Source organism: Podarcis muralis, chromosome 12 (assembly GCF_964188315.1).
Source record: "Podarcis muralis chromosome 12, rPodMur119.hap1.1, whole genome shotgun sequence".
Classification (NCBI taxonomy): Eukaryota; Metazoa; Chordata; class Lepidosauria; order Squamata; family Lacertidae; genus Podarcis; species Podarcis muralis.
Window position 1 is genome coordinate 5,096,611 of NC_135666.1, and position 112,642 is coordinate 5,209,252.

The following is a 112,642-nucleotide window of genomic DNA, read 5'->3' on the forward strand; positions in this document are numbered from 1 at the left end:
AAGAGAGGAGCCTTTTTGCAAAGAAGCGAGCGCCGTTTCGCCTTTTCTCCGCTCGAGGATTTTACAAATCGCATTGTTATTCTTCTTCTTTTGCGCGCCTGGGACGCGGGGAGCAGTTTGCAGAGAGACCCATGGCCTGATCCTGCAGCCAGCGAGGATTTGCAAGCGCTTTTCTTGGAGGGGTTTCTCCTGTTTTGCTTTGGGGTGGGGGGCAAGGAGGCCAGGAAAGGGCAAAAAAGCCACAGCAGCAGCAGCAACAACACACCTTCCCGCCGCCGGAGAACTTAAATTTGGATATCTATCTTGGGTGCCCCGAAGAGGATGTGAGCCAGACCCACCGAGGAGCCAGACCCACCGATCGGCCTCCTTTTTTGGGGGGGGCAGGTCAGGAAGAGGCTTGGGGGGTTTCCTGCACGCCTGTTTGGGGGGGTTTGCAGCCTTGGGCGTTGGTGGCGGGGGTCGTGGTCGTTTCCCCCGCCGCCCAGCCCCATAGCAATCCCTTATGTGGGGCGGAGGCTGCGCCTGCCCTGATCCTCCACGCCGGGGCTGCTGCATCGGGTGAAGAAGAGGCCGAAGATGGGGGATTTCTACGACCCGGAACATCCCACCCTGGAGTAAGTACCACGCTGCCTGGCTCTCGGACACGGGTGCGGGCGCTCGTGTGAACGGGACCCCAACTCGGGTTGCCCCACTTCCAGGATCGCGCGGAGTTGGGGCAATTTCGGGGGGGGGATATCCTCCATTTAAACCTCCCTCCCCATCTTTATAGCCTTATGGAGAGACAATAAAGGGGGAATGGATATATCCCACCCCACCCAATAATAAACCTTGGCATTGCAAGGATTAGGCTCTACATTTCTAGGATTTTGTAATGTTAAGGGGATGTCCCACCCCATGGGAAAGAAAAGTTCAGCAAGGCCTTGGCCCCCAAATATGGGGTGCCCCATAAGACCCCCCCCCCAAACCTGGGGTGTAATGGGTGGTATTTATTTTCCCAGACATGGTGGACTCTCCTTCCCCTCCATACAAAGGGGTCTGTCAGGCGAAAGGGCGGCCAAAATGCCACCCCGTTGTGGGGAGGAAAGGGGCGAGTGGGTCCAAGTGACCCCTCTCTCCCCCCACAAAAAAATAATAGCCCCCTTCCTGCAAGATAACGGGGGGGGGGGGAGAGCAGCTTCTCGCCACGGGCCTAAACGGAGAGGCTTCAGGCGGGGCCAGGCCTCGCATCCCCGGCCTCTCGTGAGAGCCCTGGCCGGCCCGAGGGGAGCCCTCGGCGGCCAGCGGCGGAGGGAGGAGTGGGCGGGCTTGGGAGCTTGGAAGGCCGCTGCCTGAACCGGACGGTTCGACGGCACGCCGCCTCGTAAAATGGTGAGAGGGCGGCGGCCTTGAACCCTCACCTCACCTCGGAGGGGAAAAAGGAAGGCGCCTGTGAGGCGAATGCCCTCCTCGGCGAGGGTCATGGCGGGCCGCTGTTTGGCTGTCAGCCATTTGTCGCCACAGGGCACCTGAGAAGGGAGACTTTCCCCTTTCCTCAGAGCGGGGTTTTAATTTGGGGCGGGTGAAATAAAAAATAAAAAGGGCCAGCATTTTCGCTCTCTTAATCCCATGTGTGGAGGGGCTGGAAGAGGAAAATGGGGGTGAGGGAAGATGCTTGGTTCTTTTCTTTCAGGAGAAAAGTATTGAGGATGAATATTTTCAGGAATAGGGGGCCTTGCAAAAGTGCCATTTTCCGCCCCCTTCCTCGGGCACCTTGCCCGCCTTGAGAGGTTATGGGTGCCATGCCGATTATTTTGGGTGGGTGGGCTGCAACGGGGAGGAAAAACTGCCCTTGCAATGCAACACGTGGGGAATAATAATAATAATAAATAATAAATTTTATTTGCACCCCGCCCTCCCCAGCCAAAGCCGGGCTCAGGGCGGCTAAGAACAATCAAATAATACAACATTCTAAAATCATTTCATTGTAAAATTAATTCAGGGACATGCAAGACCCCTAACAACTGGTGTTTGCTTTTCTGCACCCAAAATGGGGCCACCGAGAAGCAGGCATTAAAAAAAAAAAGGTAAGCCCCGCCATAAAGGCAAACAGACGCCAATTGAGCAAATCATTCAGACTTAATTCAGCCTAAAACTTCCTCCTTTGCAGGAAATTCATTGCCTGGAAGGGACAAAGTTGCTCTGAAAATAGCCACTTTCCTTGTGGGGCTTTGGAGCGGCCATGTGGGTCCTCTTCAGGAATAATAATAATAATAATAATAATAATAATAATAATTTATACCCTGCCCATCTGGCTGCGTTTCCCCAGCCACTCTGGGCGGCTTCCAGCAAAATATTAAAATACAATAATTGTTAAGGGTGCACATGCCTTCTTGAAAGGTTCAGGGGCGGGGTAGGCCGCATTTTCCCCGTTTTAATTCATTTAATTTAATTTAACTGTTCCCTAATTCAAAGGGGCCGAGGCAGGTTCCCCTGTTTTAATTCTTCACTTTGCATTGTGTTGGGGGTACAGACAGATAAAACCCACGAGTTCAAATTGGCTGGTTGCCTGGGGCGAGTAAAAATCGCCTTTAGGCGACTGGGCTCAGGAGCCACCATTTGTGGCTTTCGTTATTATTAATTATTTCATAAAATGTATATGCCTCTTGATTGTTTCAAAGAGCCTCAAAGCAGCCTCAAAGAGGCATGTTTCTGAGACAGGATTGCCCCCCCAAAGTTTCTGAAATAATAATGTTTATGAGCAAGGCTGGGAGGACGGTTTCCTTGGCCGCTCTTTGGACTTCATTGTGGGACATCTGAAGATGAGAAGAAAAGGGCCATTAAATGTACTATAAAGGCTGAAACCCTAAACTTCCCAGGGTGTGAATCCCATTGAACACAAACGGGGGCTCTTTCTGAGCAAACAAACTTGGGGTGTGCGGTGATAACCGTTCTTTATTTTTGCACCTCTTATCCCAAAATGGGTCCAGACAAAAAATAAAAATAAAACTCCATATATAAGGAATAAACATTAGGTGACAAAATTGGACACCAGTCGTGTAAATGACCAAGTCTTAGTTTAACTTTAACCCTAAACGCCCCCTGAAATGAAGCTATTGGCCACCTAAACATTTAAAGCAGAAGAACAAGTCATGGTGCCACCACTAAGCAGGCCCTCCTGCCTGTAGCCAACACCCACACCTTTTTTTAAAGCAATGTGTACAACACTCTGCAAAATAGCAATGGAAAGAGATCTCCCTGTCTTGAGGATTGTAAAACTTAACACAGAGATGGCAGTAGCTGGTGGGGAAGGGCAAGTAGGGGAAGATTATGTGTTGAGTTCGATCAAACATTGAGCTTCTACCCCGTGACCCACTTTACTCATTAATGTGTACTGGAAACAGTGAGGAGGTGCGGGGAATCCAGTCATAACAGCTCTTTTAGCTATCCTTTTCGGAAATGCATCTTGAGTTCGCTAAGTGGCATTTCTTACAGCCTTAGACCTTTATGTGTTAAATAATGTTGCTACATGAGACATATGGGCATTTGTAGGGCAGGAGAGATTTTGTCCTGGAGTGACCCATGTCCATGCTTCATATATGGAAGGAAGATAACACGCACACAAATTTTTATTATAGTGGTGCCCCGCAAGACGAATGCCTCGCAAGACGAAAAACTCGCTAGACGAAAGGATTTTCCGTTTTTTGAGCCGTTCCGCAAGACGAATTTCCCTATGGGCTTGCTTCGCAAGACGAAACGTCTTGCGAGTTTGTTTCCTTTTTCTTAAAGCCGCTAAGCTGTTAATAAGCCGCTAATAGCCATGCTTCGGCAAGACGAAAAAACCGCAAGACGAAGAGACTCGCGGAACGGATTAATTTTGTCTTGCGAGGCACCACTGTATTAGTTTTCCAGTAGCCAAATTATGACAATAAAAATCCCCCAAATTATTCAGTTACCAAAATGTCAATCAACTTCTCATTAATAAACTTCCCTTTATTGACATTTGCTTTGTTTTTCTTTTTTTCTTTTGCCACTGAATTTCAGTAAATGCACATATGTAACCATTAGCAGGGTTGACCTGCTTTCTGTTCTTAATTTCTTTCGGAGAAGGTGGCGAAGTAGCTCAGACCCGCCTTGCTTCCCTTCTCTCGGATGTACCTCTAACCCACAACCGTTTGTCTTGAATACTATTTTATTTTTATAGCACAGCTTTCATGTCGAAGGATCCCAGTGGACACCATAAACCTAATACGTCCAGCATCCCTGAAATGCAGTCACCTCTGAGGTGGAAAGGGACAGACAACTGGTGTATCTTTCCACAGAATATGGATGGGTCTGAAGAGGTAGAAAGGTAAAATTTTGGACAAGGGCAATAGGGTAAACCTTTGTTTTTGCAAAACACTACTTACTGTATCACCATCTTTCGATACCCGTGCCAAAGTATGTTTTCTACAACTTCTGAAATTAGCGTCGCGTGAAACAAATTTGAATTCAGCTTCTATTTTACTAATTCAAATCGTAGTCATGTTATTTGTCAGGTGGTCTTTTTATGATGGGCCGTATATAAGTTTAATAAATAATAACATTATGCTTTTTTCCTACTCATACTTGTAAGAATGTCCTTAACAGGTAGCTACTTAACAATAGTAAATAGTGTTCCAAGTATTGGGTGGGAATTATTTTTCAGAATCTCACTGGTTTCACAAGCTCCCATTCTTGCAGACTGTTTTACATTACTGTTTTGTTTTTAAATCCAAGCTTCCTAACAGTTTAGCAGAACAAGTTGGCCTTTTATTTTGGGGATTCTGCAACGCAATAGCTTTCCACTCTTAGTGGCTCCTTTTGTCAGTACTGCATTGTTAGGTACGTCCAAAAATATGACATGTCTTCTAAAGATGTGTGGAGATGTAATCCAAAAGTTATTTCACAGTGTGGCTGGCCTCTTGTTTTGTTTCCTGTGTTTATATATTACGTAGCTATACAGGGCCCAACATTATGCGAGAGCAAATATTGGATCTCTCTTCTTTAGCAAAGGGCTTAAAGGTGCAAAAAGAATGTGCTTTATGAAGGCATTATTCGGTTGCGCTTGCATTTAAATAGCTCGTCTGAACTTGTATCTTCAACAATAGCCTCCTTTCTGCCCCTCAAAGTCCCACAAGATGTTTTAAATATGCTATGATGGTGGCATTCCTGGAACCAGCTGGGAAGGAGGGAGGGAGCATGGAGCAATTTGAAAACAAAACCATCATGGCTGCAGGATATTTTCTGCTTGCTGTAGAAGATGGCTTCCTCCAAATAGGGTATCTTAAATAGGGCAGACACTGACAGCTTATCCACAGTAAAGCTACAGACAGCTTTCTGGGCTTTTTTTTCTTCTTCTTGAAATGGGAGAGAGCACGTTAATTTCCCCCGTTTAATTAATGTGAGCAGGTAGCGTTCTAGGAGTGCAGCTGTTTGAAACTGTAGGCGTAAAGTAGTAATTTGGAAAATTAGAGAAATGGCTAGTTGGCTTTCTCTCTTAACTGGAAGCTGGCAATCCGTTGTCCTGTCTTGTGCAGTTTTTTCTTTCTTAATGTGATTACTGCAGAGAAGGGAGTTTGAAACTAGATGAATGAGGTGTAGGAGGTAACTGTTCCCTTATGTGATGATCTGCAGCTTTTTAGAAAGTGACAAGATCAGCTGTGTTGGCTCAACTCATTTGTATGTAGAGGCAGGAATAGGAGAAAAACACTTCCTTTTCTGTGCTGTAGCTTAACCTTGACCGGTTCCACAGTGAATCAAAATAAGTTTGTTCATTCAGTTTGGTTATGGAAAATAATCCGTTAGCTGAAGATGCAACAAACCTCAAGTATGTAAGCCAAATTAGGCAAGGACCTTTACTGCATTTGTTTTTATAAACTACTAGGCTATCTGTAAATGGAAAACATCACCAAAGAAACCTGTTCAACAAAGAGGTCTAGGAACCTGCAAAAGCTTCAAAATCACAGCTTATCTCTCCTGCCTCTTATACTCCAGGTTTATTAATCCACAGTAAGTTATTGTATTCTACTTGTAATTCTCAGAAGGAATTTGCATATCTGCTCCACACGGATGGCTTGAAACAGCGTGAGGGGAAATCTACCGTACTTTTAATTACCTTGGTAGAGGGTTCAAAACAGCAATTCTCTTTGTAAACTGCTTTGAAGTTGTTTTTACTAACAGGCGGTTTATAATTTTTTTATTAAATGAATGAAGGGGTACATTCACATTAACAGTGATGAATCTGGTCCATTAAAGAGTAATACATTTCTGGCTTGAGCCGTTCTAGTACTGTAGGTTTAGGTTTTCGCTGTAACGAGCTAAAAGAATTATTTCCCTTGAATACAAGCCCAGCCTTTCTCACCCCTGTGTCTCCAGATGTTGGACTACAACTCCCATCATCCCTAGCTAGCACAACCAGAGATCGGGGAAGATGGGAATAGTCCAGCAGCATCTGGACTACAGGTTGAGAATGGCCATTGGGCTGTTAATTATGTATGTAAAGGAAATAAATTAATACTCTTTATGATTAAGTGGTTTGGTATAAGAGTAATGAACACTTCATTGTGGGGCTAAAATCCAAAATGCAGTTGGGCCATATCTTAAGGCTTAAAAGTTAGGGGGCTTGGGAAGATCTGTTGAATTTGAAGTGGCCCAGTTCAGTATAGCTCCTTCACCATTCTTCCCTAAGAACTTATTCCTCCTCAATGTCATAAATCTGCCACACTTCATGTTTCCCATTGCAGTACCTGAAAAAACACGCTATTTAATAACCCGAAAGAAGTACACACAATAAGGGGATGAGTGCAATACGTTCGTTCATTCATTTCATTCACTCCTGTTGTGCTTAACTTTATTATTATTGAATTTTAGACAGTTAACTGAAGCAAATACTGAAGTCTGCCTTTGGTCATAATTTAGCTGCATCTTTTGTACAGAACCTACCACCACAGGCTGGCTTTGGACTACTATTCTGTTGTCGCTGGTTTACTGCTGGGGTGACCATCTGAAGGGCTTCTGTGTGGATAATTGGACGCTTAATCAGACTCGACTACTGTAGATCCAAGGGCGGTTTGAACATCCCAGAGTAAGATTAGTGTGGACAGTTCTGGGGTGCTTGGAAGGCTTATACGCTACCTTTTCTGCAAGCTAGCAGTCGAGGCAGCTTGGTAGTGAAAATACAAAGCAGCGTAAATACAAAATGATAAAATAGAAAGTAGCAGCCACTGTAGAAAAAAGAGCCGCTGTAATGTAGATAAAATATAACTCATTCCTCCCCCACCCCAGTAACATAGCACATATCAGTAAAACAATTCAGCCATCAGAAACTCCCAACACAGCCCAAAACAGTTTAGAACAGAATGTCCTTAAGTTTTAACATTTTTGCTTTGAAGGGCTGTAGCTCAGGCACGGCATTAATTTTTTTATTTTTTTTAAAATTACCTGCCATTCACTGCATGGTCTCAGGTTACTACTATTTAAAATACAGTGGTACCTCAGGTTAAGTACTTAATTTGTTCCAGAGGCCCGTTCTTAACCCGAAACTGTTCTTAACCTGAAGCACCACTTTAGCTAATAGGGCCTCCTGCTGCTGTCGTGCCACCATAGCACGATTTCTGTTCTCATCCTGAAGCACAGTTCTTAACCCGAAGTAATATTTCTGGGTTAGCGGAGTCTGTAACCTGAAGCGTATGTAACCCGAGGTACCACTGTACAAAGAAATCATTTTAAACAAATAATCAAGAGAATAAGGTGGCCCCAGAATATACCTCTCAGAATGTCAAAAGCCAGTGCAAAGAGGTGGGTCTTCAGCATATGACACAAGCTACATGTGGAGAGGAAATTCCACAACTTAGGGCCTGCCGTAGAGAATACTCTGGCTTGAAATATACTTTAGGGGGGACCAGTGTTAGAAACTGGGATAAAAAAGCTATTTACCACATGGCTCCTGGAACCTGGGCTGTGGGCACCAAAACAGAATGCCTAGTCACTTTTTTTTTTTTAAATTCAGCAACACTTTCATAAGCACGAACTAATACTGTTCTTTAACCAGGTAGAAGAGAGCTTGAATCACTTGGCTCATGTGCTTCTTTAGGTGCTCTGCTTTTACGCGAATCAGCTGGTTCATGGGGCAGCGCAGCACCGAAAGAGGCATGCCTTTTTGTGCCCTGCTGCCCCGCAGACCATTTGCAGCCACACCAGCCAGCCAGATGGAGATGTTCGGTGCCAAACCTGGTGCTCGGACACACCCACCTCCTCACGAAAGGCCGGTTCCCTGTGGCAAAATGTGCCTGGCCCCTGGCAGGCACAGTGGGAGGGCAGGGTGGAAAAAAATGGTGTGCCAGAATTCAGTGTGGAAAAGCTTCCTAGGACTAGGTTGCTGAATTCTGCTCGCTGGCTTTGCAGGAGGTTATGAGTTGGAATGATAATGAAGCTGATTATTGGAGCAAGAGAAACTTGTGCCCTAAGGTAGGGGTGTGAAATCTGAATCTCTGATGTTTTGGGACCCCTAACTGCCATCAGCCCAGCCAGCGTGGTCAGTCATCAGGGATGATGGAAGTTGTAGCACAACAACAGCTGGGGTGCTGCAGTTCCTCTGTCTGCTTAAGGGAAGGGACGCGGGTGGCGCTGTGGTCTAAACCACTGAGCCTCTTGAGCTTGCTGATCGGAAGGTCGGCGGTTCGAATCCCCGAGACGGGTGAGCTCCCGTTGCTTGGTCCTAGCTCCTGCCAACCCAGCAGTTTGAAAGCATGCCAGTGCAAGTAGATAAGTAGGTACTGCTCTGGCGGGAAGGTAAACAGCGTTTCCATGTGCTCTGGCACTCGTTACGGTCCTCCATGCTTCAGTAGCGGTTTAGGCCTGCTGGCCACATGACCCGGAAAGCTGTCTGTGGACAAACGCCGGCTCCCTCGGCCTGAAAGCGAGATGAGCGCCGCAACCCCATAGTCACCTTTGACTGGACTTAACCGTCCAGGGGTCCTTTACCTTTTACCTTTTTACCTGCTTTAGGACAAGCTGGTTTTCAAGCTCGTTGCTGCCTTTACAACTAAAAGATATATTTAGTGGCAGTAGTAAGCTAAGAGATGGTTAAAAAACCAGTGGCCCAGGCATCCGCAGGCACCACTATCCCATACTTTGGACTTGCGACAAAGGTTGGCTACTACCAGGCTAGGAGATGGAGAATGTGTAATTTGCATGCTCTTTACACACTGAGTTTACATTCTGTGTGGATTTGTGCCTCAAATGCAGAACGTAAGCTCAGCAGGGGGAATTTGGGTGGAGTACAGAAGGAAACGAGGTGGTTCAAGTGAAAAAGTCCTTTAAACCTTTTGGAAGAAATTAAGACTTCTCAAACGGAAGCTCCACAGCTGCCATGATTTTGAATCACTTTAGAAACTTATAGCTAGTGCAAGACTCTTGGACAATTTTGTGTTCCTTGCAGGTTTATTTTCCAAACCTCCTGTGGATATGTCTTTTCTTTTCTTCCCCACGGAGTGGATTATTGGCAACTTTAGCCCTCAGCAAAATGTTTTCCTCCTTGCAGAACACATTTACGTGGATAAAGACAAACAGAGCAAAGTTGCTTCCTCAATTATTTTATAATCGTAATGCATCAGGGAGACAGTAATGGCTCTGGAAAAGAAAGATTTGTTTTACACCTGCACCTCTTCACCACCACTTCCTTATTAAGGAAGATAATGATTGTCTCTGAGGGCATTAAAGCGAAGGGAGGAAGGCTTGGCTGCTGTGGCGTGTAATCTTTCTTTTAAAAAAAGAAGAAAAAAACTTGCTTGGTAACGCTGCCCTTCCCAACTGAGCTAAGATGTCACTTCAAAATGTACCTTACGTAAACTGGATGCATGGATAATGTTGGGTTCAGCTGATGTACCAAATTTGGGTGGATAGGTGGTGAATCTATTGGGGACAGGCCATCCTTTTGCATAATTTTTCCTTTTGCATAAAATGAATTTGGGCGTGTTTCTGCACGTGTGCATACTAACGTACACATACTTGGTTGGAAAGTGATTTCACCCTCCTTTTTGTGTCTTGTCACATACTTCATCCCCAAGATCTCCCGTTAGTTAGCCATCTGCATCTGTGCAAGGTATTGCAGCAAAAAACTTGGTCCTAAAGGTATTAGGCAATGAAAATGTAGCTGCTGAAATATAACTATGAAAACAGATAAGGCTAGAAGGAACTTTCATTTATCATAGGCGTAGGCAAACTCGGCCCTCCAGATGTTTTGGGACTACAACTCCCATCATCCCTAGCTAACGGGACCAGTGATCAGGGATGATGGGAATTGTAGTCTCAAAAATGTATGGAGGGCCAAGTTTGCCTATGCCTGATTCATCCTTTCCTGTTAAATGCTTGTCCTAACAGAGGCTTAGGAAGTAAATTCCGAATTGGGAAGCAGCCATCAAGAATTCAGCCTCTTCTGCCCTTGTTTAAGATTAGCATGTAAGTTGTACACTTGAAACATTCTCTCATACCATCCTCTTGTGGGACAGTGTTTAAGACCAGGTCCAAGCCGTGCTGTAGGTAAAAAGCAGTACAGTGGTACCTCGGGTTAAGTACTTACCGTATTTTTCCCTCTATAAGACGCACCAGATCACAAGACGCACCTAGTTTTTGGAGGAGGAAAACAAGAAAAAAAATATTCTGAATCTCAGAAGCCAGAACAGCAAGAGGGGTCTCTGCGCAGTGAAAGCAGCAATCCCTCTTCCTGTTCTGGCTTCTGGGATAGCTGCGCAGCCTGCATTCGCTCCATAAGGCGCACACACATTTCCCCTTACTTTTTAGGGGGGGGGGAGTGAGTCTTATAGAGCAAAAAATACGATAATTCATTCCGGAGGTCTGTTCTTAACCTGAAACTGTTCTTAACCTGAATCACCACTTTAGCTAATGGGGCCTCCTGCTGCTGCCGTGCCGTCGGAGCACGATTTCTATTCACATCCTGAAGCAAAATTCTTAACGAGGTACTATTTCTGGGTTAGCGGAGTCTGTAACCTGAAGCGTATGTAACCCAAGGTACCACTGTACTTCGAATTTTACCCTTGGTGATGGGAAGGTAGTGCAGATCCTGGACCACTGTTGCAGAATATTTACAGTGACTCACCTCCATTAGGTTCACTACATAGATTCCTCAAGAAGGCATAAACTGCATGATTTGACCCAAAGGCAAACCCGGCATCTAAACAAAGGGACTTTTCAGGTGGTGTGTAAATCAAGTGAAAAAGCAAGTGATGCTTTTTCAGCGCCCCTTTGCTCAGAATCCCTTATGCTTTTAAGGCAGCACAATGTAGTTCTGTGTCCCGCTTGCTTTCATTTATTTATTTTTTTGTAACAGTTCTTATTTGCATGCAAACAGCGCAGCCTCTTCTGTAGTTTTGCAAGGGTTTCTGCTTTCTTTTTTCCTCTGCTGCCATTTCATCGCCAGAGTATTTTGTTTGTTGTATCCACAGCAACCACCTCAGATGCAGAACAGTACTGTAAAAGTCAATAATCTTGCCTTTTATGCTTGCCTAGGGAGATGACTCCCTGACCTTTCTGTGCTCAGGAGGCCTTCCCTAAAAACTTGGCAACCTTCCTCAGCCCCAGAGAATTGTTTTAAGTATAAGAACGCCTGGTTTAACAACCTGTGCACACGTTCATGCGGCCAGTTTTAGCTTGCAGTGCTGTAGCTGGAACATTCTCACAATTCAAAGACTTGGCCTTTTGTAGTTTTCTGTCCACTTCTCTCTCCTCCAATCCCTTCTGTTTTCAGAATGCAAGTAGAAAGAGGTTGTATTGGAAGCAGCTGCCTTGCGATTCTGAGCATGGAAAGCTCAGAATAGATCTGTCTGGCCATATGTTTTTTACTAAGCAACTCTGTTCCTAATGCTGGTTGAAACATTTGAAAACCTCGCCCTACAAACGTCTTTCTGAAAACAAAAGGCTGCAACATGCATTAAGTTAAATTTCTGTGCTTTATATAGTCTTTTCTTCTTCCCTCATTTACCATTCATTAAGAATATTCCACTTTTGGGTTTCAGCAAAAGTTCACAGAGCAGTTAGCCAAGTGAAATGGAAACCCACCTTAAAAAAAATTAAACAAAAGCTAACATTAAGTAACGCAACAGTAGGTGAGTTCTTCTGGAGAAAGAGAGAAATTTTAAAAGCCTAGTGGCATAAATAAATATTTGCACCCGTTTCAGAACGGAGCCAAATAAAGTAGGGGAATTTCGTGTTCCATAATTCCAGGGCAACATCAGAAGCAGTTCTAGGATGCATCTAACATTAATTCTGCTTGGATTAATTCTAGTTGGATACAACCTTTAGTCTGGTAGATGACATGCTTGCCCCCAGTATGAGGAACAGTGTTAGAGATATAAAAGCTAGGAGCTAAATGGCACCTTAAACCTAGGTTATGGACGCAACAATGTCTAGGTACGCTTTTTTTAAAACAAGAATTTATAACAAGTTGAAAATAAATGAACTGCAGCTAAAATCTTATGTTCATTTTTCACATGGTCTCGTCCTTCCCCTGCCCACCCCCATAATATTCTTAAGATGGTCTCTTCTCCAGTCTTCAGAGAGTAGCTGGAAGTGGGGAGGCAGAAAAGGGTCCTCCTTTCCTTCCACTCCGCAGTTTTAATCTGAAATCTTAGGCGCAGCCCTGCGCCCAGAGCTCAGAAACTGCTTGTGCTAATGAAATTCCCTGTCGCAGAATGCCCCTAGAACAATGGGAGTTTCAAACACTGTTGTGGTATCCTGTAGGAGGGGATCATTGGCTGATCTTAAGGCTTTGAGAAAGATCAAAAAGGCCATGCACACACACCCAGTTATGTAGAAATGCAAATGACAGGTTCAGAAACACAGCATGCTTAGTGATCGGGTTTGTGCAAAATAAGCAAATATACGTTTACTCCACTGTTGAAACTTGGAATGTAAGCTAGCTGCATGGATCTGTCTTTCTGTTTGATTATGTTAATACAGAGGAACCCCCACTTGCTTGTAAATGGGGATTTACACGCAAATGGGGATTCCTCTGTTCCCCCCCCTTTCGGTGCTGAAAACTGCATGTGTCAGCAGGACACAGATGAGGGGGTGCCTTTATTGCAAAGTAGCATGTACACTGATGATGCGATATTGCATAGCTTACCTTTCGGGTGGTGCTTTTTGGGCCCTCTGTTGCTGTCTAGAAGGCATCATTGGAAAGCTTTGTTGACATCCACAGAAGCAAGTTGCAAGACAACCATTGATTTACCATTAGCTTAGAGCTGGTTGCGTTTATTGCAAGAATGTGAAAGAGAGGGAAACGGTGGGCTTTGAGGCTGGATGTGATGGAACTGGCAAGGATGACCCTGTGCCGAATTCTCCAAAAGACGTGAGGAGAATTGGAGGGTCCTGGGATGCCTAGCTGCTGTTGAGGTGTTTCACAAATGACAAGCATTGTTACATGGCTGGGATGCAGAGGGTGCATTTAGATGGTCCGTCTGATCGTATCATAGCAAGTCTCCTAAGGGGGAAAAAATGTGTTGTCGAGATTTGTCTAGCAGTGCCCACTGCTATGGCAACAGCATGGCATAGGATGACTTGCCACAGTAATTCAGATTTTCTCAGTTGTGAATCTGCCAGGAAAAGGGGGTGGCTGGATGCTGTTGCTGTTCTGCAAGCTTTGCCAAGAATGGTTGGGTGTAAAAGAGAAACTGCGGCCTGGAGCCTTGCGTTTGTTCTAAGCTGCCACTTGGACATCAGCGTTTACCTGCAGGACACAGGTTCAGGCTAGCCCTCCCTTGTGAGTTGTTGAATCAGGCCTTTTTGCCCTCTGTTATCAAGGTAAAGGACCAGGCGGAAGAGTGGGCTGCCTGCATTTAGTTCCAAGGCAGTTGTCGGGCCTCTCCTGAGCTACAGGCTGCTATTGGATTGGTCACCTGCCCTATTGCTCCTTTTGTTGCTGGCCGCCCTCCAATCTCTGTTTCTTGAGCCCTCCTGCTCCTGGTTTTCCCATAGGGCCTTGACGTAACCAGGCAGCCTCTACAAGTCTACTTGAATTTGCCTAGACCGTTCCACCTTCTCAGGTTGCTGTCATTGTCATCTTTCAGTGCCTCCCATCTCCCTATTGGTTAAGGGTGGCCTTTATTCTGGCCAGGAGCTGTGGGACAGTCTCATGGCTCATGAGACACAGAGTGCCTTACCTGGGAATGTCACACAATTGGACCCCTAAGACTGGCACAAAGCACTGCCACCCCAGGGTTTAGCTTGAGGTTGTAGTGTTGTACCTGAACAGTTCGCATCTAGTCTTTCACCATCTTCCAACTCTGCTGTCAATCTCCTCCTCCTCCCTCACAGTGTTCAAAATTCTCCAGGCGCATTTTGCACCTAGCTTTCGACCGCTTGCGATCAACTGAAGATGCCTGGGTGCCAGGATGACACCTGACATCTCCACTATCTGGAGATTGGATCTGGACCGTTTTCACACACTAATACACCATCCTGTAGAATTCTATCGCTTACATTTTATCTGCACAGTCGGAATGAATTTCTGGAACCAAATTGCTTTTTCTATGCAGCCTGGAGCAGGAGTAATTGCCATTAAGAAAAAGAGGTCAGAATAAGCCAATATATACCGATTTTTTTTGCTGTATAAGACTCACTTTTTCCCTCCTAAAAAGTAAGGGGAAATGTGTGCGCGTCTTATGGAGCGAATGCAGGCTGCGCAGCTATCCCAGAAGCCAGAAGAGCAAGAGGGATTGCTGCTTTCACTGCGCAGCGATCCCTCTTGCTGTTCTGGCTTCTGAGATTCAGAATATTTTTTTTCTTGTTTTCCTCCTTCAAAAACTAGGTGCGTCTTGTGGTCTGGTGCGTCTTATAGAGCGAAAAATACGGTATGTGGACTTCTGGGTCAAGTGACTTTTTTAACCTACCTCAAGGTTGTCATCTGAACTAGCCAGATGTTTAACTGAGAATCAATCGCAGCCCGTCCATCCTTTGAAAAATAAGACTTTAGAGCCATCTTGCCCTAAAATGGCAACTAAACATTTCATTTTGGCAGCTGTAACCTTGGTTTAAGGGGCCATTTGGCACCTAGCTTATATATATGAGTTTTGAACACCGCACAAAAAGAGTGTCCATACAGATGGGATTGTTGTTGTTGTTGTTTAGTCGTGTCCGACTCTTCGTGACCCCATGGACCAGAGCACGCAAGGCACTTCTGTCTTCCACTGCCTCCCGCAGTTTGGTCAAACTCATGCTGGTAGCTTCGAGAACACTGTCCAACCATCTCGTCCTCTGTCGTCCCCTTCTACTTGTGCCCTCCATCTTTCCCAGCATCAGGGTCTTTTCCAGGGAGTCTTCTCTTCTCATGAGGTGGCCAAAGTATTGGAGCCTCAGCTTCAGGATCTGTCCTTCCAGCGAGCACTCAGGGCTGATTTCCTTCAGAATGGAGAGGTTTGATCTTCTTGCAGTCCATGGGACTCTCAAGAGTCTCCTCCAGCACCAGAATTCAAAAGCATCCATTCTTCGGCGATCAGCCTTCTTTATGGTCCAACAGATGGGATACAGATCACTTTCCAGCTGCCACACCAGCGAACCTTTCCTTGTCCTTTTTTCTAAGGCTTGGGATACACAAACGTTTTTGATATCTAGGTGGAGTTGCCAAAGGAGGTGTCTCCTCATGAGGACTGTTTGGAGCCTGAGTTGATGCTTGCTGTCAGCCGAAATATTGTGCCAGCCGCTTGATATCCAGAGCTTACAAAGAACGGGAAAGCTAAATTACGCTTAACCTACAACGCTGTATAAACAAACCTTTTATTCGGTTAAAACCACAAGTGGTATCAAATGCTTGCTGGCTGCTGGGGTGGTTCTTTGTTTGGAATAATGTGTTGTACAGCCAAGAATATAATCCTAAGGGCAGCATAGAGCAGTACTATGCCTTTCCAAAGGTTGTGTTTATTCACAGGACGGTGATTGGTTCAACAAGGCTTGAGTCATCTCAGTGTAAAGCTTGTGTAAACGATTTTAGAATGGAGAAAGGAATACTCCAGGTTTCAACAGAGGCTTGCCATAGTTATACGTATATTACTTCTAGCTTTGGTTAAAGAGAAGGAAATGAGTTTATTGCATGGCTCTGTGATGGGGTGTCTCCCACACCCATGGAAACTTTTTAATGAAGTCTTTTCCCGGTTGTGGCCGTTGATTTGTACATCTTTTTACAGGCTACTCCCCAATTTTCTAATCGTAGGAGAGAGAGGCTTTATACACCTACATGCATACATTACGGGCCACACCTGTATATGCTAATTATTCATGTATCAGCCAATCTTGCTTTCTCTTTCACACACCATCACCACCAGACAAATTTTGTCTTCAAGGCTGGTCTTCCCTTACTCGTTTCCTGCTTCGTTTTTAACTGGCCCTCTGTAATGAAAAACAAAACAAAACATCTGGGGTCTATTATTCTGGTGAAGGCTGACTTAGGTTTACACATATGGTTATTTCATAGCAATTAGGTATGCCAGCAACTAGGGCTGGGCGATATCTGGTTTTCAAGATTGTGATATATCACCAGCTAAACATCACAATATGGGACGCAGGTGGCACTGTGGGTTAAACCACAGAGCCTAGGACTTGCCGATCAGAAGGTCGGCAGTTCGAATCTCCGCAACGGGGTGAGCTCCCATTGCTCGGTCCCTGCTCCTGCCAACCTAGCAGTTCAAAAGCATGCCTAAGTGCAAGTAGATAAATGGGTACCACTCCGGCGGGAAGGTAAACGGCGTTTCCGTGCGCTGCTCTGGTTCGCCAGAAGCGGCTTAGTCCTGCTGGCCACATGACCCAGAAGCTGTACGCCGGCTCCCTCGGCCAATAAAGCGAGATGAGCTTCGCAACCCCAGAGTCGGCCACGACTGGACCTAATGGTCAGGGGTCCCTTTACCTTTACCTAAACATCACAATATATTGCAATGTCTGAAGATAAAGATGTAACTGTGTAGAGTCGAACAACAACCTGTGTTAATATTGAGTTACATACTTTTAAAACAGTTACAGTTCTTAGCCTCCTTCCCTGGCAGTTCTGTTGGATCTTCCTGCTTTTCATGGGGTAAGAACAGAGAAGGTCTCCCCCCCCCCCCCGTAAAAAACAAAAAGAAGGGGATGCTTTGGGGACAGTGGTACAGTGTTACCAGCTGCATAATTGCTCGTAGTAAATTAATGTGCCATTTATTTCACTTAATCCTGGAAAATAGCAGTAATTTTATCTCTGGGCACATTAGCAAGTAATTATCCAAACATGATAAAACTTGAAAGTCATTTTGCCTTTTTTCAAAAACAAAACAAAACACCCCACTAGCAACTAATAGCTACATCTATCAGCTGCTGAGTGACAGCAATGATAATTTAACAGCTGAATTTAATTATGGTTGGGGTTTATTGCTTTTTTAGTAATCTCTCATTGATGATCCTGAACAGCTCTTGGGTTTCCTTAATACCATGGAAAGGGATATTGCCTGTCCTAGTAAGGAATCTGTAATTTTGTCTAATGTGGGCTGTCCACACCATTACTTTCCTATGAACCTTGGTGTTAAAGAGAACTTGGGTGGGTTAATGATTGGCAGGAAGACAGGGATCTTCTATCCCCCCTCCCACAAGTTTATGGCTATTTGGCACGACGTTTTCCTATATTTGTGAAATATTCTTCACTTGCCTTTGTTAAAATTCCGCAGAGGAATTTTAGTTTGGCAAGCCTTTCGGCAGTTAATTGTCTAATTGTTCTTGATTTGCCAGTATATTTGAAATACTATCTAAAAAAAATTAATCTTGTCGGGGCATGATACTAAAAGTCCATGGTACAGCAAACTTGATGAAGTGTGCATGCACACGAAAGCTCATACCAATAACTAACTTTGTCTCTAAGTTGCTACTGGAAGAATTTTTTTATTTTATTTTATTTATTTTGTTTTGTTTTGTTTCGACTATGGCAGACCAACACGTACACCTACCTGTAAATTGATGAAACTCAGCAAGTCTGGGTCTGGTCAGTCCTTTGGGTGAGGGAAACTGTCTGGGGCCCCTTTGCATGCCATCTTGAGTCCACTGTGGAGAAAAAAGTGGGATATAAATGCTATAAATCCACTGAGAAAACTGATTATTGTGTTAAAGTATCCTTTTGCAGGATTGTTTGTGTTGGTTTTCCTTTTATTTCAGACATAAAGCCTTCCTGGAAAACGCAAACATAAAATGATCACATTAAAAAAAATGCACATTCTGGGGTTTTGTTTTGTTTTGTTTTTTTGGTAACTTTTCCATATCATAGTTGATGTGTGTAGCGGTGCTTCAGTCTGATGGAGGTGGCCTGCCACAAGAGAGGTACAGAGCCCTTGTAGACGCCACAAACTGGAAAAGGTGGTGTATTCTTGCTACCCTGGATGCAGTTATTCTCAGTAGTAGAACATGTAATATTTTGCACAGCAAAAATAGCTTGTCTTTGAGGATTGCCTGTTGAAATTTTGCAGGTTCTGTGGAATGACAGTCTAGAATAGGGGTAGGCAACCTAAGGCCTGGGGGCCGGATGTGGCCCAATCGCCTTCTCAATCCGTCCTGCGGACAGTCCAGGAATCAGCGTGTTTTTACATGAGTAGAATGTGCCCTTTTATTTAAAACACATCTCTGGGTTATTTGTGGAGCCTTCCTGGTGTTTTTACATGAGTAGAATGTGTGCTTTTATGTCAAATGCTGGGTTATTTGTGGGGCATAGGAATTTGTTCTTTTTTTTCTTCTTCAAAATATAGTCTGGACCCCCGCATGGTCTGAGGGACAGTGGACCGGCCCACGGCTGAAAAAGGTTGCTGACCCCTGCTCTAGAAACACCTGCCTCCTGGTTCCACTACCTCTTTGGTCACCTACATGCTCCTTAATAATCCGGGTGAATGATCTATCTCCGACAAAAAACAATTCTGATGGGAGATATTTATGTGATGCCTTTTCATTTGTAAGCGGTCGATGAAACCTCTTCCAGAAAACATGGGTGTTGCTGGAATACAGCTATGCTAGTGCCATGAAGGGACGCGGGTGGCGCTAGGGACGCGGGTGGCGCTGTGGGTAAAACCTCAGTGCCTAGGACTTGCCGATCGTCAGGTCAGCGGTTCGAATCCCCGCGGCGGGGTGCGCTCCCGTTGCTTGGTCCCAGCGCCTGCCAACCTAGCAGTTCGAAAGCACCCCCGGGTGCAAGTAGATAAATAGGGACCGCTTACTAGCGGGAAGGTAAACGGCGTTTCCGTGTGCTGCGCTGGCTCGCCAGATGCGGCTTTGTCACGCTGGCCACGTGACCCGGAAGTGTCTGCGGACAACGCTGTTCCCCGGCCTCTTAAGTGAGATGGGCGCACAACCCTAGAGTCGGACACGACTGGCCCCTACGGGCAGGGGTACCTTTACCTTTAGTGCCATGAAAATAATCTTCATACGTCATTCCGCTTGAGTTGTGGGCAGTGTAGTTGCACCTTGTGACTTTCATAACATGTATAATGTCTCTGGGCATTGCCCCCCCCCCCCCCGCCATTCAAACCAAAGGTTTACACCTAGACAGAGAGAAGATGACTTTTAACCAACATGCAAATACGTCAGACTGACAGACTAAGGCGATCTCATCTCCCTGCAATATTCCTTTCATCATTTTGCCGTATTTTTGAAATCCAAACCCGTCAGTGAAGGATGGTCACTGCTGGTCGTAGGCCTCACCGTGCTTTCAGCTAGCTCACGGGTTGTTGGAAGAAAAAACAGCAATGATAGGAAGCTCTGATGCTGTTGAGTGATAATGCTGTCATTTTCAATGCAGGATCGATTCACAAGAGCAAGTAATGCGCTATGGGTATATATTTAAATTGACAACCATTCTCAAATTGCCAGTTAAATTCTGAGGATCTTTACTGCTGCTTCCCAGCAATCGAGTAGTACGTGCTCCCCCATTTGAATACTGAGTGGTTTCATCTTTCTTTATTTCTTTTCCTCTTTTTTTTTTAGCTGAAGGGGGAGGGATTTGCATTTCACAAAGATTTTTTTTGACCCCTGGAAATTGCCCCTCCTTCACAAGTTTAGTGAAGTTTTGCATGCCTTTGAAATTGTGCCAAAGTTTGCATGTGCAGTGTTAGAAACTCAGATATATCAGATCGGCACCAAGCGGCTCCTTAAACCAGGGTTGTTGTTGTTGTTTAGTCGTTTAGTCGTGTCCAACTCTTCGTGACCCCATGGACCAGAGCACGCCAAGCACTCCTGTCTTCCACTGCCTCCTGCAGTTTGGTCAGACTCATGTTTGTAGCTTCGAGAAGACTGTCCAACCATCTCGTCCTCTGTCATCCCCTTCTCCTTGTGCCCTCCATCTTTCCCAACATCAGGGTCTTTTCCAGGGAGTCTTCTCTTCTCCTGAGGTGGCCAAAGTATTGGAGCCTCAGCTTCAGGATCTGTCCTTCCAGTGAGCACTCAGGGCTGATTTCCTTAAGAATGGAGAGGTTTGATCTTCTTGCAGTCCATGGGACTCTCAAGAGTCTCCTCCAGCACCATAATCAGAAGGTCGGCAGTTCGAATCCCCGCAACGGGGTGAGCTCCTTCTAGCTAGGGAGGATGGGGGTTGTGGTCCAAAAAGAGCTGGGGAAGCCAAGTTTAGGAAACCCTGGTTTAGAATGTCCATCTCAGAACTTCCCATTGAACTACATGGGTTGAAGCATGAAATGTAAAAATGGCATCTTTTCCGTAGTTTTACAGCAGTAACTCAGAAACAAATAATTTGCTCAATATAGTGGAAAGCAAACCCATTCAAAGTGCACTAAATCATACTAGGGTTTAACCACAAAGGAGGAATAAAATACAAATGTGGTGACTAGAACATTGAACTTGCTTTATAAAGTGCCTTTTAGGAGTTATTCTCAGCCCTACCTAGAGAGTCCAGGGATCGAAATCAGAGTCCTTCATTCTAAATATGTACTCTGTCACAGAGCTGTGAGCTTTAGAATGTGCTAATTGTAGTAATTAGTGATGAATGTGATGGGAGATCATATTCTTATGAAGATCACTAAATAACCTATTTGTCCTTTGGGGTGTAAGAGCAAGAGGCAGTGCCTTCGCTATATGGATTTTCTGTTATTTTTTACTATTATACCTTATTTTTCGTCACTTCCTGCTAGAAAATATGATTTCTCCACCTTAATTTGTTAGTAAAAGTAGAAGCTGAATCATTCGGAACACGTTGGGGTGGGGTGTATAAAGAGGAAAAATAATTGAAAACTGAAAGCTTAATTTGCTTTAACAAGGTTTACCCTATAAATGTATGTTGAATGTGAAAATTCTGGGAAATGATTTCTCTCCAAAATTAAATACCTCTTCCTCCTTGGAGGTGGCTGGCATACACAGTCCTGTGCCTCAATTCTTATTTCTAAAATCCCAATGAATTGTAACACAGGAAGGATTAAGAGATGTAAGACATATCTTTAAGATAGACATTCTGCACTGCTGGGACCCTGACATGCTATATTCTCCTTGGAAGCAGACAGCTTAAGATTCCTCCCATTTTGTTTTAATAGGTTGTTAGATGCAGGAATGAGATGCCAGAATATCCCCCTTTTGCCTAAATGTAATGGAGCCTGGAGAAAACAGTCCTTTTAAGTCTATAACAGTGATGCCTTTTTTATATCTATAAATGATCAGACCCTCTCTGTAGCCAGCACAGGCAAAGCAATTTTACCTGAAAAGCAAGCGCCTTGTGTTTCCACTTAGTTTTCATGCTTTCTCTGTCCTGTTTTTTTGCATGCCTTCTTGATGGACTACCAACAGAGAAGAAGAAAATGATGTGAGTATATTCTAAACTACGTCCCCTTGTGTCTTTTTTTTGAAAAAGAATTAGTATGATTCCATTTGTTCTCCAAGTGACTTAACTTTTAAAAACAGAAATACAGTAGTACCTTGGTTCTCAAATTTAATCCGTTCTGGAAGTCTGTTTGGCTCCTGGTCCCGGAATGGTTCGAAAATCAAGGTGCAGCTTCTGATTGGCTGCAGGAGCTTCCTGCACTCAAGCGGAAGCCGTGTCGTACATTCGGCTTCTGAAAAGCGCTCGCAAACCAGAACACTCACTTCTGGGTTTGCGGCGTTCAGGAGCCGATTTGTTCGGGAGCCAAGCCATTCAACTACCAAGGTACCACCATACAGGCAACTCTCAATTTACACGGGGGTTATCTGAAATCGTGTATATTTGAAACGCAATTGAAAAGGCCTGCAAACACCCTCTAAACCTCTGGAAACCCTTGTAAAACCCTTTTAAAAACCTGCACTTAACCAGATGCTAAACTCCATCACAACTTCCTTGCTCAAACTCCAACTTTCCACAGGCCTCAATGAATGGTCAGTGCAAGGGCTCCTGGGATTGCACTTGCAAAGGCTCAAGGGATTGCTAGGTGTGGTTTTCACACCTTTTTGCCCATTTCCGGCTCTTTTAGAGCCGCTTTTTAAAGTTACTTTCAGGTTCAGTGTGATGCTTGTGTGCATGGTCAGTTAGACGCACGTCAATTGGGCGTTGCCTGTACATTATACCTTGGAGTGGAGAATATAAAACATTAACATATTCATACAATACAACTATATATCTTTGTGCATACATGCAAAAAAGCACACACTATAATGGATACAGCTGAACTGTTTTTAAGCTTTTGTTTAGTTTCATGTTGCTTGAAAGGAAGGAGAATATATGGCTGGCACGTCTCAGATGAGAGGCATCATAGTTTTTGTTCCCTTATTTAGAATTGCTAAAAATGCAAATAAGGTTGGCACCAGGTGGGTCTAAGAGGAAAGGTATTCCACAGTCAATCATAGAATAAAAAATTCTAGAGTTGGAAAGGATCCCAAGGGTAAACTAGTCCAGTTCTAATCCAATGTGAAGTTCACACTGCAATCTCGGAATACAGCTCAGAATTTGTATTCTGTGGCTTTGCTTTTTTGGTGACGCACCTTGATTCCACAGCTGCCCCACACCTTGCCGAAAGAAGGGAAGATGGGGCAGTGCCTGGTGGGGATGTGGTCAAAAAATGAGCTACTGGGGTATTACCTGGGTCACAAGGAAGCCTTAGCAGCTGGCCAACATGTGCCAGGTGATATTTTTCGAGGTTTATAATAAGGCTTCTAGGTAGCTTAAGCTTGTCTACTGGTCTAAGCAACTCATGACTCTTTATGTTAGAGGACCCTAATTACCACCACCCCTATTTTTTTGCCTTCTGGTCCTTTTTGTATTTCCCTTTCTTGCTGTAACGTGAGTACAATTTTCAAAGCCACGATTTCACCAGCTTATTTCTTGTCTTCTAGGGCAAGACGGAAAATGCGCAGAAACCTGGCTTTGTCAAAGGGACAGTGTTCAAAGGAGTCGCATCGAGCCGCTTCTTGCCCAAAGGCACCCGGACAAAAGTTAACCTTGAGGAACAAGGCAGACAAAAGGTGTCCTTCAGCTTCAGCCTAACCAAGAAAACTTTGCAGAACAGATTTCTGACCGGCCTTGGGAATGACAAGCAAAACGAGGCTCCGAGCTCCCTGGGCACACCTCTTCAAACTGACATTGCCTCTAAATTTAAACTGGATCTTGGGGATTACCCGGATGTCGTGGAGGAATTTTCACCCCCAAAGCCTAAGGTGGAATTGGGCAAGATTCACTTTAAGAAACACCTGCTGAATGTTACAACGAAGCCGCCCCCTGCTGCTGCCATGCCACTGCCACCAGCAACTGTCGGACCAGCAGAATTTGTGGAATTGCCACCATCACCGCCGCCACCCCCTCCTCCTCCTCCCCCTCCCCCTCCTCCCCCTCCACAAACACTACCAGCGCCAAAACCAGTACTAACCCCAGAAATTTTGCCACAACTTCCAGTAGCAGTACAGACAGCAGCCGCACCTCTGTTGCCATCGCCTGTAGAAACTGTTGTCCGCATAGCAAAGGAGCCCTCAGTGAAAGCAGCTCAGGAAACTTTAGAACTGAACATTAAGCAAAACGCTGTGTTGGAAGGCTCTGAAGAACAGCTAGCTCAGGTTATTCCTGAAGAAGCAGAACCAGTCCCAGCGAAAGGAGATTCCCATATTGGGAGGGAGGAGGAGGTTTCAAGTGCTTCAAAGGGTGCTTCTCAAAGTTCTAAGAAACAAAGTTCCAAGAGGAAGTTGTCTGATGGAGCATTGCCAGGTTCCGAATCTGATGAAGATTCCGTGAGGACCTCTTCAAGTCAGAGATCTCACGAGATTAAAATATCGACAAGCTCAGAGAAGGAAAAAGATTCACGGAAGAGCTCTACTTCTGTCAGAACTGAAGAGCAGGTGAAAAGTTCGTCACGGTCTAGATCTGAAAGGGATGAAAAATATTCTAGTTACTCCTCCAGATCTGAGAGAGACTCGAGGTATTCTTCCTCCCGTTCCAGATCTGAAAGAGAGAGGAGGCGAAGCAGATCCCGTTCTCGTTCTAGATCGGAGAGAGGTTCCAGAACCAGTTCTTCCTATGCCAGATCTGACCGGTCACATTACTATGACTCTGACCGGAGGTACCACAGGAGCTCACCATACAGAGAGAAGACACGGTATTCTCGTTCGTACGTGGATAGCAGGACAAGAGAAAGCTCTGATTCAGAAGAAGAGTATCGGAGGACATACTCCAGGTCTACAGACTCCAGGCGTACATCCTCTCATTCCTCATCTTACAGAGACTCTAGGACCTCTTTTTCTTATTCAAAGTCAGAGCGGGATAGCAAGTTGGAATCCTCTCATACTGACTCAGAGAGAAAAGGAAAGCCTACAAAATCAGACAGGGACTCCAAAAGGACTTCAGAAAGTGACGTATCAAAAAAGTGCTCTCCCGTCAATGAGCTGCGTCATCGGAGGGGAACATCCCACTCTAAAGCAGAGAGCAGTGTAAGTTCTTCCCGACACAAGTCCTCCTCTTCAAAGACATCTACTCCAAAGTCTGATAAATTTAAAAGTTCTTTCTGTTGTACAGAATCTGAGGAAACCAGAGAGCAGTCTAATTGTATAGACTTGGAGGCGTCTTGTGTACAAAGCTGTGAAACGAAAACTGCTATTGCACAGAAGCCAGAAACAGAAAGGACTGTTTCTCCGTTAAATCAGTTGAATGATTCACCTATTTTCAAAAAGTTAAATGAATCAAAAGAGATGTCTCCTATTTCTAAATCAAATGTACTTGCAGGAATTGATAGCCATGACAGTATTAAGGAAGAGGAGTCTGTAATCAAGGTAAAACATGAACCGTTAAGAACTTGTTCTCCAGTAGAATTGAATATAAATGGATCCCCAGAAGGAAGGCCCAGTGATAGGGCATTGTTCCGTGCCCCCAAAATAGAAGAAATTGTAACATCTGATGATAGTTTAGACGGAACTGAGCCACCACTTCCAGTCAATAGTCCAAATTTGAGTAAGTTACCGTCTAATGGGTTTCAGTGTGTGTATCAGTCTAAAGGACACGATCCGGATGGTTCTCTTGTCCTCCTGAGTGACTCCAACAGTTTTCTTAAAGAAAAAACGGAAGAGTCAATTCCCTCTGAATATGATTGTGTACCTTCCTGTATTGTGAATGTAAATAATTCTAAAATACATGCAGATAAAGCGGATGATCTCACAGATCCTTGTGATAAAACCAAAGATCCAGTCTCCTGCTATCTTTCGGATGATGCAGCTCTTTCTTTGTATTATTCAGAAGTTGAAATTGAAGCTGAGCCTTCCAATGCAACAGTTACTCCAGAACCTTTTGTGGATGTTCAGTCATCTGAAAAGTTTACATACGCTGATGTCGAAGATCAGAATCTGTCAAAAATTGCTCATGAGGATGAAAAATGTGTTAGACGTTTCAGCTTGTCAGAGTGCAGCCCGGTCAGAGATTCTTCTGCAGAAGAATATATTGTGGAAGAGAAATTTGACAATCAGTGTATTGCGCAGCAACAACAGGCTTCCGAAAATGTGTTGTCCCACCCAGAGACAACTCTGGGGGAGGAAAAGGAGGAAGAACTCTTGGAGTGTCCCGAAGTAGCACTTGAATTGGATGTTTCGCATGTTGATTCCGTTGTAGAGAAAACAAAATCGCCTTTTAAAAATGAGCACTCTTATTATTTAGAGATGCCAACAGAAGACTCTGAGAAAGAGGAGCCAGACGACGAGGAAGACTCTGTGGTCCTTGATGAAAGAACTGTAGATGCTGACTTGAAGGCCCACGCTCCTGAAGTCTTGATGGTAAATGAAAAAAGCGATGACTCCTTGGGAGGATCTGCATTTTCAGACGCTTTGTCCCCATCTTGCGATATTGTTGTGACGGTAGAAGAAACAGAAACTGCTGCCGAAGTGCCCAGATGTGACAGTAGAGGCAGTACCCCTGAGCTCACTTCCATCCACCACGAAGAGTATTCTGACACAGCTGAAAGTGTGAGTGAACAGGACAGTGATGACAGTGACACAGAGGACTCTGATTCAGATGATAGCAGTGTTCCAAGGAACCGCCTTCAGTCAGTTGTGGTCATTCCAAAGAATTCTACCATAACCATGGAGGAGAGCAGTTCTTGTTCCTCCCGGAACAGCCAAAGTAACAGACGCTATGTGGATCACTGGGAAGATGGCAGGCCAGAGTCCAGCAGGCCATTCTGTGAAGAAATGCCGGGTGACGTGGGATCTAATAATGGCCTGCAAAATGAAAGCAAGTACCTGCCTTCTAGAGACGCAGAAGGGAGGCTAGCGATATCTACTGAGCTCAACAGAACAGAGAGTGAAGACCTCCGGCCTGGTATCCCTCATCCTCAGAGCGATGGCGTTGACAGTACGAGTCAGTCAGAGCAGACATCAGGTTTTATTCACAGGCCAAACCCAGATGAAAGATCAATATTAACTGAAAGCATGTCTGTGGCTCGATCGATTGACGTATCGCAAGAAGGGGAGCTGCATTACCTATCCAAGAACTTTGAAATGATTGACAATATGTCCAGGCTGCAGACCAGTGTTTCCAAGCCTGACAGCAGGCAGGGGAAGTCTGGTTATGGCGAGCCCATGGAAACTGGAGATTTCTCCAGAGAGGATGGCTTCCATTCGGCAGAAGACTTGAGTAGCTTGGGGTGGGATTTCTCCCAACCAGAGAAACCAAGCAGTACGTACCAACAGCCTGATAGCAGCTATGGCATCTTCCCAGGTTATGTTTACCCCCCAGCTCCGGGAGCATTTGTTGGGCCTCATAACTACTGGCATGACAATGGCTATTGGGATCCAAGGTTGACCAATAGGCCCTCTGAGATGAACTACGAGCAAATGCAAGGGCAGGTTCCCGATTCGCTTACAGAAGACCATGAAGAGTATGAAGAGGTTGACCGCTGGGTTGACGAAAGCCACGCCTTCTTCCCCAACCAGTCAGTGAAGTTCCAGTCACGTGACCCTAGAGAGAAGGGTTCGGTGCAGGCCCATGAGATAAGCAGCAACTCCACTAAAGAGCCAATGGCCCCAAGTGTGAGGAAAGAGCAAGCGAATAAGGTTTTGGATAAGAATGACATGAAAGAGCGGGGACCGTTGAAGAAAAGGAGGACGGATTTAGAGAGCGACTCGGAGAGCGATGCCGAATTCCGGGAAAGGAAGAAGGTCAAGACAGAGGGAGAGCGGTTGCCAGCAATACTTCAGGACTCTTCCATGGCTCGTCCGCTATGTTTCATGGAAGACTTCAGGGACTCGCAGCGCTGGAAAGAGTTTGCCAAGCAAGGGAAAATGCCCTGTTACTTCGACCTCATCGAAGAAAATGTGTATTTGACGGAAAGGTAATAGGCCTCTTACTTTTAAAAACGCCTTTTATGCTAACATGGGAATAGCGTGCCATAAATGTAATGTGAAAATTGTTGTATAATACAGTCAAACCTCCGTTTACATAACCCTCTGGTTTTTACTGGGTTTCACCGCATGCACAGAAGCAGTCCTCAGGTTGCAGAAACCTTGGGATCCTACCAGATCTCCGGAATGGATCCTGTCTGCAACCGGAGGTGCCACTGTAGTGTGCAGTAAGAATATTAGAATAGGGGGAAATGAGGTTGCGGTTCATACTAGTATATCAGGCTGGTTTAGAGTGCCAGTTGGGGTTGGAAGACCCCTTCCAAAATGGGTATTGGCCCTTTTACATACTCCTTATGTTGTATTAGTAAGTTTTATATTCTGTGTGCTGTTCAGTAGGAGTGAGTAGTAATTCCATATTAACGCAAGCAAACGTTAAGGCTACTGTAAAAATCTCAAGCGTTACAATCTTGGAAGCACCTGCTTAGTTTATAAGCCTTTTGAAGGCATCCAAAAACATTTTAAAGTTTTGTTCCCACCAAAAAAAAAAGAGTTGGAAACCTACTTGGTTGAATTAGCTCCCGGATCCTGAAATTGTGAATTTCTTCAAGATGCAAAAAACTCATGCTGTCGGCTGATGTGTCAATCCCACTGCAGTTTTGACTTGGGTTTGCGGCAAATCAGTGGGAATTCTCAAAACATCTGTACTGCCTCAAGGCATTTTGAAGTACCATGTGTTAAAATTTAAAAGCCTGCTGTACTTTTATTTTGGATAAATTCTTCAGTTCTAGCTGGTATAATGCGGTCAGTTTTAAAGTTTGTTTTCTGGAATGCTGCCTAGGAAAAAGAATAAATCTCACCGTGACATCAAGCGGATGCTGTGTGAATGTCCCACGCTTTCCAAAGATGAGCGAGCTCAAGGAGAGGTGGCGTGTGGAGAAGACTGTCTTAATCGTCTACTCATGATAGAATGGTAAGGGTCCTTTTGAAGGTTAGTCTGCTGCTGTCATCACCCACCCACATCATGACACACAGCACAGGGAAAAGAGGTTTTGATGTAAAACGCAATAATCTTTCTGGTTGTTGAAAACAGCAGGCACACCGCACTTCCGTTGTGAGTTCTTGTTGATCACAGTCAAGTGAATCTGCTTCTGTTGTAGAAGTGACTGCTTGGAGGAAATGTAAGACTGGTTTGGATTGCCTTGCTACTTGTAAAGCTTATGTTCTTTGTAAGCAGCTTTGAGCATAATGAAAAGGTGTATTATAAATGCCGAGATCATGTTTTCCTCTTTCCGAAAATCTGGGATAAATTGCAACATAGATATCGAGGGGTGGAGGGCAACATACCTTAAAATGTAACCCTCTATCAGTGTTGTTGTTTAGTCGTTTAGTCGTGTCCGACTCTTTCGTGACCCCATGGACCAGAGCACCCCAGGCACTCCTGTCTTCCACTGCCTCCCGCAGTTTGGTCAAACTCATGCTGGTAGCTTTGAGAACACTGTCCAACCATCTCTTCCTCTGTCATCCCCTTCTCCTTGTGCCCTCCATCTTTCCCAACATCAGGGTCTTTTCCAGGGAGTCTTCTCTTCTCATGAGGTGGCCAAAGTATTGGAGCCTCAGCTTCAGGATCTGTCCTTCCAGTGAGCACTCAGGGCTGATTTCCTTCAGAATGGATAGGTTTGATCTTCTTGCAGTCCATGGGACTCTCAAGAGTCTCCTCCAGCACCAGAATTCAAAAGCATCCATTCTTCGGCGATCAGACTTCTTATGGTCCAGCTCTCACTTCCATACATCACTACTGGGAAAACCATAGCTTTAACTATACGGACCTTTGTTGGCAAGCTGATGTCTCTGCTTTTTAAGATGCTGTCTAGGTTTGTCATTGCTTTTCTCTCAAGAAGCAGGCATCTTTTAATTTCGTGGCTGCTGTCACCATCTGCAGTGATCATGGAGCCCAAGAAAGTAAAATCTCTATGCAAATATATTGCTTCCAAGTGATACATTTTCCATACCGCAGATAAAAAGTGCTTATAGTAGTCTTCTGTCATCGTTCAAACAGAAACACTCAAATTTATTCAGTACCAAGTTACTGGTACTAGCGTACTGGAGTTTTTTTAAGTCAGGATGGAGGGAAATATCAGGGTTAAAAGTACATACAGCGTGATAGTTGCATTCTTTTCCTTTTGTTGGAGGATTCTGGAATTCAATTTAGTTCAACCGGCAAAGGGAAGCTGTTTCAAATGCCTCTTTAAAACTTGCTATTTGGGCAAAACCTCTCTGTCATCCTCTCTTAAGTCTGACTGGGATGATAAACCCATGTCTGGGCTTTACCACTTCAGACCGCGGGTGGGAATGGGAATCACCCATGGTGGAATACTCTGCTTTATTTTATTTTATTTTATTTTATATTTTAAATATGGAACGCTTCACGAATTTGCGCGTCATCCTTGCGCAGGGGATACTCTGCTTTATAAACCAGCTCCGCCTTCCTCCCCATCTGGTGCCTTCCAGATGTTTTGGACTATATAACTCTTAACTCCCATCAGACCTGACTATTAGTAATGCTGGCTGCAGCTGATGAGCATTCCAGTGCAACATCATGCGGAGGTCATCTTGTTGGCGGAAACCTCATTAAATGTTAGGGAGCAGGTTTCTAAACCGCTTTCTCTTCGCGTGCAAGTGTTCCATGTGCAGGGATTCTTTTATTTTTTTGTAACAGAGGACCAGTGTATTATTTAAGCTTTCATCTGAAGTGAAGAACTTCAGGGAGTTCTCACCTGAGGAAGAACCAGGCCCATGGTCTTCTAGGCATTTTGGTGTGAAGTTTCTATCTGGATAGGAGAGGAGATAATTACTAGAACAGTAGTTCTAGTAGACCTGGGACTCACCTTTTCCCCCCAATCTGACTCATTTCCCCCAACAGTTCTGTCTTTATTTCATTTTTTTCTTCCTCTTTGGCAGTTCTCTCTATTTTTCTCCTTTTCTCAAAAAAATTAACCTATCAGACAAGAAGACCCTTGTGTAACCCCCACCTTAGGTCCATGTGGGTCTTGCTCAATGTACTAGATCTCATTGGATCCTAATGGTTCTTTATAGCAGTGTTTCCCAACCTTGGGCCTCCAGCTGTTTTTGGACTACAACTCCCATCATCCCTAGCTAGCAAGACCAGTGGTCAGGGATGATGGGAATTGTAGTTCAAAAACAGCTGGAGGCACAAGGTTGAGAAACACTGCTTTATAGCAAAACTTTTGGGTCTTCGTGTCATGTGATAGATCTTAGATTTGAATGTGATAATTACTGTTATGTTATATGTGATGTTCATACATTGGCTTAACAGACGCATTAAGACTTCTAAAATAGTTTGCATGCTGAATAGGTACAAATGTTAATGATTATTAGAAAAATGCCGGAATGTTTGTTAATCTGAGAGTACGGTTACATCATGGTACCTCAGTTCAAAATCTGAGGCTTGTAGGATTTGTTGTGCTTCCTTAGAGAAACGTGTGTGCAATTTATAGAGTGTCCGCTACAAGCAGGCCAGTGAATATCCACATGGTTACTAACCCATACATAATTTTTCCTTCTGCTTAGTTCCTCAAGGTGCCCCAATGGGGACTACTGCTCCAACCGGCGGTTTCAGAGGAAGCAGCATGCAGATGTTGAAGTCATTCTGACCGAGAAGAAAGGCTGGGGGTTGAGAGCAGCAAAAGACCTACCCTCGTAAGACTCCCCTCGTTTTAAAGGATCTCCACCTTAGCAGTTTTCCCCTCTTGGGCACGGCAGCAGGGAAGGTTTCATTCTGGCCAGCAGAGGGGTTTTGCAGAGGGAGGCTGTTCCCCCTCCCTTGCCTTTGGAATAGCTATAAGCATCATATGGGTCAGCACTTTCCCATGTACAGTGGTACCTCCGGTTATGTACTTAATTTGTTCCAGAGGTCCGTTCTTAACCTGAAACTGTTCTTAACCTGAAGCACCACTTTAGCTAATGGGGCCTCCCGCTGCTGCCGTTCCGCCACCGCACAATTTCTGTTCTCATCCTGAAGCAAAGTTCTTAACCCAAGGTACTATTTCTGGGTTAGCGGAGTCTGTAACCTGAAGCGTATGTAACCTGAAGCGTATGTAACCCGAGGTACCACTGTTCCAGTGAATGAATGCACTGTTAGGATGTGCTCTGCAGATGGACCGGTTGGATGTCCAGGACCATAGTGTATGTGTGTGTGTGCACACACACTCCTTTTGGGAAGGAGAAGGGTGGTCATAGGCCAAAGACCAGCAGGATGAAAGCAGAACACCTTTATACTCCTCCCCAGGAGAAGGCAGGGCAGTAATAATAATAATAATAAATAATAATAATTTTTTATTTATACCCGGCCAGAGACAGGCTCAGGGTGGCTAACACCAGTAAAATTAAAATAAAAACATAATTGGGGGGGGGATTTAAAATACAGGTTAAAAATGCAATTTAAAATGCAGCCTCATTTTAATAATAGCCCATAGATCAAAACCAGAAGGGGAGGGAGACCTAAGGGTCAGACTGAGTCCAAACCAAAGGCCAGGCGGACCAGCTCTGTCTTGCAGGCCCTGCGGAAAGATGTCAAGTCCCGCAGGGCCCTAGTCTCTTGGGACAGCGCGTTCCACCAAGTCGGGGCCAGTACTGAAAAGACCCTGCCCTAGTTGAGCCCAATCTGACCACCTTGCGACCTGGGACCTCCAAAATGTTGTCATTTGTGGACCTTAAGGTCCTCCGCGGGGCATACCAGGAGAGGCGGTCCCGTAGGTACGAGGGTCCTAGGCCGCGTAGAGGAGAAACAGGGTGATGCCACGTTCCAGGGGTGTTACACTCTGTGTTGTATTCAGTCCAAATTAGGCTGATGTGTGGGTAGAGCCTGGAGCTTATTAACAGGACTCAGAAGCTGCAGGTGAGAGCCATGATGTATGCTTCTTGCAAATGCCATCTTTTTTTATTGAACACATGGGAACTGTTTTACATCCAAATAGGCTGTTGGTCCATCTAAGCCAGTACTGTTTATTCTGACTAATAAGTTAAGTGAAACCCCTGTTTTAAAATTAACACACAACTATGCCCAGCATTGTTCAAACTCCCTGGCTTTGGTTCAATCGTGGTTTTCTTTCTAATTAGTGTCTAGTCATTTCTCAACAGTATTTATATACTGTTTTTCAGTTCTAATCTCCAAAATGCTTGATAAAAAGAAATGATACAATTACAGAATACAAGGCAAAATTAGATATTTTTTTTCCAAGTGAAGCATGCCTGGTTGACGGCAGATCATTGGCAAACAACCTCAAACCTTAGCAAAAGAGAGAGTTTCTTGGCCACTTTTTGAAAGTTGACATTGTTGAAGTAACCACCAGGAATGCCCCGTTCGTAGTGGGTACCAATCTAGCAGCACTAAGAGGTGGAGCTCTGAGTAGGACCTTTCTAGCAAATCACAGAGCTCAGGAGGTTAGTTTCCTATTTGGAGGAAGGCAGTCCCTAAGATATTCCAGATTCAGATTGTTTAATGTATTACAGGTCCAAAGCCAGGTTGCTGCTATGTCTAAGGCTTTTTTCTTTCTTTCTTGGGCCTCCTTAGCAACACTTTTGTACTGGAATACTGTGGTGAAGTGCTTGATCACAAAGAGTTCAAAACCCGAGTGAAGGAGTATGCCCGAAGCAAGAATATCCATTACTACTTCATGGCATTGAAAAACGATGAGGTGAGTTACACATCGTTTTCAGTGTTTAGGCTGTGCATTGTCCGAGTACTTTAAGAGTCCACTGTGCATGCGTGAACCCATTGTTCGTTTTTTCTCTCTCGCCTACTGCTGTACTTTGTGCACTATAAAGAAAGCCCCACAACTTCTACAGAGGGGCTTGTGATCCTTTCAAGTTGCAGGCTACTGCTAATACGAGTAAATTCTAACATACCGTATTTTTCGCCCCATAGGATGCACCTAAGTTTTTTTGGGAGGAAATAAAGGGGGAAAAAATATTTTCCCCCCAGGTGCGGGGCTGGGGCGGGGGAAGCCCAAGCTTCCCCTGACCCCAGCCCCCAGAACAGGCTGCTATCCGCGAGCCGTGGGAGAGCTGTGCGACTTCGCGCGGCTCTCTCACGGCTAGCGGAGCGAAGCCCGAAGCTTGGGGCGTGCTGAGCTCAGCGTGCCCCAAGCTTCTGGATGCAGGCAAGCTCTCCGCTAGCCGTGGGAGAGCTGCGTCTCCCACGGCTAGCGGATAGCTTCCTGAAGCCTGGAGAGCGAGAGGGCTCGGTGCGCACTGACCCCCCCTCGCTCTCCAGGCTTCAGCGAAAGCCTGCATTCGCCCCATAGGACGCACTCATGAGAAGAGAAGACTCCCTGGAAAAGACCCTGAAGTTGGGAAAGAGAAGGGGACGACGGAGGACGAGATGGTTGGATAGTGTTCTCGAAGCTACCATTTTTGGAGGGGGAAAAGTGCGTCCTATAGGGCGAAAAATACGGTACGTTGAATTAGTTTTATATAAGGATACCGTCATTTTCTCCGTCAGCGTGGCCTAACAAAACACTTGAAGCAGACAGAATTCCAGTTGGAACCCTGTAGAAAGTCTTTGAATATGGGTCAGGCTCCATTTTTTTAATGAAGAGATACAAACAAATGTTTTCCTTTTCAGATAATAGATGCCACCCAGAAAGGAAACTGCTCTCGTTTTATGAACCACAGCTGCGAGCCAAACTGTGAGACGCAGAAAGTGAGTCGCAGGAAGAAACTGATGCAATTTTATACTTGATTTTGGCTTAAATGAGGGTTTGTGTTACAGCTCCTTTACGTGGAAGTGACCATAAGGCATATGGGTAGCCAGCACAGTGAGAGACACATTTTAAAAGGCTTTTACCCCTCTTCACTTGCTGGACTTTGATGTGCGGGGTAAGAGCATTTTAAAATGCATGCTCATCTCGTGAAAAGTCAGCAGAGATAAACACTTTTGGCATCGTTCTTGTGCGGGGACCGTCACCTCTATGATGGGGAGGCTTATAAATCAAATTATAGATTTATAATTTTATAATTTATAAATTAGAACTTCAGATAACATAAAACCAAACAGATCAACATGAATCGTGTTAACCAGTTACCATAAAGCCGTTTTATACACAAAAAACAAACCTTTTAAAACAATTCAAAATCTGTGTATGATACCACAGGGAAAACATACAACCAGCAACAAGTCATGTTGCTTCACTTCATCTAAAAGTCCGAGTGAAAAAGATGCATCTTTAAACTGGTGCCAGAAATGAAGTCATTCAAACTGTGTGTCAATAGTAGTATCTTGAATTCAGCTCAGAAATGTATAAGCAACCAATACAAGTTACTCTGGACTGGTGTTATGTGGTCTCAACTAGCTGTGCCACTCAGCAATCTGACAGTCACTTTCAGGACTAGTGGCATCTTTTAGACAGTCTTCAGGGTAGCATTACAGTAATCAATTCTAAAACTTGGATAACTGAATGACATTCACATATGCTGTATTCAGAACAATAACTACGAGACTTTTAGAAGACATCTGAAGGCAGCCCTGTTTAGGGAAGCTTTTAATGTTTGATGCATTACTGTATTTTAATATTTTTTGGGAAGCCGCCCAGAGTGGCTGGGGAAGCCCAGCCAGATGGGCGGGGTATAAATAATAATAATAAATTATTATTATTATTATTGTCAGGGGCTCAGGAGCAGAGGCACAGGAGAGGGAGGAAATAGAGAGCGAGGGGGAGGAATCCGAAGGAAATGTTAGCGATGACAGAGGTCTGTCTTTCCAGCGAATCGGAGGATTCACAGAAAGGGGCTCCCATGGTCAGAGCAAGGGGGGTGCCGAGGGGGACACCCCAGGAAAAGGGGGCCAGAGGGGACTCAGAGAGCAGCAGTTGGAAATCAGGACCAGCTTCCCCACCAGAGCGCAGTAGGGGGGAGGAGTCCCAGGTATCGGGAGCAGGCGGCTCACCGCCAGCGGGAGGACATGAGTCAGGATTGGCCACGCCTCCATCGGGGAGCGAGGAAACGGTCAAGAGGAAGGTCGAAAGCTGGGCGCGCGTGCCAAGTTCAAATGTACAGGAGGGCGGCGCAGTTGGCAGCCCGGATAGGGAGCCAGGTCCCAAAGCCCGCCGAAAAGAGGGGGAGGAGTCAGGGGGGTCAGCGTCAGAAGAGTCCAGAAAGGAGGAGACCCCGGGGGGCAGAAGGACCCAGAGGAGAAAGGAGAGACGGAAAAGGTGGAGTAAGATTAGAGCCTTAAGTTGGTGTACAGGGGGTGGAGACTCAGATGGAGCTTCGCCGGTCTAGCCTCTAAGACGTAGAGCTGGGGCGCTGCGGCTTGAAAATGGAAACTGTACTTCAATAAAGACTTTTGTACATTACTGCCGGCTAGCGTTGGTCCTCTGTGAGCTAGGACCTGGAGCCAGCTCTGACAATTATTATTATTATTATTTATTCCTGATATTATTTTGCTTTTGAAGATTTTAAACATGTTTGCAAATATTAAACACTGGCAATAAAATTTTATAAAAATAACTAGGTCAGTTAAGGCACGCTGATAAATTTCCATGTAGATTTTAATACAGTTCCTATTTTCCCCCCTTAATTTTTCAGGCATGTGCATTTTGCATGTGCCATTGGCTGAACTGCTGTGAGGTCACTGCATTCACAAACATAAGCTGTCAGCATTCAGATGTTTGCAGATGACAGCGCTTTTGTACACAGGCTTGGGAGGGTGTTGGGGAGCTGGAATTCTGAGTAAGAAGTGTTGTCTCTTCCAAGGGCTAAGTTGCCCAAAGGCTCAGTGGCTGAGTCAGCCAGGGAAGACGGGTGGAGGAGATCCCAAGTGCGGAAAGGCTTTGATAATAATAATAATAATAATTTTTATTTATACCCCGCCCTCCCCAGTCAAGGCCAGGCTCAGGGCGGCTAACAAGCAATAATAAAAACAAGCTGAATGAAAACAAGATTAAAATACAACATTAAAATATTGAAATATTACAATGCAGCCTCATCACAGGAGGAGAAAGAAAAAAGAAAGAGGGGGAGGGAATCAAATTGGCTCCAAGCCAAAGACCAGGCGGAACAACTCTGTCTTACAGGCCCTGCGGAAAGAAATCAGATCCTGCAGGGCCCTGGTCTCATGAGGCAGAGCGTTCCACCAGGCCGGAGCCAGTGTTGAAAAGGCCCTGGCCTGGTTGAGGCTAATCTGACTTCCTTAGGGCCCAGGACCACTAGGGTGTTGCTATTTATGGACCTTGAGGCTGTCCGCGGAACATACCGGGAAATGATGAGAAACATTGGCTAGGAGCAGAAGCAGATTAATGCTGTGACACGGGCAGGCAAAAAGATCTTTGAAAGATGCGCCCAGTGGTGGCCAGGGAAGAGGAAAGAAGCAGTTGTGCACATGTGTAGAATTTATTACTTCAAAGCACACAGAGTTGAAGAAGCAAGCAGTATAAGAAAACTGAAATTGGCTTTGGCGGCCACGTGGCCTGCCAGGTGCGTAAAAGACAACATCACCTGGCCAGAGGCATGTCTGATTCCAATTCAGGCGCTTGTCTTCTTGGCATATAAACAAATATCCTGAGTGCGAATGGAGGGGGGTTACACCATCAAGCTCTGCCTCCTCTGGCCCGTCATAGACCAGTATACAGTGGTGCCTCGCAAGACGAAATTAATCCGTTCCGCGAGTCTCTTCGTCTAGCGGTTTTTTCGTCTTGCGAAGCAACCCACTTAGCGGATTAGCGCTATTAGCGGCTTAGCGGCTATTAAAGGCTTAGCGGATTAGCAGCTAAAAGGCTTTTAGCGGCTTAGTGGCTTAGAAAAAGGGGGGGGAGCGGAAAAAAACCGCAAGACGTTTTCGTCTTGCGAAGCAAGCCCATAGGGAAATTTGTCTTGCGAAGCAACTCAAAAACGGAAAACCCTTTCGTCTAGCGGATTTTCCGTCTTGCGAGGCATTCGTCTTGCGGGGCACCACTGTAAATTAAGCAGCACATAAGCGGCACACAAACACTACCAATCCATTCTATGTACCAAATCTTATATTAATAATCCAAAAATTGAGAGAGCTATATGAAGTTGAATGCATGTAAGCACACCAAAATCTTGGGGGAGAATTTCCTGAAGAAAGAAATTAAATAGTGCAACTTAATCTAAGAAGAATTGTAACATATGGACGTAAATGTTTATAAATATATCAAAACTGTGAGAGAGATTTTACTGAAGAAGCCCAGGGCGAAACAGGTGACAAACGCCGGCACCCTGTCTAACTCTTGTGCGTAACATCACCGGCACTTTGTTTGATCAAACTTACCTTTGTTGATATCTACAGGAGCCTGGCTAAAGGAACTTTAAAGACTGAATCTTCCTCTTGGACACAATTTGAATGAGTTTTCTGTTTGTGGCTTCTGTAGTAGATCTTGTACATAGCTCTCTCAATTTTTGGATTATTAATATAAGATTTAGTACGTAGAATGGTTTGGTAGTGTTTTGTGTGCCTCTTATGTGCTGCTTACTTTATACTGGTGTACTACAAGAATTGGGACGCAGGTGGTGCTGTGGGTTAAACCACAGAGCCTAGGACTTGCCGATCAGAAGGTCGGCGGTTCAAATCCCTGCAACGGAGTGAGCTCTCATTGCTCGGTCCCTGCTCCTGCCAACCTAGCAGTTCGAAAGCACGTCAAAGTGCAAGTAGATAAATAGGTACTGCTTTGGCAGGAAGGTAAATGGCGATTCCGTGTGCTGCTCTGGTTCGCCAGAAGCAGCTTCGTCATGCTGGCCACATGACCCGGAAGCTGTACACCGGCTCCCTCGGCCAATAAAGCGAGATGAGCGCCGCAACCCCAGAGTTGGTCACGACTGGACCTAATGGTCAGGGGTCCCTTTACCTTACTATGAGAATTGGCAGCATTGGTTCATTTCCTCTGGCCCGTCCGCTTTCTTGTGTCAAGCCTCCATGAGTTTACAGGTGTCTGTGTGGAACAGAGAGACCTCTCTACTTACAGAGGATCCCCGCACAATTTAGGACCCCCCCCCCCAGGTTTTAGATGATGAGGCAAAGCACAGCACGCCCGTTTAAAAGCTGTGCAAGTGGTTTTTAATACCGAAAGGAACGAAGGCCGTTTCTTAACACCATCCATTTCTGAAGGGGGACAAAATGAGCTTGCGTCAGCCTACCTAATGTAAGCGGAGTGCTGTGAACTCCCAAGCATTGCAGTTAAAATGAAGTTGGGTGTGAAGTATGTTTTCAAATGGATTCTCTTGGCATAGAGATTTGTGCGTTTGCTGAGTTCTCCAGAGATACAGAGCCTTTTCTAGAATAGATGCCCTTTAAAAAGAACCACAGCAAGAGCCCACAGTCCACGAATATACATATTGTTCTAATCATCTTTATTCTCTCTCCCCCCCCACTTTAGTGGACAGTGAATGGACAGCTGCGGGTTGGCTTCTTCACCACAAAACTTGTTCCGTCAGGCTCAGAGCTAACCTTTGACTACCAGTTCCAGAGATATGGGTAGGTCTCGACCTAACTTACTCGCTTTGTTGTTTATAAATGGCTATCCTTGAACAGAAGCCAATAAAGTGATCTTGTGCACAATCAAGCATAGGTCATATTTTCTGAACTACGGAGGTCAGGTGCTCATTAGCCGATTCATTCATGTTTCCCCTGCTCTTCTTCTCACTTGGTTTGGAAGAGGTAATGTGTGGGTGTTTTTTTTTTCATTATCATTTTCCGCCTCGCTTCAGAGTGTTCAAGGTGGATGACGAGGATGAAGTTAAAAAAACCAGTGCGTTTTCTAAAAGAGTGCATATCCCTAATCATAACATAATTGCGTTGTTGTACCACAGTAGAATATTCACTCCTAGTGGATGCTCCCCAAAAGAGAATCAGTTACTTTTCTCTAAAATAAAAATAAAAAACCAGAGCAAAGGAAAACTTTGGAATTTTCTAACTGATTTTGATGGGAGAGGGGGAAACAGAGTTGTTTGAACAAGACATAAGTTGTTTGTCATTTATGTGTTGAATTTTTAACTTTTATTTCTTGTTGTAAGCTGCCCTGAGAACATTTTGTTATTGCTGGGGTGGGCAAGCTGTAACGAAAGTACTCTCTTCATGTGTGAGCTGTCGTAGGCTCAGTTTTCCAGTTAGTTAAAATCTGCTTCCCCTTGAACCCTGTTTTACTGGAATAATTTTGTGCCGTAATTTTGTAAATCCTTCAAAACCTGAGTGGTGCTTGTTGGAGACGTCAGATTTGCCAGTACGCTTGGAATACGTTTTTTGGTTGTCCTGTTGCATAAATGGCTAGCATGCTGTAGAGACTGAACCACACATGAGATCAGCAAAGGAAAATTAACAAATAAGAAAAATAGGTGGTGGTGTGAAAGGAAGTAGTGGTGGGAGTTCAACTCGAGGTCAGGTTTTGAACTTCTGGCAATGCAAGTGACAATAATTATCCATTCTTCTGCAGCATGTGTGGGCAGCCTGTGGGTATTTCAATAGAATTCATGGGCCGGATTTGAAAGCACTGTGCTTAGCTTTTATTTTATTTTTTAAAGAATTTATCATAGTACAACCCCATCTAGAGCAGGCAATTGACCTATCTTCCAGACCAGGAATACCCACAAAGCCTCCTCCTTGGCACGATTCAGTTTCAATTTATTGGTCTGGTCTCACCTTGATTCAGATGGTACAGGGAAAAACAGGGTGTCGGTGATACCTTGCTCCAAATCCCCTCATGGCCACACTCAGCAGCTTTATGTAGATATTAAACCAGATGGTGGACCCAGTGGCATCCACATTACACTTTCCAGGGGCTAACAGGCAGTCACTTTCTGAAACCAGCCCCTAAGATGGGAGCAGAACCACTGCAGCTCCAGGAAAATCCCGTTGATCATTCCTGGCCATTGGCCAATGATTGCAAGCGCTGATGGGAGTTAAAACAAAAAAAAATCCTTCCAGTAGCACCTTAAAGACCAACTAAGTTAGTTCTTGGTATGAGCTTTCGTGTGCATGCACACTTCTTCAGATACACATCTGATGGGAGTTGTAGTTCAGCAACAACTTGAAGACCCATAATTCCCTACCTCTGGTTAACGGTATCAAAAGCCGCTCAGAGAGCTTTTATCTTTAATTAGGTGGTGCTGTGGTCTGAACCACTGAGCCTCTTGGGCTTGCCAATCAGAAGGTTGGCGGTTCGAATCCCCGCAACGGGGTGAGCTCCAATTGCTCAGTCCCAGCTCCTGCCAACCTAGCAGTTCGAAAGCACGTCAAAGTGCAAGTAGATAAATAGGTACCGCTCCGGCGGGAAGGTAAACGGCGTTTCCGTGCGCTGCTCTGGTTCGTCAGAAGCGGCTTAGTCCTGCTGGCCACATGACCCGGAAGCTGTACGCCGGCTCCCTCGGCCAGTAAAGCAAGATGAGCGCCGCAACCCCAGAGTCGGCCACGACTGGACCTAACGGTCAGGGGTCCCTTTACCCTTTACCTTTATCTATAAGACCTGAATAATAGGGACATGGGTGGCGCTGTGGTTTAAACCACTGTGCCGCTTGGACTTGCTGATCGGAAGGTCGGCGGTTCAAATCCCTGCAACAGGGTGAGCTCCCATTGTTCGGTCCCAGCTCCTGCCAACCTAGCATTTCGAAAGCACACAGTGCAAGTAGATAAATAAGTACTGCTACAGCGGGAAGGTAAACGGCGTTTCTGTGCGCTGCTCTGGTTCTCCAGAAGCGGCTTAGTCATGCTGGCCACATGACCCGGAAAAACTGTCTGCGGACAAACTCCGGCTCCCTCGGCCTGTAAAGCGAGATGAGCGCCACAACCCCAGAGTCGTTTGCGACTGGACTTAACTGTCAGGGGTCCCTTTACCCTTTACCTTAAGACATGAATAGGAAAGATGAACATTGTAAGAAAAAGCAGTTAAGCATTTGTACAACTGATTTCGTCACTCTCTTTTCTAAGAAGTTGAACAAAGCCCAAGATTCTTCCAGGAGCACTATAAAGCCTTTCTATATACTTCTGGGTTTGAGCTGGAAATGGATGCTCTGGTTTTTAACAAATACTGGCTTTTGCCTTCAAGGAGGCCATGGAATAGGACAATCAATGAGCTGAACTCTATAACAGTGGAATTTTCAAGCACTTCATTTTCGTACTATGTGTTTCTTTCCAAAACAGCAAAGAGGCACAGAAGTGTTTCTGTGGCTCTGCCAACTGCCGGGGTTACCTTGGGGGAGAAAACCGGGTCAGCATCAGAGCTGCAGGAGGCAAAATGAAGAAGGAGCGGTCTCGTAAAAAGGATTCGGTAAGTGTTGGAGGGGTTGGGAAGGAGAAGCTTCATTTTTGTTTTCTTCTGCAGTGGGACTTACATGTGTACCACTGGGGTCGAGAGGTTTTGAAAACCAGCAGCTGATTTTCATATTCCTTCCTGTGACTTCTTCAAAAAGCAGAACCGGGTGCATGGTCCTCTGCTGGGTTCAGACAGTCAGGTGCTCCAAACCTACAAAACCACATAGCTGTTACTGTCATTCAAAGTGACTTGGGCCCACAAAAGCGCCGTAGCATCCTGCACAAAGCAGGTGGGACAGATCTGTCCAGTAGTGTTGGCCATTAGCTACGATCCCTTTACTGGGGTGTGGCTTTGTACAGTGGTACCTTGGGTTACGTATTTAATTCGTTCTGGAGGTCCGTACTTAACCTGAAACTGTTCTTAACCTGAAGCACCACTTTAGCTAATGGGGCTAAATGCTGCTGCTGCGCCGCCGGAGCATGAGTTCTTTTCTCAACCTGAAGCAAAGTTCTTAATCTGAAGCACTATTTCTGGGTTAGCGGAGTATGTAACCTGAAGCATATGTAACCTGAGGTACCACTGTAGTCTGGTTTTGCCTCCACCATCTCTGGACTTGCCAGCACTCTCCCCAATTACCTAATTTTCAGTAAAGTAGTCCCACCCCCATGGCCAGAGCCACTTCACATCAGCAACACCTGACTCTTTGCATCATATGGTAGCTTCCCATGCCAAAGCTACACCTCCATTGCAGATGTGGAAAACAGCCACATGATTCAGGCCACGTGTGATGTGGAACATTTAGACTATGACTGCAGCAGGAGAGTGTCAGGCATGTTCCAAACGTAATGTGCAAATTCTGGTTTTGGTTTTTTTGTTGGAATAATCATTCACCAAATTCAAATTTTTAGCATGTTTGTACAGTGGTACCTCGGGTTAAGTACTTAATTCGTTCCAGAGGTCCGTACTTAACCTGAAACTCTTCTTAACCTGAAGCACCACTTTAGCTAATGGGGCCTCCTGCTGCTGCTGCGCCGCCGGAGCAGGATTTCTGTTCTCATCCTGAAGCAAAGTTCTTAACCAGTGTGGTGTAGTGGTTAAGAGCGGTAGTCACGTAATCTGGGTAACCGGGTTCGCGTCTCCGCTCCTCCACACGCAGCTGCTGGGTGACCTTGGGCCAGTCACACTTCTTTGAAGTCTCTGAGCCTCACTCACCTCACAGAGTGTTTGTTGTGGGGGAGGAAGGGAAAGGAGAATGTTAGCCGCTTTGAGACTCCTTAAAGGGAGTGAAAGGCGGGATATCAAATCCAAACTCTTCTTCTTCTTCTTCTTCTTAACCTGAAGCACTATTTCTGCGTTAGCGGAGTCTGTAACCTGAAGCGTATGTAACCCGAGGTACCACTGTACTGGTCTTAAATTAGTGGCTTTTGCTGGAATTGCAGAATTAATCAGGTTGGAAAAGACTCAGACCACCGTCTTGAAACTGAAACCACCACCACCCCAAATGCAAAATAGTCTGAACAAATTTGGCCCTGTCAGGGAAAGCGTACATTTTTATCATTCAGATGCAAAGAGCAAGCAGGACCGAGATCAACTGCGTTGGAGCTCCCTGTAGAATAAGGAAGTTTCTTCCTGTTTAGGATGCAATTGATCTCTCCGCAACTTGTAACCTCAGCACTCTGGAAATCCAGTGTGACCTATTCCAAACCATTCCCACTAGTAAATAAACTCTCCTTCCGAATAAATGCCAATTCGCAAAGGGTTGGGGGAGGGAAGTGCACTTGTACTTTGTACAACTTTTCTTTTGGTTTTTGGTAGGTGGATGGAGAATTAGAGGCACTCCTGGAAAACGGAGAAGGACTTTCAGATAAAAATCAAGTTCTCAGCTTGTCTCGGCTGATGGTGCGAATTGAGACTCTGGAGCAAAAGCTCACCTGTCTCAAACTTATACAGGTGATTATTCCTTCTTTTATTTGACCTGGAAGTGGTTGGCAAAGAAGTTAAATAAATTCTAAATTAATATTTCACTTTTAATGCTGGGGCTGAGAAGTTTTGGGGGATTGAAGTAGCCTTGCTTGGGGGAGGGGGCACATTTCCAACTTCATGATATTTTATCTGTCATTGAACCTACAGATGGGATTCTGATTATGGCAGGGTTACATGCCCTTTTTTTACTTTCATTCACTGTTTTATGTAGTGCATCATCTAAGTTAATCTCCCTCTTTTTTAGTATTAGGACTATCACATTTTTCTTTGCTTCTGTTCTCTGTCTTACAGAGAACCTGTATGTTCCCCTTAGTGCAGGAGCTAGATCTGAAGAGTTCTCGTGTTTCTGTTTTCAAAGGAGGAACAGCCACCGTTCCTTTGTTCCTTTAGTCATCGTGCAATCAGAAACCTGTTGTTGATCCCAGCACAATCTAACCAAATTGTGTCTGCATAAGACCTCCTGCCCTCCCATCTTGTTACAAATTGCAGAGTTTGGGCTTTTCCGTCACAAACATCTCCGCTCACCTGCACGGATGTGGGCTGCAGGTTAGCCAGCCCGGTCATCTATTCAGCTTTGCTGAATAGAGTGGAAATGCAATTAGAACTTAAAATGTACGCGCAATGAGCACAGTCACCTTTTGCAGCTAGCAGCGATTGACAATAGAAAACCCTTGGAATTGCTGGGTAAAATAACACCTTTGGTGGGAAAAGAAACAATGGTCTCTATTCAGACTGAAATGAATAGAATTAGATTTTTGGGTGCATTGCCGTTCAGCGGTTTCAGATTGGAGCCTCCCTTTGAAATTGCTTTTTACAGTTGCCCGAGGGAGCAAGTTTCCCAGAGCTACACAATGAGGCCTCCCAGATCTAAGTCACGAAAACTATATCGGAATAATTCTTAGCTCTTCAGACCATGGACATGTTTGTTGCTTGGTGTGAAGCAGTTCTGCCCGATGATGGTGGACTTTTGACTTTAGCATGAGAACATCAGAGGAGTCTGGCTGATGAATTGGGCCAGTGGCCATTCTAGTCCATTATCCTGTTCTCACAGTGGCCAGCCAGATGACCATTATCAGGAGCTTGCAAGCCATACTGGGTGCAGCATCATAGCTGTCAACCGCCCCGTATTTGGCGGGACAGTCCCTTATCCCAGCGCCGTGTCCCGCTGCTGTCCCTTATTGATGATGTCCCTTAAATTCCCCGGGTTTCAAAGGAAGCAGCTCCTCTCTGTCCCTCCGTGCCGGCCAGGGAGGAAGGAGGCTCCAACTGTGTTGCTTGGCTGCGTTGCTCACCCAATAAGGAGTCTAAGAACGACTGGGGGGTGGAGCTTGCATGCCTTGTGCCGATCAAATTGGCCGCGTTGCCTGGGGACTCGCCTTTGCTCAGCGCTTCCCAGCGGAGAGGTGACGGTGGTTTTCCTTGCTGCATCCCCTTTGCCGGGTTGCTGCGCTGTGGGAACCACCGCTTGAGGCTTCGTTTGGCTGCTGGCTGGGCTTTCTGCCTTTGGCTTGAAGGGGCTCAGAAGTCGAACATACCTGTGCCCTGAAAATCCCTTATTTTGGCTGCTGATCCCTTATTTCCAAGACTGCTGGTCCCTTATTTTCAAATCCGTAAGTTGACAGCTATGTGCAGCATCCTTCTGGTAGCTCCATCCTTGCCGCGTGTGTGTGTCTGTGTGTGTGTATTCTTTTTTTCTTTTGCTTTGTTGGGTAGTTGTCTGCTTTAGTTTTGCTGGTTTGCAGCAACTGTGAAAACGTGGCTATGTGGTCTCTTGGTCATTCTCTCTCCCTGCTCCCCTTCTTTCTCTTCACAGAATACTCACTCCCAGGCCTGCCTGAAGACGTTCTTAGAATGCCATGGATTGTCCCTTCTCTGGATTTGGATGGCAGAGCTTGGTGATGGCAGGGGAAACATAGCCAACAACTTGAAACTCCAGATAGAGGTCAGTGGCTGCCCTGGGATTTCTGTGTTGCTGCGTTTTCAAAAATAGCTGCGCAAGAGTTAAGTCAGGCTTCTAACTTTAGTTCCTTGTCGCTGGTTTCTTTATGGCTTCTCCCATTCAAGCCAATTTGTGAGGAAATCATTCGCCGTTCTAAGAATCTTGTGGTCAGTGTGGGGTGGAGATTCGGAAGCTATTTTCCATTCTCGGTTCTGCTTCTGGCTAATTATTCCCAACATCTGTGACCCTGCCTATTGCTCTCTACCGTACCACTCACTAGCAAAACAATTGGGTGGGGGGGAGAATAAAACTGGATGCTATATAGATTGTGCAAGTAAACTATCATTATAGTTCCCAGTGCAGAGGTGTATTTCCACAGTTCAGAGCCTGGATTTTTGAATGCACATCTGTGGTTGTGCTTTTATTTGGAAGAGACTCGAGCAATTGCTGTAGTGTGTATCTGGCATGTAAAAAAGGTAAAGGGACCCCTGACCGTTAGGTCCAGTCGTGACTGACTCTGGGGTTGCGGCGCTCATCTTGCTTTATTGGCCAAGGGAGCCGGCGTACAGCTTCCGGGTCATGTGGCTAGCAGGACTAAGCCGCTTCTGGCGAACCAGAGCAGCGCATGGAAATGCCGTTTACCTTCCCACCTATTTATCTACGTTCACTTGGACGTGCTTTTGAACTGCTAGGTTGGCAGGAGCAGGGACCGAGCAACGGGAGCTCACCCTGTCACGGGGATTCAAACCGCCGACCTTCTGATCGGCAAGTCCTAGGCTCAGTGGTTTAACCCACAGCGCCACCTGCGTCCCTTCTATCTGGCATGTAAACAGTGCCAAATTAGAGAGGTCATTTCAGAGGTCAGGCCTCCATCTGGATCTGCTTATATCCTCACATTGTTAGATATTTTGGTTCTTGTGTATGTGACCTACTCAAGTCATGCCTAGCATTGTATAATTGCTCATTGACATTTAATTAACCTTTTTCCCTCCAAAAGGGATTTTATTTTTCTGATTTGTTGTCAGAAATTTCAGGCTACATCTGCTTAAGGGGCACTCTGGTTCAGTTCAGACTTTCTTCAAACCATGGTTTTGAGGATTGGGAACAAGCTGCGGAATCATGCACTCCCCCTGTCCCCCCGTTTAATCATGGCTTTCCCTTCCTTTTCCTTTTTAGCAGTAACCATAATTTGCTATGGTATTCAAATCTGCAAATAATGGCTTGTGCACTTTCCCCCTGCAAACCAACATCTGAAACAACTTTGAAATGGACTTCTGGTTTGAAGGGCACATGTTAGCTGTTCTATGCTGATTCGGACATCACAGTAAATTATGGTTAATGCTAAGAAGAAAATGGAAGAGGGAACGAGGGGGACACTTGACCATGGAGCTTGTTCATGAACCTTCAAAGGTGGAGGATAGTCTAAATAGAGCCCCAGTTAGTGTGTCGGCAGAGCATAATAATAATAATAATTGGGCGGCTTCCAATCAAGTGGTAAAAACAATACAGCATTAAATATTAAAAACTTCCCTAAACAGGGCTGCCTTCAGATGTATTTTAAAGATAAGATAGCTGCTTATTTCCTTCACATCTGAAGGGAGGGTGTTCCACAGGACGGGCGCCACTACCGAGAAGGCCCTCTGTCTGGTTCCCTGTAACCTCACTTCTTGCAATGAGGGAACCGCCAGAAGGCCCTCGGTGCTGGATCTCAGTGTCCGGGCTGAATGATGGGGGTGGAGATGCTCCTTCAGGTATACAGGACCGAGGCCATTTAGGGCTTTCAAGGTCAGCACCAACACTTTGAATTGTGCTCGGAAACGTACTGGAAGCCAATGCAGATCTCTCAGGACCAGTGTTATGTGGTCCCGGCGGCCACTCCCAGTCACCAGTCTTGCTGCCGCATTCTGGATTAATTGCAGTTTCTGGATCACCTTCAAAGGTAGCCCCATTGCAGTAGTCCAAGCAGGAGATAACTAGAGCATGCACCACTCTGGCCAGACGGTCCGCGGGCAGGTAGGGTCTCAGCCTGTGTACCAGATGGAGCTGGTACACAGCTGCCCTGGACACAGAATGGACCTGTGCTTCCATGGACAGCTGTGAGTCCGAAATGACTCCCAGGCTGCGCACCTGGTCCTTCAGGGGCACAGTTACCCCATTCAGGACCAGGGAGTCCCCCACAGCTACCCGCCCCCTGTCCCCCCCCCCCAAAACAGTACTTCTGTCGCCAAATCTAACTTCAATCAAACCGACCATTCCTGAAAGTTTACAATTCTCCTTTCATGTTCTGTGATCAGATTATGAAGACTTTGGAGCTTTTGCCTATTCCCAATAAAAACATGTTGGAGGAGAGCAAAGTGCTTCCCATTATCCAGCGCTGGGCGCAGACTAAATCCGCTATTCCACATCTCAGCGAGGGAGATGGTTATTCGAGTGAGAACACATCTCGGGCTCATACTCCACTCAACACGCCCGATCCTTCCGCTAAGCCCAGCGTGGAGGGGGACACGGACACGCCCAAGAAGCTTTCTTTCCGGAAGCTCAAGATCATAAGTGAGAACAGCATGGACAGCGCCATCTCCGATACGACCAGCGAGATTGAGATGAAGGAGGGCAAGGAGGACCTTGAGCATCCAGACAGTGTCCCAACAGAGACGGCAGAGGAACAGCCGCCCCAGCAGGAACCTGGGAAGGATGCTGCCGCCGAGGTCTCAGCAGACACCAGCAAATCTCAAGCTGCCGAGCAGGATGTGGAGCCCGAGACAGAGATGAAGGAGACCTCCGCTGCAAAGCTGGAGGAATCTGTGGCTGCAGAAACACCCTCTCAAGATGAAGAGGAGGGCGTGTCAGATGTGGAGAGCGAGAGGAGTCAAGAACAGACCGATAAGATAATAGATGCAAGTGATTTGGCGACCAAGCTTCTAGATTGCTGGAAAGACCTAAAAGTAAGTTGGCTTCTCTGTAGCAGATGCTTTTTAATCATTTAGAGGTAATGGAGGTTTCTCACAGTTGACTTGTTTCTCTTGTGCAAAGTGTGTGTGTATTCTGAACGGCTGCAGATTTCCTTTTTTTCTTTTAGCGGGAAATCCAAATGGGCCAGGCTAAAACTTTTTTTTTTAATGCTTGTAGAGAAAACCTTATAAGCATAATTGTGACCTTTTCTCCTCACACCCACCCTATTAGCCGGTAGTGTTGAATGATCAGCAAACTGTGAAGACTGGGAAATGGATTAATTATGCAGTTTGTATCCTCTATTCACAAAAGTTGCATCTATGGGCCCTGCTTGGTAAAATTTGGATTGGAAAGGGTGGCGGGATTTGTTGTTCACATGACAAACTAGGGGAAATACCTCCCATTAGAAAATGATTTGACCAAAAGCTTAACATAAGTATTCTGTTTTTCCTTTTGAAGCAAAACTGCCTACACTTCGTTACCTGGCAGTTAATTAGATGGTTAGCAAAACAGATATACTTCAACTTTGCAAAGAGAGCATTTCTTCCACTAATTTAGTATTGGTGTCTTTGACCCAAAATTTCCTGATGTGCCCTCACTAGTTTTACAGACCAGTGCAACTAGCTGTTAATGAATGAAACAGTCAACAAATTTTTCTGCTAAAAATGCTAAGTCACAATAATATGTAACAGTGATTTGAATCTGTTTGGCAGAAAAGTGAATTATCACCTGTTCCGAAAAACATAGGCTGTCTGCTGTGAAACCTTTGAGAAATGCTGCTATCCTGTTGTGCTTTTTTTTGCAAGAATAGTTAGCCTGGAAACAGGCATGCTACTGAAGAGTTTTGTGTGATGTTTTGCTGCCTTTTTTTATTAGCCTGGTGGGAGGAAGGATAGTGGGGGTTGCAGGCCACAGTGAGACCTCTTTGTACCTGTGGTCTCTGAGATGCCAAAAGATTCAAACCGCCAGTAGGTACTACTCTTCGTTTGGCTAGATTAGCTACCACGTAAGAAAACAGAAGCAGAGTAGCAATTTCTCCAGTTATCCCCTCTCTTCTTTATCAGTGGACAGTCTTATTAGCTCTTTTGTTCTTCCTACAAGGATACGTAGGGACTTGGGTGGCGCTGTGGGTAAAAGCCTCAGCGCCTAGGGCTTGCCGATCGAAAGGTCGGCGGTTCGAATCCCCGCAGCGGGGTGCGCTCCCGTTGCTCGGTCCCAGCGCCTGCCAACCTAGCAGTTCGAAAGCACCTCCAGGTGCAAGTAGATAAATAGGGACCGCTTACTGGCGGGAAGGTAAACGGCGTTTCCGTGTGCTGCGCTGGCTCGCCAGATGCAGCTTTGTCACGCTGGCCACGTGACCCGGAAGTGTCTCCGGACAGCGCTGGCCCCTGGCCTCTTAAGTGAGATGGGCACACAACCCCAGAGTCTGTCAAGACTGGCCCGTATGGGCAGAGGTACCTTTACCTTTACAAGGATATGTGTGGGTAGATTCAGTGGTACTTAGGGCTGAGAAAGACAAATTATAATAATTAATAATAATAATTTATTATTTATACCCCACCCATCTGGCTGAGTTACATTGGAATCCAGAGACCAGGCAGGATAGGCCAGCATCCTTTTCCTAAACCTTTGCCTTGTTGGAATTCCTAAGAAAAATACTAAGCAGGATTCACACAACTTAAGATCGGCCCACTTCTAAAATCGGGCATGATTCCATCTGGAGATTTGCTCAAATGATTATTTTTGAAGTGCGGTAGATGCAATAAATCATGCCATTTCCTCTGTGTCCTTCAGGAGCATTTTACGATACTTGGTCCGTGTGTGTGTGTGTGTGTGTGTTGATACAGATAGGTCAGGAGAGGGGGGTTTTGTACAAAGTAAGGTGCTTTTAAAAAAAAGATAATAGCCCTGATTCTCTGAAGAACTTGACCTGTATTTGCAAGATGAGCGTGGGATTAAAAAAAATAAAAACTTGATTCTTTCAGTGTAATGAGAGAACTAACAACAAGATGGATAATTAATAATATATGCCAGGCTGTCAAGTGTCGTCTGCGTAAAAATAAGTTTGTGCCACTTGTTCTTTCTGCCTAGAGTATGCCCAGTATATATTGCATCTTGAATGGGCTTAGGCTTTGCCTCTGAGAATCTTTTTCTCTACCCAGAAAAGGGAGCAGGCCTTGGGCTTGCTTGCACCTTGTTCTGCTCTGTCCCCAGGATGGAGATTTGAAGACAGGCTGCACACGCCATACATTTAAAACACATTTTACCTCCCCAAAGGATCCTGGCGACTGTATTTTAAAAGGGTGCTGGGAATTGTAGTTGTGCCAGGGGTTCCACTGATCCTTTGAGGGGAAAATGTGCTTTAAGTGTATGCAGCCTTAGTGCAATACTGGTTTCCATGTACCCAGGAGCTCCCCAGATCTGCTTCCCATGCCTAGATCGAAATCCCAGAGTATCATTCAACCACTTCATGGAGCTCCTGGGCATATATGAACCCAGTGCCTGCCACTTTTATGCAGGGAGAGGTCATTGTGAGTATGTAGCCACTCCCTTCTCACATCAAGTAGAATAATGTTCATATCAGCAACTCCTTCATTTGTCTAGATTTGGGGCTTTGTGTTTGATTTTAATCCCCCATACCTACTTGTCAGTCTATGCCCTGGTGCTGAGGATTGAAAAGAAAATACAAATTAGTTGTAAAAAAAAAAAACCTAAACAAATAAAAAACCTAATTGTTGTTCAGTTGTGTCTTAGATACGTCATCTTGTGAAGATTCATGGTGGGGTTAGCATGAAATCATAATTTTCTTGCTAAGTTATCTTTCTACTCTCCCTCTCCCCTTTTGGGATAGCCCCGACTCAAGAGCAGTTTGCTCACATCTGTGGTCAGCTATGGAATCATTATCCATCAAAAGTCACTGTTTTGGATTTTTAAGCCCTTTCTGTTGCAGATCACATCACATGATATTGAGAAGGTCAATACATGGTTTAAAATATTGCTGTCAGTATTACATATATTGATCTAGCGGACATAGATTCTGATCTCGTGCTCAGTGCAGTAGCATCCCTATAGCCTAAACCAAGCCCCTTCCTTCCACCCATCCATCAAAAACAATAGTCCTCCTTTTTAGATTCCTGTGTTTGAGAGCTGCTGTATGACAACGCTGAATTTAATCTGTCCTGCACTGCATTACGATTGCGCTAAGAGTTAGCTGATTCTGTCTGACATTAACTGCTTTTTTAAAAACCTCCAGCGCATTTATGCTCGGAAGAGATGCCTGTAAACAGCATAGTTTTTTTTACCTGATGCAAGAAAACATTTGGGACCTGTTGTCTCTGAGATAAACACGGAGCCCATTTGTCCACGTTCCATGCCAAAACCGATGGATGCTGGTTGCTTTAGCGTCTTCCAACCCCGTAATATTAGTCTGGAGTGCTGGTCATCTATGTAGCGTAGACTGATTGGGCGGGAGGGTGTGGAAAGCTTGTAACCTAAAGCTATGTCCTTCCCGACCTCTTGATGCTGACCCCTTTGTAGTAATTTCAACCATTTCCATCCAGCTTCTCAGGGCAGCCAGGAGCTTGTTAACATCATCCCCAGCTGACCATGAGTCTCCTTTTCTCAACTCCATTTTCAACTCCGCCCTGAAGAAAGGAGAGAACGTAGCGTGCGTACTGTGAAGAAAGCAGGAAGATGGTTGGGAAGCTGGATGATGCATGAGAAATATAATAGGTGGAAAAAGAGAGGACAGAGGTGGCTAACTCATTGATGCCGACGTAATTTTGGTGCGTCCATTGCCGGCAATGGATGTCGCTCTGGGAGAATCCCCCTATTCCTGGCGGGGAAGGATCGAGTGAGCTATTCTTTTTTATATCTCTATATATATCTATATATACCTCTTCGCACAAAAGACAGCTGCTGCGGCTTTTGAGCATTCAAGGCCTTCATGGGCTTGAATTCCAGGATGAACACCAGCAAAAGGCAGCACACAACCCACTGCAGCCACACGCAACACACACACACACAAAACCCCAGACCGGGTACGTTTTCAGCACGGGTTTCTGCAAGCGTTTCCTACCGACTTCGGAAATGGTGCATGTGTCTCCCTGTGCTGAAAATGTGCTCCGAACTGGGATAGCCACGCCACAGGAAATGGCTAAAAAACAGCATAGCGCTTCGTTTAGCTCGCATGGAGACCTGCCATGGGCGTTTGGGCATAGGAGGAAAACAGGTAAGTTGCCCCAGGAAGGACTGATGAAACTTTGAGGCATTGTCGGGGAGGGAATCACAACATCTCTTAAGGTATGATGGATAATGGTTCCATTGCTGTCCAACCCTCTGGATTTGAATGACAAAGCTGCCGGTGGGCATCTGTGGCCACAAACCGCGTGAGGTGCTCACCCCTTTCACTGGAATAATTTGACGGACCGGGAAATTATGCTTTCAACTCAGCACGAGGACCAATTTAATCAGTCTGTAGGTAGTAGCGTGGTAATTAGGCGGTTAGCGGCTCTGGTTCTTATTTTCTGGCGGGAATTTGGAAGTACATCACTGTGGCCGGAGTAAGGCTGGCCCTGGATTAGTTCAGCCTGTTTCCTCGAGGCTAGTTTTGTGCTGTGCGTGCATAGCAGGGTGGTACCCTCGCAGTCACTCAGTTACTCATGCAGGTATTAGGGATGCTTTAGGAAGAGATCAGAGTTAACAGCAACCTGGAAATTAGAATTTCCTCAAGGGGTAGCCATTTTGGGGGGCATTTCAAGGTCTCTCTCTTTTCTTTTTACTCTTTGAACTAGAAACACAGAAGTGGCGTTTTAGTCCTCCTTAGTCATATATGGGATTTAGGCTTTGCTTCAGACGTGCCGGTTGTGTTCCTGGTCTGGTAACGGCTTAGGGATTATAGGTTTCTTTGTAAAAAATGGTTTCATAGGCAGTAATTGGCTCTCTCTGCCCCCATTTTGGTCCATTTACTGCGCACCCTTCCCATTCCCTTCCTCCACTTAGTTGCTTTCAGTTGGCCGATATGGCAACTCCTCGCAGCCGTTGGCTGTGCCGGCTTTCCACACGGGGGGCTGCACAGTGATGCTTGAGAAAAAGGGAAGAGCCTAGGTTATGGTTGTAGTCATAGCTATCCCAGGTCAAGCTATTTGCTCTTAAGATACATTAAAGGCACGGCAGGGAGGGCAAATCTGGAGCTGTTAAACTGCTTTATGGGCAGGTTGCTGCATGTTAGCATTATAATCTTTTGAACATGTGTGGCAAAAAGTGTTTAAGGCATGGGCCCCATTTCGGGACTCTCTGGCAGACCTAAATGCTAAATTCTTATGCCATGGAATTTGTCCCACCAGCCCATGTTGAACTGGCCTGGGCCCATTTAATACTAACACTTCCTGGTTAAAATGGTGAAGGTCTTTAAAGCAGGTTATTTGTTCATCTTTTATTTAGGAAGCTTGAGGGGCTCCCGACTTCCAGTTCTTGTAAAAGTTTACAAGAACTTTTCATTCTTTTTTTTTTAAAGCCCAATACTCTTTTGTTAGACGAGCCAGAGATTGACTAGTGTTGCACCCCAAAATTTCAAGCCTTTAAAACAGGCTTTCTCAGCCTCGGCCCTCCAGATGTTTTTGGCCTTCAACTCCCGTGATCCCTAGCTAGCAGGACCAGTGGTCAGGGATGGTGGGAATTGTAGTCTCAAAACATCTGGAGGGCCGAGGTTGAGGAAGCCTGCTTTAAAATGTTATGAGAGAGGTGTGTAAGTGGGAAGAGCTTAAATAGCAAAACAGCTCATTGCTGTTGTTGGGGACAAAGCAATTACCTTGTCTACTGACTAGTGGAGCAAGCTTTTAGCATATTTCTACAGAAATCCGTATGGATTTTTATACGGCTTCGTACTCTCTTAGGTGGCTGTTGTAAGACAGATCTGAAACTGGAAAGTATACATAGGGGAGAAAGGCAGTAGTTTGGGCTGAAAGACAATGCAAAGACTGTTCTGTTGAGCAGCCTTTCCAAGACCAGGAATGCTTCAGGATGGAAAAGTGAAGGCAGTTTTCCAACTCCTTCCCCCATACCTGTGTGTTACTTTAACATTGAGCCATGCCCTGTGAGTTTCTGTTTTATCTTTAAGCTAAAAACTAGTTTGTAGCTCCTGTGTGCTAAGGTTTTGTATGGCTTGTGCCAAAGATAAGGTGTCTTTTGTTGTGGTTGTTTATGGTGCAAACCAGTTGAATGGTGGTGTGGTGGTGGAGAAAGTAGAATGAAGAAAGCATGAAGAGCATATGAAATTACACACAAACCCTGCCTTTGTGTTAATGGCAATCTAAATATACCCCTATCCCCATAGCTGTCGGAAGGAGGCCGCTAAGCATGTTTGGTGTGGAGGAAGAAAATAATAATAGGGAAGAAAATAGGACTTATAAATTCACTTGCCTACCCTGCACTATGGATGCGTCTCATTTTGCAGAGTAATCTTTCATTTCCCCCAGGGGTAGTGGGGAGACATTTTCCCCATGTGGCCAAAGGATTCCACCCCCCCCCCCTTTTGTACTAAGTTTTTAAAGTTTATTTTCAAACAGTAATTTTTTCAGCCTTGGTACAGTTTCCCCAGCCTTCGATTCTACTGCAATATATTTCTATTTGGCCTTTCGGCAACAATAGTGAGACAGAAGAAGGGAGTTTATTGCTTAGACCTCTCTCTGTGCTTTGTCTCAGAAATTTAGGAAAACAGGTTAACCACATAGGTCACATGGAGGCAGTCTATATTGGAGCCTTTGCTTTTATTTGTAATAATTCTTAAGCAGTCACTCCAGATTTAAATAATAAGGTTAATGTATAAAGCCAAAATGTTCAATGTTTCCCTCTTGGTTTTTTTTGTTATGTTAAATGTTTTGTGGATGCTTCTATGTCCAAAAATAAAGACAAGTTGCCTTGGCTTGCATCCCAACTGACTAGTAGTTGTCCTTTATAGTGAGGAGGTATAAGTTGTTTCTGATGAGGACACAGAGCAGGAAAGTAATCGCGTCTGCATTACAAATACAAACGTAAACTGGTTTTCCTGTCAACAGTTTTCATTTGTTTAATTGGTTTAGATTTAATCACGTTCCCCAAAGCTCAGAGCAGATAACAGTATTTAATTGGCATGTGTAATATTACGCGCAGTGGAATTTTAAGGGCCATTAAATAAAATCTTAACAAACAAATCCTCAACCCAGAGTTGCTTTGAGCTTGTTAACATGTGGCATTGCTCATCCTCATAAACAGCCTGATCCTTCCAGTTTACACATTTGGTGTAACATGCAGTGTGTGAGTGGGGATTGGGCAAGGCAAGATTGTTGAAATGGCTGCTGGCAGTGCTGTGATTGAGGCAGCGCTTTGAGCAGTCGTTGGGCAGAAAATGTGAATAGGCGTGCATAAATTATAGAGCCAAGTGGTGGTTTTTTAAAAGCCCAAATTGACAAAGGAACGCAAAAGGGTATTTAAAGGGAGATGGAATGTAGAAGCAAATTCAGGAAGCTACAAAGCCAATACAGTGGTACCTCGGGTTACATATGCATAAGGTTACAGATGCTTCAGGTTACAGACTCCGCTAACTCAGAAATAGTACCTTTGCTTCAGGATGAGAACAGAAATCGTGCTGCGGCAGCAGCAGAAGGCCCCATTAGCTAAAGTGGTGCTTCAGGTTAAGAACAGTTTCAGGTTAAGAACGGACTTCCAGAACGAATTAAGTTGTTAACCCAAGGTACCACTGTACTGGTGAATTAGGCAGCAGTCTGTGCATTTTACGTAGGAATAAGGCCCATCAAACTCAGTGTGACTTGCTTCTGAGTAGACATACACATGGTAGCACGATTGAAAATGCAGGGTTTTGAAAGTGGGTTTGAAAAGTGGTCAAATGAGAAGCCTATTGCGCAGCCATCCCTGGGTGTATAATCTATAGAAATGAAAGAGTAGCCTGCATCGAAAATGGTATTGCTTATTGCAGGAAAAGGTGCAGAGTGTTAAATAAATTTAGGAATCCTGAAAGAAACTCTTCCCCGAAACTACTGCGGGTAGAAATTCCAAGAGGAAAAAGCATATCCTGCTATAAGGCATCTCCACTCAGTTGACCACTATCCTGGCACAATGGCTGGCTTAAAAGTATCCTCAGACCAGGTAAAGGTCATCTTGAGTCATGGCCCAGAAAGAGGCCGGGATCTAAAGCAGCCTTTCTCAACCTGTGGGTCCCCAGACGTTGCTGAACTACAACTCCCATCACCCCTAGCTAGCAAGGCCAGAGCTCAGGGATGATGGGAGTTGTAGTCCAGCAACATCTGGGGACCCGCAGGTTGAGAACCGCTGAAGGAAAGTGGCATTAATTAAGTCCAAGTTGGCTTTAGGCTTGTTTTTCTCAAAAAAATAAAATAAAAAATAGTTTCTATACTGCATGGCAACTAGATGTGTAAAACAAACGTCATGAAACGTCTGGTGGGGAAGCTAAACAAGTCTTCCGGTCTATCAGGCCCTACACAGAAGTGAAAGGATCTCTGATTCCACACACATGAATGGTGGAAATTGCCCAGACAGTCTAATACAGACATTTAACTTCTAGAATGGGAACTGGTAAAAAAATAAAAATAAACAAGGGGATTAGTCAAAGGGGAGAGGAATATTGTGTCTCTTTAGGAAGGTTGGAGTTTAGTTAAACCAACTGTAATCGAGTAAACGAAGATGAATGCCCCAGATAGGAAGAGGCACAAATAATCCAAAAGCTTGCTTAAAAAGCCGAGGAAAGAAGAGTTCTTTAAAAAGCACAAGTCAAAATAAATAAAAACTAAATGTAAACGTGAAACTGACGAAACCAAGGTGGAACCTATAAAGTTGTCTTGTGCAGTATTGCCCATCAGAGTTATAGCCAGGTGAGGGGAGACTTTCTGGGAAACACATTTAACAAACCGAGTACCACAGCTACGAAGGCCCTCCTTCCAGTCACCACTTGTCTAACTTTAGATGACAGAGAGAGATGCAGAAGAAGGTGACCCCACAGGGTTCAGGCAGGTTCCTGTGATGGAAGGCAAATCGCTCCGAGTCACGTGGGACTGGATGAATTTATCTGGTCAGATCCAGTTAGACGATGTCTATTTCCATGCCTGTTACAACAGCTGGATAGCTCAGTCAGTAGAGCAGTGTTTCCCAACCTTGTGCCTCCAGCTGTTTTTGAACTACAACTCCCATCATCCCTGACTAGCAAGACCAGTGGCAAGGGATGATGGGAATTGTAGTCCAAAAACAGCTGGAGGCACAAGGTTGGGAAACACTACAGTAGAGTGTGAGACCCTTAATCTCACGGTTGTGCGTTTGAGCCCCTCAGTGGGCAAAAAGATTCCTGCATTACAGGGGTTGAGCTAGATAACCCTTGTGGTCTTTTACAATTCTATGAACTGTGAAGTCCTACGGTTACGAAGTGATGGCTGCTAGCTCCAGGTAAAGGTAAAGGGACCCCTGACCATTAGGTCCAGTCGTGACCGACTCTGGGGTTGCACGCTCATCTCGCTTTATTGGCCGAGGGAGCCGGCGTACAGCTTCCGGGTCATGTGGCCAGCAGGACTAAGCCGCTTCTGGCGAACCAGAGCAGCACACGGAAACGCCGTTTACCTTCCCGCCGGAGCGGTACATATTTATCTACTTGCACTTTGACGTGCTTTTGAACTGCTAGGTTGGCAGGAGCAGGGACCGAGCAACGGGAGCTCCCCCGCCGCGGGGATTCGAACCGCCGACCTTCTGGTCGGCAAGTCCTAGGCTCTGTGGTTTAACCCACAGCGCCACCCGTGTCCCTAGCTCCAGATAAAAGTGGTCAAAGGTAATAAATATATCGCTGTGCAAGGCATATCTTTTTAGGCGAAGATTTCCTTACACCTAGGGACGCGTGGGGTGCTGTGGGTAAAAGCCTCAGCGCCTAGGGCTTGCCGATCAAAAGGTCGGCGGTTCGAATCCCCGTGGCGGGGTGAGCTCCCGTTGCTCAGTCCCAGCTCCTGCCAACCTAGCAGTTCGAAAGCACCCCCGGGTGCAAGTAGATAAATAGGGACCGCTTACCAGCGGGAAGGTAAACGGCGTTTCCGTGTGCTGCACTGGCTCGCCAGATGCAGCTTTGTCACGCTGGCCACGTGACCCGGAAGTGTCTCCGGACAGCGCTGGCCCCCGGCCTCTTAAGTGAGATGGGCGTACAACCCCAGAGTCTGTCAAGATTGGCCCGTACGGGCAGGGGTACCTTTACCTTTACCTTTTACCTTCCTTACACCTGGGAACTTGTATGGCTTTAAAAGAGGACTAGGCAAATTCATGTGAAAGTGTCCTATATGCCAGGGAAAGAAATACCTGCCGATGCACTAACCAAAGTTGTTAACAGGGAACAAATGGCTGTGTATGTACATAGATAGCAAATGTGTTAGATTCTGCAATGGTTGGTATGAAAAGGGGGAGAACATTGATATTTTCACCCCCTCCCAATGCGAGAATCTCCTGATAGGATGTTTTCAGAAAGGAGGGGGCGGAAACTGCTCTTCGCTTCTTCCATTCCTGCCTGACTCTGTGTGGAGTCTGTATGTTATCAATGTAATGATTAGATGGCTGCGTGGGAGCTGATGCAAACCAGTAGCTCTTTAGTTCTTAGTTTGTAGTAAGGTAAAGGGACCCCTGACCGTTAGGTCCAGTCGTGGCCGACTCTGGGGTTGTGGCGCTCATCTCACTTTATTGGCTGAGGGAGCCAGAGTACAGCTTCTGGGTCATGTGGCCAGCATGACTAAGCCGCTTCTGGCGAACCAGAGCAGCGCACGGAAACGCCGTTCACCTTCCCGCCGGAGCGGTACCTATTTATCTACTTGCACTTTGACGTGCTTTCAAACTGCTAGGTTGGCAGGAGCAGGGACCGAGCAACAGGAGCTCACCCCGTTGCAGGGATTCGAACCGCCGACCTTCTGATCAGCAAGTCCTAGGCTCTGTGGTTTAACCCACAGCGCCACCCGTGTCCCCTTAGTTTGTTGTAGCTATTAGAAATAAAAGAAGTTACGCTTCACAGCAGGCTTCTGCGTTGTTTATACTCTGCTGAGGTTGGTGCTCGCAGTGCACAGTTGTGAGTCCAGTGCACTGAGACCTGCTTTCCAGGACTGGAAGGTCTCTGGAAGTGCTTCAGTCACCTAGCCCAGTCAGGGCAGAACCAGTTACTGAGCCCAGTCACTGGCACCGGCTCAAAGGCGGACTGACAATTCTATCTGTGCCTGCTAGCCATAAAGTCTATGCTGTTCTTCCATGGTTAGAGATACTATGCATCTGTATACCAGTTGCTGGAAATCACAAGTGGGGAGAGTGCTGAGGTCCCGCTTTTGCAGGCTTTCCATGGGTATCTGGTTGGCCACTGTGAAAAGAGGATGCTAGACTGGGTGGGCTGTTGACCACGCTGTCTCAACAACCTCCTGGCGCATAGATGGGGAGCCAGATATTGCATGACTACAAGTCCCATCATCCCTGACCATACCATTTGGGGGCAAGTGGTAGTTGCAGTCCAAAAACATCTGGAGGACCAAAGGTTTCCACACCTGTCCTAGGGCATGAGTGACCAACCGGCAGATCACTGGCTGAATAAGACCTGACAGCCGTTTCTACTCACCCCAGTAGCTGCTGTGTCAGAAGCAAAACCCCACACATTCCTTGGCAAGCAGCTGTAACGCGTGAAGCAGCAATTCTGAACCAGAAAACTTCGAGAAAGAGAAGATTTGTTAGAGGCCTCCCCCTTTGCAGCCACCTTTGTTCAAGAGGGGCTGTAGCTGATATCTTCTAAGAAGGAAGGTACCATCAAAAGTTGGGTTTTGAGCCCTTCAACAGCTTAGCCAGGGAAGATCTGGTGTCTTCCTGCCCTGGTGGAAGAACGTGGCTGTGATCTGTTCATGTGGAACCTGTTTGCTTTCAGATGTTGTTGGTGTACAGCCTCCATCCTTCCTGGACCGTTGCCTGGAACTGGTCCAGCAACATCTGCAGGCACCACCTGTTTCTAGGGAAACAGAAATAGGTTCACATTCTTCTTTGTCGAAATATATAGGGAGCTGGGCATGTTTAGCCTGGAGAAGAGGAGGTTAAGGGGTGATATGATAGCCATGTTCAAATATATAAAAGGATGTCACATAGAGGCGGGAGAAAGGTTGTTTTCTGCTGCTCCAGAGAAGCGGACACGGAGCAATGGATCCAAACTACAAGAAAGAAGATTCCACCTAAACATTAGGAAGAACTTCCTGACAGTAAGAGCTGTTCGACAGTGGAATTTGCTGCCAAGGAGTGTGGTGGAGTCTCCGTCTTTGGAGGTCTTTAAGCAGAGGCTTGACAACCATATGTCAGGAGTGCTCTGATGGTGTTTCCTGCTTGGCAGAGGGTTGGACTCGATGGCCCTTGTGGTCTCTTCCAACTCTATGATTCTATGATATATATAGATAGATACAGTGGTGCCTCGCAAGACGAAAATAATCCGTTCCGCGAGTCTCTTCGTCTAGCGGTTTTTTCGTCTTGCGAAGCAACCCTATTAGCGGATTAGCGCTATTAGCGGTTTAGCGGCTATTAAAGGCTTAGCGGCTAAAAGGCTATTAGCGGCTTAGCGGCTTAGAAAAGGGGGGGGAGCGGAAAAAAATTGCAAGACTCGCAAGACGTTTTCGTCTTGCGTTGCAAGCCCATAGGGAAAATCGTCTTGCGAAGCAACTCAAAAACGGAAAACCCTTTTGTCTAGCGGGTTTTTCGTCTTGCGAGGCATTCGTCTTGCGGGGCACCACTGTAGATAGATAGATAGATAGATAGTCCAGTAGCACCTTAGACTAAGTTTGTTCTTGGTGTAAGCTTTCGTGTGCATGCAAACTTCTTCAGATACCAAATTAGAGATTGTAAAGTCCTTTCAATCCCTGCATCAGGGTCCTGTTCTTGTACTCTGTAAAATGCCACGCACACTGATCGCTGCTGATTAGCAGGATGTAGCCCTAACTAGTCATCCCAAAACTAAAATGGTTGGCACAATGTGCTGTGTAGCCTTGCAGTCTTCCATTCCGCTTTCTCCAAGCTAATGCCAGCAATCTCCCATTTCCTCCTTCTATTCAGAATTGTTCGGCTTTATTATTTGATTTGATTTGTATACCCAGCCGAACACCTGGTTAAAGAGAAAAGTATTTGCCTGGCGCCTTCATTACATATTTCTAGCCTCCCTCGGGAGAGCTTTAATTTTCTGTTTTAATTTTACAATTAATGACTCTTGACTTTGTTCTCTCTAACCCTTTCCTCTGAGGCTCAGACCAACCGCCTGCTCGCTTTGGTTTTTAAAGGACAACAAATGATCCTCTGTCTGCTAACAACAAATCCAGTACTAATTTAATGTTACATTCAAGCGCCCTCTCTTCCCTCCCGCCCCCCCCCCCCAGTTCTTAACCCTGCCCTATACTGCCTTGCTGTTGAGCATAGGGGGTAGAGTATAGGGATAAAATAAGTATAAAGAAAGGGCTTACACAGACAGCAATTTGCTGTTCCCTCTGTTTAGCCCTTGAAAGTTGCTGAGCCCACAAGGTTGGTCACTTCCAAATCTAGGTATGATAATGACCCTCGGTGCCTGTTCCAGCAGCATGAACAAGCAAATAATAATAATAATTTATTATTTATACCCCACTCATCTGGCTGAGTTTCCCCAGCCAGTCTGGGCAGCTTCCAACCGAATATTAAAAACAATACAGCGTCGGACATTAAAAGGTTCCCTAAACAGGGCCGCCTTCAGTTGTCTTTTAAAAGTAAAATAGTTGTTTATTGCCTTGACATCTCCTGGGAGGGTATTCCACAGGGCAGGCTCCACTACCGAGAAGGCCCTCTGCCTGGTTCCCTGTAACCTCACTTCTCACAGGGAGGTAACCGCCAGAAGGCCCTCGGAGCTGGACCGCAGTGTCCGGGCTGGATGATAGGGGTGGAGACACTCCTTCAGGTATACAGGACCAAGGCCATTTAGGGCTTGAAAGGTCAGCAACAACACTTTGAATTGTGCCCGGAAACTGGGAGCCAATGAAGATCTTTCAGGACCGGTGTTATATGGTCTTGGCAGCCACTCCCAGTCACCAGTCTAGCTGCCGCATTCTGGTTTAATTGCAAAAGCTGAGATGAGGATCACTGGTGCCTTTGGGTGACAAATAGGCACAGTTCCATCCCCTTGACAACAGTTCACCTAACTCTTAATGAAATCAGATGATCCTTAACCTCAGGCCCAGGGGGTGAATACAACCTATCTGACCCCCCAGAACCCTTCCCAGGCCACAGCTCTGCTTTTTCCTAGTTGGATTACGTGTTTGAACTACGCCTCTTGTTCACCTGGATGGGGGATAGAAAGGGGTGTATGAGTGTGTGTAAAACCTAGCCTACTGTACATGGATATAATTTCAGTTCCTCCACTCGCTTTTTCGTCTAGTCCCACCTCTGGAAGAACTGAATGTAGCCCTCAGGATCCCCCATGTCTGCACCACTGTATAGGTCATAAAAATACTTGAGTTATCTCTGACATCATTTGTTTCTCCTGCCTTTCCTAAATTATTGGATGAAACGGAATATCTGATACTTGGAAATAGAAGGTTAAAATGGAATGCACAGGTCCAAGAAAAAATGATTCAGATCCTGGATTCCCATGAATTTGCTTTATTAAAGGGGGAAATGTTGAGAGAAACAGGAAACATCATCAGACTTTATGAGAACATAATCAACCGAATGCGCCCACTTATGACCACAACTAGTGTGATAAAAAACAAAAAGTTTAAAAGACAGGCTTGGTTTGATAAGGAATGTCAGAATAGCAAAAAATGCCTAGCTAGGGAACTTAGAAAATTGAAGTTAAAACAGGATAAGCACAGTCTTGCTCTACAAGCTGAGGTAGCCCAATTACGATACAATTATAAATTATTACTTAAAAGCAAGAAACAAATATATTATGAACAACAGTGGAAAGCATTGGGAGATGCAGCACTTCAAAAGGTCATAAAATTGTGAACAAGCTATGGCCTTGAGCTTCTTCCTTCTTCCCGCTCCCTCTCTCTTTCTGTGATACAGGATAGGGGCTGTAATTCTGGCCAATCGCCATCCAAACCATGGTTTTCCATTATGTCCAAACTATAGTGCAAGAGCGGAGGCAGCTGGAGGGGCATCCGCTAAAGCTGTTGGTTCATTTGCAGTTTCCCCAAGCCATGGCTGGAAGGATCACTAGGATGCAGCCATGGTCTTTAAATTTCTTTGAGGAAATGCTCAGGATTCTGTAGTTGTGATTCCTTCATGTGCCCTGTGCGTATGAATTTGGCCCAAGTCAGCCGCCGAACCTGACTTAGTTTCTGTGACTTGTTTTTGCAGGAGGTGTACAGGATCCCGAAGAAGAGCCAAGCGGAAAAGGAGACCACTGGTATGTACTCGTAGATGCCCTCCTTTGGGTATTGATCAGGTTGAGAAGAAGGCCATTGATTACAAAAACTTTGCACTGAAAGCCCCCGTCAGAGCATAATCCGCTGGGACTCTGGAGTAGAACTTCCTTAAAAGCACTCTGTGATTCAGTAGCGCTGCATGACTTTATAGGGATGCTCCTTTGTTCTTCCTTCGTTGCTCTCTTCCTGTGGCTCTACAATAATAATAATAATAATAATAATAATAATAATAATAATAATAATAATAATAATTTATTATTTGTACCCCACCCATCTGGCTAGGTTTCCCCAGCCACTCTGGGCTGCTTCCACAGAAACCAAAGACACAGCAAAATATCACAGATTAAAAACTTCCCTGAACAGGGCTGCCTTAAGATGTCTTAAGGTAGTTATTTATCGCTTTGACATCTGATGGGAGGGCATTCCACAGGGCGGGTGCCACTACCGAGAAGGCCCTCTGCCTGGTTCCCTGTAACCTCACTTCTCGCAATGAGGGAACCGCCAGAAGGCCCTCGGCGCTGGACCTCACGTCCGGGCAGAACAATGGGGGTGGAGACGCTCCTTCAGGTATACTGGGCCGAGGCCGTTTAGGGCTTTAAAGGTCAACACCAGCACTACTGAAACAGCATAGCCTTGCTTGACCACAGAAGACTTCCCTGAGACCTGGGAGGAGGACAGGCTTAGAGGTGGCACGTGATTCAAGCTCTGGTGTTAATCAGCACTTGTTCCTTAGCAGGAGCAAAAAGTACTTGCCTTTTCTCAGAGTTACTTCAAGTCAAGATCTCCCTACATTTAAATATAAATGCTTATTCAAGCTAAAGGTACGCCTGACCGTTAGGTCCAGTCGTGGACGACTCTGGGGTTGCAGCGCTTATCTCGCTTTATTGGCCGAGGGAGCCGGCGTACAGCTTCCGGGTCATGTGGCCAGCATGACTAAGCCGCTTTGGCAAACCAGAGCAGCGCACGGAAATGCCGTTTACCTTCCCACCGGAGCGGTACCTATTTATCTACTTGCACTTTGACGTGCTTTCGAACTGCTAGGTGGGCAGGAGCAGGGACCGAGCAACAGGAGCTCACCCCATCGTAGGGATTTGAACCGCCGACCTTCTGATCAGCAAGCCCTAGGCTCTGTGGTTTACACCACAGCGCTACCCGCATCCCATAAATCATTGTATAGATTTTGTTAAATAAAATATATCGGCATCAGTCAGGTATCTTCTCTGTACCCTTTTTTTTTTTTTTGGACCTAAAAAGATCTTTGTTTAGACAAGCCTATGCAGATACATAGAAATTGGCAAGTGTTTTAACCTGTTTTTAGCCAATTCTTGGTTATCGTTTTTTTTAAAAAAAGAAACTTTTTAACTTTGTCTTTTACTGACAATTTTAACATTTGGGTTATTTTGTAATCCATTTAGGGGTTTATGTACAATCAAACGGTATATACATTTTGTTAAATATTTAAATACATGAGCTAACGTAGCTTGCCTTCAGGTGTACAGACGAGACTTAAATAATGATTTACGATTGACGGTGTTGAAAGCACTCCATATAAATTACATTAATGTGATTCTTTTGGCTCACTTCTGTATGGTAGGTCAGTATTACTATCTCCATGTTTCAGATCAGATTCAGGGGGGTCAGGGAGGGGAACGAAAGCTATGACTTGCCCGAAGGTCACGTAGTGAATTCACAGTGGAGGTGACATTTGCGCCAGGGTCTTCCTGATTTCATTACTCAGTCTCTTAATAAAGAAAACTGTTGTGGGTGAAGCCAACAAAGAGCGTGTTGACTGTTAAAACCCTTGCTCAATCCTTTGCCCCTTTACTTGGAACTAAATATTCTCAACATCTGGATTATTGACATCCACAGAATTGCTCTGCGAGCTCCTTGGGTTTCGTTGCTGTCTCTCCCACGCACATACTTTTCTCGCTTCTCCACACTGAGAACAATATTCTACTTTCGAGTACAGGTCCATGAGGGCTACCAGTTTACAAATGATTATTTGGGACAGAACAAAGAAGTAAATGGCATAGTGTTGAATTCCCCAGGTTTAGAGACTTTCTGCATAGTCTGTAATTTGGCCAAGATCAGAAATACTGCAAGCGCGCCTCCAGTTTATTGCAGCTTCAGATCTGTCAGTTCTGCCCCAGAAGTTGAGGCTTCGCGGCATAAATGGAGGCAGGAGGCTGGGAATCAAACTTGAGTTAAAACAAAATATTATATAGTATCACATTGACCTCAAAACCATGGTTTATCATAAGAGAAACAAGCTGAAGCAAGCCTCAGACTTGCTAAGCCTATGCTCCTGCTCCTTTTCAATGTAGCTGCAAGGCGTTTGGACGCTTTTTAAAGATTTAACTGCAGCTTCTCCTTTTGTCCTTACTTGACAAGCTGCTCTAAATCTCAACTATGGTTTGTTTGAAACAAACCCACTTCAAATGGACAAAACGATAAGCTGAGGTTGTTCAAGAACATAAGCAAAAGACTTCAAACGCCCTTGTGGCTACACCAAAAGAGAATGAGGTGAGCCCAAGGCTTGCTGTGGTTTATCATGATGTCTGAACCACAGTCGTTTTCTTAAGCAGTTAAACAGGAATTTAAAAGTTTTTGTAGAACTGTATTCTGAGGATTCTGCAGGACGCGGGTGGCGCTGTGGGTTAAACCACAGAGCCTAGGACTTGCCGATCAGAAGGCCGGCGGTTTGAATCCCTGCAATGGGTTGAGCTCCCGTTGCTCGGTCCCTGCTCCTGCCAACCTAGCAGTTCGAAAGCACAAAAGTGCAAGTAGATAAAGAGGTACCACTCCAGCGGGAAGGTAAACGGTGTTTCCGTGCACTGCTCTGGTTCGCCAGAAGCGGCTTAGTCATGCTGGCCACATGACCCGGAAGCTGTAAGTAAAGTGAGATGAGCGCCACAACCCCAGAGTCGGCCACGACTGGACTTAATGGTCAGGGGTCCCTTCACCTTTACCTTTATTAAAAATAAATAAATGAAAACCTCTTGTAGGTCTAAAATACTAACGGGAACAATCCACCCAGTGTTACGCACTTAAGTATTGCACGAATTTCATTCAAAGAAGAGTTTAGCATTCTGAAATAATTGGCACTTAAAATGGCTTAAGTTTGGCTGGATCGTACCCTGTACAGATAACTTTCCTGAAGTGGCTAGGAAATCTTATCTAGGAAATCTTTTTTCTGGGCAGATCTTGCGCCTCCGGTGGTTGACATATAAGCCACGCTAACAACTTCTGCCTGTTTTTGACAGCAGATCGTGGGAGAGAGTCAGCAGGCCGAGACCCAGCCGCTACCCCAAAAAACCTGAGCAGAGAACGGGACCCCGAAAGGCAAAGTCAGAGCAAGGAAAAGAAAAAACGCAGAGATTCTTTGTCACCCCCGTCGGCGTATGAACGAGGCACCAAACGACCAGATGACAGGCAAGTTGTTTTCTTCTTTTTAAACGTCTCCAGATAAAGGCCTGGGGTTCTGAGCTTCCTGGTTTGAAATCATCAAGTGATAATAACAGAGAGAGGTTTAATTAGATGATCTGTGCTTCTTCTCCAAAGACTATCAATAATGGCTCACAAAGAGCCAAGCCTTGATGAACAAAGCTTATCTATTGTTTTGTGCAATATCTTCTTTGAAGATCCATTCTAGACATTGGTCAGCGATGTCTGATGTGGCTTTTCAAACTGTGGTTTTTCAAACTCTACATGTCAGCCTTTTCATAACTCCACCCCGCATGGAGGCTCCCTCAAACCCCCCCCCCCCATATAATTTTTATTAATTTCTTCTTTAACACAATATTTCCAACATATCAATATCAAACCAAAAAAGCCTCTTTGCTCCACTGAGCTCGTGACGTCCCTCCATCCCTTCAGCCAGTTTTTTGTTTTCAAATCTTTATATCACACTTTCTGTCTTCAACCTCTGACCTTTTTACCCTTATAGTCCACTTTATCTCATTGGTCTAGAAAGTTTTCAAGTTTTTCGTTGCAGGATTTATTTCAATCCCGCTAGTGTGTTCACATTTTTTGCAATAATTACTCATACACTCAGTAAATTTACTCCAGTCTCTTTGAAATTTTTGGTTGTCTTGGTTCCGGACTCTGCCTGTCAGCTTGGCTAATTCCACATATTCCATCATCTTCATCTGCCACTCCTCAATCGTTGGTAGTTCCTGTATTTTCCACCTTTGGGCTAATAAAGTTCTTGCCGCCGTTGTGACGTACATAAATAGTCTTTGATCTATCTTTGCAATTTCTTCTCCCATCAAACCCAACAAAAATGCTTCTTGTTTTTTGGGTGAAGGTATATCTGAACATCTTGTTAAGCTCATTATAGATCAGTTTCCAAAATGCTTTTACTTTATCACATTCACACCACATATGATAAAAATCTCCATCTTTCTCTTTACATTTCCAACATAGTTTATTCCTAATCCTATATATTTTGGCCAGCTTCACTGGTGTCAGATACCACCTGTACATCGTTTTCATTACATTCTCTTTTAAGGCCACACAAGCAGTGGATTTTAAGCTTTCATTCCACAGTTTTGACCAAGATTCAAATTCAATATTACACCCAAAGTCAATAGCCCATTTTATCATAACTTGTTTAGTCGCTTCATCCTTTGTATACCATTCTAACAACAAATCATACATTTTTGATAACAATTTTACTTTGCTTTCTAACAATTCGGTTAGGAATCTTGATTTTTTGTTTTCAAATCCTAAATTCTTTTTGTCACCATTGAATATATTATTTACCTGAGGCTCCCTCAATCTTGGGGCACTGATTGCACAGGAAATAAATCTGTTTTGCCCAGCTTTTGTTTTGTTTTTTAAAAAAAACTGGTTTGGGGCTATAAATGGATGTTGACCTATTTAGCACAACTTATTCTGCTTGTTCTGTTAATCATGAGAATGGGCAAGGAGATCTCTAAGAGACTGGGCCCCTGTAAATTCTTTTTCCTACCCACATTCCCTTCCTCCAAAGCTTTGATTTCACCATGCATTCCCCATTTGTTTTCACCCTTGTCTTTCCAAACTGTTGAAGCCTAGAAATTTACTGTTAAAACCTCTCAATGCTCAGGTCCCCGATTCTGAACATGTCCAAAATCCCGTTTTTTATGCACATCCTTGATCCTTTCTTCCACTCCCAATTCTTCTTAATGTCTAATTGCATTGTTTGCATTAGCAACATCTCTCTCTCTCTCTCTCCTCCCCCCTTCTTTTTTTAAAAAAATATTTTTTTAAAGAGTTTGGTGGTTTGTTTGTTTTTTACTACTGAGTCTCCATAAGCCTAGAAGAATATTTATGGCAGTCCCATCGTCTCTGCAACGTACTTTTTGAAATATAAACAGACAACATTTTAAAATAATAATAATAATTTATTATTTGTACCCCGCCCATGTGGCTGGGTTTCCCCCGCCACTCTGGGCGGCTTCCAACAAAGATTAAAAATACATTAAAATGTCACACATTAAAAACTTCCCTGAACAGAAATGCAAAGCAAGTGGAACTGATTTAAGAAGCCAACGACTATACAAAAGTCCCCACATTTTCCAAATAATACCATTTCGTGTGCTTTTCCTTGGCTTAACGCATGTTTTGCCACCAAGTTGAAGTGAAAATGAAGAACCTGCGATTTGGTTCGGGGTTTGAGTTTGCATTGGTCATGGTTGGTTTGCGTTGCTGGTAGCAAAAGGGAACCCATTTTCAGGTTGAGAGCGGGAGAGGCGATGAAGAGGGCAAGGAGCAAAATGAATCTCTGCCTGGGCTGGGCTGCAGCAAAGGCATTAGGGGAGAATCTCCTCCATCCCTCCCATTTTTCCACTCCTCCGGAAGGCTTAGGGAGGTAACAAGACAATTAAAAATGAATGTGAAATTGAATCTGAACAAAGCAGTTAAAAGTGGCTAGGTCCCTGTTCCTGCAATTGGTTTCATTTCAGCACCTGAAAGCCAGGTATGATGGTGATGATGATGTTCTTCCTCCCAAAGGATGCCAGTTCCTGCTTTCAGGCTTCCCATAGACACCAAGTCACCCACTGTAAGAACATGATGCAAGACTACATGGGCCCTTTGGCTTTATCCAACAACCTAAAGTCTTGCCTAAGGACCCAATCCTCAGCTGTGTGTGTTGGGCAGGGGGTTATTGGTTTGGTTTGTTCTTGCTTTTATTATGCATTTTGTGTTTTTAACTTCTAATTCTATGCTGCCAACTGCCCTGAGATCCTCGGATGAAGGGCAGTATGCAAACTTTAATAATAATAATAATAATAATAATAATAATAATAATAATAATGAATTCACAGCCAGCCACAATGCCATGCTGGCATTTCCCCACTTACCCCAGGCTAATAGCCATGGGATCATAGCAGTGGCAGCTAATAATAATAATAATAATAATAATAATAATAATTTATTTATACCTCGCCCTTCCGGTTTAAAAACCGGGCTCAGGGCGGCTAACAACAAATCTAAAACACTTAATTGTAAAAGCAACATAAAATACAGTATAAAAACATGAATAACAATAAAATTCAAATTTCAGAAATCAATTTAGGGGAAATCCATCTAATAAGCATTAGATAATCCCCAGGGCTAGCTGACTGAATTAGTCCTACTTGGGCCAGCGAGGAGGCCAGGGGAAAATTAGCTGTGGGGTTTCAGAGCAGGTGATCTTCATAAAAGGGGGGAGGGGGGAAGAGAAGGGAAATAAAAGACCAGGCTGAATTCAAATTAAAGGCCAGGCGGAATAGCTCTGTCTTACAGGCCTGGCGGAAGAGGTTCAATCCCACAGGGCCCTAGTCTCCTGGGACAGAGCATTCCACCAGGTTGGAGCCATCACTGAGAAGGCCCTGGCCCTGGTGGAGGATAGTCTGACTTCCTTAGGGCCCGGGACCTCTAAACTATGATTATTCATGGACCTTAAGGCCCTCTGCGGGGCAGACCAGGAGACCATTAGGAACGTGGAGGCCAGGATTGTTTGACACTCCCTTCGTCTCCTCTCCCCCAGATATGACACACCAGCCACCACCTCCAAGAAGAAAGTCCGGATCAAGGACCGCAACAAGCTGTCCACGGAGGAGCGCCGGAAGCTCTTTGAGCAGGAGGTTGCGCAGCGCGAGGCCCAGAAGCAGCAGCAGCAGCAACTGCAGACCCTTGGGATGGCCTCCCCTCTTCCCTACGACTCCCTGGGGTACAGCGTCGCGCACCAGACGTTCATGGGCTACCCGCCCGGCTACCCCATGCAGGCCTACGTGGACCCCAGCAACCCCAATGCCGGAAAGGTGCTGCTCCCCACCCCAAGCATGGACCCCATGTGCTCCCCGGCCGCCTACGAGCACCCTCAGACTTTGGTCGGGCATACGATCGAGCCGGCCCTGGCCGCCCCTCAGCCGGTGCCCGTCGTCCAGCACGTAGCAGCAGGCACCCTGGAGGTGTCCGCTCCGCAGTACGTAACGCAGGGCGACCCGGTGGTCCACCAGGAGCAGAGCGTCACAGTCTTGCCGGTGCAGGCCCCGGTGCAAGGACAGAGCTATGGAGTCTGGGATTCCAGCCAGCAGACGGTAGCAGTGCAGCCGCCCTATTCTCCAGCCCAGTCCCAGCCGGCCATCTACTACCAAGGGCAGGCCTGCCAGGCTGTTTACGGAGTCGCGTCGCCCTACTCGCAGACCACGCCACCCATCGTGCAGGTAAATCGCGCGGTGCAATGGCCCCAAGTGATTTTGGGTTTTTTGACACAACCTTCACAAAGGTGTGCTCTCCAAGGCTTAAGAAGTACAGTGGTCCATTGCATTTTGGGAAACAAAGAGTTGTTGTTTTTTAAGATGCTCCATTCCATACTCGGGACGCGGGTGGTGCTGTGGGTTAAACCACAGAGCCTAGGAATTGCCGATCAGAAGGTCAGCGGTTCGAATCCCCGTGACGGGGTGAGCTCCCGTTGCTCGGTCCCTGCTCCTGCCAACCTAGCAGTTTGAAAGCTCATCAAAGTGCAAGTAGATAAATAGGTCCCATTCCGGCAGGAAGGTAAACAGCATTTCTGTGCGCTGCTCTGGTTCGCCAGAAGCGGCTTAGTCATGCTGGCCACATGACCCGGAAGCTGCACGCCGGCTTCCTTGGCCAATAAAGCAAGATGAGCCCCGCAACCCCAGAGTCGGCCACGACTGGACCTAATGGTCAGGGGTCCCTTTACCTTTATTCCATACTCACTACTCAGTAAAGTTGGGCAGGGATCTCCTTGCACTTGATCCAGAAGCTGCAGTTGGTGCAGAATGCTGCAGCACAATTGCTGGCAGGAGCGAGGCCTTGTCAGCGCATCACACCACTGCTCGGAGATCTGCCCTTGTGGCCAATTTGCTACCAGGCCAAGTTCAAGGTGTTACTATTGGTATATAAAGCCCTTAAGAACCTGGGACCGGTTTACCACATGTGCCCAGCAGAACTGGCACTGCTATGTGTGCCACATAATACTTGTTCTGTATTTGTAAGAACTCAGCCATTTAATGTGGCACTGCCTGCGTATTGAGAACTCCTTGTCTATTGAGAGCACAGTTATTGAGAACACTGTTCTGCTTTCGGCACCTGCTAAAAATGTTGTTTAGCCAAGCCTACCCAGATGCTTAGAAAGTTGGTGTCATTTTAATCTGCTTTTGTAACTTAACTTTTGTATGTTTTAAAATATGAGTGTGGATTTCACACACAAACACCCTTTGATTTTACTGTTTGTCCTTTGTAATCCACTTCGAGGTTTCTTTACGGACAAACGGTACCGTATTTTTCGCTCTATAGGACGCACTTTCCCCCCTCCAAAAATGAAGGGGAAATGTGTGTGCGTCCTATGGGGCGAATGCAGGCTTTCGCTGAAGCCTGAAGAGCGAGAGGGGTCGGTGCGCACCAACCCCTCTCGCTCTCCAGGCTTCAGGAAGCTATCCGCAAGCCTTGGGAGCCCGGCAGGAGTTCCCCGCGCGCTCCGAAGGCTTGCGGATAGCAGCCTGAAGCCTGGGGAGCACAGTGCCAACTCCCGCTGCGCTCCCCGGGCTTCAGGCAGCTATCCACAAACCTTTGGAATGCTCCCCCAGCCTGCAAGCTCCGAGAGCGGCAGCAAGGCTGCGTGCAACCTTGCTGCCGCTCCCGGACCTGTTCTGGGGTCGGGGAAAGCTCAGGCTTCCCCAGCCCCACGGCTAAAATCGAAGCCAAGACAGCGAGCCAGATCCATCCCGCTCGCTGTCTTGGCTTCTGCCAAAGCTGCGCGTAGCCTCTCCTGGCTGGGGAGGTTGTGCGTGGCTAAAGATGGATCCCACTGGCTGTCTTGGTTTCTTTGCTCTTTGGGGCTGGGGGGGAAAATAATTTTCCCCCCTTTATTCCCCCCCAAAAAAACTAGGTGCACCCTATGGCCCGGTGTGCCCTATGGAGCGAAAAATACGGTATATAAATTTTATGAAATAAATAAACAAGTATCTACTGCCCGCTTGGCAGAGAGAAGTGGAAATTGGCCAGGGAAGAGATCTGTGAGCCCATAGCCTCTCTGTCCCCTTGGCACCATAGTAAGCCTATGTGCCTGCAGTTTAATAGATTCATCAGGAACTTCTAGGGTGCAAGAAGCATAGTAACTATATAATTGCAATGGGATAGAACTTCAGCCTCAGCAACTGACTGTGGCAACTGACTTCTATTAATCTGAAATAGCTGTTTTGCCTTATGCTGTCTACAGCATAAAAGGACTATACATTTGGGTGTTTGGTCTGCGCAAGCATTGTAGCTTCTTGGGCTTCTTTGCAATGCTCAGTTTCTCAATGCAAGAGGTGCAATGTGTTGCCTAGACGTCATTTCCTCTGCCCTGGAAGTCCTGCTCCAACTCTCTATTTTTAATGGCTGCTTGCCGTTACTCAGCGATGGGTAAGCATTTTGCACAGGCTTAATTTGACCTCAAACTATTCTTTAGCTTTTCTGATTTAGCATCCTTGTCACAACAGCGCCTGAGATTTTAGCTGCTGATGCTAAAAAACGGTGGAATGCAGATCTGCCAAGTATCTGTTAAATCTGGAAACACAGGACTACTCTTTTTTTGACGGAGGCGCTGTTATTGGGTTGTTGTTTTTATTTTGATTATACTGTGGTTTTTATGTTGATCTTTTCTGTGAACCACCCTGAGACCTCCGGGTATAGGGTGGTATATAAATTCAATTAATAATAATAATAATAATAATTAATAATAATAACAACTGAAATTGTTACAGTGCAGTATGGAAGACACCCAGCTGTTTGTCTCGAAGAAGCTGTTGTTTTCTTCTCCCCTCCTTCAGAAGCACTAGTGGGGTTCTCCAAGTAATTCTCTCACTGCTCTCTTGTTTTCTCCCTAGAGCTACGCACAGCCAGGTCTCCAGTATATCCAGGGGCAGCAGATTTACACTGCTCATCCCCAGGGCGTTGTGGTGCAGCCTTCGACGGCAGTGACAACTATTGTAGCCACAGGACAGCCCCCGCCTATACAGCAGGTAAGGTTTGGGGAGTGTGGTCTTCTTGGACTTGTAGAAGGGCCTCCTCTTAGCCGACCGGAATGAACCTTCGCAAAACCTGCTGCTCTCACAAGTTGCAGATGAAAGAGATTAGGTCCAGTTGTTCAAGTGAGAGGGGCGGTCACTGAAATGCCAATTTGAAAATCTGACATCATTTGTGCGATGCAGGAATAAAAAACACTGTTCTCAGTGTCTTGGCCCTGTGATCTGTTTTCTCCAATAAAACACAACCTTTCTCTGGGTGCGTGTTTAAAAACCTTAGCAGATTTAATTACCAAAAGTAGAAGAAGATGCATAAAAATTGGCTTGTGAATGACTTGTGTGAGCGATTTCCTGCATTTTCCTAATCAAAATGCTTTCTGCATAGGAAGAGTGTAGCCAAGTGGCTCTAACTCTGTTTTATAAAACTAAGAAGAAGGCAGAGAGTTGAAAGATTGTGGGCAGCTTTGTTCTCCAATATAGCACTTCACACCAATGTCGCTATTTCTGGATCCTTGGAGTATTACTATTCAGAGAGAGGATTTTTATTTTTATTTTATACAAATGTCCTGAAAAATTATTGGACAGAACAATAGCAGAAGATTCAAGGTTAATCAGGAATGGGTTGTGGTCCTTAACTCGCTTAAGAAAATGCTCCACTTCTCTCCCTTTTCTTGATGCGTTTGGCCCTCTTTCAGTTCCGTTGCTACAGATCAGTATTTTTCATGTTTTCTCTCCTTGTCTCACCCCTTCCAGCCGGAGCTGGTGGTCACCAACAACCTCTTGGACCTGCCCCCGCCATCTCCCCCCAAACCCAAAACCATTGTCCTCCCTCCGAACTGGAAAACCGCCCGAGATCCTGAGGGGAAGATCTACTACTATCACGTGGCCACCAGGTGAGCGACCTCTTCATGTTTGTTCTACTATTTATGCCTACAGCAACCTGTTGTCTTTTTTTATGTCTGTTGTTTTGGGTATTTCACATGATGGGGAGGATCTGGGTGCGCGGAACCTGAACTGAGCAAACTGAGCTGATAGGGAATCACTTTCTGAATGAAACGCTCAGCTCAGTGAAACACTATCATTTGAGAACGTAAGGCACATCGTATACGGTGGCTTTGAGGTGTTGTAAAACAAAAATCTGCTCTTTTTCCCTTAGGGGGGTATCCAAGAGCCCATATAGAGTCCTTACGAAGGTTCCCTAATGGTAGGAGAAAATAACAGAGGCCAACCAGAGAATATTGAGAAGCAAAGCAGCTAGCAAGCTTGATCTTTATTGATCTGTTGCAACAGGGTGCTTCCCTCACACGCAGGAAAGGAGGAAGAACCCAGAACAATGGCGCTCAAGGCCTTATATAGACATTTTTAATTCCCTGCCCTGGAGCTCAAGACCCCCAGATACATCATAACTACATCACAGAAAAGGCCATCTAAAACAGAAATTTGAATGTTGCTTTTCCTCCTGTCCTTGTTTATCTCCTGTCTGGCAGGTCACTTGATTGGATTGCCTGGGGAGCCTGGCCAGTCTTTTGTAATGATAAATACTTACCGTATTTTTTGCACCATAACACTCACTTTTTTCCTCCTAGAAAGTAAGGGGAAATGTCTGTGCGTGTTATGGAGGGAATTCCTACGGGTGGCATGCCTACGGATTTTCCTCCTCTAAAAACTACGTGCGTGTTATGGTCGGGTGCGTGTTATAGAGCAAAAAATACGGTAGTTCCTGGGCCAGGTCACAGGCTTACACCCTATTCATATCTTAAATGTGCCCTTAAGACAGGATTTGTGAAGGAAAAGACAATGGGGAGGCTTTTCCACTTTGACCTTGCAGAGAAAACATTTGGTCAGTTTGGGAATCAAAAATGGTTCCAGGTCGGTCTTCCTGTGCTGATCTATGTACGTGCTTGGTTGGTACACTTATGAACATTTAACATATATCTAAGACCTCAAAATTCCTATCACAGAGGCAAGGAGGAGGAGACCCGCAGCCTGTTGACCTTGAAGCCCCCTCAACCCACAGGCTCCTGTGACTTTGCCCCTGCCTGTTCTGTAGTGCACACAGCATTGATTGTGGGGTCAGCGCAACCTTTGTGGCAGGAAGTGCAAGGTGTCTGGTTTGTTCAGCCAAGTTAAGAGCATTAGAACTCCCTTTAAAAAATAAAATAGTACTTGCCTCACTATCTTTTGGCCCGCTGTGCTCAGGTACATCATTTTTTTTAATGTCAGAGACCTAAAGCTTTAATCAGAAGCCTTCCTTACAGCAGCATTCACATCCCACTACAGGTCACCTTGCTGAGAGGCAGCTGGCTTCAAGGCTAGTATTCACCAACGACTTTACAGTCATACCTCAGGTTACAGACACTTCAGGTTGCATTTTTTCAGGTTAAAGGTAAAGGTAAAGGTACCCCTGCCCATACGGGCCAGTCTTGACAGACTCTTGGGTTGTGCACCCATCTCACTCAAGAGGCCGGGGGCCAGCGCTGTCCGGAGACACTTCCGGGTCACGTGGCCAGCGTGACATCGCTGCTGTGGCGAGCCAGAGCCGCACACGGAAACGCCGTTTACCTTCCCGCTAGTAAGCAGTCCCTATTTATCTACTTGCACTTAGGGGTGCTTTCGAACTGCTAGGTTGGCAGGCGCTGGGACCGAGCAGCGGGAGCGCACCCTGCCGCGGGGATTCGAACCGCCGACCTTTCGATCGGCAAGCCCTAGGCGCTGAGGCTTTTACCCACAGCGCCACCCGCGTCCCGTTTTTCAGGTTACAGACTGCCAAAACCCGGAAGTACTGGAACGGGTTACTTCCGGGTTTCAGTGGTTGCGCATGCACAGAAGCACTAAATTGCTCTTTGTGCATGCGCAAAAGTGCTGAATCGCAACCCGCGCAGACACGGGTTGCGAACGTGCATCCCGCACGGATCACGTTCGCAACCTGAGCCTCCACTGTATTTTGTTCCTTAGACCACTTCTTCCTTTAGAATTGGTGCTAACCACTGTTGAACACGTGCATTAAGAGAAACCAGATATTCGGACATCTAGCACTAGCTAGCTTCTTATGCTTTGAGGAGCCGTTGTAGGAGAAAGCACTTGCTTTCTTCCAAGCCCCTCCTGAAACCCCTTCCCACATCACATATTCGGACAGGATTTCCTTTGAGAATTCAAACCTTGGCTGATCCTTACAGCTGGCGGCCAGTGACAGAGGGTGTCTTCATGGCGCTCAGGGTGGGTACATGTGTGATGGGGGGGGCGTTCACCAGCAGCTCGGGGAGGGTGGCGTGAGAAGGATGCAGCAGCCATGGGCCCTTCGATCCCAGCCTCGCCCTCGCTTTGTGCGGCCTGGAAGGGCGATGTGAGGATGATGCAGCAGGGCAGGCACTCACCCTTCCAATCCCTCTTATTGGGGTTCTTGGAAGGGTGCAGGGCTCTTGCGTCCTCTTCATGCTGCTTTGCGAGGCTGGGGTGCGGGATCAGACCCGCAAAGCCTGCATGAGGAGCAAAATGCGCCCAGGGCAACAGCTCCCCTCGCCCTGTCCATGCTACACCTTTGCTGTGGCGTCCTGATTGTCTATAGGGTCAGAGAAGTCTTTCCTGTTCATGGATCATGGTCTCCTTTCTGTAGGCACCACTGTCTCGCCAGAGTGGTGCGTGCTCTAGTTATCTCCCGCTTGGGCTACTCTAATGTGCTCTACGTGGGGCTACCTTTGAAGGTGACCCGGAAACTGCAATTAATCCAGAATGCGGCAGCGAGACTGGTGACTGGGAGTGGCTGCCGGGACCATATAACACCGGTCCTGAGAGATCTTCATTGGCTCCCAGTACGTTTCCGAACACAGTTCAAAGTGTTAGTGCTGACCTTTAAAGCCCTAAACGGCCTTGGTCCAGTATACCTGAAGGAGCTTCTCCACCCCCATCATTCTGCCCGGACACTGAGGTCCAGCGCCAAGGGCCTTCTGGCAGTTACCTCATTGCGAGAAGTGAGGTTACAGGGAACCAGGCAGAGGGCCTTCTCGGTGGTGGCGCCCACATTCCTTCAGATGTGAAGGAAATGAGCAGCTATCTTGTCTTTAGAAGACATCTGAAGGCAGCCCTGTTTAGGGAAGTTTTTAATATTTAATGCTGTATTGTTTTTAACATTCGATTGGGAGCCGCCCAGAGTGGTGGGGAAACTCAGCCAGATGGGCGGGGTAAAAATAATAAATTATTATTATTATTATAGGCAAACCCAGTGGGACCCTCCAAATTGGGACAGCCCGGAAGATGATGCCAGCCTTGAGCACGAAGCTGAAATGGATCTTGGAACCCCAACTTACGACGAAAACCCCATGAAGGTGAGTTCACCTGTCTGGCGGGTGAAACTACCTGCATAGTAGTAACTCAGCTTGTTCCTAGCAAACTAAGGATAAGTATAGGTTCCTAGCTCAAAAGGTGATTTATCTCCTCCAGACATGGAAAATGAAGTTAAGTTTTCTAATAGGCCACAGAGCTGATCTGCCCAGACTTGTTGCATAACAACCTCCAGACCAAAGGTAGTATAGAACTATAGTTGCACGTGATCATTGTAATGTGTCGAGTCCTGTTGGTGCTCAGGTGGCAAACCAAAATCTGCTTGTGGCTAGAGGTACACCTGCAAGCCATGGTGCTGTTGCTTCCGCTCTGACAGCCTCTGCACCAGGAGCGCTGAATGAATGGAAAATGAGAGAAATAATCAGGAATCAAACAACCCCCCCCCCCCAAAAAAAAGAGTGGGACTGCTATGGAGGGTACTTAAAAAAAACACATTGCTCCCAAATAAAATCCTTGGTGTGCTTCGATTAATTTTCGCAAATTGCAAGACAGATGGATAATGTAATGTATATAAAGCTGATTATTGATAAGGTGAAAAAGGACGCAGTTTTAAAAAAAAGGAAGAATGGACCCGTAGTGAGGTAGATGGAAGTCATATTAGAAAAGTAGAAGATTATTTATTTACGACTTAAAGATACGGAGATTTATGGTGGTAGACTTTGGGAAAACGACTCTTATTATTAGTTTGCGAATTGTATCGTGGCACCGAAACAAGAATTAGAGTGGACTTAAGGGGAAGCTTATTGGAACCATTCACGACATCAACAGGCATGAAACAAGGCTGTATATTGGCTCCCACACTTTTTAACTTTTATGATATGGTGCCACATTTAACACAAGCGCAATCCCCCTTCCATCAATTAGTAATAGGAAGATATCCTGTCTGCTGAACCCCGATGATGTGGTGCTCCTATCACTCTCTCGATTAGGTCTTAAAAATCTGCTCACAGCTTTTAGCTCGTATTGCACACGAGAAGAGCTTGGCGTGAATTACTCCAAGACCAAAATGTTGGTCTTTGGGAAGCTTAGCCCCAGATATACAGTGGTACCTCAGGTTAAGTACTTAATTCATTCCGGAGGTCTGTACTTAACCTGAAACTGTTCTTAACCTGAAGCACCACTTTAGCTGATGGGGCCTCCTGCTGCGGCCACACGATTTCTGTTCTCATCCTGAAGCAAAGTTCTTAACCTGAAGCACTCTTTCTGGGTTAGCGGAGTCTGTAACCTGAAGCATATGTAACCTGAAGCGTATGTAACCCGAGGTACCACTGTAAATGGAAAATGGACCAGCAGAATCTGGAGCAGATACGCTCCTTTAGATATCTGGGTGTTCTTTTCACTGAGACACTATCATGGAAGGGACACATCGAGGTTGCGAAACTCAAAGCGCAGAAAGCTTGTGGGGCACTAATGAAATTCTCTTTTACGCTGGGTGGCCAGTTATTAGAACCTGGGCCGAAAATCTTCGCCAGTAACGTGGTTTCCCAAATGCTCTATGGAAGAGCAATATGGGGCATGGACCCAAATGCTAACAGCCTTAGAAATAGTGCAGAACAAATTTCTCAGGAGAGTGCTCTCGCTCCCCAATGGGACCCCAGCTTGTGGGGGGGGATTAATCTTCCTTTTCATTGAGCAGTTAATAGAGTCCTGGAGATCCAGTTTCAGTTTTGTGGTTCAAGGGCTTGTTAGACCTATGAGCAAAGTGCTGGAGGCCGGAGACCAGGACCCACTTTGAACGCAGCCACAGGCTTGCTGGATGGCGCTGTGCACCTCTCTCAGCCTCTAGGTAAAGGTATAGGGGCCTCTGACCATTAGGTCCAGTCGTAGCCAACTATGGGGTTGCAGCACTCATCTCACTTTCTTGGCCGAGGGAGCCGGCATACAGCTTCTGGGTCATGTGGCCAGCATGACTAAGCCGCTTCTGGTGAACCAGAGCAGCACACAGAAACGCCTTTTACCTTCCCGCCGGAGCGGTACCTATTTATCTACTTGCACTTTGACGTGCTTTTGAACTGCTAGGTTGGCAGGAGCAGGGACCGAGCAACGGGAGCTCACCCCATTGCGGGGGTTCGAACCGCCGACCTTCTGATCGGCAAGTCCTAGGCTCTGTGGTTTAACCCACAGCGCCACCCGCGTCCCACTCAGCCTCTAGTCCACTCCATTTATTTACTAGATAGCATAATAATAATAATAATAATAATAATAATAATAATAATAATAATAAATAAATAATAAATTTTATTTATATCCCGCCCTCCCCAGCCGAAGCTGGGCTCAGGGCGGCTAACAACAATCGAAATAGTCCAACATTCTAAAAACATTCATTATAAAATTAATTAAATCAAATTAAAATCAAATTAATGGCAGCCATCAAGCAAAATTCTGTGCAGATTGCCAGAGGAGGGGGTCAGGCTGCGCCCTGACCAAAGGCCTGGTGGAACAGCTCTGTCTTGCAGGCCCTGCGGAAGGATGTCAGGTCCTGCAGGGCCCTAGTCTCTTGTGACAGAGCGTTCCACCAGATTGGAGCTGCGGCCGAGAAAGCCCTGGCTCTAGTTGAGGCCAGCCTAACCTCTCTGTGGCCTGGGATCTTTAGGATGTTTTTATTTGCAGACCGTAAATTTCTCTGTGGGACATACCAGGAGAGGCGGTCCCGTAGGTACGAGGGTCCTAGGCCGTATAGGGCTTTAAAGGTTAAAACCAGCACCTTAAACCTGATCCTGTACTCCACCGGGAGCCAGTGCAGCTGGTATAATACCGGATGGATATGATCTCGCAGCGAAGACCCCATAAGGAGTCTCGCCGCAGCATTCTGCACCCGCTGGAGTTTCTGGGTCAGTCTCAAGGGCAGCCCCAGGTAGAGCGAGTTACAATAATCCAGTCTGGAGGTGACCGTCGCGTGGATCACAGTGGCTAGGTCAGGGCGAGAGAGATAAGGAGCCAACTGCTTAGCTTGGCGGAGATGAAAAAATGCCGCCTTTGTTATAGCTGTAATCTGCGCCTCCATAGAGAGGGAGGTATCGAAGATTACACCCAAACTCTTAACGGACGATGCTGGCACTAATTGCACCCCCGCAAGAGATGGGAGTTGCCCCCTCAATCCCATATCGCTCCGTCCCAGCCATAGGACCTCTGTCTTCGAAGGGTTTAACTTCAACCGGCTCCCACGTAACCATCCAGCCACAGCTTCCAGACATCTGGTCAGTGTATCTGGGGCCGAGTCAGGATGGCCGTCCATCAACAGATAGAGTTGGGTGTCATCGGCGTACTGATGGCAACCCAGCCCAAAACTCCAGACAAGCTGGGCGAGGGGGCGCATAAAGATGTTAAAAAGCATCGGGGAGAGAATCGCACCCTGAGGCACTCCACACACCAAGGAGTGGCGCGATGACAATTCCCCCCCAAGCGCCACCCTCTGTCCCCGACCAGAGAGAAACGAGCGCAGCCATTGAAGGTGTAAGCCATAAGATGTTGAGAAAGACCTTCTGAAAGTGATAGTAAATAACGAACAGGGAGGTGGCATCAGGTGGACTAAATAGGCTTTCCCCAAACCAATGCCCGTCAGCTGCTTTGGTCTAAAGCTCCCATCATTCCTAGCTATGGGACATGCTTGCTTCGGCTCGTGAGAGTTGTAATCGAAAGCTGCTGGAGGAAGACGGGGTTGGAGAAAGCTTGAGTCAGGTGGTCTTTGGGATCCACTGAGGCTATATGATTCTGTATAGATAAAACACCAAAATGTTCAGAAGAACTGGAAAAAAACCCTTTTGTGGAATAGTTTAAACCTGACGATCCAGAAAAAGCAAATGTATTAAATGGGAAATCCCTAGGGAACCGAAAGCTTTCCTTCAGAATTCAATACGCATTTCAAATCTCAAATTTGTAGAGTCTATTTTGGACACGTTTCAGCAGAAGGCACTGCTTTGAGAAACTGCTCTAAGACTTTTTGCTCCCCAAACTTGGCAAGAATGCCCTGCAGCTGAAACAAACCAAATTACTCCCCTGACATCTGTTTGTTTTCCCTGCTTTCTATTTTTGACTGCAAGCTGTTTGGTGGCAAGGACTTGTCTGCCTTTGCCTATGCAACTTTGCAAGATGCCGTGGACTCAGCTGGTGCCGTGTAAAGCGTAATCAATGTGAGAAACATATTTGCATGCCTCGTGGCAATGTAAGGCTGTCCATAGATACATAATTGTAGAATAAATTAAAGCACCTTAAATTAAGCAGAATTCATTCCTCTCGTCAGTGCTGAGTAGCAAAATTGTCTATGCATTTGTTAAAAGTCTGCAGTTTGAGCGTTTGACTGTATAAGTCAAACACCTTATTTTATGTCACTGGGCCCCTCAAACCAGCTCTGATCCCACCAGCTGCTAATCTTTCATACCCTGGGATCCAACCCAGCATGACAGATCTGGCAAGAGAAGTCTGAGGGTTCCTCTCTGAGCTGCACCCTCTTCTCAACATGCTCCCCTAAAATAACACGACCTCATCATGCAAAGTGTGAGTCTGGATGTTCTGAATTCCCAGGGCAGGTGTCTCCACATTTCTCTCTGTCTCAGCTGACATGTACCAGAGATCTGCTTCAGTCTTTTGCTGCCTAGGCTAAGAAGGGAAAGAACTCAGAGGGCATCACATGAATTTCATTCTCTCCGTGAAATGAAACCGGCACCTCCAAAAATGAATCTTCTATCCTTTCTGTCTCTTTGCAGTCTTCCAAAAAACCCAAAACGGCAGAAGCAGACACTTCCAGCGAACTGGCAAAGAAGAGCAAGGAAGTTTTTCGAAAGGAGGTGAGATCCAGCTTCGGAGTGAGCGAAGTTTTTGCTCCTCCTCTGGGGCTGAGTTACTGGCGCTGCAGTGGGTGGGTTCCTCTAGCACCCTTTGAATTAGTGGGTGTTTGAGAAAGATCCACAGTAGTGCCAGATTAAGGGGTGGTAGTCAATGAAGTTTTACTTTGAGTAGGCCAGTTGAAATCTGTAAACATGACTAAAGGCTGTTGATTGCAATGGGTCTACTCTGAGTAACACTTGGTTGGATACCACCCCAACATTCTTGCAGTGGTTAGCAACTTGTCCTGGACCAACTTTCCAAATGATACACAGTCGTGCCTTGGTTGTCGAACGCCTTGGTACTCATACGTTTAAGCTCCCGAGCGATGGAAACCTGGAAGTGGTTTTCAATTTTGTTTTTGGAAGCCGAATGTCCGATGCGGCTTCTGCTATTTTTTTCTGGCGCTCCTGCACAATTGGGAGCCTTGGTTTCAGAACGTTTTGGAAGTTGAATGGACTTCTCATTCTGTTCGAAAACCAAGGTACCAGAGCCAGGGCTTTTTCGGCTGTGGCTCCGATCTGGTGGAACGCTCTGTCACAAGAGACTAGGACCCTGTGGGACTTGACATCTTTCCGCAGGGCCTGCAAGACAGAGCTGTTCCACCAGGCCTTTGGCCAAGGCACAGCCTGACCCCCTCCTTTGGTAATTCTTCACAGAACTCTAGCCCAATGGTTGACATCAATTTGATTTGAACTGATTTTATAATGAATTGATTTTAGAATGCGGAATTATTTTACTGTTGTTAGCCTCTCTGAGCCCAGCTTTGGCTGGGGTGGGCAGGATATAAATAAATTTTTATTATGATTTATTATTATTATTATTACTGAGAAGATGTTTCAAGAAGGTTTTTGCTCATGCGTCCCAACAGCTCCTGCACGCACTTCCTCCCTCCCTCCCCCAGCCCAGCCCCCCTCTTCCCTTGCTGAATTAGGGAGAAATTGTCAGTGGCTCTAACTAAGGATTGTCATTTAATGTCCCCCCCCTCCTTTTTCCAGATGTCCCAGTTCATTGTGCAATGCCTGAACCCCTACCGCAAGCCAGACTGCAAAGTTGGGCGGATAACCACAACCGAAGATTTCAAGCACCTTGCGCGGAAGGTATGGCATGCCTTTTCCTCGAGAGCCAGTGTGGTGTAGTGGTTAAGAGCGGTAGTCTTGTAATCTGGGGAACCGGGTTTGCTTCCCCACTCCTCCACTTTGGCAATTAAATCCTGCCGTCCAGTCAGCGCTTCCCCTGCGCAGCTCTGCTTGGGGCTTGAGGCTGACCTGGGCAGGAAAACAGAGTCGCAGCGGTCCTGCCGTCCGTGTGAGATAGAGGGATAAATCAAGTCCAGAGACGGTTCGTTGCTATCTCTAAAAGCGTTTATTTACAAGCCATAAATCAGTCTCATTCCATCAGAGCTTTCCAACATCTCTCCGTGCACACGCAGCTTCTTTTGCAGCGTCTCTCAGTCAGAAGTGAAACCAACTCTCACAGACAAAGCCAGTGACCTACGGCCCTGCGTCAGGCCCCTCCCAGATACAGGACACCAAGGAGTTTTAACCCTGTAAACTCCAAACTCCACATCCACCTGCAGCTGCTGGGTGACCTTGGGCCAGTCACACTTCTCTGAAGTCTCTCAGCCCCACTCACCTCACAGAGTGTTTGTTGTGGGGGAGGAAGGGAAAGGAGAATGTTAACTGCTTTGAGACTCCTTCGGGTAGTGATAAAGCGGGATATCAAATCCAAACTCTTCTTCTTCATCTCCGTTTCCACTTGAGCTGCCAGTGACTCCGGCCAAGCTGAGGCCAGGAAATGAGCTTTAAGGGGAAGGAAGCCTGGAGGGGGAAAAAAAAAACCTGGGTTAAAAGCAGAAGATTTCCTGGATTATCCTTCCTTTGAAGGCCTGACCTTGGGAATACTGCAGGGATCTTCTTGCTTCAGGGGTGCCCACAGGATTGGACATTTGCTCCCATTTCCCCCAGGAGCATCTCTTGAAGACCAGGTGCCTAGACAAATCAGCGAGGAGCATGTTCGCGAGTTTGCATCAGGAGGAGCTACTGCCGATGAAACTCCTCTGGCATGCGGAGGGTGGGAATCGTTTCCAAGGCAAGAGCCATTTGCAGGAATCCACCTGGCTGCTTGCGAGGCCAGATGGTTGCAGAGACTTGCTTGCTTAGGCTTGAGTTGCGGATGGGATGGAAAAAGCTGGGGCGGGCGGGCGGAAAAGTGCCGTAAGTGTGGGGGCCGTTGAGAGGGGAAAGAAACTCAGTGTGCCTTTGAGCTAGAAGAGTGGAAATGGGAACTGTGTGTGCCAGCAGCACGATTTGGAGACAGAGTGCTGCCTTTGAAGCCCGTGCCAAGTTTCCCCTTCTGTAAGAGGACCCGCACGAGGCCCTCTGTCTTCTGAGCACTGATCTCTTGCGCTCTCTCGCTCAGCCAGCACCTCTGTTCCCAGAGCCAGCAGCCCCAGGGGGGTGTTGAAGATACCCTGGGCAGTTGGGGGCCTGCACTTGACCGCTGCATCTCCTGCTGCTGACCAGAGCGGCTGGCTTGGCTTGCGGCTGTCAGGCTCCTGCTCTGGAAGGGGGAAATGGCAGAGAAGGTCCCGCCAGCCATCAAGCAACGAGAGGCAGTGTGGCATACTGGTTGGGCTAGGACAGGGGTCTGCAACCTTTAAGACAAAAAGAGCCACTTGGACCCATTTCCGAAGAAAAAACAACAACTGGGAGCCGCAAAACCATTGCGACATTTAAAACAAATATAACACTGTGAACGGCTTACCGTGCTTGACTATTTCCTGAGCGGCTACCAAACTAGCATATGTTGTGGAATTTGCAGACTTCACCCAATTCTTGAAATTATTTTTGCTCCTATCAACCTTCCTCATAAGTTCTGCAATGGCTTTTCGTCTCTCATCTCCATCTGGATATTTTTCAGCAAAGGCTGTGTGTTTATTCTGGAAATGTCTTGCAATATTTGACTTTTTGTTGTTTGCAAATTTCTCACCACATATTAAGCATACTGGTAAACCAGTCTTGCCAGTAGAGAAGGCAAATGATTCTGTCCATGTATCATTAAACATTCTGTTTTCTTCAGAAATTTTTCTTTTCTTGCCTTTATCCATGGCTGGCCTACTGGGGGTCCAAAAGAGGGACGTAATTAGAAATCAGAGGGCCCCATAGCAAAATTTGCTATGCCCAATAATCAATGCCCCAAAATGCCATAGAAAATTAATCAGGGCCCCAGTGTACCATAAATCATAATCAGTGCCTGATGTAAATAATAATTAATAATGAGGGCCCAATGTCATCCTCGTCATTATAAAAATAACTTTTTTGACACTTTATTATTATTTTTTTGTTTGACCCCTCAGAAGTACTCCTCCTCATAGAATAAACGTTAAATTAACAAGTTACCTTTTTTTGAGTGTGTGTTCTTCACTCCCCTTCAAAACAGTGACCAGCTTACATGCCCCCTTTCAATGCAGCCTGCTTACAGCCCTCAACCAAAATGGCCGCTCCCGCGACTCCCACGTGCGCCCACAAAGATGGCGCCGACGATTTTCCCTTATCGATGCCCTTTAAAGAAATGGACGCCGCAGCTTCAACCCACGCCTAGAGGAGGCTAGAGAGGGAGGAAAGCGGGGGGGGGGGGGGAGGAAAGCAGCGAGGACGGCAGAGAAGGACTGCCGGGAGTGGAATCCCACACACCGCGAGGGGAAGGAAGGGAGAGGGTGCGAGCTGGAACGGGGCAAAGAGGGCGGTCCCCGGTCGTGCCTGGCCTTAAATGGGCTAGGCCACGCCTCCCCGGCCCCGCCGATTGGCGGGCAGGGTTGCAGGCATGCCCGGGGATTCCCCTGTTCTCGCGGGGGCAAAAGGCCAGCCCCCGCGAGTGGAGTGTGGGAGGGGTTAGCTCGCAACCCCCTCTCCTCTCTAGCTCGGAAATGGCTTTGCGGAAAATGCGCCTCCTCCCCTCGCCTCCGCCCCGGAGACGCGGCAAAGGCATTAAAGAGCCGCAGGTTGCCGACCCCTGGGCTAGGACCTGGGAGACCCAGGCAACTGGCGGAGGAAGAGGCGTGCGGTGGGAGCGCACCGCCCCTGGCAGCACAATCCCAGCACGGTGCCATCGCGGCTGCCCGCCTGTGCTGGGCGCCATGCCCCTATGGGTGGCACACCACACCCCCAGGACGTGCGCCACGCCCCTGGGACGCACGCCAGCCCCACCCCGCCTGCTCTCCGCCCCCCAGTGCCAGAGCATGAAGCTCCGCCACTGACCCAGGGTTCAAATCCTCAGCCGTGAAACTTGCTGGGTGGCATTGGGCCAGTCACCATCTCTCAGCCTAACCTACCTTGCACGGTTGTTGCAAGGATAAAATGGGGGCAACAGGGACCGCATACCGTATTTTTAGCTCCATAAGACACAGTTTTTCCTCCTAAAAAGTAAAGGGAAATGTCTGTGCGTCTTATGGAGTGAATGTGTGGTCGGTCGCTGGCTCCCTTGCCCAGGCCTCCATGGTTGAATGTTCTGCAGGCGGAGGCTGTTTGTATCCAGAGCGACATGTGACTGGCTGGTTAGATTATCTGTCTGGAAACTGTAGAAACGGCTCCCTGTCCTTTCCTAAAGAAGCTGCAGAACTGTGAGCTGAACCCCAGAAAAACAGGATTTTTTTCCCTTTGCAAAGTAAGCTCAACAACTCTGAGCTGATCCTCAAAAAAGGGGGCTTTCCCCCTTTGCAAAAGAAGCTGCACAACGGTGAGCTGATCCCCCCAAAAAACGGGGCTTTCCCCCCTTCCTCCTCTAAAAACTAGGTGTGTCTTATGGAGCGAAAAATACAGTACACCACCCTGAGCTCCTTTGGAAGAAAAAGGTGATATATAAATGTAATAAAATTAATAATAAAAATTAACTGGTAGACTAAAATAACAAAAACAGCCAAACGGTTTAAATGCAATCAATCAATCAATCAATCAATCAATCAATCAATCAATAAAGTATCAAGCATTTTCTGATTTCTTTCCCCCTGGTTAGAGCTGGGACCTTGACCCTAAGCTGCCTCTGAGGAGGACCACACTTCCTTGCGCTTTTTAAAAATAAAATTGGGACACACACAAAGCAGCTTACAAAAAGGGAGTTCAAAAGAACTTTTTAAAAACCAGCACAAAGGGCTATTGTTTTTTAAGAAGTGGGTGATGCCCAACATCAGTCCTGCTCTGAGTAACCCATTGAAACCAGGTGACTTAATTCCATTTATTTCAGTGGGGCTGCTCTGAGTTATGACTGGTGCTGAAGGCACTGCAGCAGTATGGATAATCAGGAAGAAGAAAGATTAAAACAGGAAGGATTCTCTACCCTGTTGGTGGAAGACCCAAGTGTGCAGGTGGCTTGGCAGATGTTTCTGAGCCACAAGAGGGGTGCCAGCACCGAGAAGGCCCCGTTCCGTGTCACGTCGGTCATGGGGAAAGATCCCCTTTTGCAAAGCGTGTTGAGCATCCCTGGCACCACCCTTTTCAGTGATGGCTCCCATCTGGTGGAATGCTCTGTCCCATGAGACCAGGGCCCTTCAGGATTTAATCTCCTTCCGTCGGGCCTGTAAGACAGAGCTATTCCGCCTGGCCTTTAATTTGAATTCAGACTGATCTTTTATTTCCCTTCTCTTCCTTCCCCCTCCCCTTTTATGAAGATCACCCGCTCTGAGACCCCACAGCCAATTCTCCCCTGGTCTCCTCGCTGGCCCAAGTAGGACTAATTCAGCCAGCTAGCCTTGGTGATCATCTAATGTTTATTAGATGGATTTCCCCTAAATTGATTTCTGAACTTTGAATTTTATTGTTATTCATTTTTTATACTGTGTTCTATGCAGCTTTTACAATGAAGTGTTTTGGATTTGTCATTAGCCGCCCTGAGCCTGGTTTTTGAACCAGGAAGGGCAGGGTATAAATAAATTTTATTATTATTATAAAGCACATCCTGTGCTCCGTAACGCTGACTAATGTTTGCTTCTCAGCTTTCATAGAAACATGGAATCGTGTTGTTGAAATGAACCCCCAAAGGTCATCCAGTCCAGCCCCTTGCAATGGAGGAGTTACAGTTTAATAATCCCTGACAGCTGGCCATCCAACCTCTGTTTTAAAAACCTCCAACAAAGGCGAGTCGGCCGCCTTAACAACATAGAGACTTGTGGCACTTTAAATTCATCACAACTTAAGCTTTCACAGGGACGTGGGTGGGGCTGTGGGTGAAACCACAGAGCCTAGGGCTTGCCGATCAGAAGGTCGGCGGTTCGAATCCCCACGACGGGGTGAGCTCCTGTTGCTCGGTCCCTGCTCCTGCCAACCTAGCAGTTCAAAAGCACGTCAAAGTGCAAGTAGATAAATAGGTACCACTCTGGCGGGAAGGTAAACGGCGTTTCCGTGCACTGCTCTGGTTCGCCAGAAGCGGCTTAGTCATGCTGGCCACATGACCCGGAAGCTGTACACCGGCTCCCTCGGCCAGTAAAGCGAGATGAGCGCCGCAACCCCAGAGTCGGCCGCGACTGGACCTAACGGCCAGGGGTCCCTTTACCTTTTTAAGCTTTCACAGACTAGAGTTCTGTTCCTCAGATGCAACATCCTTACAAACGCCCAACGCTCTTTTTATTTCTAAAATCTCGCTCCCACTGATGAGACTCAGCTGACGGAGCTTTCCCCCTTGAACCTGGGTGGCACGAAAGGGAACAGGTTTTCCGAAGCATCCCTTGAGCGAGGGGCCTTATTTTGCCCTGATTCCCCCTCCCCAGCACAGTTCCGCCTTTGCAGAGAGCCTCCCCCTGCTTTCACCAGTGGATCCCTACAATCTCCTTAACCCGCCCTCTCTGTCTGTTTCCTCTTCTCCTCTCCTGCAGCTGACCCACGGAGTCATGAACAAGGAGCTGAAGTACTGCAAAAACCCTGAAGACCTCGAGTGCAACGAGAACGTGAAACACAAGACGAAGGAGTACATCAAGAAGTATATGCAGAAATTTGGGTCCGTTTACAAGCCCAAAGAGGACACGGACTTGGAGTAGCAGTCGCGGCGGGAAAGGCACCCTCTCTTCCGCTCTAGGAGCTCCCCTAACAAGGACACTTCTTATTTTCCTTTTGTTTTCCACAGGATTTCCGGCTCTTTCTCACTCTCTCTCGATCTTTCCAAGTCGGGTTTGAGGAGGCCAGGCAGAAACTGCAGTGTGTGTGTGTAGGAGGGGGGGGGGGGGAGAAACTAACTCGCACAAACACACCCACCCCATGGTACAGTTGTGACTCACCCCATCGTTCGTTCCCTCTCTGCAAGAAAAGCCGGAACTTCCGGTCCGTTTGGTGCTGTTTTAGCGCAACAAACTCGAAAGCGCGTCTCGTCTCTCCCCCGCGAGATCTGTATCATATTTTAACGTATATGTGAATATATTGAGTTCTCCCACACCCCTGCCCGCCCCCCTTTAGCCCGAAACGTGTTGATATCATGGGAACACTTTGTAAGAATAGTTTTGAGAAAGGGGTGGGGTGGGTTTTTTTTTGTTTTGTTTGTTTCCGTTTCCCTTTCTTTTTTTTCGTTCTCTGCAAGGTTACTCTGTTATCATGTAAATATTTGCGAACAGGCTGCCTCAGGGTTTCTGGCAAGCCGCGTGCTATGTTGATAAGATTGATTTTACTGCTTAAATCATTTTACTTTATCCAATTTTTACTGAAGTTTTTATGTAAAAGAAAAAAATTAAAAAATTAAATAAAACGGCAATGAAAGAACAACGGCCGCTCTTGGGTTTTTGTGCAGCGTTTGGAAAAAAAGCGGTGTCTTTTTCCGCAGTGGAAGTTTATGATCCTTGAGATGGCTTTTACCTTAGCCTTTCTCTTAAAGAAAATAGGAGGCAAGATTCACCAACGAACGCCCTGTGTGAGCACTTCCACAGCGAGGCTGTTCCACCCACCTCCTGAAATAGGTTCTGGGCATAACTGTCAACCGTCCCTTATTTGGTGGGAAAGTCCCTTATCCCAGCGCTGTGTCCCACTGCTGTCCCTTATTGATGATGTCCCTTAAATTTCCCGGGTTTCAAAGGAAGCAGCTCCTCTCCCTCCCTCCCTGCCGGCCAGGGAGGAGGGAGGCTCCAGCTGTGTTGCTTGGCTGCGTTGCTCACCCAATAAGGAGTCTTAAGAACAACTGGGGAGTGGAGCTTGCATGCCTTGTGCCGATCAAGTCGGCTGCGTTGCCTGGGGACTCGCCTTTGCTCAGCGCTTCCCAGCGGAGAGGTGACGGTGGTTTTCCTTGCTGCATCCCCTTTGCTGGGTTGCTGCGCTGTGGGAACCACTGCTTGAGGCTTCGTTTGGCTGCTGGCTGGGCTTTTTGCCTTTGGCTCGGAAGGGCTCAGAAGTCGAACATACCTGTGCTCTGAAAATCCCTCATTTTGGCTGCTGATCCCTTATTTTCGAGGCTGCTGGTCCCTTATTTTCAAATCTGTAAGTTGACAGCTATGGTTCTGGGGCTGTCGGAAGAATTCCAGCAGTACAGTTTGTGAGGGGAAGGTTGTCATTCTCTCTGGCAAACTGATATATGCTTGTACAGATGGGACATTCAACATAACCAGACGTCAGATTCCACCCTAGGCGTCTAAGTCCTCATGCTACATCACATTCCTGGGAACTGTTGCTTGCTGATGGGAATTGTGGCTCTGCAAGGGCAGAACTACAGTTCCCAGGATTCCCTGGGTAAAGCCACTTGCTTTAAATGCATGCTATAGGTACGACCCAAGATTTGGGAGCTGCTGCTTCTTTGGCGATCCCTTGTAGCCAAGTAAGATTGTCTTCCATAAACACTGTTTTAACAGTGAGTCCATAAGTGACTGTGGAGGTCAGTTCTGGATCCACACGTCCTTCCACAGTGGGGACATTGGTTTCCGAGCGGGAGTTGATCACGGTGTGAATTTGCCAAGCGTGCCTTCCTCTTAGCACGTTTCTCCCTTGTGTCCTGAGTTTGAGTGTCTTCAAATCCCACGGCACCTTTGGTAAAGGCTGTTCTCCACCTGGAGCACTCGCAGGCCAGTGTTTTATATGGGCTTGCTTAGAAAAGGAAGGGCCCTCTCCTCTGTTTCTGTGGGTCATGCCCTGCTAGAGGCGACTGTCCCGAGTCACACCGAATGGCAAATGCATTTTAAAATTGGAAAGTACCGTATTTTTTGCTCTATAAGACTCACTTTTTCCCTCCTAAAAAGTAAGGGGAAATGTGTGTGTGTCTTATGGAGCGAATGCAGGCTGCGCAGCTATCCCAGAAGCCAGAACAGCAAGAGGGATCGCTGCGCAGCGATCCCTCTTGCTGTTCTGGCTTCTGAGATTCAGAATATTTTTTTTCTTGTTTTCCTCCTCCAAAGACTAGGTGCATCTTATGGTCTGGTGCATCTTATACAGCAAAAAAATACGGTAGCAAGGGATAGGAGAGGAAAATAAGTCATTTGCTAAAAGAGGCTGCTGGATCAAGCCATCTAGTTTAGCATCCTGTTCTCAAAGAGGCTGACCGGATGGTGAACATGCAAGCAGGATTCAAACACAAAAGCCCTCGCCCCTCTTGAGGTTTCCAGCAACAGGTCTTCAAAAGCATGGCTGCCTTTGGCTGTGGAGGCAGAGCAGAACCATCATGGCTAGTAGCCACTGGTGATGTTTTGTTGTGGTTTAGTCGTGTCCGACTCTTCGTGACCCCATGGACCAGAGCACGCCAGGCACTCCTGTCTTCCACTGCCTCCCGCAGTTTGGTCAAACTCATGCTGGTAGCTTTGAGAACACTGTCCAACCATCTCTTCCTCTGTCGTCCCCTTCTCCTTGTGCCCTCCATCTTTCCCAACATCAGGGGCTTTTCCAGGGAGTCTTCTCTTCTCATGAGGTGGCCAAAGTCTTGGAGCCTCGGCTTCAGGATCTGTCCTTCCAGTGAGCACTCAGGGCTGATTTCCTTCAGAATGGAGAGGTTTGATCTTCTTGCAGTCCATGGGACTCTCAAGAGTCTCCTCCAGCACCAGAATTCAAAAGCATCAATTCTTCGGCGATCAGCCTTCTTTATGGTCCAGCTCTCACTTCCATACATCACTACTGGGAAAACCATAGCTTGGACTATACGGACCTTTGTTGGCAAGGTGATGTCTCTGCTTTTTAAGATGCTGTCTAGGTTTGTCATTGCTTTTCTCCCAAGAAGCAGGCGTCTTTTAATTTTGTGGCTGCTGTCACCATCTGCAGTGATCATGGAGCCCAAGAACGTAAAATCTCTCACTGCCTCCATTTCTTCCCCTTCTGTTTGCCAGGAGGTGATGGGCCCAGTGGCCATGATCTTCATTTTTTTGATGTTGAGCTTCAGACCATATTTTGCACTCTTCTCTTTCACCCTCATTTAAAGGTTCTTTTAATTCCTCCTTGCTTTCTGCCATCAAGGTTGTGTCACCTGCATATCTGCAGTTGTTGATATTTCTTCCAGCAATCTTAATTGGTGATGTTATACTCACTGAATTTGTCTAGTCCTCTTAAAGCAGGCATGGCCAAACTTGGCCCTCCAACTGTTTGGGGACTACAATTCCCATCATCCCTGACCACTGGTCCTGTTAGCTAGGGATGATGGGAGTTGTAGTCCCAAAACAGCTGGAGGGCCAAGTTTGGCCATGCCTGCTAAAGCCATCCAAATTGTTGGCCATCACTGCCTCCTGTGCATTTCTCGTATCCCAAATATTCCAACGTTCAGCATCATTGCGTGCCGATGAATTCTAGTATTTTGTGCATGATAGGGTGGTGGGTTTTCCCGCAAGGCAGGGCCCGGGGAGAGAGGGCGGGGAATTGGCTGTCCTGGCTGAAACAGGAATATTAAGAAGCCTGCTTTCTGCAGGGACTCTCAGCAAACATTGCCTACCCTGCTCATAGAATCAGTATCGCGGAGTTGGAAGAGACCCAATGGTCATCCAAAATAAGAAGAGGCTGCTGGATCAGACAAATGACCCATCTAGTCCAGCATCCTGATGGGTCATTGGCCAGCCTGATGCCCACCATGGGAAACCTACAAGCAGGATTCGAACACAGGGCACACACTCCCCTCCTGCGGTTTCCAGCTACTGGTCTTCAGAAGCATTGCTGCGTGAAGTCAGAACATAGTCATCCTGGCTAGTAGCCATTGAATTAATCCAATCCTCTTAAAGCCATCCAAGTTTCTGGCCCTCCCTGCCTCCTGAGGGAGCGAGTTCGAATCTCCTGCAGTTGCTGGATATCCCAACTTCTGCTTAAAAACCTCCAGTACAGTTGAGTCCTCAACTCCCAAGTACAGTAGTACTTTGGGTCTCAAACGCCGAAAACCAGGAAGTAAATGTTCCGGATTTTGAACGTTTTTTGGAAGCCAAACATCCGATGTGGCTGTCGGCTATTGTTTCCGGGGCACTTACACCAATTAGAAGCTGTGCCTTGGTTTTTGAACATTTCGGAAGTCAAACGGACTTCTGCAACGGATTAAGTTTGGCGCTTTTGTTTTTGCTATTTATTTTGCGTTTTTGTTTTTGAGGCTTTTTCGGTTAATTAGTTTTTGTGACTGTGTGGAACCCAGTTCAGCTACTGATTGATTGATTGATTGATTGATTGATTGATTGTGTGACTGCAGAAATGGATAAAAGCCCCCCATCCAAACAATGACTATCATCAGTGCAGGTAAGAAATTTCTTTTGTTATCATCTACAATACAGTGGTACCTCGGGTTAAGAACTTAATTCATTCTGGAGGTCCGTTCTTAACCTGAAACTGTTCTTAACCTGCGGTACCACTTTAGCTAATGGGGCCTCCCGCTGCCGCCGTGCCACCGGGGCGCGATTTCTGTTCTCATCCTGAATCGAAGTTCTTAACCCGAGGTATTATTTCTGGGTTAGTGGAGTCTGTAACCTGAAGCGTCTGTAACCCGAGGTACCACTGTACCATCTTACTTATTTTATAGTACAGTGCATTGATTATTGCTTTCATTTTATGGATCAGTGGTCTCGTGTAAAATTGCTGTTTTAGGGGTTCTTTTTAAAAGTCTGGAACGGATTAACCCGTTTTGCGTTACTTTCTATGGGAAAGCGCGCCTTGGTTTTGGAACGCTTTGGTTTTGGAATGGACTTCCGGAACGGATTAAGTTTGAGAACCAGGTACCACAGTAACGTACTGCTTGGGACCTCCCCCCCCAATTTCACCGCCAGCGTTTCTCGTGCCCGGAAAGAATTGGAGCAGGTTCAGGAGTGGGGTGGGGGGTAGAATTAGCCACTGAGGTTCCTCCTTTCCTCCTGGAGCTCTCTCCGTTCAAAGAAGGGGCGGCGAAAGGCCTTAAAATCGCAAGGATTAAATCCAACCTGAGGGCTGTGCCAGAAGATGGGGTGCCAAGTGGTATATCAGAAGTGTCTCTTTGTTGTTGTTGTTGTTTAATCGTTTAGTCATGTCCGCCTCTTCGTGACCCCCTGGACCAGAGCACGCCAGGCCCTCCTGTCTTCCACTGCCTCCTGCAGTTTGGTCAAACTCATGTTCGTAGCTTCGAGAACACAGTCCCACCATCTCGTCCTCTGTCGTCCCCTTCTCCTTGTGCCCTCCATCTTTCCCAACATCAGGGTCTTTTCCAGGGAGTCTTCTCTTCTCATGAGGTGGCCAAAGCCTTGGAGCCTCAGCTTCACAATCTGTCCTTCCAGTGAGAACTCAGGGCTGATTTCCTTCAGAATGGAGAGGTTTGATCTTCTGGCAGTCCATGGGACTCTCCAGAGTCTCCTCCAGCACCAGAATTCAAAAGCATCCATTCTTCGGCGATCAGCCTTCTTGATGGTCCAGCTCTCACTTCCATACATCACTAAGTGTCTCTTTAATTACTGCCAATTAAAAGAAGTACAATTTCTCGGGCTGCCTCTGCACACCTTCCTACCACCACCACCCCTCCAAAAAAAAAGAAAAGAGACTCTGGAAACTTTCAGCTGCTTAAAATTGCTAGCCTCTTGCCCTGTGCTATTAAGTCGAATGAAAGGGAGAAGAGGCGGGGGCACTTTCTAATAACTAACACTTGTAGCCAGAGCGACGCTAGAGAGCAAATGTTTTGGCCTCGGGCGAGCAGGAAAGGGGGGGGGGGGAATTAATCCGTGTCTCCAGCCTTTGTGAGTCAGAAAGCCGTCTCCCAGAAATGCCTCGTTGGGCCAACGGATTACGAGGCCTTCTTTTGCCTCGGCCCGAGACAGGATTTCGAGCCGCTCTGATCCTCATCTCTTACGAAAGGGCTCGTGCCAGGCTTTAGGGCGAGACTGAGAGCTTGAAGGAGGTTTTACACCAAATCTGCATAAGGGTTTTTCATCCCCTTGTGCCACAGTCTTTGGAAACGAGCGCAGCAACGTCTCCGAGCTGAGAATAAAAGATGTCATTCATCCAAGCCTTTCTTGGTATCATCTTCTTTGGCGATCCCTCATAGCCGAGTAAGATTGTCTTCCGTAAACACGGTTTTAACAATGAGTCCATAAGTGACTGTGGAGGCCAATTCTGGATCCACACGTCCTTCCACACTGAGGACATTGGTTTCCGGGCTGGAGTTGATCATGGTGTGGATTTGCCAAGCGTGCCTTCCTCTTAGCACGTTTCTCCCTTGCGTCCTGAGTTCGAGTGTCTTCAAAGCCTATGACACCTTTGGTAAAGGCTGTTCTCCAACTGGAGCACTCGCAGGCCAGTGTTTCCCGGTTAGTGTTTATACTACATTTTTTTAGATTTGCCTTGAGACAGTCTTTAAACCTCTTTTTTTGACCACCAGCATTATGCTTTCCATTTTTAAGTTCGGAAAAGAGTAGTTGCTTTGGAAGACGATCATCAGGCATCCGCACAACTTGACCAGTCCAACGAAGTTGATATTGAAGAATCATTGCTTCAACACTTGTGATCTTTGCTTCTGCCAGTTCACTGATATTAGTTCGCTTGCCTTCCCAAGTGATGTGTAAAATTTTTCGGAGATGCCGTTGATGGAATCTTTCGAGGAGTTGGAGGTGGCGTTTATAAGTGGTCCATGTTTCACAATCATACAGTAAGGTTGTAGTACAATAGCTTTGTAAACAAGCATTTTGTTTTCCCTGCGAATGTCCCGGTCCTCAAACACTCTGCACATCAATGAGGAGAAAGCCGCACTCTCAGAACTCAGGCGATGCTGGATTTCAGCATCAATGTCGGCACTTGTGGAAAGATAACTGCCCAGGTAAGAGAAGTGATCAACATTTTCCAACGTCGGGGATGAGGGATTGAGGATTGGAGCTGTAAGGTAACTTTTGAATAAACGTGTTTTCAAATCAAAATAAAAATAAGAGCTCCCTCTCAACACAATTCCTGGATGTCCAGTGGTGCTGAATGTTGGAAGATTCGGGACAGAGGGAAAAAATCCCTTGGTGCTGGGTTCGAATCCTGTGTGCAGGTTTCCCGTCGGGGCATCTGGCTGGACAAGATGCTGGACTAGTTGGGGCAATGGCCTCATCCATCAGACTCTTCTTATGTAGCTCCACGGTTGGAGGCAGGTCGCGCCAGATGCATCTACCCCTCTGGTCGGCTCGAATCGTTCCCCTTCTGTTCTCGCAGGGGCCAAGCAGATACACATCATTGGAAATTCACAAGCATGATCTGAGCACAAAAGCAACTTTCCTGCGCTTTCCAGCAACTGGAATTTGGGAGCAATGCTACCTCTGGCCATATTTGCATTTTCTCTTGCACGATTTTATCAACCTCTGTCCCGTTCTCTGTTGCTGCCTGTAATGCCAGTGATGGGCAGCAGGTGGCGCTGCAAGAATGAAATTCTTATTCCAAGGAAGGAAGAAGAAGAGTTGACCCTCCCCATTTCTTCCTGTGCCCATTGCATTTCGGAGTGTGCGTGCGTGGCTCCCGCAACCATGCGTCCATGCGCATAGCATGCGCCTCTCCAGCCTGACGTTTTTGAAGCAGCGTGCACCGATGAGCAAATCTGCGGCTGCTCTGTCCCGTTCATGCCTGTCGTGGCAGCTGTGCAAATGCATTAATAATAATAATAATAATAATAATAATAATAATAATAATAATAAATTTTATTTATACCACGCCCTCCCCGGCCAGAGCCGGGCTCACACCAGTAAGATTACAGCTAACACCAGTAAGATTACAGTAAAAACATAATAGGGAAAGAAACCAATTTAAAATACAGATTAAAATGCAATTTAAAATGCAGCCTCATTTTAAAAGTAGCCCATGGATCAAGACCATAAGGGGAGGGAAAACATAAGGGTCAGACTGAGTCCAAACCAAAGGCCAGGCAGAACAGCTCTGTCTTGCAGGCCCTGCGGAAAGATGTCAAGTCCCTCAGGGCCCTGGTCTCTTGTGACAGAGCGGTCCACCAAGTCGGGGCCAGTACTGAAAAGGCCCTGGCCCTAGTTAAGACCAATCTAACCACCTTGCGACCTGGGACCTCCAAAGTGTTGTCATTTGTGGACCTTAAGGTCCTCCGTGGGACATACGAGGAGAGACGGTCCTGTAGGTACGTGGGTCCTAGGCTGCATAGGTCTTTAAAGGTCAAAACCAGCACATTCAACCTGACCCTGTACTCCATCGGGAGCCAGTGCAGCTGGTAAAGCACTGGATGAATGTGATCCCGCGGCGAGGACCCCGTAAGAAGTCTCGCCACGGCATTCTGCACCCGCTGGAGTTTCTGGGTCAGCTTCAAGGGTTAGGGTAGAGCGAGTTACAATGCGTAGAGCGAGTTACAATAATCAAGCCTGGAGGTGACTGTCGCGTGGATCACAGTGGCCAGATCAGGGCGAGAGAGGTAAGGGACCTACTGCTTAATACGGCGGAGATGGAAAAATGCAACCTTATACGCAAGAGAAGAGGCTGTTGAACTGGAGCGCAGACTGGTGGAATGCCTCTCTGATGCGCAGCTCTTTGACTATCAGGACTGCATATTGTTGCCACCCTTGTGTCTCGAGAGACAATGGAGTGCGCCTCCAGGGGTGAAGTCAAACCGCTGTATTAGCAGCACTGACGTGACCTCCTCGGGGCGCAAGCCTGGGCAGTGTGTCTCGAAGTCCTGGCCTCCTGGACGACAAGACCCCCTCTCAGCCTCACTGATGTGGTCCAAAGGAAAGCAGAACAAGACGTTTGGCACCAGCTTGGCTGCAGAAGTTGCCGGAAGGAGGCGTAGAAGGCGCTATCCAACTGACTTAGGCATGGGTAGGCAAACTAAGGCAAGGGGGCCGGATCCACCTAAATCGCCTTTTAAAACTGGCCGGCAGACCGCAGTTCTGTTTCTTAGTCTGCTCTGCCTTTGCTAAATCAAAAATCACCCTCTTGTATTTGTTCTTTAAAACTACCTTCCAAATTCTGCTTTGGGCTGGATTTTATTCCATGGGCAGGCAACCTAAGGCCCGGGGGCCGAATCCGTCCCAATCGCCTTCTAAATCCGGCCCATGGATGGTCCGGGAATCAGTGTGTTTTTACATGAGTAGAATGTGTCTTTTTATTTAAAATGCATCTCTGGGTTATTTGTGGGGCATAGGAATTCGTTATTTTTTTCCAAAATATAGTCCGGCCCCCCACAAGGTCTGAGGGGTGGGGCAGAAATAAATTAAATCTTTCTAAAAGATAAGAACGGGAATATATGGCAATAGGAAATTGGGGGGCCTCTCTTGGATGGGAAGGGAAAATAATGAAAATGTGATGTCTGGACAGAACATTGGGAAAACATCAGCAAAGAGAGGAATAAATGGATATTACCGTAGACTATTATGAGGAACGCTTGCTGGCACAACTGACGGATGGATGGTTGGAAGTCATTTTTATTTATCTTTCTCTATTTTGCTATTATTCTTATCTTTCTCTCTCTTGGTATTCTATTATCATTTCTGTAATTATTTTATCTTACTGTATTTGGGTAGGAATTGCTTACGGGTGAAGTCTGAAGGACCTTGGGGCGAGAGACGGGAGAAGAGAGGGGTTCTCTCGGGTGACAGCTTCACAAAAGTTAAAAGGCATCTCTGAGAGAAGATTCTGTATTTACCAATCTCTTCTCTCTTTCCTCTGTTCTTTTATTCTTTTTATGTAATTAGTTTGTCTTTTACTTTAATGTGAAAACTCTTCATGAAACGTTTGCCTTGGACATTGGCAATTATTGTTCAGGAGAAAGGAAGGAAGGAAGGAAGGAAGGAAGGAAGGAAGGAAGGAAGGAAGGAAGGAAGGAAGGAAGGAAGGAAGGAAGGAATCAAAGAATCACAGAATGTTAGAGTTGGAAGGGAACCTGCGGGTCATCTAGTCCAACCCCCAGCAATGCAGAAATCTTCCAACCAACTTTTGACTTGAACCCAGGACCATGGGGCTGAGAGTCTCGTGATCTACTGACTGAACTATCCTCTGGACAAGGGTTCTGTGTTGGCCGCAAGGAAAAAAGGGAAGCAAATTTGGGCAGGTGCTCAGAACAGAAAAAAGAAAAACCTAAGAGCTCAGATTTCAGAATCGGGATGGAGGGAGATGAGGCTTAATAAATTAATAAATAATAATAATAATAATAATAATAATAATAATAATAATAATAATAATAATAATAAATTTTATACCCCGCGCTCCCCAGCCAAGACCGGGCTCAGGGCAGCTGACACCAAATATAAAAACAATTGATTAGAATACAGCTTAAAACATTAAAATGCAGCCTCATTTCAGTGGAACTCAATCAAAAACTTTTTTGGAGATAAAAACATCAAGTCTTCACCAAGGCCAACTATCCAGACTGGTCCTATCCAGGATGGCGGCTGCATTTGGCAAGTCCGGACCTTTTGCTCAGTAGAGTAGACCACCGGCTCCCTCCCAGCCCTCTAAAGGCTTCAGGGGGACTTTAGTAATCCAGACATCACCCACGGGGGAACATAACAGCCCCAAACAGGTGTCAGGAGCCACAGGCTGAGGCAGGAGGCCGCCAGTTTGACAGGGATGGGATCAGGTTGTCAGCGACTGTTGTTTCAAGCAAAGTAAGCCGTCAAAATCATGACAGGCTAGGTGGGGGCGGGAAGAAGAGGCCTGCCTGAAGGAAGAACAGCTGAAGCATTAAGAAGGATGAGGGCATCCGCTCCCCTGCTTTTGTCCTGCGGGCAGAGCCTCCGAAAACGGGTGTCCCCGTCACACACGGAACCGAAAATATAAGAGGGAAAAGCTTTGCCTGCTTATCTCAGCACTTCAGTTGCCCATCCAGAGCTTGCAACCAAGTTAACTTTGCTTTTCCTAGCGCAGTGATGGAAACCGACACGGAGGTCCAGCGCCGAGGGCCTTCTGGCGGTTCCCTCACTGCGAGAAGTGAGATTACAGGGAACTGCGCAGAGGGCCTTCTTGGTGGTGGCACCCACACTGTGGAACGCCCTCCCACCAGATGTCAAGAAATGGGCACCTCTCTGCACATCCTGGAAGGAATGGCAAGGACAGGACATTTGGCCCGGGACCAAAGGCTTAAAGGCCTTAAGGAAGCCAGACTATCCTCCACCAGGGCCAGGGCCTTCTCAGTGATGGCTCCAACCTGGTGGAATGCTCTGTCCCACGAGACCAGGGCCCTGCAGGACTTGATCTCCTTCCGCAGGGCCTGTAAGACAGAGCTATTCCGCCTGACCTTCAATTTGAATTAGCCCGATCCTCTATTCCCTTTTCCCTTTCCTCTTCTATGAGGAAACCCTTTCTGGGACCCCACATTTAAACTCTTCCCTGGTCTCCTTGCTGGTCCTAGTAGGACCAACTTGCCCAGTTAGCCCTGGTGCTCATTTGAGGTCTACTGACTGGGTTCCCCCCCAAAAAAAATGACCCCCAAATTTTTGAATGTTATTGACACTGATGCTGCATTGATGCTGTATTTTATGCTGTTTTTAAGTCGCATTTTAATCAATGTTTTATATTTGCTGTTAGTCGCCCTGAGCCCGGTTTTTAAACCGGGAAGGGCGGGGTATAAATAAATAAAAATGATGATTATTATACATGTTTGAAGGGTCGGCTGGCGGACATGCCGACAGCCAGCCTGTTCCACAAAGAACTTTGGTGCTCTGTGTGTCTGTGCGCAGAGTCCCCCGCTTTGTCTCTCTCTACCCCCTCTCCTCCGGCTGGCATTGGTCTCCGCGCCACGGCCACCCGCTATCCGGTTTCCATGCCTGGCTCCCATTAGCAACAGATGCTTCCTCTTCCATCTGCTCCCCCTTCGCTGCCTTTGATCCTCAAGGCCCGGGCCCTGGAGATTTCAAAGGCAAGAGCAGGCCAAGAGCACATGTGTGCGCTTTGCAAGAGGAGCAGCCGCCCCTGTGGCGCTCCCTTCTAATGCACAGGCAGTTCCAGCATGTGGGGGGAAAACTGCCCTACATAGTGGAAACTGGAACTAGGTGCAATGAGACTGAGGGTGTTGTTGTTGTTTAGTCGTTTAGTCGTGTCCGCCTCTTCGTGACCCCCTGGACCAGAGCACGCCAGGCACTCCTGTCTTCCACTGCCTCCCGCAGTTTGGTCAGACTCATGCTGGTCTCTTCGAGAACACTGTCCCACCATCTCATCCTCTGTCGTCCCCTTCTCCTTGTGCCCTCCATCTTTCCCAACATCAGGGTCTTTTCCAGGGAGTCTTCTGTTATGAGGTGGCCAAAGTCTTGGAGCCTCAGCTTCAGGATCTGTCCTTCCAGTGAGCACTCAGGGCTGATTTCCTTCCGAATGGAGAGGTTTGATCTTCTTGCAGTCCATGGGACTCTCAAGAGTCTCCTCCAGCCCCAGAATTCAAAAGCATCCATTCTTCGGCGATCAGCCTTCTTTATGGTCCAGCTTTCACTTCCCTGCATCACTACTGGGAGACTGAGGGTAACTTCTATCGTATATGGTAGACCTGTAAAAGGGATTCCATCAATAAAAAAATTATGTGTGCATGCATGTCTGTTGCTCACGATCCTATCCAATTCTGCAGAGTGCATAGTTTGTGGACTGGGACATTCGCAGGGAAACCAAAATGCTTGTTGACAAACTATTGTACTACCAACCTTACTGTGTGCTTGTGAAACATGGACCACTTATAAACGCCACCTCCAACTCCTCGAAAGATTCCATCAACAGTGTCTCCGAAAAATTTTACACATCACTTGGGAAAACAGGCGAACTAATACCAGTGTACTGGAAGAAGCAAAGATCCCCAGTGTGGAAGCAATGATTCTTCAACATCAACTTTGTTGGACTGGTCATGTGCGGATGCCTGATGATCGTCTTCCAAAGTAACTACTCTATTCCAAACTTAAAAATGGAAAGCGTAATGCTGGTGGTCAACAAAAGAGGTTCAAAGACTCTCTCAAGGCAAATCTAAAAAAATGTAGTGTGAACACCGACAGCTGGGAAACACTGGCCTGTGAGCGCTCCAGTTGGAGAACAGCCTTTACCAAAGGTGTCATGGGCTTTGAAGACACTCGAACTCAGAACACAAGGGAGAAATGTGCTAGGAGGAAGGCACGCTTGGCAAACCCTCACCATGATCAACTCCAGCCTGGAAACCAATGTCCCCACTGTGGAAGGACGTGTGGATCCAGAATTGGCCTCCACAGTCACTTATGGATTCATTGTTAAAACCGTGTTTATGGAAGACAATCTTACTTGGCCACGAGGGATCACCAAAGAAGAAAGACAGTGGAACCTCAGTTGTCCAATGCTTCGGAAGTCAAAAGTTTCAGCTTCCGAACACTGACAGCCCGGAAGTGAATGCTTCCATTTTCAAACGCGCCTCGGAAGTCAAATGGCTTCCGAGGCATGTTTTTCACTTTACTCCTTTGGAATTGCCAACCAGCAATTGTGCCTCGGTTGTCAAACGTTTCAGAAGTTGAACGGTCTTCCAGAACAGATTATGTTCGAAAACAGAGGTTCCATTGTATTGGGAAATAAGTCATAATGAATGGGAAAAAATGTTTAAAAGTACTTTTCCAAAAAATAACCCAGAGTCCTTTTTGTTGGGGATAATTCAGACGGAAATTCCCAGGTGTCAAAAAAGGTTTTTTATGAATGCCACTGCTGCGGCCCGTGTTTTGTTAGCCCAAAAATGAAAAACTAGCAAGGTCTCAACCAAAGACGAATGGTAACTTAAACTGATGGAATATGTGCGGATTGTGGATCTAACTTATAGAATAAGAGAACAAGAACATTCGTTTAAAGAAGATTGGAAATTGTTTATTGAATATATGTGGATATCGTGTACACTTGAAAACATTGGCAGAATTTAAATTAAACTAAACAGTGTAAATAAGTTTTGATGGAAGTAACAATGGAATACTGAATGGTTTAGTTTATGTAAAACATGCAGGGATTTATGTTATGCAAAATGAACCATGGAAAGAGAAGAAGGGAAGTCATTGGTATTTTAAGGTTGTTTAAATGAATATTATAAAATGTAAAACAGAAAATTTAATAAAAATTATAGGGGGAAAAGGAAAAACCAGAAACTGGAACTAGGGATCCCAAGATTATTTGATCTGCTATGATGGGTAGATTTGATTTTGCCCATGCTTCTTTTAAAAGGGGTGGCGCTGAGCTCAACGGGTGGCGCTACAACGATCTGCAGGAAACCTGTATGCAGGGTTGCCACACGTCTGGCAAAAATAGCGTCCGGGATTTTGAGGTTGATTGCCTGGAAAAAGAAAGCTCAACAGCTGTTGTGTCCCAAATTTTACTTCTAGAAATACGGCAACTGTACCTGTGTGATCATTTTACATCGGGGCCAGTGGTTTGAGGGGGGAAGAACGCAAAAGACTAAGTTAACCTTTGCCAACCTGGTGCCCACCAGATGTTTAGGATTATATAGCTCCCATCACTCCAGCCAGCTCAGCCATGCTGGGCTGATAGGAGTCTAGCCCCACACATCTAGAAGGACTTGGTGAGGACTGGGTGGCACAGGGGAGTGGCACCCATGCTCTCAAACCCACCTGTGTCTGTCCTTCGCTTGATCTCTGTTGCAGCAGCCATAGGTGCCAGCTCCCTGGGGCCCTGTGTGCCCGAGCACCCACAAAATTTCCCATGAAGGGGTTGGACACCTAAAAATTTCAGTGCCAGGCACCCTGCATGCCACCCAGGGTGTGATGGCCTGGGATTCGGACTCAGAGGCTGAACCTGAGGAATCCCAGCCTGCACAGGATTCCCCGCCTCCAGAACCAGTTGAGCCGGGGCTGAGGCTTGAGCCTGAAGGGTCCTCACCTGTGCTGGGTCCTCAGGTGCAGGCACCAGCTGATTCTGCTCTGGCCCCTGAGGGGATGGAGGACCCATTGCCTGCAGGTGCTCCACTCTCAGCCCCGTCTTGGGAAGAGGAGGTTGCCTCTGGGTCCGGTAACCCTCCATCCTCTCCTGAGCTGCAGAGGCTCAGGGCAGAGAGGCGGAGGGAACTAAGTTCCCGCAGGAGGAGTGCTCACCTCCAGGCCCGGAGAGGCGAGTCACCTTGAATCGGGGCCGCCCTATGCCTTGGGGCAGATAAAAGCCAGCCAGCCCAGTCCCAGGTTGCGGGAGCAACATTGTTGGTAGCCAGTTCCTGCCTGCACCCTGTCCTGACCTCGCCCGACTCCCTGCCTTGGACCCAGCTTCAGCTTTGACGGACGGCCTCAATACTGCACCCTCGACCTCGGACTGAACTCGGACCTCGCCTCACGGAAACCCACGGGACCAGCACCCAGACCCTGGGCACCCATGGTCGCAGGGCCAAGTTGGCACTCTGTCGGGCATTTCCACTGACAGCCAGGGTTTTCCCTCATTCGCTGGTGTGTTCAATATATGCATCAAAAGTCTCTCTGGATTTTCAAGAGATAGATCTCTGGCATAATAAATGCAGACTTTCTGCAAATGATTAAAGTGACCCGGCTCCAGAGCATGGTGCTTGGATGTGAGCGCTCTCTCTCTCTCTTCCCGTCTTAAATAAGTAAATTAAAAAATGCAACATCTGTTGGACATCTGGGAAATGTAAGGGCTGATGTGACCAGCCAGAGCAAGGGGCCCTGGTGGAACTTTGTCCAGCTCAGGAATTTTGCTCACTGCAATAAACCGTCCTGGGCTTGCAGAAAATTCTTTTCCCTGGGCTTGTATCCCCCTGCAATTTTGCACGAAGATGGCAGTGGCATAAAAGCACCCGCTCTGTGGAGTTGAGTGCATTCAATCCTACCTTTCTTTGCTTTTTAAAGGGAGTTTCTAGTCCATATGATGCTCAGTACAGTCATACCTCGGGTTACAGACGCTTCAGGTTGCGTTTTTTCAGGTCACGGACACTCCGAAACCCGGAAGTACTGGAACGGGTTACTTCCGGGTTTTGGAGGTTGCGCAGGCGCAAAAGCGCTAAATCACGCTTTGCGCATGCGCAGAAGCGCCGGATCGCAACCCGTGCATGCGCAGACGCGCTGCTGCGGGTTGCGAACATGCATCCCGCATGGATCACATTCGCAACCCGAGGGTCCGGTGTATACAATTCAGATTCTGTGATTATCAAGTTTCTTTCTTTTTAAAAGGGAAAAAACACACTGATGTTTCCAGACCTCGTGGCTGTGAAGATGTGCTTGAAAACTGTGCACAAGCAGAAGTCAGAGAGGTGGCTGCCAGTGGCGTAGCGTGGGTTGTCAGCACCCGGGGCAAGGCAAGTAATTTGCGCCCCCTAACCCATGGATTTGCGCCCCCTAACTCGTGGATTTGCGCCCCCTAACCTGTGGATTTGCCCTAACCCCAGATGTTGCGCCCGGTGTGGCCGGCCCCCCCTGCACCCCCCACGCTACGCCACTGGTGGCTGCGAAAATCCCCATCTGCCATCCCCACAAAAGCAAAGAATGCCTTTTAACCAAAATCGTGTTTAATGCGTCTGTTTGGTATGGAAGAAAGTGACACTCTTCTTTCTGTTCAATAAAACGTGGCAGAATTTGACCACAACAGAGATCAACCAACCCCGGAAGTAAAAAAAATAAATGGTGAAATTAGTTCACACACACACAAATGCCGTGGGTGGAGAAAGACCCAAGTGAAAAACACATTCCTTACAAAAGGATGGAAGGAAACAACGTATATTACACATTTACAGGAGGAAAACGAGGTTGCAGCGCATTAACAGCATCTATAAACATGAGAAGCAATGGAACTTCATTGAAGTGGTCAATCTGCATTTGGGCTCTTATCAATTTCAACTACGGGGGGAGCTTATGTGACTGAATGGCCTTCCGTACTAAAATAAAATCCACACACAGAGAAAGTTAAGTCTAGAAACATATCTGGTTTCATTAGAGGAGGGTTGTTTTTCCACTGATTTGACAATAAATCACTCCCACCGATAGTCTAATAACTGACAGATTTCAGGAACAAGTTGTCCACCTCACTGAAGACTAGGATCATGACAAGTCTTGATGGAGTTTGATTTTCCTGCGATGTCCGAGTCGGCCTGTTTAGGAGAGGGAAAGCTCAAAACTGAGGTCAGCCGAGTCTCTGCTGAACAATTGCTGTGTGAACCAAAGCACATTAGAAATGAACAAATTTCTGCCCTTTGCATCAGAGCCAGCGACAAGTTGTTTCACAACTCCTCTTTCACCGAGTTTGTGGTTCTGTATCTGTAAGAGGTTCAGGAAGTTACAAGCCCCCAGTCCCCACAAAGCGTCTGTTCCTTCTCCAACATCTATACTAGTTTTCCTTAACGTTGTGCGCTCCGGACTACAACTCCCATCAGCCCCTGCGAGGTTTGTGTCCAAATAATCTGGCGAGCGTCAGGTCTGAGAAACCCAATCTTTAGTCCTGCAAACCGGGCAACATAGAACTGGCCTGACAATCTTGGGGGTGCCAGTGCGAGATCAAAAATAGAATATTTTTTAGCATTTCCTAAGTGTTTGATAGGGACGCGGGTGGCGCTGTGGGTAAAAGCCTCAGCGCCTAGGGCTTGCCGATCGAAAGGTCAGCGGTTCGAATCCCCGCGGCGGGGTACGCTCCCGTTGTTCGGTCCCAGCGCCTGCCAACCTAGCAGTTCGAAAGCACCCCCAGGTGCAAGTAGATAAATAGGGACCGCTTACTGGCGGGAAGGTAAACGGCGTTTCCGTGTGCTGCGCTGGCTCGCCAGATGCAGCTTTGTCACGCTGGCCACGTGACCCAGAAGTGTCTCTGGACAGCGCTGGCCCCTGGCCTCTTAAGTGAGATGGGCGCACAACCCCAGAGTCTGTCAAGACTGGCCCGTACGGGCAGGGGTACCTTTACCTTTACCTTTAAGTGTTTGATAGGGATGTGGGTGGTGCTGTGGCTTAAACCACAGAGCCTAGGACTTGCTGATCAGAAGGTCAGCAGTTCAATTCCCCGTGACAGGGTGAGCTCCCATTGTTCAGTTCCAGCTCCTGCCAACCTAGCAGTTCGAAAGCACATCAAAGTGCAAGTAGATAAATAGGTACCGCTCCGGCGGGAAGGTAAACGGCGTTTCTGTGCGCTGCTCTGGTTCGCCAGAAGCGGCTTAGTCATGCTGGCCACATGACCCGGAAGCTGTACGCCGGCTCCCTTGGCCAATAAAGCGAGATGAGCGCCGCATCCCCAGAGTCGCTGGACCTCATGGTCAGGGGTCCCTTTACCTTTAAGTGTTGGATATCTGGAAGCTGGTGGTGAGTTTTTTTATCCACAGAGAGCAGGGCAGTAAATGCAAGCTTAGATTTGTTCTGTAAAAAAAGCCCAAACCCCGAGGCGACACAAAGGAATTGCCCGATTTCTCTCGGCGCTGGGAAGGCTGGCGAAGAAGGCACCTATTCTCTGGACCCCACAAGGCAGACAAGGTTAAGCGCATGGCCAGAGGTGTTCTCAAGGCTCTCCGGTGGAAAATGCTGCCAGGCCATCTCCCCAAGTTGGGCAGCTGCGGGCTCAGGGCAGTGCCACCCTCGCTCACCCCCCCTCAAAATCCGCAGAGAAGAAAAGAAGCAGACGTTCTCAATATCCTCCGGCAGTGAGAATTGCAAGAAGGCAAGAAGTTAAAAAAAATGTGAAAAAAGAATTATTACGCCCTTCGAAGAATTAGTAATAATAATAATAAATTATTATTTCTACCCCGCCCATCTGGCTGAGTTTCCCCAGCCACTCTGGGCGGCGCCCAATCAAGTGTTAAAAACAGTACAGCATTAAATATTAAAAACTTCCCTGAACAGGGCTGCCTTCAGATGTCTTTTAAAGAGAAGATAGCTGCTTATTTCCTTCACATCTGGTGGGAGGGCGTTCCACAGGGCGGGTGCCACTACCGAGAAGGCCCTCTGTCTGGTTCCCTGTAACCTCACTTCTCGCAATGAGGGAACTGCCAGAAGGCCCTTGGCGCTGGATCTCAGTGTCCGGGCTTAACGATGGGGATGGAGACGCTCCTTCGGGTATACAGGACCGAGGCCATTTAGGGCTTTCAAGGTCAGCACCAACACTTTGAATTGTTCTCCGAAACATACTGGGAGCCAATGCAGATCTCTCAGGACCAGTGTCATGTGGTCCCTGCGGCCACTCCCAGTCACCAGTCTAGCTGCCGCATTCTGGATTAGTTGTAGTTTCCGGGACACCTTCAAAGGTAGCCCCTTCAAAAGGTAGTGAAAGGATATAGGACACATAGGGCCGAAATAGTTTCAAAATTGTATAAGGTGTTATTAGACAAAGAGAAACCACCAAAGGAAAGTTTGGAAGAATATTGGAAGCTAGATATTCAGGAACAGATTTTAGATGAAGATTTGGGAAAGAATCTTTCGGCAACCACCTCTAGGATAATCCAGGAACAAGGGTTGTTGTTGGTAAAAAAATGGTATTACACACCTGTAAGGTTATATCATATTACAAAATCTGGAAGTAAGAATTGTTGGAGGAAGGAAGAAATGTGGAGTGATGGGAACATACAGTCATATGTGGTGGGCTTGTCTGTTAGTTAATGAATTCTGGAAACAGATTGGCATGGAAATATCGCGAATTGTGGGTAGGAAGATGGAAATATCTAAATTAATGTTTCTTATTAGCCTGAGTAGCACAGAGTTAGAAACAAAAGAGGAATGTAAATGGGTAAAATTGATGGTAACTGCAGCCAGATAGGTTATAGTGAGTAATTGGAAAAATGCAGAAGAGCTAGAGGTGAACCAATGGAGGGGAAAATTGAAAAATATTATAATCTTAGAATATCTAACTGGGAAGATACATAAAATGAAAGGGTTTGAGGTCAGTGAGAAGGAGGAGGATTGGTTTGAGAAGATATTGAATTATTTGGGCCGGTTTGAACGATTTGGGGCAATTAAAACGTTAAAAGTTAAATAAACCTTGTGGAGGGAGGAATGTTAAGGTATATAGAATTGTACATATGGTTGATTTGAATATGTTATTATTGATTATGTATACCCAATGTATCAGCCCCCTGGGGGCTTTCACTGTTTTGTTTTCACTGTTTGTGTTTTGGTGGTTGGTAAAAAAAAAAATTTTTTTTTTAAAAGGAAAACGAAGGCATCTCCACCTGTGGATAAAAATGGACTCCGGACACAGAAGGACCACGTGGACATGGGGGTCTTAACTGGGGTGGGGGGTGAAGTTGCAAGGTGTCCCCTTGCAAGTGGGGGTTATTCCAGGTTGAAGTCTTAACTGCGCAATCCTGCAATGCTGTCCAGTTTGGAGACATAAATATGGGTTTCCACTGGGCACTTTTCACCCATCTAAGGACAGTCCCATAGGAGCCTCTTGAGAGCTGGTAGTCTCCCCCCTTAGATGCCATGGACAGGACATTTTTCAAGGAGAAGCAGCCCCCCCCCCCCCCAATTATACCTCAATCCAAGCTGCTATTATGAGCAGTCTCGAAATTAAAAGACGCCTGCTTCTTGGGAGAAAAGCAATGACAAACCTAGACAGCATCTTAAGAAGCAGAGACATCGCCTTGCCAACAAAGGTCCATATAGTTCAATCTATGGTTTTCCCAGTAGTCATGTATGGAAGTGAGAGCTGAACCATAAAGAAGGCTGATGGCCGAAGAATGGATGCTTTTGAACTCTGGTGCTGGAGGAGACTCTTGAGAGTCCCATGGACTGCAAGAAGATCAAACCGATCCATTCTGAAGGAAATCAGCCCTGAGTGCTCACTGGAAGGACAGATCCTGAAGCTGAGGCTCCAAGACTTTGGCCACCTCAGGAGAAGAGAAGACTCCCTGGAAAAGACCCTGATGTTGGGAAAGATGGAGGGCACAAGGAGAAGGGGACGACAGAGGACGAGATGGTTGGACAGTGTTCTCGAAGCTACCAGCATGAGTTTGACCAAACTGCGGGAGGCAGTGGAAGATAGGAGTGCCTGGCGTGCTCTGGTCCAGGGGGTCACGAAGAGTTGAACACGACTAAACGACAGCAACACTGATAGAGGGTTACATTTCAAGCTATGTCCCCCCCCCCCCGATATCTATTTGGAATTTATCCCAGATTTTTGGGAAGAGGAAAACATGATCTCAACATTTGTAATACACCTTTTCATTATGCGCAAAGCTGCTTACAAAGAATATAAGCTTTACAAGTAGCAAGGCAATCCAAACCAGTCTTACATTTCCTCCAAAGCTGTACAACACACTATCCAAGAAAAATACTTCTTATTATTTGTCCAGAACACTCCAAGGTTATAGAGCCTAGTGTTGTTGTCCCCACCCCACCACCAAGGTAGTACACAATGTTACTGA

General features: G+C 46.4%; 1 protein-coding gene and 1 long non-coding RNA gene across 6 annotated transcripts; one reads left to right on the forward strand and one right to left on the reverse strand.

Annotated features, from left to right (window-relative positions):
* The first annotated feature begins 388 nt into the window (after window positions 1–388).
* On the forward strand, window positions 389–91,764 carry SETD2 (SET domain containing 2, histone lysine methyltransferase). 5 transcript variants are annotated; one of them, XM_028750083.2, is made up of 22 exons: window positions 398–614; window positions 4,181–4,327; window positions 21,793–21,808; window positions 23,311–27,776; window positions 28,625–28,756; window positions 31,375–31,503; window positions 33,377–33,500; window positions 34,430–34,507; window positions 39,195–39,292; window positions 41,951–42,077; window positions 43,878–44,012; window positions 45,859–45,987; window positions 48,279–48,926; window positions 64,297–64,345; window positions 67,628–67,796; window positions 71,380–72,058; window positions 74,726–74,860; window positions 75,617–75,756; window positions 79,074–79,185; window positions 83,905–83,985; window positions 85,021–85,122; window positions 90,888–91,764. In XM_028750083.2, the coding sequence occupies exons 1-22, from the start codon at window positions 577–579 to the stop codon at window positions 91,047–91,049; spliced, it is 7,896 nt and encodes a 2,631-aa protein (XP_028605916.2). In that variant the 5' UTR covers window positions 398–576; the 3' UTR covers window positions 91,050–91,764. The 5 variants fall into 5 exon arrangements, 3 of the variants coding, with proteins under 3 accessions (XP_028605916.2, XP_028605917.2, XP_028605919.2); XM_028750084.2 differs by having other exon boundaries at window positions 67,631–67,796; XM_028750086.2 differs by having other exon boundaries at window positions 4,186–4,327.
* LOC144329287 (uncharacterized) lies at window positions 86,789–87,970 on the reverse strand. The gene is made up of 2 exons (XR_013394762.1): window positions 87,424–87,970; window positions 86,789–87,138 (listed from the first exon to the last, which is right to left on the reverse strand). It is a non-coding gene; the product is annotated as an uncharacterized LOC144329287 (long non-coding RNA).
* Window positions 91,765–112,642: the final 20,878 nt, after the last annotated feature.

What these genes read in the sequence shown, in the direction of transcription:
- SETD2 (XM_028750083.2), top strand. Translation starts at nt 577, where the DNA reads ATGGGGGATTTCTACGACCCGGAACATCCCACCCTGGA. An exon ending in CGTCTACTCATGATAGAATG is followed by an intron (nt 28,757 to 31,374) that starts GTAAGGGTCCTT and finishes CCTTCTGCTTAG; the next exon opens with TTCCTCAAGGTGCCCCAATG. An exon ending in CCTGTCTCAAACTTATACAG is followed by an intron (nt 44,013 to 45,858) that starts GTGATTATTCCT and finishes TTCTCTTCACAG; the next exon opens with AATACTCACTCCCAGGCCTG.